The 130,758-nt window shown below is 48.4% G+C and overlaps 1 protein-coding gene, 2 long non-coding RNA genes and 1 other non-coding gene across 10 annotated transcripts; 1 reads left to right on the forward strand and 3 right to left on the reverse strand.

The window, feature by feature from the left end:
- Positions 1-13,161: 13,161 nt before the first annotated feature.
- On the forward strand, positions 13,162-18,414 carry LOC121022492 (uncharacterized). Its single transcript, XR_005786971.1, has 3 exons — positions 13,162-13,215; positions 17,658-17,830; positions 18,180-18,414. It is a non-coding gene; the product is annotated as an uncharacterized LOC121022492 (long non-coding RNA).
- Positions 18,415-26,413: 7,999 nt separating this feature from the next.
- Positions 26,414-99,805, reverse strand: XPO6 (exportin 6). 7 transcript variants are annotated; one of them, XM_040463610.1, is made up of 23 exons: positions 99,715-99,805; positions 96,357-96,469; positions 95,356-95,553; positions 89,348-89,507; positions 87,350-87,427; positions 76,936-77,389; positions 73,504-73,630; positions 67,663-67,772; positions 58,623-58,731; positions 56,783-56,872; positions 55,561-55,630; positions 49,360-49,519; positions 46,309-46,401; positions 43,381-43,525; positions 41,240-41,386; positions 40,128-40,317; positions 35,622-35,777; positions 34,431-34,545; positions 34,076-34,247; positions 32,573-32,734; positions 29,910-30,008; positions 29,547-29,777; positions 26,414-27,118 (listed from the first exon to the last, which is right to left on the reverse strand). In XM_040463610.1, exons 1-23 carry the CDS (start codon positions 99,764-99,766, stop codon positions 27,017-27,019), a joined length of 3,333 nt encoding a protein of 1,110 aa, XP_040319544.1. In that variant the 5' UTR covers positions 99,767-99,805; the 3' UTR covers positions 26,414-27,016. The 7 variants fall into 7 exon arrangements, with proteins under 7 accessions (XP_040319544.1, XP_040319543.1, XP_040319540.1 ...); XM_040463609.1 differs by having other exon boundaries at positions 56,783-56,875; XM_040463606.1 differs by having other exon boundaries at positions 56,720-56,875.
- LOC121022512 (U2 spliceosomal RNA) lies at positions 82,909-83,100 on the reverse strand. The gene has a single exon (XR_005786979.1). It is a non-coding gene; the product is annotated as a U2 spliceosomal RNA (small nuclear RNA).
- On the reverse strand, positions 92,826-94,620 carry LOC121022468 (uncharacterized). Its single transcript, XR_005786960.1, has 2 exons — positions 93,746-94,620; positions 92,826-93,515 (listed from the first exon to the last, which is right to left on the reverse strand). It is a non-coding gene; the product is annotated as an uncharacterized LOC121022468 (long non-coding RNA).
- Positions 99,806-130,758: the final 30,953 nt, after the last annotated feature.

Below are 130,758 nucleotides of genomic sequence, written 5' to 3' on the forward strand. Positions count from 1 at the left end.
GCGGGGGGCGCGGGGGGCGCGGGGGGCGGGCGGCAGCTGCCGAGCGGCTCCGGCGCGCCCGGAGCCCGGAGCGCGAGTGCACCTCGGCGAGGAGCCGCTGGAGCCTGGCAGCGGCCACGGCGCAGGGACGCGCGCCCCTCCGTGGGGAGACACCTGCAGGCGGCCGGCGACACTGTTCCGGCGCCCGCCCTAAGCAGGGAGAGGGGGCGCCCCAAGCCGGGCGCGGGCGGGGGACCCGGAGAGAAGGGACGCCCCCAAGGAGCCCGGCACCCGATTGGAGGGGCTGGGAAGCAAGGAGAACGCCAGGCAGCGTGCTCTCTGAGAAAGAGGCTCCTCGCGAGGGACGTGGGGCAGCAAAACCGGCCAGGAGGGGCCCTGCCCTGGGGAGGCACGGGTAGAGCGTGCCGGGTTCCGCAAGAGGGACAAGGACCGGCAGGAGGGAGCCCCAGGAAGGAGCCCCGAAGGGTCAGAGCTGCAAAGTTTTCTGCGCTTCCCAAAGCTTCAGGCTTCAGGGAGCTTCAGGCTCGGACCTCGATTCCCAGGACCCATCCGAAGGGGCGTCCCACCAGGAATGCTGGGTGGGAGAGCCTTTGGGGCTTGTGCTTTCCCTGGGGGCCGCCCAGGGGGCCTTAGACTGTGTAAGCCAACAGGAAGCGCTTCTCTGGCAGGATGAAGCTAGAGTCACCTGGGCTCTCTATTATGGCACGGAAGGACAAGCACGGTGGCAAAGAAGTGTCGTGAATGACAAGTGAGGCTTCCTCCTGCGGGCCATCCCCGCTTGAGATCCTGAGCAGCATGACCCAAGGTGGTCTAGACACGAGGTTGTTGGAGTTGCTAGGTAAGGATGCCCTGCAGAGGCCGCCAACCCAGAAACTTGACGGTTGGGGTCAGGGCAGAATGGTCAAGAATGCCGACTGTGGAGCCGGGCACTAGCCCCCCCCCCCCCCCGCTTGACCAGCTGGGGGCTTTGAACAAGTCGTCGCACCTCTCTGGGGCTCTTGTAATGAGATGATGCAAAAAAAAAAAAAAAAAAAAAAAAGCATTTGGCACGTAGTAGGTGCTCAGTAAATGCTAGCCACTGCGATTAACATCTGAACCAAGACCCGTGGGCCACATTGGCACAAACCTTTTCGGGATCTCCTGTGCAGTGGGGTTGCCCGACTGTGAGCACGCCCGTCCCCGCCTCTGCTCTAAGATGACCTGAACTTCCTTCACACCAGCAGTGCATGGGGCCCAGATGCCCAGGGTGTACATCAATTAATTGCATGTTGATTGCAAGAATTCTGCCCAAGCTGAGAACTGTTGTGGCAGGGCTTGCAGAATTCAAGGTTAACAGATTGTGAATTGCCTTTCTCTGGTAGGTGAACCTGTGCTCCTTGTCAGCCGCTGCTACTCTGCCCCCGGGGGCGGGTGACAGTAAGTGTGGGCAATGTCCCCGGCAGGAGGAACTCCTATGAACCATGGCCAGGGGTCTCCAGGGATCTTGTTCATGAGATCCCTTTTCGAGGCATTCCCAAGTGTTTTTGACAAAGAGGATCTCCGTGCAATACGGGTGGAGTTGAGGGTATTGGTTGACGGAGAAAATACATCATGGCCAAAAAGTTGCAAGGACTTCAGTGTCCCTTTTAAACAGGCATGCAATATTCATCGCAGGAGTATCTGTACGCATTTGAAAATCAGTGCCTCCGAGAGAGGCTTGTGACGGCGGTTGGCGTGCGTGTGGCCGGGACTCGGTGACCTACAGGCTGGAAACTCTGTCCCGGGCATTCAGAGCCGGCAGATGCCAACTGAAATATGTCTCAGGGACCACACTGTTTTCAGAAATACCCAGAGGAAGCCCAGAGGGATTTGAAATTTCCATCTAAGACACTTGTCCACTCCTTGAGCACCCACTGGATGTTCAGAACCAGGGAGAGAAGAGAACGTGAACATTAATACCTATGGATGTAGAGCACGCAAAGTGTTAAAAGCCAAGGGGACAAAGAAAGCAGGGAGGGGGCTAGAAGTGAGGGTAGCAGGTTGTGATTTTTTAAATCGGGGTTTCAAGGAGACCCCACAGGGAAGGTGACATTGGAGCAAAGACTTGAAGGAGGGTGGGAGCAAGCCATGGGGATATCCCAGGAAAGGAGGTTATAGGAAGAGGGAGCCACCAGTGCAAAGGCCCTGAGGTAGGGTGATAACTCAGAGAGCAGTGAGTTGGGGAGGGGGGGTGGTGAGGAGTGGGGAGTGGAGAACAGCAGAAAACAAGGTTGCAGAGGTGATGGGGAGAGGGTGAGCAATCATGGTCTGGACAGACCCTTACGAGGACGATGGCATTTACCCTGAGTAGGGCGGAAGCCTCAAGCGGCTCTGAGCAGAAGGGAGACGTGATCTGACTTAGGATATAACAGGACCTCTCTGGCTGTTAGGTTAAGAAGGGTGGAAACCTAGAGACCGCCTAGGGGCTCGTGAGTAAATCCAGGCCAAGGGAACGCCAGTGGCTCAGCCCAGGGTGGTGGCAAGGAGGTTCAGGGTCAATTTTCATCGCAGACCCAGCAAGATGTGTTCAAGGATCAACCACAGGGCGTGAAAGGCAAAGCTGCCATTTGCTGAGACAGCTTGGGAGAGGCAGATCTGGGGCCACACGGGGAAGATTAGAAATTCTGGATGATTCCACCCCGGGCCTTATGCTTGAGGTGCAGGTAACGACAATAGGTAGACGTAATGCCACCTCGTGTGCCTGCACAGCCTTCCAGAAACGAATGGAAAGTCATCAGGCCGCCCCTTGGAGAGGATGGGTGTTTTCAAAGAGCCATTGACAGTTGAAATCCCCTTGGCTGTGGCCAGGTGTTAAAGAAAATTCAGTCCTGACCCTTGTTAAAGAGGGTAAGGCACGCTCTCTTTATTCAAGGGGCCACAGCAATGGGGGGCTGGCCTGAGGGGAGACAGGGGCGGGGGGGTGCTCAGCTCTGAGCACAGTCAGGAAAAGAGGGGATACGTGGCCCGAGGAGCCGGTGGGGGTCAGGGGGAGGTGTCCAGGGTGGGGATGAGGAATTTGGGTTCCAAGGGGGAGGGATTCTTGCTCAGCTGACCCGGTGGGATCCTTGCTAAAAGGGGACTAACCAGGCCAAGGACAGAGCCCAAGGTCAGGGCCTGGTTAGGAATCGGGCTCAGAGGGGCCTGACTCTGCTTTGGTCAAGGAGAGTCTATGTCAGGGGCGAGTGCAGGTGGGATTTGTTTAGGAGGCCGCAAATGTGGGCTCAAGGCCCTGGTGGCCCTCTCTCGGGCCACCGCTGTAGGTCAAGGCCTCCTGTTTCCCTGCTGTCCCCCAGCCTGCCCCCGCCGCAGCCATCCAGCCCAGCCTCTCTGCTTACCCTCCTCTGAGTAACCCCCTCCCCCCACTGCCTGCCCCAGGACAAAGTCTAAAGGCTGTCCCAGGTCCTCCCAGGTCTCCCAGAGCCTTCCAGGCTCCAGCCCCTTTGCCCGCTCGCTCCTCCCGCTGCCCCAAACCACTTTGCAGTTCCCAGCAGGCCAGTCAGACCAGACTCTAGATGTCTGCCTGCCCTCCTCCCTCTGCTGGATGCCCTTGCTCTCCTCTTCTGGGGTGTCCTTCAAAGTGCGGTGGAAACATCACTCCCCGCAGAGCCTTCCCTGGCCCGGCCCAGCCTTCCTCCCAGCTGTGAGGCCTGTGTCTGCACCTGTCTCCCTGACAGGCCTGGGGGCCCCTCAAGGTGACCCCGCACTGACGGCCTGCGGGCCAGTCTGGCCCATAAGTCTGTTTCGTTCGGCCTGCGTGGACTTGCCTCCACAGTGTGTTCAATTTTCATGAGTTACCAACGTTTAATAATCATGAGATTTCGTATACAAATCGAGATAGACTTCTAGCTGCACTTGCGAGATCGAATGACACTGGGTCTGCATCTTTGCCTGGTAACCACTGGCAAAAGTCCCTGTACAGGGGGCCACGGGGTGGGGGGGCACAATCCCTCTGGGGCCCTTACATCCTCAGGGACGCCTGTCTTGCCTCGGGGGGATGGGGGTGGGAGGGAGGGGTGGCATTGGAATCCGAGAACCCGGAATCAAGGCCCGAATCATTTTTGATAAAACCGATCCATGGTGCTAAAAGTCAGGATGATGGTTATACTTCGGAGGTGGCACGGTGGCTGGGAGGAGCCACGCTGGGGACACCCTCCGGGGCTGCCCGCACGGGTTATGTTTGGCTTATGAAAGCTCATCGACTTGTCCAGCTGGCACTTTTTTATATTCGATACGCTGAACCGCAAAGAAAACGTTGCTATTCATAACGAACTTACTGCTTTTCAGGAAGTAGAAATATGCATGGAAGGGACAAGACCCACTTGCATTTTGCACCCCACTTTTCCTTGGGGTCGGCTGATACAAAGACATTTGTCAGCTTCTGGGCCTCCGAAGTCACTTCCTGGTTCCTAAACCTTCAAAATAGAGCTTGGGAGGGGCGCCTGGGTGGCGCAGTCGGTTTAAGCGTCCGACTTCAGCCAGGTCACGATCTCGCGGTCCGCGAGTTCGAGCCCCGCGTCGGGCTCTGGGCTGATGGCTCGGAGCCTGGAGCCTGTTTCCGATTCTGTGTCTCCCTCTCTCTCTGCCCCTCCCCCGTTCATGCTCGGTCTCTCTCTGTCCCCAAAAAATAAATAAACGTTGAAAAAAAAATTAAAAAAAAAAAAATAGAGCTTGGGAAACAGGAGCATCCCTGGCCTCTGGGCCCTCCTAATTATAGCAAGGGATTAGTCAATTAACAATTATTGGTGGGGTTTTTTAAACATTCATTCTCGGGGCGCCTGGGTGGCGCAGTCGGTTAAGCGTCCGACTTCAGCCAGGTCACGATCTCGCGCTCCGTGAGTTCGAGCCCCGCGTCGGGCTCTGGGCTGATGGCTCAGAGCCTGGAGCCTGTTTCCAATTCTGTGTCTCCCTCTCTCTCTGCTCCTCCCCCGTTCATGCTCTGTCTCTCTCTGTCCCCAAAATAAATAAACGTTGAAAAAAAAAAATTTTAAACATTCATTCTCAAGGTATCTAAGCATAATACCCTCTTTCTTCCCCTGGGGAAGACACCACTCCAGAGTTTCCAGGAACGCCTGACCCTCGGTGCTGGGGTGCTTAGTGGCTGCTTGCTGCTCAGGGCGAGTGTTCCGAGGGGACGAAGGGACCCCGGAGCTCCGTGCAGAGAAGTCCCCGGGGGTGGGTTCTCCAGAGGGGAAAGGAACCCACTTCATTATCAGATCGACATGTTCTTGGAAGCCGTCTTAGCCCTCCCAGCGACTGTTCAGGAAGAATGTACTGGGTCCCTGCTCTGTGCCAGGCGTTCGGTGAACAGGACCGACCAGGTCCATGACTTCGTGGGGCTTCTGTTCTTGAGAAAGAGACGATGATAGGTGGTAAATGCAGAAAAAAGGAGACAGGACGGAAGGGAGAGGGAGCAAGCAGGGGCCTCGCTAAGGAGGGGAATTGGAGCCGAAGAGAGTCCGATGTTCCAGATTGAGGGTGCAAGGTCTGAATTTTAATTCTGTCTCTGCCAAATCTGGGCCACACCTGTCTCTCAGAGCCTCTGTTTTCTCCTCTGTAAACGGGGGTGGGGGAAGGGACCATCAGCACGTGCTGAGCACTGGGGATCCAGCGATGGCTGTGGAGCAGGCGCACGATGTGTCCAGGGCCGTGTGTCTGGAAGGTTCCTCAGAGGGCTGGCAAGGGATTGGGGGTGGAGGGAGGGGTCGTGGGAGGTGAGGCGTCTTGAGATGCCTCAGGTTCACGCCACACACTGAGGCCTGCTCCGAGCCATGAGAAGGAACCCTCAACTTGGTACCCAGCTGCGTTTGCAGAGAACGCGGCGGAAAGAAAGCACATCTGCTCAAAAGTGTTCTCAGAAACCACAGGGATGTGGCGACTAGCAAATCAGCCTCGGCTCAGCCAGGCCAGGGAAGGCCTCAGCGGACCGGAGCATTCACGAATCGTGATAAAGGAGTCACTCGAGTCAGAGCCTGTGAACGTTTATCGGGCACCAACTGCACGTCCGACACTTTGGCCAAAAAGGTATCAGTGAACCCTTCTGGAATCCTTAACTAGATTGGCTGGGAGAACCTGAAGCTCCGGAAGGAGCAGGGCAGGGGTGGGAATCCGCGCCTTGTCCCCCAGTCGTCCGCAGGTGAGTCAAGCAGCAGCCCCACCGCCCCAGATGAGCCCTTCCTCGTTGGCTCACAGACTCTCCTCCTGGTGCTCCTCACTCAGTGGGAGTTTTCCTCCAGCCCCAAAGTCTGCAGCTGGTTTGTTTTACGCCGGTCCTGAGGAGGGACAACAGGAAGACTGGGGAGAAAACAGGCGTTTTTAAGGTGTCTCCTGGACCAGTCCCTTCTTGCGTGTTTTGTGTGTGTGTGTTTTTTCTTTTCGTTTGAGTTGGACCTTTCGAAGCTGTTGTTTGCTTCCCTCTGCTGCCCCCTAGGGGCCGAGAGCAGGACAGCTGACCTTGCTTTCCCGCACCGGGGAGGGAGCCTCGCCACCCACGCACCCACCCACCCACCAAAGAAGCAAACACGGGAGGGGAGGGTCCTGGGGAGGAGGACCTGGGACACCACAAGCGACTAGGAGCAGGAGCCTGGAACTGAGTATCAACATTTGTAAACTCCATCGCGATGCACAAAGACATCGTGAACAGTAAACGCATATATGTATGAAAGCTAGAAAATTTTTAAGGGCATAAAGACGAAATGCTACTTTCAAATGTCTCTATTTTATTCATGAACAGCCTAGCACGCCTTTTGGCTTTCACTTAAACATTCTTAACGTTTTTATTTATTTATTTTTATTTTTTATTTATGTATTTATTTATTTATTTTTTTACTACTTGCAATGCAACTGCCTGTGTTCTGTTTGTTTTTGAGGGTTAACACTGCTGTCAGTCAAGGGTCAGATTTTTTTTTTTTAAGTTTATTTCTTTTAAGAGAGAGAGAGAGCACGAGCAGGGGAGACGCAGAGAGAGAGAGAGAAGGAGAGAGAGGATCCCAAAGAGGCTCGGAGCTATCGGCGCAGAGCACAACTCAGGGCTCGGAGATCATGACCTGAGCAGAAATCAAGAGTCAGACCCTTAACCCACTGAGCCCCCCAGGTGCCCCCAAGGGTCCGGTTTTATGTAGGATTCTTTCCATACTTGATTTGAGTGGCTGCTAAAGCTGAGAGCAATGCTGAAATTTTGATGTATACAAAGCTTTCCAGGCAGATTGGTATTTGTGTGTTTTTAGCAAATAGATTCAAGTCTCCCTAGAAGTTTTTTTTTTCTTTTTTCTTTCCTTTTTTTTTTTTTTCTTTATTTTAGAGAGACAGAGCACAAGCAGGGGAGAGGGGCAGAGGAAGAGAGAGAGAGGGAGAGAATCTTAAGGCTCCACGATCGGCACAGAGCCTGACACAGGGCTCGATCCCATGACCCTGAGATCATGACCTGATTCAATCAAGAGCTGGATGCTCAACCGACTGAGCCACCCAGGCGCCCCTAAAAGTTTTCTTTTGAAAGATTTTGGACTCGGTTGGAATTTCCTGTCCCTAAAGTGTGCAGACTCCAAGAGTCCTTAAAGAAAACCCACTTTCATCGCTTTGGGGCAACAAAAGCTCGGAACAATGGAACCATTTTCAAGCATCTGCTTTCAAAATGCTCTCTTCCCAACACCTGAGTTCTTCTCAGAAAAGCAATCAGTCTCAGGCATTGTTTAAAACTCACCTTCCTCTTGAAGGAGTAGATTAGGCACATTGTTTTCTTGGGGGGGGGGGGGAGACAAAGAGCTGACAGTCTCGTGTCACCCCAGAAGAGGTCAGCGAACTTGGGCGCTTGTCTTTTTCACAAAGGAAAAACAGGAGACTCACATTCAAGGCTCAGCAGCTGCTGAATGCCATCGTCAGGGTCACTCCCCCCCATCTCGTAACAAAGGATCACAGAGAAGTCTTCTGCGTCAAGGTGCTGTTGTGGCTGTGATGGATGATAACTGTCAAAAGGGAGACTGTTGGGGGGGGGGCAAGAGGGAGCCCCCAGTGTGAGAACATGGGGACCGCTGACCTTGGGGACCAGGGCTTCTTTCCCCCACCATGCAGGAGACCATATGAGCTTCTAAAAAACTGAAGTCCAGGCCTGTGGTTTCGGCACAGACTGTAAGGGATGCTCGAGCCCCACACTCTGATGGCAGGTGAGGGGCACAGAACTTGCTGGAAAAGGGTGTGCACAGCTCATTTGCCTACGCTGCTCTGTGCTGCCTTGTCTTCCTCAGGTTTATAAGCAAGGGACATCTTTTCGTCAGAGCTAAGGTTCAACCCCGAGTGTGTGACTCCAACTTCCAGCGGCCCAGGATGCCTTGCCCTGGAAAGGGAGTCCCCGGGAACCTGTGAGGGGTCAACTCCATTCTGTGGGTTGGAAGGTTTTGACCAGAAATGTATTGAATTAAAAGAGGGTTTCACTGGGGGCGCCTGGGTGACTCAGTCGGTTGGGCGTCCGACTTCGGCTCAGGTCATGATTTCGCGGTTCGTGGGTTCAAGCCCCGCGTCGGGCTCTGTGCTGACAGCTGAGAGCCTGGAACCTGTTTTGGATTCTGTGTCTCCCTCGCTCTCTGCCCCTCCCCCGCACACACTCTGTCTCCAAAACAAATAAACATTAAAAAAAAAAAAAAAGATTCTCTCTTTCTTCCTCTTCCTCTACCTCTCCCCACTGCTCATGAATGCTCTCTCTCTCTCAAAAATAATTTTTTTTTTAAAAGAGGGTTTCACTGAAAGGGGTGAAGGCAGTGACACATGGAGGAAACAAGGGAACCCCCCCACTAGGGTTAAGGATGTTAGTGAGAGAAAATCTAGCCCTGACCGGCCGTCCAGGGCACGCTGGGCTGGAAAGGGGCTCGGCTGGGGTTTGCACAGTGAACCAAGGACGGGCACACGAGAGGGTGGCCTGGGGCTGGAAATCAAGGGGACCGTGATAGGTCTTCACAGACAGGAATGTTGGAACCACTGGTCGAAAAGGGCCATAATGGGGGAGAGGGGCGACTAAGCGGTTGTGACTTCGTGTACCTGGTAGCCAGGCTGCGGGAAAGAGGGTCCTTGGCCCTGGGAGAAGGCGGAGCCTGCCTTCTTGGTCGCTTTGCAGAAGTACAGTGGAGCTGGGAAACTCTAGTGGCCTTTCTTCCCGGGCTGCTTGCTCTGACTCTGGTATTTGTCCATCGGCCATGCCTTTTGTCACTCTGGAGTGTCCCTCCACTGCGGGCCTACCTCCCTGCCCCTTGACTTGGGATTTGGCCACGTGACTTGCTCTGCGGATTGTAGAAGGCATAAATATTGACGGGCCGGTTCCCAGGAGAGCCATCAAGGTACCTTGCGTGTTCCCACTGGCCCTCTGTCATTGCCATGACAAAAACACACCTGAGCTAGGCCGCCAGCCCCAGGAGGAGAACCTTGACTGACGGCCCCCCAGCTGACTTCCAGATGAGTGCCTGAGCCCAGCCAAGACCAATAGAGCTCCCTCCCTGACTCCGGCCTAGATCAGTCAGCCAACCGGCCCACAGTACTCACAACTATTAAGGCATGGGCTTAGGGGGTCATTTGTTACGTAGCATTTTGGGAGCAAAAGCTAACCGATACGGTGGCAATTTGTGTTCTCGTGATTTCTCTCACATTTCCAGCCCCAAGCCCTCTCCCAATGACCTGTGCATGAGGAAAGACACAGATGGGAAATCCCGCTGGCCCCAGGCACCCGGCGCAGCAAGTCTGGGTCACCAGGGAGATGGGAAGAGGTCCACTGGACACATCTCCCTGTTAGAACTCACCAACCTTCTCCACAACCAAAGTATACAGAATCGACAGAAGGGAAAAAGAATGTGGAGAGTAGAAAGGGCCAACACACGTCCCAGAGATGCTCATATAATATGTCTTCATAAAAACGTTCCTTTGCAATGGGCGAGGGGCAAGAATGAATGGGAACTCACAAGGACAGCGGCTGCGCTCACTGCTGGGCCTCGGTGTCTCCTCACAACATGGTGTGATGGGCAGAAGTGTAGACCCCGGCGCCAGACCATGTGAGTTTGAATCCCGGTTCTGCCACCAATCCCTATGCCACCTTGGCCGTGTAGTGTTTCGGCGTCTCCGTTTCTTCATCTGTGAAGTGAGAATAATAATGGCTTCTGCGTCACAGAGTTATTGTGAGGACCACCTGAGTAACACGGGTAATGCGTCAAACCACACTGACTCGTCACAGACACTACATGAGAGTTTGTTGAGGGGCTCAGGATGAGAATGCTTGTGCATAAGAATAAGGATTCAGCATAAGACTATTTGTCCCAGGACAACGCAAGGGTCTAATAGACATGGGCTCCTGTCTCTTGGTGTACCAGTCACCAGTTGCTGTGTAACAAATTACCCCCAAACAGCAAGAAGCTTTGATTAGCTCACAGTATCTCTGAATCGGGAATTTGGGATTGGCTTAGTGGGGAGGTCCTTGGGGGTTGCTGTCAAGATGTCAGCCAGGGCTAGAGTCTCTGAGGGCTTGACTTCCAAGGTGGCTGCCCCACCAGTTCATGCTGGCTGTTGGCAGAAAGCCACAGACCCCCGCTATGCTGACCTGTCTATAGGGCAGCTTGAATGCCCCCAAGATGGCAGCTGGCTTCCTTAGAGTGAGTGACCTTCGAAAAAGTGAGGTGAAAGTTGCAATGTCTTTTGTGACATAGCCTTGGATGTCACACACTGTCAATTTCCATAATATTCAAGGCGCTTACAGAGGTTAATACCAACCAGCACGAGATAGAGAAGACTACTCAGAGATGTGAACAGAAGGAGGGGATCGTTAGGCGCCATCTTGGAGGCTGTGGGCCACCTGGTCAGGATCCAACACCAGTCTACAGACGATGTCCTTTCTCTTCTTGCAATGGTTTTTCCCATTTGGGAGCTATTTTCCTTTTCGTTATCCGTTCCTTCCTTTCTTCTTCCCTCCCTCCCTCCCTCCTTTCCTTCCTTTCTTCCTTTGTAGTAGCTTTTTCTTCTAGATTATAAAGACACTGTGTTGCAGAAACCTCAGAGGATACAAAAAAAGTGTAAAGAATGTCTACATTGCCTATAATTTTGCAATTATTTGATATTCACTTGAGTGGATAATTTGGTGTTTTCATCCAAAATTTTAGCACATTTTCTAAAATCTCAACACGGCGTGTTCAATTTTGTACCAAGCTTTTTACATTTGAAATCATATCACAACCACCGCTCAATGTCATTAGATGTTGTCGATAATAATAACAATTAATTACACATTTCGGAATATTCCAGGCACTAAACTGAGCGCTTCGCATAGCTCATTTAATTTGCACAAAAATGCTATCGGTAGGCATTACTACTGTACCAATTTTAACAAAAGAAGGGATTGAGGCTCAGAAGAGTTACAGAACTAGCCTAGGGTCACACGGGAGATAAATGGCACCGTCAAGACCTCAATTCAGAGCTGAGGCCCCGACTGTCCTCTGCTGCATGCAGAGTGTTTCACTGTGTGGATGTCCCGCCATTGACTCAAACAACATCCTGTTGTTCAACAATTAGGTTATTTCTAGTTTTTCAATAGAAACAATGCTCTAATGCACAGCCCTTAACATAATGCTTTGTCTCTACGTGCCCCAACGTCTTAAAAGAAAATAAAATCGGGGCGCCTGGGTGGCTCAGTTGGTTGAGTGTCCAAGTTTGGCTCAGGTCATGGTCTCATGGTCTGTGGGTTCGAGCCCCGCGTCGGGCTCTGTGCTGACAACTCTGAGCCTGGAGCCGGCTTCGGATTCTGTGTCTCCTCCTCTCTCTGCGCCACCACCCCCCCCCCACCCTCGCCCCATGCTCATGCTCTCTCTCTGTCTCTCAATAATAAATAAACGTTTAAAAAATTCAAAAAAAAAAAGAAAAGAAAAGAAATGAAAATCTGTAAGTACCCCCTGGGTGTTCTTGAACCACATATAGGAGGGAAGTGAGTCATTTAGGGCTGGCTTAAACGATTCAAAAGGCACCCATTGGCTCATACAATTGAAAAGCCCAGAGGGAGGTCTTGCTTCACGTGTGGCTTGAGGGAGCAGCTCAAAGATGCCAAGGACTTGGGTCCTCTTCTGCCTTCTGGTTTATCTCCCACGGCATTAGCTTCATCCTTCTGCCCTCGGGGCCACATGGAAGCCCCCAGAATGGCTGCCTTGATCCCTGACCTCACATTTTCCCACCACGTCAGCTCTTGCTCAGGGAGTGAGGAGATTTCTCTCTCTAGGAAGCCCCACCCAGCACATGGCTCCCCACCCCTCACCATAGACGGGGAGAATGGGATGCGCCGATCGGCTCAAGCCGGTCAAGATGCACCCCCCCCCCCCGATCTACGGGGTCCATTGATCCCGGTCAGTCCCCACCCAAACGTCACGGCTGAAGCTAAGAGGTGGCTACAGCTGTCATCCAATGCCATTTAACAAACTTGCAAAACTCCGTGGTGTAAAGCAGAAATTATTTCTCATGATTCTATGGGCTGGAGTCTGTCTCTCCCGGCATCATGCATGGGCTGCAGTTTTCAGTTGGCACTGTGCTGGCTGGGGCGGGGGGGGGGGGGTGGTATCAGCCCTCCCCCGCGGGAGCCCCCCGAGAGGGGGGACAGTGAAAGCTGCAAGACTTCTGGGGCTCTGGCCTAGGCACTCACGTGAGTCATTTCCCTGCATTCTATTGGTCAAAACACCCCGGCCAGAACTCAGGGGAGGGCAAATAGACCCCACCCCCGGATGGGCGGGGCACGTTGCAAAGAGCCAGTAGGTCTGCAGACTCTCGACCACCTGCCACCGGCCCCCAGTGATTAGGGCAGGTGCAAAAGTCGCGCCACAGATGCCGCGACGAGCTCGGCGAGCAATAGCCCTGGAGACAGTGTTGGTGTCCAACACGGGAATGTTCCAGAGACCAGCACCGGGGATAATCTCCGAGATCAGGGCAGGCGGGGCTGGGATTACGTGTCTCCCTCGCTAAATTGAGTCATGAAACTTTTATTAAAGGATGTAGTTTGTCACCGCCAAGAAAACAAGGCAATTCTGGGCAGCCTCGTTAAGAGCAAATCCTTCTCCACCAGAGCGGGTGCCGCGTCTGATGGGATTGTGAAATGAGACAGCGCAGGCGTGCTTTCCCGGGCCCCTAAGATACAGGCACAGAGGGGCATCCATTTTCCCAAGACTTCTTTGACAGAGCGCTGCCTCCTTGGCAAACGTGAGTGACAGCTGCTTCCATTGGGTGTTGGGGGGGGCGGGGGGGGGCGGTGCCCAGCCACTTGTCCATCAACCGAGGAGATTCACATGTGGCCTTGTCCCTTCAGAAAGCTGAACCTCACCTTCTGGCCCCCTTGGAGGTGACAGGGACCCAGCTGTCCCAGCTGGAGAGACACCCCCTGAGCCCCTCGCCCTCCACCCAGTGGGTGGGGCCCAGGGAACCCTCACTAGGAAAACTGCAAAGGCACCGACAAGCAGACTGGCCGTCTCACGGCCGTGTGCTGTTGGTCAGGCAACGAAGCACCCCCCCACCATCGTAAGATGGGTGTAACAATATCCATTCAACGTATGGAAAGTTCCTGGCGTGTGTTTTTTTAATTTGAGCCAAGATACTTTTTTTTAAGTTTATTTATTTAAGAGAGAGAGAGTGCAAGCAGGAGGGAGAGAGAGACTCCCAAGCAGGCTCTGCACTCAGTTCAGAGCCTGACTCGGGGCTCGATCCCACGAACCATGAGATCATGACCTGAGCCAACATCAAGAGTTGGACGCTCAACCGACTGAGCCACCCAAGTGCCCCAAGATTTTTGTTTCGAGCCAAGGTTTTTAAATCAGGAGATTTCGTGCAAACAATTGGGTTCTCCACCTTCTCAGGAACAGTCTAAAACTCGGCCAGTGCTGGGCCTGCACTCCCGGCTGGCAGAATTAGCTGGAGCTGAGGCATTGCCGGAAGACAGGAGATGGTCTCTCCACTTTGCCACACTCCCCGCCACCCCTAGTTGTCTCACGTCAGGCCTCCTTGGCTCATTTACATTCCTGGCCTAATCCCAACAGCCACTGACCGACCGGACCTTACCACCCCTGGGTTAGAGTTTCACCTCCACTGTCCTCAGAACTGGACCCAGATGGTCACCCCAGGATCTGCCCTCCTAAATCCACAGCTCCCCATCCGATCTGAGTGCCTGTGGCCACCTGCCTCTTCCGTTGCTTTGGCCCTCAGGGCACGGCACAGACCAGCACTGAGGGCCCCGGAACGACTTCCCCAGCCAGTCTGCAGGGAATCCAAATCCGTTTGAATTCTCAGGGAGTTCAGGGCGCCCGTGGCTGCATCACGGCGTCTGGGCTACAACTTGACTGTACCACCCAGCCTCCTCCTCTGATGTTTCTCTAGTCCTTCAGCAAACACTCATTGAGCATCTGCACAGGAAGCAGCAAACTGTGGCCCACACACCAAATCCCACCCACAACCTGTTTGTGTCCGGCCCACCGGCTCAGAACGGTTTTTACATTTTTAAATAGTTGGGGGGCGGCGGGGGGGGGGGAGAAATCAAAGTAAGACTATTTTGTGACACAGGAAAAGTATCTGAAATTCAGATTTCGGCGTCCAGAAGTACAGTTTCATTGGAAAACGGCCCTTCGGTTTCCGTATTGTCTGTGGCTGCCTTCCTGCTCCGTCGGCAGAGTTGGGCTGTCGTGACAGAGACATGTGGCCCGCAGAGCCTCAAAATGTTTGCTCTCTGGCCCTTTCCAGAGAGGTCTCGCTGTTCTCTGCTCTGCTGCATCCCGGGCCCTGTTCTGGATATTGGCCACGCAGCGGTGTTCCATGTCCTGGGACTGCCCTAACCACTACCACCAACTGGGCGCCGTGCAACAATAGGTGCTCTCTTACGGTTTCGGAGGCCGGGGGTCTGAGATCCGGGGGTTGGCGAGGCCGCGCTCCCTCCGGAGGCTCTCTGGGGGAGGATTCTTCCCTGCGTCTTTCAGCTTCCGGGGGCTGCAACGCTCCTGGTGGCTACGTGCCTCCGATCTCTGCCTCCCGCCTTCTCCTCTGTGGGTGTCTTATAAGGACACTTGTCACTGGAATTAGGGCCCGCTGGACAATCCAGGAGGGTGTCATCTCAAGATCCTTAAATTCTATCGGCAGAGACCTTTTCTTTCCAAATAAGGTCGCATTCACAGTTTCTGGGCTGTTGGACATATCTTTGGTGTGGAGTAGAGGGGCACCATTCAACCCACTACAAGCCGTTGCTTGCTTTCTAGAAGCTTCTATTCCTTTGAAAGGAGGCTAATGACAATGCTTCTCCCTCAAAAATAAGAATAAGTAGGAGAGGGGGCACCTGGGTGGTTCAGTCGGTTAGGTGTATGACTTGGCCTCAGGGCGTGACCTCCCGGTCCGTGGGTTCAAGCCCCGCGTCAGGCTCTATGCTGACAGCTCAGAGCCTGGACCTGCTTCAGATTCTGTGTCCCGCCCCCCACCCCACACACAGTCGCTCCCCCCCTAGTGCGCTCTTTCTCAAAAATATATAAACATAAAAAAATTTTTTTAAGTAGAATAGTAATAGGAGTAATAATAATAATAGGAAGAATAATAGGAAACTGTAAGGGCTGAGGAGAACAGACAGCAGGAAGGAGGTTGGTGTTAACACCCCCCTTGAACAGAGACCCGGGGGAGTGAGATGCACAGATGTGGGGGGAGGGGCCAGCAGGTGCAGAGACCCAAAGAGGAAGGAGGTTGGCACACGTGAGGAGTAGCCAGGGGTCCCCGTGTGGCTGGAGGGGACAGAGCAAGGCGGGGAGAGGATTATAATCTCGGGAACCGTCAGTGAAGCGGCTACCGTGTCCCAGGTCTTTCCCCACATGCCACGCGGGACTAATTTCTACTGTAATTCTTTCCACGTACCTGTGTCTCATGGGGACGATGTCAGTGGATTGCCACACAGTTCCCTAACTGGGAAACTTATGATTGACTTCCTTTCCCCCTAAGTGACTTGTAGGAGGTCACTTAGCCCATGGGCAGCAGGGCGGTGAGCCCAAGAGTTACTTCCAGACCGGGAGCCCCCCATGTCCTCACAGCCCTTCTGGGGGCGGGGGGGGGGGGTGCGTCTTAGAACAGAACTGGGCTTAACAGAAAGAAGCCTCGCCCAGATTACAGAACAACAGTGGGTGGCTTTGGAGGAGTTCAGGAGGGGGCCGGGCCCATCGCGTCTTGCCTTGACTTTCAAGGTCCCTTATCATAGAAAACAGTGTTCACACTGGGCCCTCCCATGGGCGGACCTCTTCTGTGTGATCCAGGCTGAGCCACCAGGCCAGCCAGCACTGGCACTCTCCGAACCATCTCCCTGTTCCCTACTCTCTGTCTGGGGCCCGAGGGTCTCGGCTGCTTTCAGGCTGCCCGGGTTTGGCGTGGGGGCCCGGAGATCTCAGCGAGGGCTGCTGAGAGGAAGGGCAGAGGCCCCTGGCAAGCAAGGAGCTGTGGCAAGACATCAGCTCCCGCCTGGGCAGCATTGGGGGGCTGGGGAGCCCCGTCTTGCTGACTTTCCGTTACTGTTGAGAATTCAAATCGAAATAATAAAATCAATAATTTTACTAATTATTTACTAATACTCCCCCTCGCCCTCTAAACTGTAGCCACACCGGCCTTCCTTCTGTTTCCTATCAGGCCTTGCGGATTCCTGCCTCAGGGCCTTTGCACAGCCGTTCCTCCTGCCTGAAGAACTCTCCTTTTGTCGCCTCCTCAGAGAGGCCCCCCCAAACCCCTGTGGGTGTATCTACCCCATCACCAACACCATCTCCCTCACTTGGGCACCGCCCGAAATGGCCAAACGTAGTTCCCCAGTTGTTCTCGGGTCTTCTGTCTCCTTCATTGGGATGTCAGCCACGGAAGGGCAGGACCAGGCCTGTCTTACTTACCGTGGAGGCCCCTGGGCCTAGAGCAGAGCCTGGGGCATGGCAGATTTTCACTGTTCGTCAAGCAACAGTGGGGCCCAGCTCAGGGCCGGAGGGATCCGGGGGGAGGCTGGCCTCTGCTTCATGATGTACGTAGGACCCCATCTATAGGACCTTCCGTGCCTCCAGCCCTGGAGGAGCCAGGAAGTGGGAGAGGGTCGAGGACGGTGCGGCAGAGCCTGCCTCACCCCTGCAGGCCGGTGTGCGCGTCTGAACGGGAATCCCGGGCAGGCAGAACTCGGAGTCTGTACCTCTGCCGTCTCGTCTTTTTAAAAAAATGAAACGATTGCCGTGTTTATACTCCAGGTAGTTAAATTCCCCCCAACAAACCAGTCACTTCATAGGTGCCCAAGAAATGTTAGCTCCCTGGCTTTTGCCTCCCACTGACCTGAACCACCACCACTGTCCCTGTTGCCATGGTGACCCCTCCCAGGGACACACAGTGGCTCCATGAGAAGAAGTGAGTCAAGCTGGGCTCTAACCCTGGCTCTGAGCCCGGCCGCCACATCTGGCCAGGCCCCCCTTCGGGCCTCAGGCTCCCGAGCCGTAAAACAAGGGCCCTGGACTTGGCTGGGATCAGGGCGGGTGTATCAGCACCTCTCGGGACACGGTGAATTCTCTGCCCCCTCCGTTCCCGCGCTCCCAGACGGGTGCGTGCCCACGCTTGCGTTCGTGTGTACGCGTGTGTATGTGTGACCAAGTCACCGGCTGTCTCCCTAGAACAGGGCAGAAGGTCTGGGGGCAGGAGAAGGCCACGGAGGAGCCCAGGAAAGCCCAGGGCCGGCCACTTCAGGGCAGAGGTGATCAGGAAGCCCCCCACCTACAACAGATGCAGCGGGAGAGAACTGAGCCCAAACTGCTCCGCAAGCCTGGGCTTGAATTCCTGCTCCGCCGTGAGTGACACTGGGCAAGCCTCGGGTCCTCCCTTCTCAGAGTTTCTGCCCCTGAAAGTGAAAATAACCAGCCGCCTCTCACGGGGGTCTGTTTCCGGGGAATGCATGAGGGACGTGGGGGGATGCCAAGAGATGAGCACTGGGGCCCAGCTTGGGACGGTCTCCTCTCCTGACCCCTGACTCATGTCTCCATCCTTTCCAGATGAGACATCAGCTGAGCGCGCCCCCCCCCCCCCCCCCATCCATCCTGGACTGCTGCTGACCAGCCGACACCAGGCTTCAGCGCTATGGGGAGCACATCCCAACAGCACCAAAGACCACTGTTTATTGAGCAACTACTACGTCCCAGGTTCGGAGCTGAATACTCTACAGCTATCATCTCCCGTGGTCCTTCAACATCCCTGGGAGGAACTCATACTCACTCTACTTTATAGACTCGGGCCGGGCACCAGACAGCCTAAGTGATTCGGCCAAGGTCACGCAGCCGGACTGACTGATGTGTGCTCAGAAGCCCAAGGGAGAGAAGTCAGCCTACCTGCGAGTGTAGCGTCGCTTTGAAATCGTAAATCTAATCCTATGACTTACTATTGTTCTTGTTGTTTGTTTTTCTCCCCACCCCCCCCCACCAAGTTTTACTGAGGGGTCTAATTGGACTTAGAACTTTTTTCATTTTGAATTTCTTAGGGGTGGGGTGCTGGCACTACCCTGTTTTCCAACCTTTAGGGTCTGACCCTGCAGTTGGTAAGGAGTAGCATCTGAACTTGCACCCGGCTCTGCCCGAGTCTGACTCTCGCCTCCTCGAGAAGGACAGATAGGTTCCTGGCACCCACCAAACTCTCAGACACCCACCTCTCTGGTTGCCTCCTGAGGGGTCGTGCCTGGAAGAGAGAGGACAGAGGGTGGGGTCCCCCAGGAGGCCCAGGCCTGCCGCCGCCTCGATGGCCGCCCTCACCGAGGGGCGGGTCTGCGGGGTGGGTCTAGCTGTGGGAGGCCTGAGGGCCGCAGAAGATCTAGAAATACTTGTGTGGCCATCTAGTGGGCGTGGGTCACCTTGCAGCTACCCACCATCTTTCAAGTAGGCTTTGTGTCCGGGGAAAATTCTCCTGTTAGGAGCCCAGTTCTCAAGCCCAACCCCTTTCATCAGATATGCCTACGTAGAATTCCAATTTGGGAGCAAGTCAAGCCACTTCCCAGAGCAGAGGGTGGGTGGTAAAGGACATCAAGACGTTAGGGGCAGGCGGTAGGACACCTCGTGCTAGAGCTCCAAGCCTGAAGGATTCCCTGAGCAGCCGGCTGTCCTGATCAAGTCCCATGGGTTAGCACCGAAAGGCGCGAGACCATTTGTCAATGGCCAAGGAGCACCTTTCCTTACGGAGGTGGATTCCCTCGGCTCTCCCCAGCGTGAGCGGACAGCCACAAAGCTGTCCAAGACTGGCCCCTGAACTTGGCCCCCTGGGAGGCTGAAATTCAGGCCTGGACAGGGGAGAGGGCAGACAGACGGAAGGAAGGGCTGGAGGGACAGACCACCTGGAGGGGCCGCGGGCATCTGTGAGCCGGTAGCCGCTCCCCCCCTCCCCCCCCCCGCCCCCGGCCGCCCACGGCCTTCACCCGTGGCACCAAACAGCACAGAGGCCTCAAGTGCCAGTGACAGCTTTCATTCGTATTTCGCCTACCACGTCCTTCTGGGCACTGGTGAAAGCCAGGCGTTACAGGCTGGGAATGTGGCCTACAGACGCACTGAGCCTCGGATATGGGACTGAGTCCCCTTTAGATCTTCAGGCCATGCCCGTCTACTAGTGGCCCTCTGGTTCGAGGGTCTAAAGTCCAAAACGAGGGCTGGAAGCCTTGCCCGCAACCCCCCAGGCACATAAGCTGCACCCCTCTGAAGTCACCCTGGCAAGAGGAGGGATGCAGTTTTGACGGGGAGTCTTGACAAATCTACCAGGGACAGCTGTGCAAGCTGTTCAGCGTCCGAGAAGGCCTGGCTGAGGGGACAGGGGCCCGCCCTCCATGCTCCCGGTGCAGAGCTGCACCTGCCTAGAGGAAGAAGTGCCTTTGAAATCCACACAAAGTCTGTTTGGAGTTTGAACTTTAACTGAACGTTTTATCCAGAAGAGCCTGTTTTCGATCTGGAGAGAATGAGTTCCGTTAAAATCAGCGTTTTTTGTTTTTGTTTTTTTTTAAATACCTTTTTCCTGCCACCAGTTTTCCAGAGCAAAAGGGCATCAGTTAGAGAAACAGGTACATTTCGTGCACATCTGACTCCGCTCAGGGTACATTTTGTCCACCACCCGACTCAACGTGTGGCACCTGGTGCACAGTAGGACCCCTCCTCCGTTTCTGGAAGGCCGGACTCGTGTTATGTCCACATTTCCCTGTCGCGGAGAAGACCCTCAGTGAACTAAAAGGCCGAACTGGTGAGTGATGTGTAAGTGGGAAGCGTGTCCTTGAGTCGAGGGTGAGTCAGACACGCGTCGTCATAGTGAGGAAAGCCTACACAGCCGGCCTTTCATTCCACAGCCCCCTCCACATAGAAACCCCAAGGGAACCTTGCACTCGGTGGGGCCGGAGTGCCCAGGGCCTCCCCCATCCGGACGGTCACCTCCAGACTCAGTTCTGCCAACGGCTCTGAAAGCCCCTGGGACCCAGCGGCAGGGACAGCAGGGCCGGCCGGATATGGAGCCCTCCCGTCCTGGGCGGGCCCCCTCCTCACGCCCACCGGCTGCCTCTGCACCACACCCGGAGAAGAGACGGCCCAGGAAGGGAAGGGGATGGGGCCCGCAGACACAGTGAATGCCGGACCCCCGGGGACCCAGACTGCAAGCCCTCAGCAACCCGCTCTTCCCACAGCTCGGGCTCTGGAACCCCTCCAACCGCTCCGCCCGCAAAGTGCCTCCACTCGGGTCTGTCACGAGGCAGACAACGGAGCGAAGCAGCCACGCAGTGCCTCTGGCGGGGAACAGAGCAGGGTGTGGAGCCCTCCAGACCCACAAGTGGACCCCAGCTTTGCCGGGGACTTGCTGCTGTGTGGCCTCGGGCAAGTCACTTCCCTTCTCTGAACCTCAGTGTCCTCATCTGTAAGCATTTGCCCTGAAGGCTGGGGGGGGGGGCGGTTTCCCTAGGGGGGGGGGGGGGCACCTGCAAAAGGCAAAGCTGGCTGCATCTGGGAGGCAGTGACGGCCTGTCTCCTGCTGTCTCTTCCAGCATGGAGGAGGCGGGAACCGTTTTTGGAAATGCTACAATACAGATCATGAAGGTAATAAAAGCCCCCAGAGCTTCCTCCGGGCTCCTGGTCCCTCCCCAGGCAGGCTTGAGAGGGAAGATCGAGATGCTCGGCACCTCCATCTCTGGAATCTGAATCCCTCCTACTCGAGTGAACCTCAGAGGCCGGGAGCAAGGTCGCCGCCACTCCTGGGGTGCCCAGGAGTCATCAGCTCCAGCGTGGAACACCAGTTGGAAGAGGCAGGATGAGGACTGGTTGTGACCTCTGGGCCTCAGGCTCCACCTCTGCAAGATGGGGATTATGCCTTCCTCAGCGGCTCCGAGAATAACAACGGTTATCTGTCTTGACTTTTCAGGGAGAAGATGCACGTCTGGATGAGCTTCTGGCCTCAGCCCCGAGCTGGCTCCAGATACCAATGTGAGTCTGAGAGACAAGGTCCCAGCTTAACTTCCTGCGATGTTCCAGGGGACACTTGCAAATTGGCCCGCCATGGCTTAGGTTGAAAGAGCTGGGGTCTCTAGGAACCACACAGCTCACCTAAAGGTGTGTGTGTGTGTGTGTGTGTGTGTGTGTGTGTGCGCGCACGCACGCGCACGCAGAGACTGAAGGAGGCAGGACCTTGCCACACACATCACATGATCTTATTCCCGCTGAAAGATAGAGGTATGCGGATGGGCATATGGATATAAATGCAAGGAAAGGTCTGGAAGGCCACCCACTGAGACATGATTAAATGGCTTTGGAGATTTTTATGTTTATCTCCAAGAAACATACATTATTTCTATAATGGGGGGGAACTAAGCTTATTTCTTTTTTCATGTTTATATTTGAGAAACACAGTTCGCACATGCAAGCAGGGGAGGGGAGAGGAGGGACACAGAAAATCTGAAGCAGGCTCTGTGAGGAGAGCAGAGAGCCCGATTTGGGGCTTGAATTCACGAACCATGAGACCATGACCTGAGCCAAAGGCGGACACTGACTGAGCCACCCAGGCGCCCCCAGAACTAAGCTTATTTTTATTAAAAAATTTTTTAATGTTTATTTATTTTTGAGAGAGAGGGAAACAGAGGGAGAGCGGGGAAGGGGCAGAGAGGGAGAGACACAGAATCCGAAGCTGGCTTCAGGCTCTGAGCTGCCAGCACAGAGCCCGACGCGGGGCTCGAACCTACGAACTGTGAGACCATGACCTGAGCTGAAGTCCAGTGCTTAACTGACCGAGCCATCCAGGCACCCCTAAGCTTATTTTTACTTTTTTTTTTTTTAACGTTTATTGATTTTTGAGACAGAAAGAGACAGAGCATGAACGGGGGAGGGGCAGAGAGAGAGGGAGACACAGAATCGGAAACAGGCTCCAGGCTCCGAGCCATCAGCCCAGAGCCCGACGCGGGGCTCGAACCCACGGACCGCGAGATCGTGACCTGAGCTGAAGTCGGACGCTTAACCAACTGAGCCACCCAGGCGCCCCCCTAAGTTTATTTTTAAAAAGAAAATATACCTGTTGCCCAAATGCTCACCTATGTCTGCCCTTTGTTTCATTTAAATAATTTTTCAACCAACCCCCCACCCCACCCCAGGAAGGCACCCAACGTGACCTCTGCACGAGCTTCTGGTGCCCTTCAGGGTCCTGGGGCTCAGAGCCAGCTTCCGGCCCGCCCCACACAAGGCTCCCGGCCTAACCCGGGAAGCCGCATGACCTGTGCGATCGCCCACCCCACCCACCCCAAGGCTGGAGCCAATTAATTAACAAGAATCTTTAAAGATGTTTCCAATGATGCGAGCAGGGAAGGGTGGAAAAGTGAGTCCCTGAACTAAAGAAATCCTTCACTGAAGAGCTGTTCACTCGAGTGCTTTTCCCTGAGGAGCCCTGAAAAGTTAGGCCAGGCGTTTTGAGCAGACACCAAGGACGTGGCTTCATAATGTTAAAAATTAGTAAGACACCTCAGTGTGACTGCAGGCCTCCTCCTGTGAGGAGAAACCCATTTGGATAAATCTGGAGAATCCTCGCGCACTCGACATTTTGGGGCACCTGCTGTGGGCCAAACCCCACACCGAGCACTGCGGAAACAGATCCCGCGTCCCCTGCCTTCATTGTGGCAGGGGACACCACAGGGGCCGTGAGGAAGGCCCTCACTGTCAGGACAGGCTCAGGGGGGCTTCTGACTCCTCCGATGAACCAGGTGGCTGCATTTCGCCAGTGGGACTTTGTCCCCCCCCCCTCCCCATCTCTGCTGACAGGCCAGGCCCCACAGAGCCGGATGCTTTCTCTTCCAGGAGTAGGGAGACCAGAGGTCCCAGTTGACCCCTGCTGGCCCAGTTTTACTGCAGAGACTGTCTGTTGTAACTCCATACATCTCCGTTTGGCAAAACAAAAAACGGACGGTCACCCCTCCCATTTCCCCATCAAATCTTCGTGGCAATTTCTGAAGTGTCCAGGCAGCCCTGGCCTCACCCTTTCCTCACCCACTTGCCCGGCGGTGAGCTCGTCCACACCCTGCAGAACCGGCTCAGTGGCCGACACCCTGGGTGAAGCCCTCCGACCCTGGGCCCCCCATCCGTTTCCTGGCCTCCCAATCCCCATCACCGCACTCAGCCACTCAGCATGCCACTCTGCAACAACCTGTCTGCCTGTCTGTCTGTCTCCTCGCGGGTCTGGGCTCCTTGCAGGCACAGGCTGCCTCACTGGCCTCCCAGTCCTTCACGTGCAGCCCAGCACCCGGCTAGGAAAGGTATTCGGGAAATAACGTCTGTGAAATTCACTGCCGTCAATCGGGAGTCCTGTCAAGGCCCCAGGAGTCAACCAGAGCCATCGGCACCTTTCCTCTCCCTGGTCCCAGCCACCCTGCAGCGATGTCACTCTAGGATCACGGTGGCACTCGGGAGTGGGCAGGAAGCCTGGTCGGGCCCCACCGCTAGGCTAACCAGGCAGGAGAGGCCCCAGGATCCACAGAAGTGGGTCAAATGATCTCATCAGAGCATTTTGAGCTCAGACACTGTGCAACTCTGGAGTACGCTTCTTCCGAAGAGAAACCAGGCCCAGCAAAACCTATCACAAGTCGAGAACATCTGTGCCGCCAGCTTCGCGTGTGGGAACCGAACCTATGGAAATAGACAAGCGCTGAAATTTACGTGTGAGAATGTCCACAGCGCATCATTGAGAATAAGGAACCCCATAAACGAAGCGTGTCCGTGAAATGCCATCTGCCATTAAAAATGTTTTACTAGAATAGTCAGTAAAAGGGTCACAACGTGTCAAGTGAACAAGAGAGGCTGCACTACAACACAAACTCGCTTTTACAAAACCAAAGATAAAGGAAAAGCAAAAACGTGTTTGTCCACATGTAGGAAAGAAAATTCACCAAAATATTAACAGTGGTTTTCTCTGATCAGATGCCTTTAAGTTTTCTACATTTTTTACTACAATATTTTACTCGAGAGAAAAAAAAAAGGCTATTGAAAAAAAGTCGACCCTCCATTGTCTGAGGCCAACGGCAGGCGAGTGGCAGAAAGTGCTGGAATTCGGGAAGCTGTTACCAGTCCCCAGCCAAGACTGACCTAAAGGCTCACTGCTGTCCATCTCTGGCCTTTCCCTGTCCCCTCCTTCAGAATGCAGACAGTCCCTGGGCTTGTCAAGGGCCTGAGAATGCACCCAATTCCAGCCACACTTCTTAAGGCCTGCTCTTGTGCCCACGGAGGGGGGCGGGAGAGCCACTGCAGACAAGAGGGATCAGATGCAAGTCAGAGGATGACGACGAAGGGAGCAGACCCTTTCTGCAGGTCACCCAGACTCTGCTTGCACACCTCCAGGGACGGGAGCGCACTACAATGCACACAGCTGGGGCCACGTCCAGCAGAATTGGAACAAAAACCCGCCATCTGGGCCCACCTTACTCCCCACGGCCTCTCCTCTCCCACCCCAAATCCTGCCTCGAGTTCTGTCCAAGGGTACAGCTCTCGGGCGGCAGACCCCATCCCTTCACCCCTTCCATCTGCAAGGCATTCAAAAAGCCCTTTCATTGGCTCAGGCACAGACCACACTCTGGCCTCCCCTCACGGGCAGGTGAGGTGGTATTTATAGCCCAGGAATAATTGGATGTTAATTCTTTTCTGCAAAAGAGCGACTGGAGTTTCAATTTCCTCCTCTCCGAACTCTGAAGTGGGGCTAGCTGTAACTGGGAGGCTGTGACCGACACGGAGCAAGGGGCCACATCATGCGCACACGGGCACACACACGTACCACCCAGGGCCCCCGGGCCCCTCACCCCTGCAAGTGGTCCTTGTAAAGGCCTCAGAAGTAGAAGCCCTTCCTCCCCAGTCCTACCAACAAACCAGTGGCCACTCTCACTTTGGGTACGCAAGCCTCTTCCTGCCAGGTGTGGGATTCCACGTTAGAATCTAGCCGAGTCCAGGGGCGCCTGTCTGGCTCGGTCAGTGGAACCTGAGGCTTTTCATCTTGGGAGTTGTAGGTTCGAGCCCCATGCTGGGTGTAGAGATTACTTAAAAATAAAATTAAAGGGGCGCCTGGGTGGCTCAGTCAGTTAAGCGACCAACTTCAGCTCAGGTCATGATCTCACACTCCTCCATGAGTTCGAGCCCCGTGTCGGGCTCTGTGCTGACAGCTCGGAGCCTGGAGCCTGCTTCCGATTCTGTGTCTCCCTCTCTCTCTGCCCCTCCCCTGCTCATGCTCTGTCTGTTTCAAAAATAAATAAAAACATTTAAAAAATTAAACATTAAAAAAAATTAGATTAAAAAAAAAATGTTGTCTAGTGCCATCAGACTGGTCGCTATGACCCTCAAGGCAGGAGGAGCTGCTGACACGCTATCCCAGAAACTTCCAGACAAGAACAACTTCCACACGCAAATAGCGGCCGGACAAGGCCCAGCTCTCAGACGCACCAACCGGCCCGAGGGCCACCCCGCTACAGCCTCCCTCCTCTCCCCTGCGATCACCGCCTCTCAGATGAGCCACCTGTTGAGACCTCCGCCTCTCTGCTGACCTCAGGCGAGACTTTGGGCCACAGAGGGGCAACTCCTGCCTGGGTGTCTAGAAAGGATCCATTCTCGAGGAGGAGAGGAATGGGATCCCGTGCCTGAGGAGCAGGGGTGGTGGACCCCAGTGGACTCCACCCCCACCCCCGCCACCGGGTGACCTGTAAGAGCCAGCTCCTGCCCTCCGCCCCAGAGAACCGGGGGTCCCGTGTCCTTCGGCCGCTTCACTGAGAGGCTGTCCAGGCGGCCCTCCTGTGTGTGCGCTCCCCCGGCACAGTCCCACGCCCCTCACCGCCCTGCTCCGCACCAGGATGTCCTCCACCCGCACGATGGCCCAGGGAGGCCCCGAGTGGAAAGACGCTCCCTGACTGGCGTTTCTATAACAACAACATAAGCATTTTATTTTTCATTAAGCTTCTTAGTTTCTTAGTATCACAATGGAATGATGAGAAAACGGGAACAAAAACCCACGAGTCTGCGAATCTCTGACAAAACGCAGAGACTTCAAGGCAATCGGAGGGGAGGGCGGGAGAGGCTGGGCAGAAGTGCCCAGATAGTCTCGCATCAGGCCTCTCCGCCGCCGGCCGGGCGGGGTGGGTGGGGGCGGAATGGTGAGAAGGTGGTACTGTCACGAGCGGTCCCCGGCGCTTCTGCCTCACGGCTGGTGTCCTCGGGAGGTGCGCGGACGGCCCACAGGATTCCCCGGGGCCTCCCTGGTGCCTGGGCGCACGAGCCCCCCGCCGGCCCCTGACGTCCGGGGGCACCCCAGCCAGCGCTGAGGGGCACCCCGAAGCCGGGTCAGCTGGGTGGGTGGCGGGAGGGGGGCGTGGAGGAGCGGGGGGCAGGCAGCCGGTCAGGGTGTGGGAATCCGAGGAGCGGCGAGGCCCGTGAGGGGGCGCCTGTGGCGGAGGGCAGAGGGCGGAGGCGGTGCAGGCGCTGCGGCAGCAGCAGGTGTGTCCCGTGGCGGGCGGCCGCGCCTAAAGCTTCACAGTGCCGGGGGGCAGGCTGTCGTTGCACAGTCTGTAGTAGCGCAGGTCGTTGACCAGCCTGTGCACGTTCTGGGTGAACGAGGGCAGGTCCTGGAAGGCAGGGGCACAGCTGCAGCCCAGCCCCACCCCGCACCCCGGCTCACCCCCAGCCCCCGCCACTTCCGTCCCAGCACGCTCGAACCTTCTACGCCTCCTAGCACCCTCCTCGCACCGTGTCAGCACAGGCGCTGCGGGAGAGCCAGAAGCGGAGCGAACGCCCCCCTGGCGCTCCCCATGTGCAGGCCTGTGCATCCGCTCAGGGACCCACCCCCTCGAACCCCACCCAAGCCCGCGACGCACGGTGCGTTCACACCACCGTCGTAAGGGTGAAGACAGCGAAGCGCAGAGTGATCGCGGAACTTGCCCCAGGTTACACAGAAAGCAGGGAGGGGGTCCAGACCGGACTCGCTCGTGCACTGGGGCACGCGTGCCAATGCACACCTCTCCTTCGCCACGGCCAAGCCACGTCCACAGAGTCCACCCCCGCCCGGGCCCCAGGCGGGCCCGACCAGTCAGCAGGGACGCATCGGCGGCACCCACGGGCTACAGACACCCATCGAGAGGGCCCCTCGCAGCCGGAACCCAGACCCCACCAGAGGCCACAAGAGCACCGGGGGTCAGCCCCCTCATCTTCAGGCCGGGATCACCGGTGGCCAGAGCGCAGGTCCAAATGCGGAGTGACCCCAACGGTGCCTGCCACAGAGCGAGTGTGCACGCCTTCTGAAAGCCCAGTGGCAGGGCGGGTTCCGGAAACGGCTGAAGCCACCGACAGCTCCCTCGCCCACCCACGCCTCACCCGGCTAATCTGTCCTCTTCGGCCTCCGCTCAAAGCCTGCCTCTTCTAAAAAGGCCCCAGCTGCCCAGGCCAGCACCCCTGCTCATTGCTGTCGAGCCGCCCTCGGTTCCCCCTGTGCGTGGGCAGTATACACCGGCTCCCGAGTGAGAAGGCCCAGCCGAGGGATCCTGCTTCCCGGCTCTAGCGTTCCCGGGCTCTGAACTGCTAACTAACGGCTGACCCTGCGGAGCCTGGGCTCATCTGTGAAATAGGATTAACAACAAGACCTGTATACCCTTCAGAAGGCTGCTGGAAGGCTCACGAGAGCCGGGACATGTGACGTGGCCGGCCCGGCGTCATCCACGGAGGGCGCCGCCGCCTGTCTTCCCAGGGAGGCTCCTCTGAAGCAGGGAGGGACTGAGCCCCAACACCCTCTCCGGGGCCGAGAGGCAGCCAACTTCAGGTACAGAGGGAACTGGTGAGTGGAGGCACTGATTCCTTCACTCATCCTCCAGAAAACAAACCAAGGGGTGTCTCTTAGATCAGTGGCTCCCAAATGCCAAATTCAAATTTCCTGGGGGACGATACAAGAATATGTTCCTGTGTGTTTCATAAGCATCCCAGGTGCACTGATGCATATATAGATTTGGAAGCCCGGCTTTCAATCGAGAAGTTGGCTGACAATGACATCACTAGAAACTGACAGTTAAATATCAGGATGTGGTCTCCAGGAAAAGGAAGGAAAAATACCCAAGTGGCTGAAGTGAACTTTAAGAAAAAGTTTAGGAGGGAACAAGACATCCCAGAAAGATTCCAAGACAAGGGAAAACAGGACCTGAGTCTAAGAAAGCACTATCCTGACACACGTGACAGACGAGACGGGCAAGCGGTGAGAGGAGTCTGCTCCAGCGAGAGCGATGTGTAAATCTGAACACTAAAGGGGAACCGTGGGCAGGCTGCTCCAGGGTGGGAGGCAAGGCAGGGACGCATGAGGACGTGGGAGAACGATTTCGTTTTGCCACGTGTCAGGTGGTGAAGGACGAAAAGGACTTGTTCCGTGGGAAGAGTTCCAGGAAAAGCCTATCGGGCAAGCGAAGAAACCTAACGGCTGAGAGAGGAAGCAGGGCGGGTGAGTGCCCAGGAGGGAGGCGCCGGGACAGAAGCCGGGTGCCACGGGACCCGGACACACGGGCAGCGCTGGCTCCGTGTGCACCCACAGCCACACAAGGTGCTGCACCGGGGGCCACAGAGCCCACCCTCCCACCACGTTCCCTGAGCGGGCAGCGAGGGGGACAAGGGGGTGTGCTGCAGGGGCTTCTCCGAGGACCCGGCAGCAGGTCAGCCCACACGGAACCGGGAGGCCTGGGGAGAGCCCAGGGGCCCATCTCGAACTCTGGGGACTCAGACTCCTGAGCACCAGTCTTCGCAGCCTGTCTGCGAGTTCACGACCCGTGAGGGAACAGCGTCCGGATCCCGGGGGAGAAGCACAAAGAAGCTGAGGCAGTCGGACTGCTGGGGCCGGGGCCCAGGGGCTGACGTGAAGAACACACACTGGGGGAGGCGTGTGCCCCTGCGTCCAGCCGCGGCAACAAGTCGTTCAGGAGCCACCGGCGGGTACAGACCACTGCCCCTTCCTCCCTGAGCAGGCCCCAGGCGTGAGAGCCCTGGCCCGTACTCCCTTTAGCCTGGCCTCTCTCTCCTCACCCGATCCATCTTGAAATTCCGCCCCAGCACATTTTTCTGGTTGGCATCCACACCATCACAGCTGGTCAGAAACTCTGGGAGGAAGGCTGCAAAGAAGCCGTCAAAGTCCACAGAGGCCATGTTGTAAATGGCAATGCCGATCTCCTCCTGCAGAAGGTCGTGGGACTTGTGAACCAGGACCTGTAGCAGCACGTTCACAAACTGAAACAGCATGGTGGTCCGGAAGATCTTCTGCAGACAGAGAGGCCTGGGTAAGCCAGGGCACGAGGGCCCGCTCTGCCCCTGGGGCCTTGAGGAGGGTGGGACTCCACCCGCCCCCGGGGCAGCTCTGACGAAGGGCCCTTCCCGAGAGGGGGCACTGACCTTGTGGTATAGCTTCTGCTTGGTGTTGAGAGTCTCCAAGTAGAAGAGATTTTGTTTAAATAGGTGGATATCAGGCTGGAGAAAGGACTGTCCGAAAGCCTAGAAATAAGACCACCGTGTTATAAGCACCATTTAAACCACCTCAGACCAGGCCCTCAAGGGCCCCCGCCCCACACCAAAAGAATGGGCGTGCCACAGGCAGTTCCTCATGCCCACCGCAGGGCTAGGGTATCCACTGCCTTGATTCTTCTGCTCAGATCTTGGAATATTCCTGTGTAGCCTTAGCTTTTTTTTTTTTTAATGTTTATTTGGGCGGGGGGCGGGGGAGGAGGGGGATGCACGAGTCGGGGAGGAACAGAGAGATGGAGACACAGAATCCAAAGCAGGCTCCAGGCTCTGAGTTCTGACACCAGGCTCGAACTCACAAGCGGTGAGATCATGACCTGAGCCGAAGTCGGACGCTTAACTAACTGAGCCACCCAGGCGCCCCTAGTCTTAGCTCTTAAGTCCTCCCCACTGGGCCTCACTTCACATCTTGGTTTCACCTTGGCCTTTTGGAATAAACCTCCAGATCCCTTCATGGATTCTGCCTGTGTAGCGAGAAGCTGCCCACCCTGTCCTCGGCGTCCCAGCTCTTATAAACCACAAATCCTGGGAGGCTCCTTCAACCAGCTGCCTCTGCTTGGGGTTAAGCAACAGCAAAGTTTTAAACTGCTTTGTAATTTCTGGGCTATGAGCTATTAGTTCAAGGACAAAAAGAAACGCGCCCCCAGACCTGACCAAAACCACCCCCAAGCTGATGACGTATAAGCCCCCACCCCTAACAAGCTGCTGATTGCTCCGTCATTCTGACCCCAGGCCCCTGAGCTACAAGAAGGGGGTCTTATAATGCCTGCTACAGCAGTGACATCTCCATGATGCCCAATGTTTTATTTACTTTTTTAAGTTGGGTTTACTGTAGTGTGACACAGAAAAACTCCCTCTTTTGGGGTGCACTGCTGTGTGACTGGTACAGGGTCATCTAACCACCATGACAATCAAAACACACATTTCCATCTCCCCCCACCCCCCAAAAGTGTCCCTGGTGTCTCCATTAGTAGTCAGCCTTCTCCCCTGCCCCTGGGCGACCACTGCTCATTCTCGGTCCCTCCAGTTTTGCCTTTTCCAGAATGTTATATGATGTAATGGAATCATATGGCATGTAGCCTTTTGGGTCTGGCTTCTCACCCAGCACAACGTGACCTATATTGGTGTTGGTGTAAGAATGTTCCTTTTTACTGTCAAGTAGCAGTCCATTATATGTGTGTGCCTCAGTTTACCCACTCACCAGATGATAGATATCTGGATTCTCTCCAGATTTGGGCAATTATGAGAAAAGCCACTATAAATACCTGTGGACACGTGGCATGAATATGTTTTCATTTATCTTAAGTAAAATGCTTAGACGTAGGATTGTTGGTCAGGAAACTGCCAGACTGTGAAGCAGTCTTCCAAACTGGCTTTTACCAGTCCCGAGCAGGGGGCCAGCCATCACCAAGAAGGCTTAAAAGCAAGGCTGAAGAGGGGTATAGGAGGGGAGCAAACACTTGAATACTCCACACCCAAGGCCCCACCAGGGCAGAAGGGCAGCAGGAGACCAGGCGTAGGGCTCGTGCTCATCCAGACTCTCCACACTGGGAGCGTGTGCCTGTGTGCCGACTGGGGCCTAAAGGGGGTAAGGGGAGAATCCCTCTGCCCATGCTGTGAAGAAAACCCTGCACTGAAACAAACAAAAGGAGAACCCTCTACTCCAACCTAGGCTTAGAACGAAAAGTTCTACGATCCAGTGCAGAATGAGGATAGTGCCGGAAAGCAGCCACGAGGCAGCCTGGCTGCCCTAGCCTCCCACGGCGGGAGACCACTTGCTTCACAGGGCGGTGTTCCACCAGAATAGTGCGGTACAGGCCAGAATGATCTTTTTTTTTTTTTTTTTTTTTTTTACTTTATTTATTTATTTATTTATTTATTTATTTATTTATTTATTTATTTATTTAAATGTTTTATTTATTTTTGAGACAGAGAGAGCATGAGCAGGTGAGGGGCAGACAGAGAGCGAGACACAGAATCCAAAGCAGGCTCCAGGCTCCGAGCTGTCAGCACAGAGCCCGACGCGGGGCTTGAACTCACGAGCCGCGAGATCATGACCTGAGCCGAAGTCGGACGCTCAACTGACTGAGCCACTCAGACGCCCCCTGAATGACCTTTTAAAAATGCAGATCACTGGGTCCCTCTCCAAGGGGGAGTCTCCCCAAGAGACTCCACTCAGCTCCCAGTCAAGGAGGCCTCAACAGCTGTGCTGACGGCAGGCAGTCCCCTCGCACTTGGGAAACACAAGTGCCAGCTGCTGAGCACACGCTAACTCATCCAACCTCACAATAAACCCATCAGATAAGCAGCATTCTCCCCACTTGATAGATGGGAGAGACTGGGGCTCCAAGAAGTTAATTAACTTCCTAGGTCGCAAGATGTAGTAACCAAGCTTCGACCCAAGACGACCTGGCTTCCCCATATGTCAGGGAAGCAAACCAAGGGACGGCCAGCCAGTGGCCCCAGCTGGTGTCCAGGATGAGGCCTGTTCGTCCCGAGATCACAAGGCAGCCTCACCGGCTTTTCCAGCACATTACCTGCATGATGGCACTGAACTGAGGCTCATTCTCCATCTGCTCCTCAGCGATCCCCCTCTGGACACTGGCCAGGACAGTGGACTTGAAGAAGTACCTCCAGTTGTGATGGAGCGTCCGGAACAGGAGCTCAAACAGCTCAGCCTTCACATCAGGGGAGGGGCGCTGTGGAGACACGCAGACCCTCAAACCTTCCCTTCCTGCGGCTCAGGGGGGCCACTCACAGCCTCGGCTCCGAGCAGCAAGGAGGCCTGGGCAACGCCTGATAACAGCAAGCAGAGTGTCAGTGTCCCCCGACACTGCCGTCTGGTCCAGTCCCCTTCAGGCCAGCAGTTCAAACCAGGTGTATTTCCGCAGAGACACGATGCCCGGGCCAGTGCCAGGGTCGGTGCCCTTTTTCTGAGGGAAACCCTCAGCCCTCTAAGCCGGGAAAAAACGGCTACCAAATGGCAAAGCAATGAGCGATATAGGTTTCCTGTTTAGAAAGCAGCTGATCCGATCTGTCACCTCTTCTTGGCTGCGTTGTTCCTTCCCCCAGGATAAAAACCGCTGTCCCAGCTAACCTGCTGACCCCATGCAAGACAAGTAAGAAGCTTTAAAAGCAGTTTTGCCGTCTACAGAAGAGGAGTCACAGAGCACCTGGAAGGCACAGAAAGCAGCGTCAGGGGACCTCGGAGGAGGCAGCGTGTGGCGCTGAGCGCTCTCTGGACCTGTGTCCCCGGTCACCGGCAGCAGGGTTCTGGGAGGAGGGGAGGCTCAGCAGTATTTTCTAACTGAACCAAAAATCTCCAAGTCATTGGAGGGCATGCCAGGTCACGGTATTCCAGATGTCTCTGTAGAATTCAAAACTGTAAGCCCCAGATATATTTAATTCAGCCTTGATTAAAATTAAATTGGGACCAGAGGGCACGAGCTCCCATGGCAGGAATCCTTACAGGGCCCAAGCGTGTTTAACGATGCAAAGCAACTCACTCACTTAAGCCTTAGTTGGGGGACTTAAAAAGGTTAGCTCTTACTTAACTATCACATAAAATTTAGTTAAATTCACACTTATTCTGGATCTTGTCATGCTGAATGTAGGTTTTCTAAGGATGTGGAGTGTTTCTTTAACAACAAAACTTTTACATGGTTCCAAGCACTGGCCTCGTATCCTTGAGACCGGTGCACGGGCTTACTAGTATGTCTTAACAAGTACGTCTTGTTACGGTGTTTGCCGGAGAAAACCACGTATTCACCTAAAGTTAGAAGCTATTTGCCACGGAGGCTGATCTTACTCGCCGACCAGCCTCGCACTTAACCTGCTGTGTTTTCCCTAGACTAGTTCCAATTAACTCGACCAATGAAAAAAGACTGGACCAAGCTAAAGGCATTCTTTCCTGGAAAAAATTATTTTACAGAAAAATAACTAACAAGTGAGCTTTAAAACACTGCATTTTCTTCACTATCTCGTTCCCTCCTCGGCTGCAGAAGCGAGGCAGCACAGGGGACCACCCCAGCCCCTCATACCTCGGCAATGATGGGGTACACCTGCTCCATGCACAGGGAGATGATGCTGGGGAGAAAAGGCTTGAACACCTGGCCAGGCTCCTGGACCACCACCTGCAGGATCTTCAGGAACTTCTCCACCACCCGGCAGCCAGTGCTGCCTTCGTGGAGGATGCTCTCGGCCAGCTGTTCTCTGCAGACAAGGGGAAGCACGCAGTAGCCAAAGAAATGCTCTCTGGGGGGGCCAGCATGAAAACCAATGCTCACGGCAAGTGAAGAGAAAGGAGCAGAAAGTCCTAGGTTTTGTGGCCGGCCCCACCCCTCCTTGTCCCCTGGGAGTCTGGAAGCCACGGACAGCGGGTCTGTGGTTGGTTACCTGGTAAACATGTTGAGGAAGGTCTGGATGATCTGCTCCGTGAAAGGCACGCCCATCTGTACTCTAAGGCCTCGGAACAGAGTGAGGAAGAAGCTCAGCATCTCGTCAGTCACATCTAAGCAGAGGCACAAAGCGAAAGGTCAGAGGCGCGAGCACACGAGGGTAAGTGGAAGCCCGGGGCCTGGCTGACCTCCTTTTTTCAATCTGCACTATCCCCTCTCCCGAAGGCTTCCTGCTGGAAGAAATTTCCCCAACACCATCGGAGCCGTGATGCAAAGCGGGAGATGACTGAGGACATGCTGGGACGACGGCTCTGGCCTCGCGAACCTCTGGCTCACAACGGCTCACTAGAGGAAGCGAAGGTCACCTCGAAGCCTCCCTCGCCAGCCGGCATCCAGCGACACCGAGTTTTCACTGCAGGTGGGCCATTTTGTGCTCACGCTGACGGAGCGATTCAACCGGGTCAACACCTGAGTGCTTCTGCCATTTGGCTCTCTGATCACTAATCCCCGCACTTGGGTCAGAGGTTAAGTGGCTGAAAATGGATAATGACTGTGTATTCAGGCTGCGTGGCCCTCTATTATTAATGGTCCATTATCATTAATGGACCAATAATGGGACTAATTGCCGAAAACGTTGGTTACGTTTCCTCCGGCTCCACTGGCAGATCTCAACAATCTCGTACAGTGTTCTGGCTCTAACCTCACACACTCCGCTTACAAGAGGCAATCAGTGAATGCTTGCTGACTGACAGGCCCCAATAGTCCTCTCCGAAGACTGACGAGGCTGCTGTAAACGCTCTCCCGAGAGCCAGAAAGAGCCTCTATCGGGTGAGGGAGGGAACCAGGTCGGCAAAACCCACCTTGCCATCTAAGGAAATATGCGGCACTCGTGGGAAAAAGTTCCTTCCCCTCCTTTACAGACCCCCTGCACCTCATCCACTCGTGGCCACGCTGGGAGAAGGCAAAGACTTAGAAGCGAGCCCCAGGTAGACGCTCCAAGTGACTCTGGGCCACACGACACAGGCGCAAGGCCCAGGTGAGGGCTCCACGGGGCCTCAGCCCCTCTCCCACCCCCATGAGCATCCCTGCCCTCTGCCTTCAGAACCCGGGCCCGCACCGCCAGCTCCTTGTGTTCTGCCGAGCCGAGCAGTCGCTGTGGGCCTTGCAGGCGCCTGCCAGCAGCTCCTACCTGACTGGTGGATAAAAGCTGGAAAGAGGGCCAGGGAGACTTGCACGGATTCCTGCAGCGACTGGTAGCAGATCTGCCGGGACTTGGTGGACTCCCCGGAGATGCTGTCCACGATGTCTTCTAAGACACTGAGCGTCTGGTGGATAATCACTTTGGCTGCAAATCGAGATTCAGTGCATGTTATGACTTGTCGGAAGATAAAGCAGGGGGCTGGGGAATACCCGGGAGGGGGCGAGATTCGCAGAAGTATTCGGAGGGCAATCGCAGAAACCCTGCTGAATGAACACAAGTCTCTCTTCATGGGCTTCTCCACCTCTCCCGTCTCTCTCTCCCTACACCCTCTTCTTTCTTTTTTTTTCCACCAGGACTCTGGCTGCCTGCTTGCTCAGATTTTTGCCTCTTCTGCCTCTGTCCACCAGAAACAAGGCCACCCAGAGGAAAAGATAAAACGCGGCCCCCAGTTAGGTGTCTAGATTCTAAGACGGTGAACAGACGGGTGAGACTGGGCGTCCCAAGGTAATCACCCCAGGCGAGAACGGACGGATGCAGATCCGACACCCCTTCCACCCGACGTGTACCTCCCCGCCTGGCGGGGCAGCAGCACCCCGCTGGCCCACCTACTGCTGCTACGTTCATGAATAAACTGCCTGTTCGCCCCTTATCCTACTGGGCCTGGGGCCTGACAATATATATGATTATTATGGTATCATATGATGTTATCAACAACATACTCTTCTAATGAGACCCTGATGTAAACACGATGCCTTCAGGGAACACAGAGAAAGCAGAGGTGGTGGCCAGCAAATGGGCAGGAGCTCAGAGGACACGGAAAGGGCCCTGATCAGAGGTGCCGGATAGGAATCACAGACGGGCACTTGACGGCCCTACACCCAGACAGGCTCCTTGTCAGTACACCGGGAATAGCCAACAGCCCCACCTTCACGGGGCTGCCGAGAGGATGAGAGACAAGGTTGAGAACGTGTCTAGCCCAGTGCCTGGCACATCGGAAGGTCCAGCACAGGGAAGCTGTCACCATTCCTCAGCACTGGTGGGGCTGGCTGGCTCCTCCCCTTAGACACGGAGCTTCCCACCGGCTGCCCTAAGAAGCACCCCCATGGCTCAGCCTGAGCTCAGCAGACTCAACGCTGGCAGAGCTCCAGAGGGCGGAATCAGAGCTGGGCTGAGGGCTGGCCTCTGCCTGCTGGGGCTCCCTGGGTTGCCCTGGCCCCTCAAGCTCACCAGCCTCTGCGGCGGCTGAAGCAGCTTCCAGAGAAACGTAAAGCAGAAGGAATAGATGCTCTAGAGGAGCAGGTTTGACTCCTGACTCCACTAGATTCTGTCTCCTCATCTGAAAACGTGGACAGAGAGAGACCACCACCTCACTCAAAGGACTGAGCATGAAAGAGAAGAATGGCTCACGACGGGCCTGCTTCTCTAACGGCCAGCCACGCGGACCTCGGCAAGTGCACACAGGGCACACGCATCCCATGGAAGGAGCCACTCCCTCACAGCTGCTACAAGGACCGGGGCCAGGAAACTGCACTCGGGTCAGACGTTTCTCCAAGACAACACAAGGCACAGGGAAAGCAGTTTAGGGGGAAAAGCCAGTAGAGTTAAGAGACCAAAACTTGACCTCTGATGTGTAAGGAAACTGAAATAAGAACCAAAGCGTATTCACAAAAATGTATAAGAGCAAATGGAAAGCACCGTTAAATATGTAGTAACAGGAGAGATACATAAAGTGTGATACCTTCCATGGAATAGGATGTTATCAAATCATTAAAAACAATGCTTTTCAGAACAAAGGGGTGATGTCGTGCAGGACAAGGATCTGGAAGCATTCAGAACCAGATCTGACTCCCGACCCCACCACCTTCTCTCTGATCCTGAGCAACCTACACCTGCTGAGCCTGGTGGGGGAGGGCGCTTCACAATGGAGAGACTGGCAGGCATTGCTCAAAGCAAGTGATCCCAGAGGGCATGCCAAAATGGGACACACAGAAGTGACACAACGGGAGGTACACGTCACTGCCCAGGTGGTATTCACACCCCAACTGCTGGAAACAATCAGACAGAAAAGATTATGGGACATTTTACAGGGAAATGGGTTTGGACTCTTCAAAACTGTCAATGTCAGAAGAAACAAAAAACCAGGAATACTTTTCTATATTAAAAGACTGAAGAGGGGCACCTGTGGCTCAGTAGGTTGAGCGTCCAACACCTGATTTCAGCTCAGGTCTTGATCTCACAGTTCGTGAGATGGAACCCCGTGTCGGACTCTGCACTCACGGTGCAGAGCCTGCTTGGGATTTTCTCTCACCCTCTCTCTCTGCCCCTCCCCCGCTTCTGCACTTGCTCTCTCAAATAAACAAACAAACAGAGATGTGACAACCAAACAGAACACAAGCTCCTTGACTGTATCTTGGACTTTTTAAGAAGCAAAAAAGGCCACTTTGGTAACACCTGGGGAAAACCTGAACATGGTCTATGTGTTAAATGACATTACCGTAATATCACAACTTGGCTGTATTCATGGTGCTTGGGTTACAGGAGAGAACACCTTGTTCTCAAAGACAAAGGTTAAGGTGTCAAGGATAAAGTGTCGGTAACTTCCTTTATTTAAAGGGCTCTGCTAAAAAGAGAAAGTGTGTGTGGAGGTGGGAGGAAACACGAGTGTGGCAAAATACTAACAAGTGGTAAATCCTAGTGAAAGATACACGGTTGTTCCTTTGCTTCATCCTTCAACTATTCTGTAGGTTTGAAAACTTTTCAAAGTACTAAACTGGGACGGGAAAAAACACTCCAGGCCTGGATTTGATCACTTGCGGCAGGAGGAGAAGACGAACCTCACAGGGCTGCAGGGAGGACCGCACGACGTAACGTACATGAAGTTCTGGGACCCCGCCTGGCACACAGCGAACACCCCACAGACATTACTCTAAGTCTGTGCACCGTGGGAACCATGGGTTCCATTCAGCAAATAGTTCCAGCAGGTGGTGGCACCCACTCTGCAGTGAAGCCACGGCCGCGGAAGCGTATGCTCTGGCCGACGAAAAGTGAGCGGAGATACAAATGATGGGTGTCACCTGCAGACCAGTGCTTTAAGAGCCACTGCACAAGCCCCCACGTCCCTGTCCCCGTGTAAGCACAGACTGCGGGGCGGCCTTCAGCGGCCTGGGTCGCTGAGTCGCCAGGAAAATAAGCAGGACGTTCTCCAACCCCTGTGGCCCCAGCCGAACACGCAGTGTGAGCGAGAAATACATCTTTCTCCTGGATTAAGCCACTACGCTTTGGGCACTGTTTGTTACCACAGGGCAAACCTACCCAACCCATGCTGGCTGACTGACATAAGCACGTGTAAAATAAAGAGACAAAAGACCACTAGATTTTCTGAAACACGACTCCACACTAGCTGTGTGTAACCCCTGCGCCAATGACTTCCTCTTACCCGAGTTTCCCCAGGGGTAAAATCAGGATAATCAACAGTACCTAACTCGTAGCCTGATGTGGAAATTCAATGAATTAGTGAATGTAAAACACTGAGAACCAGGACCAGGCAAACACCGGACCGTGAAGGCTGGTGCCGGCTCGGCCGGAGGTGTGATGGCGGGGAGAGGACCGCCCAGGCAAGGGCCCAGCGCTCAGTACACCCTCACGAGCTCCGCTGCTCCCATGCAGCTCCAGAACTAGAAGACATACTTAAACAGAGAATAAGGGTGACAATGAGAGAATTAAAAGGGTGACTTTCTAAAATACTAAAACCAATGAGATTTAAGAGTTTTCCCCTTCTTTATACTATTCTAATATTTTTGTACAATAAGCATTATGGTAATGTCCCTGATTATGAAAATGTTTTTTTAAAAAATGCGGGTATTTATTGCTATTTTTAACATTTGTTGACATTCTATGAATGATGTTATCCAATAATGTTCCAATACTTTCTCACTGTGAAAATACTGTATTTTTTTAACATGTACTATAAAATTTGTACATCAGAGAAATCTGATGCCTTCTACTTGAACTGAGTTCTCTTGATTCATTTTTCTCTCCCTTTTTAATATAAATAATTAAACTTGAAGTGCCATTTGTGAAGATACCAAGTTCTTTCAAAGCCTCTGAAATACATGCATTTGGAGAAAGGTTAAAAATAGTTTCAAAAGACAGTTCTTAGATCTGCTCTTCCCAGTGAATTGCTTTGATTGCTTATATAAGTATCTGAAACGGATCAGTCCCTGTACATTTTTTTATCCAAGGAAGGCACCGTTGACGGTTTACTTATTTTTGACATTTTAACTAAGAGAAGGGGTGTCCCACATTCAGGAAATAGGTCCAGCTGACGCGTTCACAGAATTCCACAGAGAAGCGGCTTCTACCGCCGAAGGCTGGCTCTCCCACTTTGCAGCTGAGGGACTACGGACAGATGAACGAATGCCTCATCGGCCACAAAGGAAGACAGCGCCTGGCCTACCTGTCTCCCCGGGCCGTCCCCGGCTCTGGGACACTTACTGTCATCCAGTGGCATCTTCCTCTGTGGTGCTGCAGCACTGGGTTTCAGATCGCGATAGTCCCGTGAGAGCGCGGAGATGAGGCTGGCGTGGTTGATGGAACGTACGGGCCACTGCTGCTCATTCTCAGGCAGGTTTGGCCACGGAAGCAGCAGGATGTTAGAGAGGGCTCGGCACACCAACACCTGAGCCTGGAAGAGACCACCCCCCCGCCCCAGGTATCCATCAGAGGGTTAAGAGCAACAGCCGTGGCACCGGACGCAGCCTGGGCACCCAGGGCACACGCGGAGCTCAGGCCTCCGGGCTCCTTTCTCACAGGCTGGGCCTAAGGCTTCGGTCCAAATCTAAGGTAAGGCAGGGAGGAAAGTGAAAGTGAAGCAAAAACACCACGCCTCGGTCCAGCGCGTTCCAGGCCCCATCCTGGAATGTCATTTCCCGGTGCTGTCACTGCCCCTCTACTCTGGTACCTGCAGCATTACAGGGTGGGGGAGTCACAGTCACTGCAGACGCTCGGTCTAACCAGTCCCTTAGCTGCTGGCTCCCAACACCCTTGGAGGAGCCGCTGAGAACAGGGCTGAGAGAGAGAGAGAGAGAGAGAGAGGCTGCCGGAGAACCTCTTACGATCAGTGTGCCTTTGGCGCCAGGTCAAAAGCAATACTCTGCCACCCCGGGTGCGCCCAAGTAACTGCTCCGACTCCCCTCGGACACCACCTGTGTCTTGTTGGTTTTTAAACTTCCAGCCTGAGCCTCCTGAAGGATTTTGTGAAAATCCTTGTCTGGAGCTTCTCAACCCTAAGAAAACAAACGTAACAACGGACTGTTTTAAACCAAAAGGAATGCAAAGAAGACGCTGACACCAGCCAAATCGCTGGCTCTCAAAGCAGCACCACCTCAGCACCTATCGGGAGGGTCTTTTACATCCTAATCTGCACACTGCCCGACTGCGTCGGGAAGGGCCTGACGACAGAGCACGGAGGCTGCCCTAAGTGCCACCTGGGAGGAAACCGTCTCTGGCGGCACAGCCCGTAAGCTCCGAGTGCGAAAGAAAGGCCAGACTCCTCTTGCTCAGCCTCACGGCTCCAGGGCCCATGCAGCGTGGCCCTGGGGTCTCACCTTATCGACGAGTCGCTGAGCAGAGGCATCGGTGATTCTGTTGAACACTTTCTGCACCGCGGGGATGCTGATCAGAAAGACAGGCCGCACGGTGGTGGCCAGTGAGACCAGTAAGTGGCACGCAGATAGCAGCAACTTGTCTTGGACCTGGAGACAGAAGAGAACGTGTCGGTTCACTAGCTCTCCCGCGAGGCTGCGATTCGAAGAACCCTGACGAGGCAGTCACAAGCCAGATCTGCTGCCGGGCTGTCGTTCCACATAACTCAGGATCTGTGTCCAAGAAGTTTCTGGGGATGGCGCCCAGCAACGAGGCACGCTCCTCTGTGCCACGTCACAGCTCCTGACCTCACGCCGGAAGCGCCACCTCCAGTTCCTCCTGTCCTTAGTCGCTGGCACCTCTGGGTGCAATCGCTTCTCAGCTCCAAAAATTCCATGGCAGCCTCCTTGGCATGTCATTCAAACTATTCGGGATTGTTCACCTCACTCCTCCCGCTCCAACCAAGCCAACGTTTCTCTCCACCCGCCTTCCAACACTCAACCGGTCACGCCAGGCTCTCCTGCTTCCTCCCCTCCTCGTGCCAATCAAAAACCTGGTTCAAGGACCATCTGCCCTTTTCAAATTAGCAAAAGAGAAAACTCTTTATAGATACGACGTAATGCTGGTAAGACTGGTAAAAAACAGCACACCAAAGAGTCACGGGCATGCAGTTACTTTCGAAAGAAATATTATTAGAATTTCCTAGAACCACACGCTATCCCTAACCTTTAACCTTTAATCCCGCTTTAAGAAAATCACCTAAAAGGATAAAGCTAAGTGCATACGTGCATTTCAGAATGACCTATGGTGATTTTTTTCAAATGCAGGCAACATTAAAGTCCAGCAATGGCTGGATACATCATAAATTATATAAATCCCCCCTCGTGGGATATTGTAACTCATTTACAAATTACAATTACAAACTGAACAAAACCTGGGGCACCTGGGTGGCTCAACTGATTAAGCATCTGACTTCCGCTCAGGTCATGAGCTCATAGTTCATGGGTTCGAGCCCCACGTCGGGCTCTGTGCCGACAGCTCAGAGCCTGGAGCCTGCTGCAGATTCTGTGTCTCCCTCTCTCTCTGCCCCTCCCTCGCTCACACACACTCTCTCTCTCTCTCAAAAACAAACATCAAAAAAAATTTTTTAACAAGCTAAACAAAACCTTACGGAAATCAACACACTGTTAAGAGGAGGACAGAATGCTACGTAGGTTAAGACTACAAAAAGACAGGGCCCAGTTGGTTGCTTGCCCAACTCTTGATCTCAGCTCACGTCATGATCTCGTGGTTCACGTGACAGAGCTCCAAGTCGGGCTCTGTGCTGACAGCTCGGCGACTGCTTGGGATTCTCCTCCTTCTGACCCTCCCACACTTGCACTCTCAAAGCAAATAAACTTTTAAAAAAAAAAAAAAAAAAAAAAAAAAAGACGAACACCTATATGCTCCATAATATAAACTGATGGTTTTCTCAAAGGACAGCTGAGTAGAAGCTGTCAAATTTACTTGGGTGCACCTTTGACCCGGTAAATCCACTTTCTGGAACCCATCCTACAAGGATGTACATACCAAGAACTAATTTCCATCAACAGGAGAATTATAAAACATTCCCACTACCAAACAGCAGTGTTTTACAATGGGGGATTAAAGAGTACCATAAATTTTCGGTCTATAATTTAAACAGTGTTGAACTTCTTCACAATGAGCATGCATTCATGTGGGACTGAGGTTAAAAACTTAAGCTACCTTTGAGTTTATATGGACCACAGCTCAAAAGGAACACGAGACGACACGTGGTTCTATGGTAGTGCTGAGAATTATGGGTCTAACACCATGCGATATTTTGATTTTATAATAGTGGGTATGTGGACAAAAGGACAAGGACTTAGATACAACGTGTAGCCCTTGGGGCGCCTGGGTGACTCAGCTGGTTAAGTGTCCAACTCGATTTCGGCTCAGGTCACGACCTGGAGGTTCGTGGGGCCAAGACCCGCGTCAGGCTCCGCGGTAACGGTGCGGAGCCTGCTCGGTTTTCCCCCGCCGCCCCCACCCCCCCCCCCGCAATAAACAAACTTAAAAAGCGTAGCCCTTGCTGCCTTAGGACCTTGGTGCTGATCAGAGGTGTGACGGCATCCATGGTGGTGGAGACAAGCGTAACAAACTGCTGTGTGTTCTGCCGATGAGCTTCGCTGCAGTACTGCGCTAGCCAGTGAGAGTACGCCTGGAGAGCAGCCAGGGATTGGGCGTGCCTGCAAAGGGGAGAGAAGATGCAATTTCAAAGGTTAAGGTCAAGACATAGGAGCATCAAACTTGTGTCCACAGCAAGTAAGGATTCCACTCATTGCCATTTCCGTTCTTAGACACGCGAGACGGCACAGAAATCACGTACTCGCTCAGGTAGGACCTAAAAATCCAAACTCATCATCTAAATGTTGCCACCACTGCCTGTGACACAGAAAGCAGTCAGTTCTCTATGAAGCTACGGCTCCTTTTAGTGGACAACGAATTTTAGGAAACAAGAGCCTGGGGACTTAGGGGTCTCACCGCTCCTAGGACCTTTTAGGGGATGGAGCTAGGATTCAGGCAGACACCACGTGGAAATCAAACTGGTCGCCACCAACCGGGCGGGCAAGTTGACCTCAAGCGCCTCAGACAGGACACAAGAAGGGCACACCGCCACCTATCTAGCGTTCTCGCTGAAAATGTTGACCATCGATCTCATACAGATCAACAACCAGACAAATTTCGATTTTTAAGATTTTCCTTAGGAAAAAAAATTAAGAGGATGCCTGGGTGGTGGCTCAGTCGGTTCAGTGTCTGACTCTCGATGTGGGCTCCAGTCATGACCTCACGGTTTGTGAGTTCAAGGCCCGCATCAGGCTCCGTGCTGACAGCGCAGAGAGCCTGCTTGGGATTCTCTCTCTCTCCCTCTCTCTCTGCTCCTCTCCCACTTGTACTCTCTCTCTCAAAATTAAGTGAACATTTAAAAACAAAAAAATTACGACCTAAATCTCCCCAAAACTCCATTTCTCTTTCCCTCATCTGACTCTCCTCCTTTCCCTCCCTCCCACCAACATGTACAATCTGGGCAGCTGATCTAGATTATGGGAGAGAAACGTAGTATGGGATTCATGATTAGTTAGACATTGGATCCAAAGAAAGAAGGACACTTCTTAGGCAACTGGAGAAATTAGAGTATGGAAAAATATATACATATACACTCTTAAAAACCCCAGATGTTACGGCATCCATGAAAGTCTCAGAGTATTGATAATGGTATTATGGTTATGTAGGAGGAGGACCTTGTTCCCAGAGATATGTGCTCAAGAGTTTATAGGTGAAGGGGCGCCTGGGTGGCGCAGTCAGTTAAGCGTCCGACTTCAGCCAGGTCACGATCTCGCGGTCCGGGAGTTCGAGCCCCGCGTCGGGCTCTGGGCTGATGGCTCAGAGCCTGGAGCCTGTTTCCGATTCTGTGTCTCCCTCTCTCTCTGCCCCTCCCCCGTTCATGCTCTGTCTCTCTCTGTCCCAAAAATAAATAAAACGTTGGGAAAAAAAAGAGTTTATAGGTGAAGTGACATGTTTGCAATTTATTTTCAGTTTACTTACAAAAAAATAGTGTGTGTGTGTGTTCACCTGTATAAACAAAAAGGAAGCGTGAGAAACAAAAGCAAATGTGGCAAAATATCTATAACTGATGAATCTAGCTTGAGAGTATAGGGTGTTCGTTCTGTTTTTCCCCTTTTCTACAGGTGTGAACTTTTTCAAGCCGTTATTTTGTATTTTACATTTAGAATGCACTGACTGTTTTAACTTTTAGCTCTGAAAGTCGGCCTTTGGAGTCTAGGACTTTTAGTCAATCTATCAAATTTACAGAGCTCCATAAGGCTTAAAGGGAGGGGCTCCAAAACTTCCTGAAATTGTGTGCAAGATGTTGTGTTTATGAGCAAATTAGCGTTTTTCTCGGCAGAAGCTTCACAGCTTTCTCTAATCTCGAAAAAGAAAAGTATATATATATATGTTTACATGTGTGTGTGTATACACACACACACACACACACACACACACACACACACACACACACACACTCTGAAAAAAAAACCTAAACCACTAAAGTAACACATAAGACTCTCTTTCTATCATTTACCCAATTTGCAGCTTAAGAACTGCTCCGGAACAGGGGTCAGCAGACTTTTTCTGCAAATACCTTAGGCTTTGCAGGCCACACACACTCTGTCACAGCCACTCTGCCGCTGCGGCACAAAAGTAGCATAGATGATACGTAAATGGACGGGCCCGGCCATGCTCCAATCCTAATTTACAAAAGCTGGCAGTGGGCTGGATTCGGTACAGGCCATAGTTTGCCAATGCCCGCTCCGGTCCAGAGCAAGCCTTCCAGGCAGTGTGATCCCTGGGATGTGGCCCCGCCTCCAGTCTCCATTCTGCTGTCCCTTCCACAGTCACTTTCCTAATAGCTCCCCTCCATCCTGAAAGCTTCTCAAAGTGTGGTCCCTGAATGTTCTTCAGAATCGCCTGAGGTCTTGCGTAATCCGCAAATACCCGAGCCTTACGCATCCTGCTGTAGTCAGAATCTCTGATGGAATGTGTTCCCCAAGTAATTCTCTGGGCCCTACAGTTGCAGTCACTGGCCCACAGGAGAAGATTCACGGCACTCGAGCTGTTTCCACCACAGTCCTACCGTGCCTCTCCGGCCTCATCTCCCACCACACAAACCACACACCACCCCCTAATCATGGGGCTCTGCAGCACATCTTTGTCTTGGCTCATGCTGTTCTTTCTTCCTGAAATGCCTACCCCACATACCCTCTGCTCCCAGCTCTCATCTGCCTGATGAATTCCACTTACTCCAACCACCCCTGCCCCCAATCAATCTTTCTCTCTGCCTAGGCTTGGAGGAGGGAGTTTTTCTCCTCTTCATGGCAGGCACAACTGTTCCTTTCTATCCAGAAAATTCCTGGGGGCCGGAGGACAAGGTCCCTCCTGAGAACGCACAAACAGCTAACTCTGTACTTACACATCAATGAGGTCAGGTTTCAGTACTGACGGCACAGCAGTTTCAATGTTGTACAATTTTATCTGAGATCCATACAGAGTGACTTTGACCAACCTGTTGGCAAAGAAGCAGGTAAGGGAAAACATTCAGCTTATGGGCTAACATAGACAAAATGGACAAGGTACCAACAAAGGTCCCAAAGACAGACTTTTTTCCATCCAAAGAAGAATCAAGACCAGACCTTCAATTTTATCCCAAAGATACCTGAGATGTGCATGAAGATTTATATAAAGACACTAACTAAAGCTGACTTACAGAATCAAAAAATTTTGTACACAAAATAAATATCTAACAGGGAAATATAAGATGATAGAATATATACAATAAAAGTGACTAAGAAGTAAATATCTCATGGTGTGTATTTTACCACAACAAAAAAACACTGGACAAGAAGTAAATGTTTCAGGTAGACAGATATATGACAAAGAAAATACAGCAAAATGTTCACTGTAGAATCTAGGTGACAGGTATATGGGTGGTCCCTGTATAATTTTTCAACTTTCCTGAAGATTCGAAGATGTTCATGATAAAATGTTTGGGGGAGAGGGCAGGGCACAAAGCAAAAAAGGTTTTAGAACAAATCGAAGGGTTTTTGACATGAAGCACAATCCTTCCAGAAGCAAGCTGCTGCGCCCACTGGTGGCGCAAGGGCTCACTGCACGCAGACAAGCCTTCAATCCAGTAACTGAGAGCCGGCTGCACAGAGAAACGGAAAATGCCTCTTTCGTTAGAGATGGATGCTCCTTTCTGAGCAAAGGGAAGAAGCCGGAGACGCGGCGAAGTTCTCCCCGTGCCTGCTCTTTAAGGAAGCCTGGGAGCAGGTCTGAGGCGGGCGCCAGGGAAGACAATGGGTGTTTCTCTCCCTCGGTGCCACGGCACAGAGCTTCTCAAACTTCACCGAGCGGAACACTCAACTGGGGAACCTGTCACAGTGCAGGCTCCCTGGTCCAACCCCACAGACCGACCCTGCAGCCGCGAGGAGGAGCCTGGAAATCTGCATCTCTGGAAACATCCTGGGGCTCCGTGCGCGTGGACCACACTCTGGAAAGTGCTGCTCTCTGAAGGGACCAGAAAGCGGGACTTCACTAGAAAACCACAAGCTTGAGTCCCAAAGTACTGAGGGTCAGGAAGCAGTCAGAAAGTGAGGGTGAAAGTGCCAAGGGTTCTCGACTGGAAGCTCTGGAAAGGGGCCGGGGTGATAACGTAAGCGACGTACCAACATGCACCCGGTGTCTAACTCTTTAAACTGTTCTCCATTCTTCACATTCCCATAGTAGGTATACATTTATTTAGTGGCACTGAATACACACTCCGAGCGTGCAGCCACCCGGTCCTGTCTCCTTTACCTTTTCATCCTATAAAACTCTAAGTCTGGACCCACGAAAGAACAACCCCATCCCCCGCCGCAGCCCTGGCCACCGCCATTCCCCTTTCCCTCTGGTCCGGACTATTCCATGGGCCTCACGTTAAGTGGAGTCACCCTGTGTTTGACTTTACATTCCGCTTTCGCGTTCTCCAGCATCCTTTAGTGCTACTCTACACAGAAAATGGGCTTCTAAACGTGTCTTTTACGATTTCTACGTGCAGCAGTTTAGCTAGGAAGTTTATTGTGTGGAGCCTGAGTGAAAAGCCGGCTAATCACACTGGCTATGAAGATCAAATAGTCGTAACAAGGAGCCTTCTCTCACACTTTATTCTGAATGAAGACAAGACTGCAAAGTACCTGTAAGTACTGAGCCTCAAACCTAAAAGCAGTGCAGAAAGATGTATATATAAGGACCTATGAGCTAATGACGCAGGAACTCTGAACTCTGAAAAGATACAGATTTCAAGGAGGAAGAACGCGTCCCATTCCGCTAACCATCAGTGGAGTGGGAACAGGCCTCACCCAGGACGGCGAGGAAGGAGGATGCTGGAGGTGACAGCTCTGTGGTGTGGCAAGAGCACAGCATCTGGACTCAGGAAGATGGTCAAAAACCCATGTGCTCCCTCTTGTGAAGTGTGGCCTGAAGAGAGGCACTCACCATCTCTGGGCCACGGTTGGCTCACAGGGAACGTGGCATCCCCATCCCCCAAAGTAAAGAATGAAATGATATGTGCAAAACCACTTTGAAAGTTTCCTACCACGTGCTACTTTTACTATTTATTGATATTAATCTGGCTTTTAAAGATTTATTCAAAACTCTTTGTTTTCTCTGCTTTTAAGCTAAGAGTAACAGTTAAAGACGACTCTGGTGCGCAAGTCACCAGGCTTGGGGCTTGGTTTCGCTTGGCGTGTTATCAATGATACGGCGAGTGGGCCGGTGAAAGAGTCCGGTGGCTCAACTGTGGGCTGGACCCACATCTGCCCAATTTTGATCTAATCGATCCACCGGTTACCCTGAAACAGTCTGAACCTCCAAACACATCTGAAGCATCTGACTCGTTAAGTGCCTGAGTTCATGGGAGGGGCGCAGGGAGAATGGGGCAGTCAGGAGCGGTCCTCAACACACGCAGCCATAAACCCGAGGAGGGACCCGAGGGGAGGGGTAATGACAGAAGCCTGGTGGTGGAGAGGTTGGGAGCCACCTCTCCAGTCAAGCTTCAACTCCTCAGGACCCTCCCAGGGCTGGAAAAAGTCCCACCTCTAGCACTGGCTGTCAGATGCCGACGGACTACCTGTTTGTCCTTCCACTCCCAGGGCTTTCCCGGTGTCTCTTTACCTGTGGGCAGAGACAGAAGACTGACCCCACGTGGCTTCTTCTGGGACTAACCCTGCCTTCTCATCCACAGACCCAATCTGCAATGAAGTGAACGGCCTACGTGTACAGGCCGCTAACCCCCGGCCGCTGAGCTAAGTGCCGTATCTCGTGAACTCTCACAAGAAGCTACAAGGCACCAGGTCCCCTCCATGTCACAGCGAGGGACCTGAAGTCCAGAGGGGTCCGGTGGCCGCTCCGCGTCTGCCTTACAGCCGGCAGCACGCCGCCCTCACGCAAGAAGGAGCGGCGCCGTGACGTCACTCTGGCCTACCTCTCCACGACGGTGAGGGCGTCGCTGAACCGCGCCGCAAACACGTCTCCGATGAAGTACTCGGCCAGCCGGCCCACGGCCTGCAGGAGGGAACTCAGGTCTCTCAGGGAACAGTGCAGTCGCCGGCAGTCATTCTCCGCTGTGATGTTCAACCTGTGGCCTGGAACGTAACACCGCAGGCGGTTTTCCACCGGAAGGACGCGTTTAGTTACCACTGTGGGCAACAGCTCCTACAGGCAAGCTACATTTAGCAAAACCAATTGTTGAAACACAGCAACTCACAGGCTGCTTCCCAGACACGAGCTGGGAAAATGGGCCCAGTCCTCCACGTCAACCTGTACCCACACGCACCCCGGGGCCAGAGAGAGGGACAGCGAGCGCAGACAAGAGGGACACACGGCCTGGTGTGCCAACGTGGACGGAGCACCTGACGTCATTCCTCTTGTGACGCTGAGGTAGTGACACCACCAATTTTACACCCAGGGAAACCCACACAGGGAGGCCCAGCCACCCACCCAATGTGGGTCCTACTTCTGGGGCAGAACCAGGCTAAGCCTCTACAGCTGCAAACCTGCCTGCCTTCTGCACGTGGCCTGTCACACAGAATGGAATCTCCCTGGGCTGACAGGATTCACCCCTGTTCAAAGAACCGGGGGTAGCTGGCACTCCACCCCAGAAGGTCTGCGGGTAGCACGGTCTAGAATAAAGGCACGGGGCCTGGATTCACAAGACGGGTGCCCCGCTACCCGCTGGCTCCGGGCCTCAGCAAACCCTTCTGAGTCTGGTTCCTTAAAGAGGAAAATAATGCTCCCATTAAATTCACTAGTGTAAAGGCAAAGTTAGAATGAACTATGAAGCATCCTTCAATGTTTTAAGAAACAGGTGTAACAAAAAACTTGTGATTTTCTACGGCCTGAGACTTTCTTACTTTCCCATACGATTTCTTCAAGCCGAGTGATTTAGGTGCGAAGATGAAGGACAAAAACATCTTCAATTCAGCCCATCTCTTTGCCTTGCGGACCCCTCTCCCCACAAAGGTCCACAAAAGACAGTGAGAAGAGCCAAGCCAGGAGAAGGCGCTCTGAGTTGGACAGAGTCCTCCTCCTCCATCCAGTCGGAAGGAGGGAGGGAAGGGCAGTAACAGCAAGAGCCCCCTCCCTGCCCACAGGGCACCTACAAATCCTACCACTCCCTAGATACCAGCCCCCTCCTGCAGCAATTTCAGGGGTTTACTCGTTAGAAGAGAGGAACTGGCTAAGGGCAACCCTGCTCCCGTGGTGTCCCACAAGCATCTTCCTAGAACCCAGACCTACAGATGCAGCTCCCCTTAAGCGAGTGTCAAACCCCCTGGGGCTCTTCCAGTTAAGGCAGGAGAACCCGGACCACTCCCCCCTCCCCCTGCCTCCATCAACACCAGGGCTCTCGTGACCTCACTGCCTCCCCCACCGCCCCCCCCCCCCAACCCGTTCCAATACCTCACCCGGACCCACTGTTAACCCCCAGTGCCTCAGGTCCCTGCCCGGACTGTCCACTGCATCCCTGACCACTCACGCCCTGTATGCTCTTCTCCAGATTCATATAACCACCACGTCTTCTGGGAGACCTTCTCTCCACATTGCCCAACAGAAGGAATGTGCGTCCCTCCTTTCCTGCATCCCCCTCCAGGGTACCTCAAGTACACATGAAGATAAACTAATGAGCTACAAGTCTCCTCACTGACCATGAACTCCTTCACGGGGAGGGGCTGTGGCCAACACTCTGCACAGCGCCTGGTACGGAAGAAGTGACCACGACGAACGAATGAATTAGATACGGCTGAATACAGAGCAAACTAGAGCAGTACAGGGAGGCTTGGGGAGCTTGAGGTCCTCGTACTGCCCTTGGGAATGTTCCCCTGAGTATTTAAATGTGATTATGGATAAACAACACCTGTGGCGAGACAAACAGCAAAGGCTGCACACCTAAGAAATTGCCGGATGAAGCGGCAAGTTTGATGCCTCAGATCCTACGCTGGCTTCCACGTGATGAGGCTAGAAACAGACCTGTGACAGCCCCCAAGAGTAGACATGGGTTTGGAAAAAGGTGTGGGTCACATCCTCAGGAGCAGGAGGACAAAAGGAAGGGGCAAATCAAGGAAGGTCTTTACAGGGACAGAGCCGGTGACAAAGGCCAGCTTTGGCCCACCCCTGCCTTCCTCACCTGGTCCTCCACCCCCAGCCCCGCACAGAGAGGAGTGCCTCAGTGAGGATAACACCAAGCGGTGGGATTCACGGCCTGCAGGCACCCTGCCAAGGTCACTGGGGTATGAGCCTAAGTGACCTAGAGTGAGCCAGCTCCTCTAGTCAGAGCAAGAGGACGACCACCCCACGCCAGCCAGATGAGCCCACAAAACAGAGAGAACCAAGAGGTATTTCTGATCATGCGAGAGACAACGCTGCCTCTCCTCCTCTCCCAGCTAACAAAAGCACCACAATCACGCACTTTCTGAATGTCAAGGATTTTCAGGCTTACAGCTATATAACTGACTCCCAGGGTAAACTAAAACCTGTTTTCCTTTGCACACCAAGCTTTAGGGCTGTGGGAAACAAAGCCTTAAGAAAAATCTGCCCTGGAACTGGGTGTGGTGCTGCTAGTGTCGGCCGAAAAGAGACCAGCCTTTCTCTCCCCGGGGCAGCGAGGACAGATTCTGACTCCGCCAGCACACCTTCATCGCCTCGCCCTCGCCCACGAGGCTCTCCACCCTGCCGACTGCTTCCCAACTTCTTGTGCCCTTAGGTTTACCCAAGAACGAGGTTCTTGAACAGTTTTAAACATGAAGGGAAACAAAAACCAAACCAAGATACCACCCTAAATCGGGTTTCCTTTGGCGTCTGGGTCCTAACAGTCCTGGAGTCATTGTGAGCAGGCCTCCCCGCCTGCTCCTGAGTCCACCCGGCTACAGCCGGTGCGGGGCCTCCTCCCAGCCTCTCCCCACAAGCCTCTTCGGGGAGTCCTCCGTGTTTAAACAGCTTGGCCAGAAACGACAGAGAAAAAGTGTCCCTCCCCCCACAATTCCTTATTGGCATCCCTGGTCCCACCCCAAGGGAAGAACACAAAACGAGCCTAGGCCTGCTTACGAACGGCAGCCTTGGGGAGAGGCAGAGACAGAGACTCTCCTCGCGGCTCAAATACACCCCTGCATCCCTTCGTTTCCCGTGTCACCCTCTGGCTGAGAATCCCTGCCATCCTGCTCGTTCCCTTCTAAACCTGCCCGAATTTGTCAAAGAGCAGTACTTGGAATGAAAACCAGCTTAGGACCACTGTGATTTTAAACTATCAGTTTGAACCATAAGAAACTGCTGATATGTGTCCACTTCTGACAGAACAAAACTGCAATTCTGTATAATTCAACTGAAGACACACGTACCATCTACAGCGCGTGTCAATGCAAACTGCGACTGCGGCTTGCCTACTGTCTGCAAGACAGATAAGCACACAGGCAGGGGGCACCCCAAATTAAAATCTCTGCGCCCACCCCCGAGCCTAGAACCTTCACACCGCCAGCAGCACCAGATGCTGCAAGCAATCACCTGAGTTCCCACTGAGAAAGCCGTTCAGAACCACCCCCTTCTCCTCCTATTTGGCTAAGGCTTGGATGTCCTCCTAATAGCAAAGAACAGCCGCAAAGGGGAACCCTCAGAAGGACATCACTGCCACATGGAGGTTTGCGGGACAGAAAACATCGCAGCTGCACTGAAGCGCGATCTTCCATCAAGCAAGTCGCCCTGAAGCCATCTAGGTGCATGCGCTTTTTACCACGTCCAAAGGACAGCTCCCTGGCAAATCAATGCCCGGGGGGAAAAACATCTTCATGTTAAATATAACTCAGGCTTCTTTTGTTGGGGGGGCTGCGGAGGTAGAGATGTGAAAATCCCCATTTGAGGAATCCTACTCTGAGAGAACAAGTAGGTCATAAATGAAGCCAACCAGAACAAAGAATAGAAGAGACACAACAACCAAACACGGGATCTTTCAAACCACAGACGGTTGAGAAAGATAGGCAATGTGGGCAAAGGATGACCTCCCAGGGGCAAGACCCGCACACAGCCACTGAGGTGCCACAGCGACCTCAGGCCTCGTCTCCGTCCTAATGAGGAAGTAGAGGCAGGAAGATCAGCAGCAGGTGTAAACAGTCAGTCTCCCATCCACACAGCCTCCAGGGGAGATTCGAGAATTGAAAGCTGGTGAGAGGTAAAGCACATGAATGGAGGGGTCACCCTCTCAGAGGAAGATGCCACAGTTTCTGTTAAGAGGCAGGAAGGCTGCTAATCCAGCATGGAGGTTATTTGAGAAGTTAGATGGCCATGGGAACCAGGGAACAAAATGTATTCAGAGTTTCCATTTTTTAATAGGCTTTGCATTGGAAACTTGGCTTTGGAGCCACCAAGGGATGGGGGAATGCTTCGTCACGGATAAGAGAGATCGTTTTAAAAAACTAAGCATTTCTCCGGCCTGAGAGGAGTATGCACCAAGGAGCAGTGCTAGGGATGAGATTTATAAACCATCTGGAAAGGCCAGGCACACTGGGAAACCTCCAGTAAACGGGCTTCAGTGAGAACAGGTATATGATATTTCATCCCGGGAAAAATAAATCAGATTATCCTTCTCGGATGAGAAACTCTAAGTTACCAGTATGTCTCAGAAAAAGGATTTAGGAGTCGCTCAGATTTTTCTCCTCAAGACAGACTCAACGTAAGCTCTATGTAGGAGTCCAGTTGGGGGGGGTGGAGGAGTACATGCTCAATTTCTTAAAAGATCGAGAATAAGATCAAGACCAGGTCTTTAGCATGCTGAGTACATTCTAATTTGATGAGTGGCCCTGAGGGAGAGACCACCAGGGTACAATTTTCCCCAAGAATGGATGCTGGAAACATCTGTAGCATTTATACAGTCAAATGATTTTTGTTAATGTTGACAGCATATTTTACAGGCATGTTTGCTTTGAAAAGTGATCTTTTTAAAGTTCTTTGTAAGCTGTTCTTAACCTATCTACAAACTTAGGGGCATGCCAAGTCCCATCAACCTCCTGGGGCCCAGCGGATTATTTAGAAGCTAATAATACAGTCATGGAAACAAACCGTCACAGGCCACCAAGAAGGGCAGCCCCAGACAGAGCCTCTCGTGGAGGCTCTGCCATGAATAACAAGCTCGCCCAGGAGATGGTCTCTACCCTGAGCGGCTCTGTGCCAGGCTGAGACAATTACACAGCAGAGGGGCTGGGGGCCGGGGCCAGGCAGGACTCCTGGAAGGAAAACACTGGGAAGAAGATGGGGGAGGCTGGAGGGATACGGGGAAGCACGGGTGCATTTGTAGGCACAAGAAGAAGTTTTTGGTGTTTTCAACTAGCTAGCAAAAAATGGACGGCAGATTTTAGTTCATTCAACTTTCTAATCCTTCCCTATTATACCATCTTGGGACAAAGTGACATCTCTGGACACCATTTCCTCTTCCATAAAATAGGAGACCAGGACAGGTTGAGAGTTAAAGACAGCGTAGGCAAAGAATACAGTGCCTGGCGTGTGACGTGTGTTCTACACACGGAAGCTGTTATCGTTATCAACCAAACAGCCAAAAACTGCTGACCCTAAACCCCAAGCAGGTGAGTGAAGCCACCTACCAAGGGCAGCCCAAAGTCTTCCCAGCCAGCTGCAGCCAGGCCTCCCGCGGGCCAGCTACGGGAGGAGAGCTAATGGCCACGAGCTGTCGGCGTGTTCCCACACAGGTCGGCCGACTCCAGAGCCGCTCCTGGGTCCTCTTACTGCTTAACACCAGGGAGGAACGAGCACACGGCAGCAAAGCCCAAAGCCATTCTTCCCTGGCGTGCTTGCTGGTTTCAAAGACATAAGGAAATAGCCTAATTGCTGGGCTTTTGTTTCTTTTTCCCCCTCTAAGTCCCCCCTCTTTGCTCCAAATCAGCTGCTTCTTTCTCACTGAAACACCTGTTCGGAATGCACTGTCACAGCCTCATCCTTTACCTCCCCCACGGTTCCTTTTTGTCATTGACTCTTTAAGAAAGTTTTCCGTTTAGAAGTGGGGAGAGACAGAGCGGCGGGGAGGTGGCAGTGGAGAAATCATGTTGCGACAGCAAAGAAGGCAATAATTAAATATTAGCCCGGTAGTTTTCTTAATGTCGGTTAAATTAGAAAATAAAAACCAGTTTACCTGACCCTGAAGTAACTATAAACTGCTGTAAACCCAGATAAACTTCTAAATTGTCCTGAAGAACTGGGAACTGAAAACAAAAAAACAAAGATTAAAAAAAAAAACAAACATAAGTCCAACTTTTAACAGCATTTTAACGTTAAAACATTACAAGATCTATGGGGGGGTGGGGAGGGGCATCAGATTAAAAATACCCTTTTCTCTGAGAACCTTTACTGCCAGCTAAGGAGTGGCTCCCTTCAGTGCCCTGCCTTCAACAATTTCTACAATTCACACCACCAATTAATGTTTGGAATCAGAAAAGAAAAAACAAAACAAAACAAAACAACTTATCAGGTAGATAACTCTTTTCTAAACAAAGCAATGGATGCTGGGTTTGACTATTACGGTTCCTAAAAGAGGACACCAAACCCCAAATGATCTACACCTTCTAGAGCTTAAAGACGGAACCTATCTCCCTTCAAATCCAAGGGAAATCCTATTCTGGAAAGAACTGTCAGATAATCTGCCTTATTTAAGTGCATGGCAGAGTGAAAAGACAGGCCCAATTTTTTAGAAGTCTGATTCCCTTACTCATTTGGCAGACAGGACCCTCATAACCAGAGCTATCAGTATCTTTTCTTTCTAAAGCTGCTAACTCACCGTTAGGACAAAGATCAGACTTCAATGTGACAGGTCCCTACGAAAGGCAGATGGCGAAACACAACAGAACTGTCTACAAGAGAACACAAGACCCCCCTCCCCCAAATCATCTTGTCCTTGAAGAAGAGATAGGCTTAATGAAATCTCCCCAAATAACAAGCACCACTGAGTGAAGGAAAGCGGTCCTTATGACTAAGATTCTAGCACATGAATGTACGCAGAGTGCTAGCGACGGGCTTTACAAAGGCTCACTTTGCAGCAATGCGATCTTTAGCAGGAAGTCCTCTGCGTGGCCTGGTCGTTTCTGAGCTACTGATGCAGGCCTGAAGGCATTAGTAAAATTCATATTACATGTGAGAGTTCAGGAAGAAAAACAGGGCTTCCAAAAGCGGATTTAAAATATTTGGGGACATGTTAGCATTTGTTAAACTTTGAGGGTCGGTGATGGTCATCATTATTCTTTGTTTAAAACGTATACCTATGTATTTTAAAATACCGGTGAGCAAAAAAGCCTTACTACTCGTGCTACATGTGCAGGGAGAGAATCAGGCTCTTCGTTCCCCTCCCGATGGTGAGTTACCAGTGTCGAGAAGGCGTGTGTGGGAAGGAGCTCCATCACTTTGGCCACTACCTCCAAGCTCTGGCGTAAGTACCGCTGCCACTCTGTCTGCTGCTGTGGGGGAAACACAGAAGGATCAGCTCTCCCGGAAAGGCAGTCCTGTCATCTTCCCTGCCCATCTAGCCTCAACCTCAAGTCCACTCTCGGACATAAAATCTTGAAGAAGTGGCAAACGACGGAACCAGGTCATTTGGTACTTTAAAAAGGCCAACCTGGAATCTTTTTTTTAATCCAATGAATTCGTTTCCTAAAAAGCTGTTTCCTCAGCACATAATCCAGAGAGAATGACCTACTTCTTCCCCCTACAGTCACAGGGACACAGAGATTTTAAAAAGCCACTGGTGAAATGCTCAAGGCCCCTCTATGAGAACGCAGCTATAGGAACCGGTCGCTTGTTCATTACCTTCTGAAACAGTGCATTACTAGGTCCCTAGCAGAACGGACTGCGTCAGTGCCACTCAAAGTACAGTCCACAGACACGGTAGCACCAGCATCTCCCACGGCCTTGTAGGAAACGTACATTCTGTGGCCCCCACCCCTAAATCAAAGTCTGTTTAACAAGCTGTCCCAACGATTTTTACCCATGCTCCAACGTGAGAAGCACTGAACTAAATCATACAGCTAACAAGAAGTGAAGCTAAAGTTTACCAAGCACCCACGACGTAGCAGGCATGCAGCCAGCCCTTCCACCCATTACCGTCATGTAACCGTCAGCACAGGCCAGTCAGCCACATCGCTCCCCTTTTGGGAGAAGAGAAAATTAAGCTCAGAGAAATCTAAGGCCCAGACTTCTATCTCCTTGTGGCCCAAGGTTTCAGAGATTCAAACCCAGGCCTCTGAGTTCCAAGTACAAGGCTCTTTCTAACCCAAACACGGCCACCCTCAAGGTCTCAGCCATGCCACGGGCACAGTTATTTTGAGAGCCCTACCAGTGACTTGAAAATTCTAAAGTGCACGGTGCTTAAGAAAAAGGAACATGGGAATTGTGTCCTTCAACACATTTGCCTTACCCATGTTGGGCACACGAGTGTCAATAAATTCAAGATTGATTTTAAGATACTGACTGACAAAATATACTCAAAAGAGACTTCTTTTCATCCTAGCCTTACCATTTCAGGAGCTCTTTATGCCCTGTCCCTCACCCTGCATCTAGCTAGCTTTTATTCGTTGCCCGGAGTGGGGAGCAGAGGTGTGGGTGCAAGGCAATACAGGGCCCTTGCTCAACCATTTCTCACTGTGCATATGGTGTCTCTACTTATCTCCCTAGTTCATACAGGTAAAAACGTCTGTCAACTTCTTTTTACAATGAACAAACCCCAAAAGACGAGTAGGATATATAGCTGGCCCTTGAATGACACAGGTTTAAACTGGGCATGTTCACTTACACAGGATTTTTTGTTTCAACAAACATAGTACAGCGCTGGAAATGTATTTGCTCTTACCATTTTCTTCATGACATTTTCTTTTCTCCAGCTAACTTTATGGTAAGAATATGGTATAGAACTCATGTAACATACAAAATATGTGTTAATCGACTGTCGATAAGGCTTCCGGTAAACAGTCAGGCTGTTAGCAGCTAAGTTTTAGGGGAGCCAAAAGTTATACTTGGGATTTTCAACTGCACAGGTCGTCAGCACCCCTAGGCCCCACACTGGTCAAGGTCAACTGTAAAGTTCAAACACACAATTCAAACTGTAAGACTACTCTGGCTCCAGAGCAGAGAGCTTACAGGTTCCAAGTCTCCGTTTGGACTCACACCGAAAATGACAATGACTACAGTTGATTAGGCCACGCCGCTTACATCATCATCCAGAGTCTCGTCATCCAGCTCCTCCAACTGGGCCTGGTTGTATCTGAACTGGATTCGATTCAACACCTCCGTGAGCAAGAGGACTAGAGCGTCTTCGTACCTATGCGGCAGGGAGAAATTCAACAACAGGTGACAGCAGGCTTTTAGCCTGGGTTTTGAAAAGGCCTCCTACACTCTGAAGAAGAACAGCGTCCCTGCTGGATTACCATATACAAGCAGTATCTGAACTAGATTTAGCTTACGGACTGGCAAGTGCATATGTGAGAGTGGAATGGTGGCAGGGGTATTTCTTTATTTTGCTATGTTCCAGACACCTTCTTGACGGATGGACCCTTTATGATTAGACAATGTCCTTTGTCCCCGGCAGCCGCTCTTGTCCTAAAGTCTATTCTGTCTGACACTAGCATAGCTGCCCTGAATCTCTTTTTGTTACTGTCTACATGGAATAGCTTTTTATATCCTTTTACTTTCAACCTGTTTGTGTCTTTGAAACCGAAGTGAGTCTCTTATAGACAACATGTAGTGGGATCATGTGTTTTCAATCCATTCTGCTAATCACTGCTTTTTAAACTAGAGAAGTTATATTCTTTACGTTTAATGTAATTACTGGTAAGGAAGGACTTCTGCCAGTATCTTTTGTTCAGCTCCTCCATTAATGCCTTCTTTTGTGTTAAACAGATACTTCTTTTCACTCCCCTGGCATTCTTTTCACCATATACTCTTGAGTTATTTTCTCAACGGGTGCCCGAGGGATTATAAGTAATAATATATAAATATCAATTTACACCGATTCAATAGAAGGTTCAACTCCATGATTCAATCCTTTTAACATCTGTGAGAGGTAGGTATATTATTGGTGTTTCTCCGACAAGGAAACCACAGTTAACAAAAGTCAGACAGACTGCCCATGGTCACCAAGCTAGGTGATTTGAACCTGGGGCTCCCTAACTCAACATCCTATGCCCTCCTCTCTATGCATAAACCACCAATGGTCTTCGAGCCTGCTCCACTCACTCCCCCAAAACCTTCAGTCAGAACACTTAAAACCTAAAGGAAGAAATGGAAAAGGTCTGGAGGAACCCTGCCCCTTCTCAAAGAAACACCTAAAGCTCCAGGCCTGGCTATTTCCCATGTGTGATGACAGCCTACCTCCGAAAACACCAAGTTACATGCAGCAGTCACACCCAAGGGCCACCAAACCCTAATTTTCAAGAACAAATCCCAAAGCCTAAATGTCTGTCCCGAAACGCTTCCAACACAGGCTCAGGGACTGCTCCCACTCACAAAGCCGGGCACTCGCGCCAGGCGTCCGGCGCCAATCCAGCCGCACGCTTTGTGACGTCGGGGCCCAGGCTGCACAGAGCACACCTCTCCTCTGCCTGGAGGCTCTGCAGCAGGGGCGCTGGAGGAAGACCAAGAGGCAGCAGGAGCACAGGGATGCCATTCTCCTCGTGGGCTCGCTGCCCTGGCAGTGTCACCCCAGTGACGGTCACCTGGAGGTAAGAACTGGTCCTACTTTCAGCTTTCACATTCCTACAGCCAGCCGCATGCACTCTCGGAGGTGCCAGCAGCAGCCAGGTCGCACCCCGTCCTCTCGGGAGTGAGCACCAGCTCCAAGCCTCCACCCCCCTGCGTGGCCGATCTCCTGGGTGCCCTCTCTTCAGAGACCTGAGCTGCACGGGGCCCCTCCCTGCGATCCAGATTTGAACAGCTCCACTCTTTTCCTTCAGCCCTGGGGATGGGCTGCCTCCTGTAGTTCTCATCTGCTGAATCTTGGGGTCTCCTTCTTGCTCTTCCAGCCCTCCAACGCCGGTTTCATCAATCTCTTACACCGAATTCTTAAAACAATTAAGTGTGGTGTCCGTTCTCCTGACAGGACTCTACCTGATGAACCATCTAATCCAACACAGGTGAGTACCAGACAAGCTAACCACAGCTAAAAGGAATCCAGTGCCAAGATCAAATACAGGCAGTCCATCTAGTCTGCTACAACCCTTGTAACGACTCTGTACACAGTCTCGAGACTACTTGGAAATCCTCCTATGCTGTCACACTGCAGAGTCTGGTGGGCGCAAGAGTTCTTTTTTTCACTAAGACAGAAACACTGACCACCCCTCCCCGCAGTGTTTGCAAATGACTTAACAACCCAGGCTGGACGGGCAACCAAGCAAGGCCGCCCAGAAACTAACGCTGGCAGGGAAGATCACTCACAAAATAGGCAACGTCTGTGGGAAGAATTGCCAGCAGCCTCAAAATCCTATTTCAGTCGACTTCAGAGAAAGGTAAGATCAAACACTTAAGCCTGGAGCTTATATTTGCCATTTGCTCAGACATAAATTCCTAAAGTTAGTTACACAAGGTTTATGCTATAAATCACTACGATGGACCAGTGCATTTTCACAATTTTGCTAGGAAAGAAAATCTTCTTCAGACCAGAGGACAGATGAAACCCGTCATCTACAAGTTGTCCTGCTGAGCTCAAAAGGGACTTTAAAGACTTTGTAAAATGCACAGAATAACCCTAAATTAGACCTAAACCCCTACCGGCAGTTAGCAGCTCTGGCTGCCAAAAAAGCTTATCCCATAGAAAACGGACCCCAACCAGGAACCAGGCTAAACACACTCAGGTAGTAACTGCTCTCCCCAAGTGGCTGGTGAAGGTGGGCAGAGTATTTGGGTGTGGCAGACTCTGGCTCCCTACCCGAGACCCGTTCTTCCTTTCCTCCTCAGCAAGACAACACTGGGCGCTGAGGCCAAGTGGAAGACCACATTTCCCAGCCTCCCTCGCAGACGGCAGTGGTCGAGGACATGCTAAGAGGAGTCACAGGGCAGAGCCTCCGGACAAGAGCCTTTTGTCCAACTCTCCCCTTCTCATTCCTGCTACCTGCGTTGCGGGTGCGAGGTCTCTACATGCAGCATCTCTGAGCATAAGGTGACCGTGGTGACGGAAGCCATGCCTGAGGCTGGTTCACATAAAGAGGTAAAAGCATTCGAGATACTAGTCAGCATACAAAGAATGAGGAGACACTGACCATTAATCAAGGGAAAGACGATCAACAGAAGCCAACCTCAAGACACCAGTACCCTGGAATTATCAAAGACTTTTTTTTTAAGGCAGCTGGTATAACCATCCTCCGTAATGTTCTTCGGGCAGGAGGTGCTAGGCACTGAATTGAACTGGGTCCACTGGAAATTCTTATGTTGAAGCCCTATCCCCCGTGTGACTGTACTCGGAGATAAGGCCTATAAAATGGGAACAGAGGTTACGTGAGGTCATAAGGGTGGGACCCTATCCAACGGGACAGTGGCCTTACATGAAGAGAAAGTGACAGGGGAGAGTGCATGCGTGCCACTCGCTCTCCCATGCAAGCACAGAAGGGCCACATGAGGACACGGAGAAGGCGAGAGTCTGCAAGCCAGGAAGAGTCCTCACCAGGAAGTGAACCTGCCAGCACCTTGAGCCGGGACTTCCAGTCTCCAGAACTGTGACAAAGTAAATTCCCGCTGTTTAAGCCACCCGGCCTGTGGTATTTTGTCAGGACAGCCCAAGTTCGTTAATACAGTAAGTAAATGATCATAGGAAAGAAACCTGGAACTTTAAGAACGAAGGACAAAAGCAAGAAATTGAAAATGTCTGGGAAAATACCATTTCTCTAGTGTTCTCCAGACTATTTCTCTCCTCTTCAGATCTTTAAAATATGAATGATGGATGAAGGCAAAAATGAAACACTGTCTGCTGGGGTTGTCCACGTATATAGACATAAAACATGTGGCAACTTCAGTATAAAGGGAGGGCAAAAGGATCTATGTGGTGACAAGGCTTCTTCTACATACACTCTCAGTGGTGAAGGGTTAAAAGGAAAAGTAGACATATTGTAATACCAGAGCAACCTCTTAAAAACCTCAGATAAAGACAGAGAGTCAAACAAACATACTGAAAAGGGAAACTAAATTTGTGTGAAACTCACAACAGAGTCTCAAAATAAATGAAGCAAAAACTGATAAGGGCTGAGAGGAGACATTGGTAAACCCACAATTACACACGGAGAGCTTACCTCTCTCCCGGTCACTGACTGAACATGACAGAGGACACACAGAAATGCCACCTGCCAACCCGACCTAACCAACATTTACACAACACCCCATCCGACAACAGCAGAATACACACTCTTTTCAAGTGCGCGATGAACAATCACCAAGAAAACTAAGTCATAAAACAAACCTTAACAAATTAAAAAGAACTGAAATTAAAAAGAACACAAACTACGTTTGCAGATCATGGTAACTAGAATATGGTAACAAGACAGATGGAGAATCTCCAATATCTGGAAGTTAAACAGCAAAGAGGAAACCCCAAGAGAAATTAGAAAATATCTTCAGTGAGGGGTGCCTGTATGGCTCACTTGGTTAAGCATCTAGCTTCAGCTCAGGTCATGATCTCACGGCCCATGGGTTTGGGCCCCACGTCGGGCTCTGTGCTGACAGCTCAGAGCCTGGAGCCTGCTTCAGATTCTGGGCCTCCCTCTCTCTCTCTCTGAGAATTCTCTCTCTCTCTCTCTCTCTCTCTCTCTATATATATATATATTCTCTCTCTCTCTCTCTCTCTCTCTCTCTCTCTCTCAAAAACAAACTTAAAAATTTTTTTGGATGAAGCTAAAGCAGTACTCAGAGAGAAATGTGTAGCATTAAATGTTTAAACATGCAACGGTCATAAACCTACAGACCTCTGTGACTGGAGCCACAAATGTGATTCCGAAGCACCCCAACTTTGAGTTAAATAAAACTGTACACGTTAGGACAACTACAGAGTAGGTGTTCAGTAAACAAAGGACGGGTGAAAGAACAAATGAACAAAAACATGAATAAATGCAGGCAATAAACAGACAAAAGTCCAAGTGAGAGAGGGCTACAAAGGACAGGGGTGGGATGCCAGCCCAATTTTGAAATTACTGAGACCCCATTCACTTGCTCTCTGGGGCCGTCAACAGCATGAATTTCTCTTCCTAGGAGCTAGGAAACGACCGGAGCCCTGATAGAAACCTAGTTGACACCTTTTATTAAGTGTATCAAAATGTCACGGGTCACAACAGCACTTCCTTTTTGTTAAGCAGAAAACCCACCCGGAAGGAAAGGGCAGCAATTGTTCTCACGCTCGCCCACATGTGTTTACAGTCCAACCCGGTGTCACTCGGGATCCCTGGCTGCTCTGTGGCTGGTCCTTGCCAGCACTCTCACGACAAAGCGGTCACAGGACGTGACTCGAGAACTTTAGAGGTTGCTTAACTCCCTTCAGGTTTCCTCCTCTTCCTGCAAGAAGTTCCTACACAGGTGGCTCCTCTCACAGTGACAAGCACAGAGAGAAGGGAGTGAGAGGGAGCGAGTAGAAGAGAATCAGTTCTTCACCAAACACCTACTGTCGGCCAAGCTACTCGACACGCACCGGTTCACTTCATTTACTCAACAACCTGTAAGTCAGCATAACCTTCCCCAGAGTACAACGGAGGAAAAGGAAACTGAAATTCAGGTCTTCCCAAACCACCACCTGAAGATGGCCAACCCGGACCACGAGCTCCAGCAGCGGCTTTGTTCTGCTAAGTTACAGAACACAGTCCTCGCACAGAGGGACCCAAGTCCCCAGCAGCTCTGATCAAGAAACTCTGGAGCATTCTCACGGAGTGAGGAACATGAGGAGCTCCGATTTCCAAGCTCCTAGGTCCAAAAATAAACTCATGTACATTTGTGCTTCTAAATTTGTAGCCTACAATGCCTACACCACTTTGTTGTGATGGATGATGCAAAACCTGTAAACCGCAAGGGACAGGAACTGAGTGACTTAACCACACCTACGTTTCCCATTTAAGACACCAAGAAAACATTCTTGACGAGTTCCTGCAACATCAATTGCTTCTGAAATTCTGGCTTAAGCCACAAATGTGATTCCAAAAGCACCTCAACTTCTTTCAGATGCATTTTACCAGCTGAAAAACATTTGATCACATTTACGTGCTTTAGTTAAAATGAGTGGGTCACGACCAGTAGCCAGTGGTCTTTATCAACTCTTTTGCGAAACAGCACATCTCTGACGCATCAGGGTCTCTTAGAACCTAGAACAGTGGTTGCCACACTTCAAAACTTTCATTTAAGGACTTGAGCGCACACCTACATAAATATACAGTGTTTAAGAGGTGACCGGAAAAATATAGACGTTAAAATTCAACTATTTTGTTTGTGCCCCTCAGCGGACTACCTTATACAGCCCTCTTTGTAATCTGTAACCCAGATACTAAGTGATATCTGCTCAATAAACAGTTCCCTGGTGATGGTTAACTAATAGCAAAAAACCCCAGACCAGCTTTGAAGATTTCAAGGCTTTTTTTGTTTTTCAAGGGCATAAAAGTGTTGTAAGTGTATGTTTGGGGGAAAAAAAGTCATAGGGGCACCTGGGTGGCTCAGTCCAACTTCAGCTCAGGTCATGATCTCGCGGTCTGGTCCATGGGCTCGAGCCCTGCATCGGGCTCTGTGCTGACAGCTCAGCGCCTGGAGCCTGCTTCGAATTCTGTGTCTCCCCCTCTCTGCCCCTCCCCTACTCACACTGTCTCTCTCTCTCTCTCTCAAAAATAAACATTAAAAAAAGTCATAAAGAATTAGAAAGCCTCATTTAGGATGATAATCAAATGATCAATAAAAAAATTCTTAGGGACATGTGGGTGGCTCAGTCAGTTAAGCGTCCTGTGCTTGATTTCAGCTCAGGTTTCACCTCATGGTTTTTGAGATTGAGCCCCAAATCGTTGGGCTCTGTGTTGACAGCACAGAGCCCACTTGGGATTCATATTCTCTCTCTCTCTCTCTCTCTCTCTCTCTCTCTCTCCCTCTCTCTCTCCCTCTCCCTCTCTTACTCATACACTCTCTCTCAAAATAAATAAATAAACATCAAAAAAAATTCCTAGTGTTGAAAGTGATCAGCCATCACCCCTGACAACCCAGTGACATCAGATGACAGATGCCTGGGCAGACAGGTCAACATTTGAAGGTGGACTAAAAGGCCTTTAGGCCACCTGGGGGCCCTGATCACTGAACTCCATGGTCACCACCACAGTCCGACGGCAGCAACGTCTTCTACTACTTATTATCATGGTTGCAGTCATCACTGCGACCATTTACTGAGTGCCTAATACAGGCTAAATACTGTGCCAGGCATTTTATATATGTGATTTCCTTGAATCCTAACCATCCTGAGAGAGAGGTTAACATGCACATTTTGCAAGAGGAAATGTGATCAGCATATAACTTGACCAGAAGTAACACTGCTCCCATGAAGCAGAAAAGGAATTTAAATTGTATACCACTGCTCCTTCTGTCAGTAGGTTGGTGTGCACAAGTGTATCTTTAACACTAATAATCTGCCAGATTAATACTAAAATCTATTTAATACTACACTCTGCAGATTTTCTCAATGGAACCATATTCTCCACACCTAAAACACTTTTGTACTGTGCTTTAAAAAGCATTTTCATATTAATCATTTCCTCAGTTTATTCTTCCAACAAGCGTGAGATGTCAAGTCTCCCACTAAACATAGCAAAATCAAGCACAGTCCCGGAACTACAGGACCCAACTGTTCAGCATACAAAATAGAGAATACGGCAAAAATACCTTTCCTTTGTAGAATCTCATTCAAAAACACAATAACTAACTTTTAGTTGGCAAAATCACCAAAAACAGGATCTACGGTTGTGTAAGAGTTTCGGATACACGAATATACACCCACAAAGCACATCTGACCTGACAACAAAGCAACTTGCAAGCTATTTTGCAATCACACAAATATGTTTGGGAACAAAAGTGCAGATTTTTAACTTGAAATGCAAATATTCAGTTTAAGATTATAAAAACTCATTAAAACTTCAGCAATACAAGGGTGGGTTTCCAGAGGGTCCGATCTCTTCCCAGGCCAGGATTCTCCTCGCCGCCCCCCACGGGGCACATTGCTAGGAAGGGGTGTTCACTCACCACCAACCACTGATGCCATCTACTGAGCGAGCATTCGTAATGTGCCAAGCGTTCTAGATTCATTAGCTCAATATTTCACTTCTTAACTAAATAACTATGGTGGACAGGAACTACACTTTCTGCCTGCAAGCAAGAAAAATGACCTTGAGGAACATAAGGGGAAAAACATTTCCCCATTTTCTGTTTTTTAAAAAATACAACAGAGTGGCGCCTGGGTGGATCAATCGGTTAAGCATCCGACTTCAGCTCAGGTCACGATCTCGCAGTTCATGGGTTCAAGCCCTGCATCTGGCTCTGTGCTGACAGCTCGGAGCCTGGAGCCAGCTTCGGATTCTGTGTCTCCCTCTCTCTGCCCCTCCCTTACTCGCGCTCTCTCTCTAAAATAAATAAACGTTTTTTTTAATTAAATAAATAAAATAGAAATAAATACAATAGGAAGTACAAAAGTAATTATCGCTGGACTGTGGGATTATGGATATCTTTTCTTTATATTTTTCTATCTTTTCCTAGTTTTTAAAATACTTATTTTTCACAGCAGGTATTTACTATACTTTATTTAGGAAATTTTCACACACATACAAAAGGAGCTAGCATATAATGAACCCCAAGTTACCATCAATAAAGGTCAACATCAATTATCAACACACGGCCAACCCTCCTTTCCCTCTATCCCAGTGGATTATTTTAAGGCAAATCCCAGACGTCCTATCATTTCATCCATCCAATAAATACTTCAGTTTTTAATCTCTAAAATAAGGGCCACTTAAAAACAAACCCTTGAGACAGTTATCACAGCTAAAGAACTATACAAATTACATTTTTAATCACAAAATAAAATGTTTTAAGAAAATGAAATATTTAAAGGGGGAAAAAATATATGAAAATACTCAATGACATTACTACCTACCCAGCTTGTGTGACCCAGTTTCACTGAAGAGGTCTGACAGCCTGGCTGTCCCTTTAAGCCACAAGAAAAACGCAAAAATGTCTATTTCTATTTATCAGTATTTCTGAGGTTTACCTGTTGAGAACTGCTTCCTTGTCTCCCAGACGGCTTTTAATTTTACTTGTCAGATAGTCCAGAAAGAGCGTCCAGATATCCAAACAAGAGAAGTAACCTTCATGAGTAGGCTATGATGCAAAAGAAATCCAGACAATGAAATTACTTAATGCAGCTCCTCCTGAGAAACATCCCCACCAGTGTTTATTTCCATCAGAATGGTACAACCCTAAGCCTAGATTCCCTCCACTTCCTGGTAACCACAACTGCAATCTTTCAAATGGTTTTCATGACTGGGCCCTGGTGAACCTAACAAGACAAAGGTGCCATGGAACATATCGTTATTAGGGAGATTCTATGCAGGACAAACTTAATTACAAAATAAGCCAAGCAGACACCAATCTTTAAATCTGAGATTGATGGGGAGGACTCTTACAGATCATCCCATTCAAATCTGTTTTAGAGAAAAAGAAACTGAGATCCAGGGACATGATTTATTCAAACCAGGTCCCTTTACCACCCCCTCCCACCCCAGTAAATGCTCCTTCTACATATCATTAGGAAACCAGAAGTAAGTTTCGATGGTTCTGAAGGTGACAAGTTTACATATTTGAAAGTTAGAAAAGTAACATCTGCAGTCTTCCTACATAACAGACTGAAAATTAGCTTAAGTCTGACTCTCAGGCATGATCTCATCTGCAGAAGGAGGGGTGTCCAATGGGCTAAGAGCAACCTTTAACCAGGTGTTGACAAAGACAAAGTGAGGAGAGAAGAACAAGTCTCTGTAGGGTCTAGTGCCTGACTCATTGCACTCTGATTCCTCAAGAGCCTTGAGATCTATTTCATGTAAACTCCAGGCACTCCTTTCTCCAACGTCTAGTCCTTCTCACGCATATTCAATTTCAACTTGTGCCCCCCCCCCCCCCAATCCCTTCTATATCCACTGAATTTCTTGCTACCTATAAGAGCTCTTTGGTTTTGTGATTGCTTCATTGAAGCAATGTTGGGCGGCAGGACCAGATAGGGAAAGAAGTAAGACCATCATCTTCTTGGATCAGTTTCCTTGCATCTCAGATCCACAAGGAAATCCAGAGGCTTATCAGGGCATGTGTGGGATTTGCCCATTGGGTGGTAGCAGGAGATGGGAGTTCTGTACGCAGTCTGAGACAGAAAGCTAACTTTTTCCGGGGCAGACTGGGGCAGAGTCCAACCTCACAACTCACAGGGTTGCCTTGGAACTGACAATCAAGACCTGACAGGGCCATCCTCTGAAAAGAAAATGACCATTTCCTGTCTCCACTTCATCCTTTGCAAAATCCAGGATGTCCATGACATGAAGTGAACCAGAAGAATAAGCACAGAAAACAATAAGCCACGTGGAAATAATATAAGTAGCCTGTAGACAGGCACTCAATTTGCACAGCCAGGAGATGGGAGTCTTCCCTGGCTTCAGCTTGCTGAGCTCCCTGTGAGTCAATCACTCAGTTGGCCTTCCTAGGTTTAAAAACACCCATGTTCTCCTCCACAGAACATAGCTGATCAAGAAGTACTTTTGGGGGGCGCCTGGGTGGCTCAGTCGGTTAAGCGTCAGACTTCAGCTCAGGTCATGATCTCAGTCTGTGAGTTTGAGCCCCGCATCGGGCTCTGTACTGACAGCTCAGAGCCTGGAGCCTGCTTCAGATTCTGTGTTTCCCTCTCTCTCTCTGCCCCTCCCCTGCTTGTGCTGTCTTTCTCTCAAAAATAAATAAAAACATATTAAAAAAAGAAAAGAAAAGAAAAGAAAAGAAACCAAGGCTCCAAAGCAAAGTCACCTGCACAAGATGGAAAGATAAGGAACAGAAAGAGAACCAGAATGTGGAACTTCAGACCCCTGGAGTAGAGCCCCGTTCCCCGGTGCCACACCCCCCCCAGGCACTGTTTCAGGAAAAGGGGGCGGGATGAAAATGCAAGGCCCAGAAGGAACTGCTAAGGATGCAGTAAGAGGACCAGGAAGACAGAAATCAGATGCTCAGAGGGGACACCACAGCGAGGGGAGCAACGCTGGAGGCAAACACCTGCTGAGCACTAGTGGCCAGAGGAGCTGTGGTGGGACACTTCGGTGAGAGAAAAAATGTAGGACAAGAAACGAGAGAGAGGAGATGCTTATAGAAAGATACTAACACCACCTTTGTCTTATTACTATTCCTTCAACACATGATGACCAGTACTAAAATTTCTTATGAAATTTTTTTTAAGTAATCTCTATACTCAACACGGGGCTCGAACTCACGACCCTGAGACCAAGAGTCAGATGCTCCGCCAACTGAGCCAGCCAGGCACCCCTCTGAATTTTAGAAACAAAAGGCAAAAATACTGAGTACACTCATAACCCTCTAGACAAGAGGAAAGAACGTTTTCCAGCTTTGCAGATAATTAAACCATGATAAAGTATGATCACACTGTTAATGACCAGATGAGAACTTAAAACCGTCTCTCAAGGGCACTTCATTTCTTATTCTTAAGTCTTACCCCAAAGAACTCCCTTACTACCGCCAGCTCCTGACCCTGGAGTACACCCTGCCCATTTACGATAGGCAGCCCAGCCTACAGTAAACCGCACAGAACACCTTCTAGCTTCCTGCCCCTCCGCCCAATGCTCAAATCTGCTTCTTCCTGGACCTCAAAGGACACTGACTCCCATAGTCCAAGAGCCCACACCCAGAAAGGAAGGGCCTCCAGATGAATGGATAAAGAAGATGTGGTGTGTACACACACACACACACACACACACACACACACACACACACACACACAATGGAGTATTACTCGGCAATCAAGAAGAATGAAATCTTGCCATTTGCAACTACACGGATGGAACTAGAAGGTATTATTACGCTAAGCAAAATTAGAGAAAGACAAACATCATGTGACTTCACTCATATGAGGAATTTAAGACACAAAACATATGAACATAAGGGAAGGGCAGCAAAAATAATATAAAAACAGGGAGGGGGACAAAACATAAGAGACTCTTAAATACAGAGAACATACAGGGTTGCTGGAGGGGTTGCGGGAGCGGGGATGGGCTAAATGGGAAGGGGCATAAGGAAGACACCTGTTGGAATGAGCACTGGGCGTTATACATAGGGGATGAATCACTGGAATCTACTCCTGAAATCATTGTTGCGCTGTATGCTAACTCGCTTGGATGTAAATTTAAAAATAAACAAATAAATAATTTAAAAAAATTTTTTTAATGTTTTGAAAGAGAAAAAAAAAGAACGGAAGGAAGGAAGGTCCTCATACAGGAGACCAAGAGAGTACAAGGAAGCTCAGCTGACAGTAACCTCAGGTAAAGGACAAAGAAAGAAGCTTGTTGTCTGCTTCATGACCATATTCATTTCTTTTCCCAGTATCTATACATGTAATATATAAACATACAAAACCACCACTTTGATTTCAATGGAAAACCAACACCTAAAATTCTAGACAAAGGACCACAGAAGATGAACAGGGGCAAGACTGTGAAGATGCCCACCACAGTCGATCTCCTTAAGTGAAGAAACTGAAATCGAAGGCAATTAAAAAGACTGCTCCAAGGACACAGACCTCATAGAAACAACCAGAGCTCCAACACAGAACTGTTTGTTGGGTTCAGGTCCAAAAAAGTAGGCCTAAGACATGCATACTTTAAAACTTGTACTTAGCTTTCTTCTATGTCATATATAAAGGGCAGATATAAAACTTCACAGGCAGAGCAAACTGCAAAGCATTTTCATTCCACTTTCCCCAAAACCCCTTCTTTGTGACCTCAGCACTGGCTCCCCATCTCTTTCATTTCTGCTACGCTTACTCTAACGTATCTATTGAATCCTTTCTTCCCGGTCCCCTCCGGGAGGTCTCTGGATCCATCTCAAAACGCTCCTACCCGGAATGCTTCTCTCCCACCCCCTCGCCCTTCCACATCTCATCACCTCTCCCATCCCTTCTTAGGTCTGGTGAACTGAGAGTGCTGTCCTTCACTCATTGGCCCCTGCACTCATTGGCCCCTCTACCAGACATCCTGATACTTCCTCAACCCTAGTCCTCCTCCACCCCCACCCTCCCTGCTGCACCCAGGAGGGGTTCACCCTCACCCACTGGGGGCGCTTACTTTTATGTGCCAAGTACCCCCCTGAGAAAGGCTAGCTCACACACCAAACCCTCGCTCCAAATCCCCAACCACACACACAACACCCCTCCCAGCCTAGGCCCTTGTCTCTCTTCTACCCTCGTGAAGCCACATCATCGGTGGTTTAAACTTCCACGACACGTAAAATCCACAACTTATAAAATCACATGCCTTCCCTGACCCGGGAACGTCATACCCAGGTTACACCAACAGAAAGAGCTACACGGGTGCACCCAAAAGCATGTATGAGAACGCCCACTGCAAGAGAATTCATGATCACCAAAAACCGAGCAGCTCATCTGCAGTGGGACAGATTTTCAGATAATGACTTACTATAAAGCAATGAAAACAAACTACTGCCACACACACAACACAGGTGAATCTCACAAACATGATGTGGAATGAAAAAGCCAGACAAAACAAATATATACTGGAGACATCCACTGAGAGAAGTTCCACAACAGGCAAAAGGAATCTGGGACGTTAAGGTCAAGATCGGGGTGACGCACGGGAAGTGAAGGGGAAGGCACCCAAGGCGGAGATGGCGGTAATGTTCTACTTCTTGACGAAGGTGGTGGTTACATGGCTGTGTTCATTTTGGGAAAATTCATCAAGCTGTCCACGCAGGATCTATGCGCTTCTCCGAATGGGTGTGATACTTCAATAGAAAACTTATTTTAAAGACACTCACAGAAGGGTGAGCGCTGAGTAATGTACAGAACTGTTGAATCACTATATTGTACACTTGAAACTCATATAACACCGCATTAATTATACTGGAATTAAAAAATAAATTACACACACACAAACGCACAAGGGAGAAGACACGACAGAAATGTCTAAAACCAGGCTGATGATGACTGCACGAGTCTATAAATCTAGTGAACATCATGGAGCTGTACAATCACGATGGGTGAATTTCATGAGATAGATAATTCTACCTCAATAAGCCGTTTAAAATATGTATATAAAGAAAAGACATTGGGCCACAAAATGTAAACAAGGCACAAGGACTTTGCTTGTGAGGGTTTATACGCCCAGCTCCTGATACACAAGGAGCTCAAAAAGTATTTGTTGAATGGGAGCAAAAAATCCGATCCGCCACAACTTAACTCCTCAGAACTTCAGTATTAATTTTTTTTTAAATATTGCTTTTTTTTAACGTTTATTTAAGAGAGACAGAGCGACAGAGAGTGAGTGGGGGAGGGGCAGAGAGAGACAGGCAGACAAGAGAATCCCAAAGGGCTCAAACCCACAAACCACGAGGATCATGACCTGAATTGAAAAACCAAGAGTCGGACGCTTAACCCACCGGACACCCAGGCGCCCCGAGCTTCATTATTTATCATCTCCCTGTAGGAAGTTTTAGTGCCAGTTACAGAAGGAAAGGCCCTAATTTCAGACTATTTCTATCTTTTGCTTCTCCAACAAAACAGTGGTTAAGAACACAGACTCTAGGAGTTCAAACGCCTGGCCCCACCACTTAATTAACCATATGACCCTGAGCCGGTTACTCTGCACCTCAGTTTCTTTATCTGGGAAGTGGAGATGACGATAATAACACCCACCTCAAAGGGTCATTAGGAAGGACAAACGTGTTAATCTTCACAAAGCCAACACTATATAAACGTTCGGGAAATAAACTCTTTACCCTGGAAACAACAAAGCGCGCTTTTTCAGGAGGAAAAGGGTGAGCGGTGCTGGTGCTTTACCTGATGAAATGTGTACTTGAACAAAAGCGTCAAAAACTCCACCACAGGGAACTGGGAGTAGGACTCGATTCTTCTCAGGTGGACACTCACGAAGAGCCGCAGGAAGTCAGTAAACTTCTCGACATAGCTAAGTAAGACAAGAAGACGAGAAGAGACGATCAGAAACCCAGCCACCTCCTTAGAAGAGAACTCAAATTCAATCCAAATTTCTTTCAGTACAGAACTACACAGATTTAAAACAGCTTTTCAGTTAAAAAGATAAAGGCCTGCAACAATTACCTACAGGTCAGGCAACCCTTCATTCCATTACCACCTGAAACATAGCAGAAAAGCAACTTTAATCCTCAGGCACTCTCTACTAAGACATCTTATAAACTAGGGCTCTCGCGGTTTCTAAGTCCTTCATGTTACAACCGATTCAAGGGAAAGAAAATGATACTAAAAAGTCAAGGGGCAGAGCATGTGCGTCATGTCAATGTGGCAAGTCTGGAAGGCCGGTTGCCTTTGCTAGGAGCCCAAAATATTAACGTGAATGTGCTAAGAACAAAACAAGGCTATACCAAAGGCATGGCATCTGGATAACGTATATGCAGACTTGGAACCTAATGCTCGTTCCCCTCCCCGCCCCCGCCCTCCGGCTCCCAGCACTCAAGAAACGTAAGCACATCCCGATCTACTCAGAAAGTGACTGCAAATATAAGGGAGGGGAAGAAGCTGCCCGAGCTGGACAGGCCTCGGGGACAATTCAGTCTGGCGCTTCACTGTACAGACGAGGCCCCGGGAGAGCCAGTGACCCGCCCAAGGTCACTGGGCCAGCTCGTGGCAAAATGGGACTACCGACTACCATCCACTCCCACGCCAGTGCTCTTTCCTTTCACAGCACAGTGGCTCCCCAACTCATGTGTATGTACAATATCATTTCCCAGAGGAGTGTGGGTCCCAGCTGCAAGGATAAGAGACTGTTGTTACTAGACACACAGCACATCATCACTCTCACATGTCACAAACTGTCATTTTAAGCCCCTAAATACCAAAAGGTGATTCGAAAATGAGATGGACGTACCTCCAGAGATCACATTGCGGACACCGATAAAGACTTACTTATGGGCCTTAGTCAAAAATTAAATAATGGCTAAAACCAATTCTGAAAGTCCTAACTGCAAAAAGTTTTGTTTTTTGTTTTTTAAAGCAAGGAGCTATGCAATAATAATGGGGGAGAAAAAGACAACTACGCAGAAGAGCAAAATTGCCCCATAAATAAAATGTCCCACATTGTGCCTGGGACCCAGCACCCTGAGGGCGGCCAACCTGCCTGCCTGACCTCCAAACGGCTAGCTAACACACATGTAAACTTTTTTGCAGTTTAAAACAAAAACAAAAACATTAATCTGCTTGATCAGGAGAATGGCCGTCTCTGTGGATCATGGGACCAAAAACTTGAAACACAGTTAAGGCGTTTGAATCAACTGTTTTTAGAGAGAGTCAGGCGTGAAGAGACTTCTCTCGATGCCTTTGACCACAGATACTCAACAGCAGGGGCTCCTTATTCCTCCTTCTGCTTCTAACGTGACAGTCAGAGCCGTCACCCAGTTTACTGCTCTCTAGGAAGACGCACTCAATTCCCTGCCACCCATGAAATAAAGAGAAGCTTGGGTAAATGTCACGCAATCTCGATTTTATTTCACTCTCCAACCCAAGTTTTTGGGCACACAAACAAGGGCCTTTCGGCAGCTAAAACTATAGATTTTATTTCACCTCATTTTCTTTCCCTTGCCCACCTTCTGGTACAGGTGCTAATGAGCAGTTGAAAGATAGAAACAGGCAGGAAAGGAGAAGAGAAGCAAAGGCCCTGGGGTAAGTAGCCCCTAAACAACCGAGAATGGACTTAGCTGTTTAGAATTAGTGGTCAGGGGCCCAAGAGCCAGGAAGCAAGCACACAGTATTGTTCATGTCACCTTTCTGCTTCCAGGCACCTCTCAGCTTTCACAGGGCAATAGGAAGCATAGGATTAAAACATAAAACCAAAAGCACAGAAGTTACACGTAACAAAATCAGTACATAGGTAACCCACGATGACATCTCTATGCCATCAGAACATCAGCCATCGCGAACGTTATGCCTCACGTAAAACTCAAAACAACTGATACCTGATGGTCGGTACGAGCGGCTAGACTTTTTTTTAACATATAAAGTGCAGCCTTTCTTAACCAAAGCTAGAAAGGATATGAAATTGTCTGTTTGCATGCCGATGCCTCTGAATTCATACAGAAAGCTATTATAAAATGAAAAATAAAACCAACATATCACCATAAGAGATTATGAGCTCTTTTGTGATTATACAAAGAAAATTTCGCACAAAGCTTGTTTACGATGGACCAAACCAAAACAATCTTAGGCATCTATGTTTTTAACTTTAGAAAACCTTAACAAAGTTGCTAAATTAAAAAGCACTAAAATGGTCTGTAAGCACTTGACTTTACATTCTGCTACTTACTCTAAGGAAAAAGAAAATGCCTTAACTCTAGGCAGCTTAATAGCAAAAAGCAAGCCAAGGAAAGTGGATTAACATATTAACAACATTTGCTGCCCAGCGCTCTAGAAGAATTTTCTAACTCAATACAATGTATCTGCCTGGAAGTTTCTGAACAGTCAACATGATGCTTTTATATGTAAGTTTCTAATTTGCTCTCTTGCTTTTACACAGCAGTAGCCAGCGTCACATCGATGAAAGCTCTAAGACAGATAAATGACATCATCTGGAGGGAGATACATGAGACCACGCCTCAGGGTACCGTGACAGCGTCATCTGTGTGAGTACTTCAGAAGGAAAAGCGAGGTAATTTTCAGCTCCATTCAAGGGGAGGGTCACAAAGAAACACGGTGTGTGCCACGCTAAGACGTGCCCATATTCCCATCTCTTGCTTTTGATGGAAATGTGCCGTGTGTGTAAAACTCACAGTAACAACGACATGCCTACACGCTGCACGATGTGCACTGGGGGAAAGTCACGGAGTCAAAACTGACAAGCAACGTCAAGTGAAAAGGGGGGATTAGAACTCCTGTACCTCCGCGGCCTCCTCCCACGTTCCTGGCTACGCACGAGCAGCAGACTCGGCTCCTGCGCCACTCAGACCTGCAGGCGAATCGTGAGGACGAAGGGAGGGGGTGGAAGGGAGGACAGGAGACAGACGGGGGAAAAGACAACAAACCTGCACAATTCACAGTCACTTTCCAAACGTGGCTCGCTCCCCTCTACCACCCTAGCCCTTCCAGCTAAGCTCAGACTTACTGGTACACACCTACCTGTCCGTTCCTCATCAGGAGCCCCAAATTCTGAAACCAAAGAGGATTACAGACACCATGCGGCACAACACGGTAAACGGTCAAGGCCCCTTCTTAGGGCGCGGCCGGTTCCACACCCGTGTTCATTACCTCTCATCGAGTTCTTCTAGCCTGCTCTTCACCGTGTGGGCATTGTTATCCTTGGTGATTTTCTGCAGGAGGTAGAAAGTCTGCTGGAACATACGCAGTAAATACTCTTCGAATTCCATAGGCACACAGTTCTTGGACATGAGTTCATTGATGCAGGACATGGCCAGGACCCCAAGACGGCCACGCTCCTGACCCAACACACAGTTCTGGCTGCTGCCGTTAACTGATGCCATCTTTCTGGCCCGGATGTCACAGCCAAAGCGCGCAAAGTGGAAGATGGTGGTTAGGAGGGACGGGGTGATGCTGGCAGACAGAGGAATCCAACTGAAGAGATGGGCCAGGCACTCCAAGGCCAGGGAACACATATACTCACTCTCCGCATCAAGGATGGGGATTGGCTGGTTCAACAGTTTGGCTGAACTAGGACTCTGCAGCAGGTTACTCAGTAAGTCACCTGGAAATACACAAAGGTTTTAACAACCACCCTACCAAGTCTCTTACAAACCAATTTAAGTACAACAAAGAGAAAACAAAAGCCACCTTTCACCAAGCTACACATTAAAGATACCTGTAGAAACGTAAAATAATGCCACTCAGGAAACTTTCGTTTGCTTCGGAGAATGCATCTTTCGTTAAAATACATTCTTTGTTCGTATGTAGAGTTCATCACAGTTCTTTTTAAATGAATTAATGTAAATTTCCTCAGTGTTATGTCAACAGATACAACCCACAAAGCTCTTTGAGGACCATGGCGACTTTTAGGAGTAAAGCCATCCTGGGTGACAGGGTGGGCAAAACGGGTGAAGGGGGTCAAGAAATACAAACTTCAAGTTAGAAGATACAGAAGTCCTGGGGATACAATGTACGGTGGTGACTACGGTTAGTTAACGAGACCGTACTGTACATCTGAAAGTTGCTAGGGGAGTGAATTTTAAAAGTTCCCATCATAAGAAAGACAATTTTTAATCGTGTGCGGTAATGGATATTAACTCCACTTTCCGTTGCCATCAGTTTGCAATACATACACCATGACGTTGTACCCCTGGAGCTACAGTGTTATAGGTCAATTATATTTCAATTAAATAAGGGGGTCCAGAGACTAAAACACTGAGAACTACTGCGCTGCTCGAGGTAAGTCTGTGGACCTGTATCATCAGCACATCTGGCAGCTTGTCAGAAATATAAATTCTCAGGCCCCGCCCACACGTGCTGCTGGGGATCCTGGAGGCGCGTGGTCGAGACACAGGTTTTTACATACTTTCCAAGAAGTGATTCTTGCGCGTGCTTAATTTTTTTAGTTTTTTTTTTAAGTTTTTATTTTAATCACCTGGCACTCATCACAAGTGTGCTCCTTAATCCCCGTCACCTATTTCACCCACCCCCCACCTCCCCTCTGGTTACCATCGGTTTGTTCTCTACAGTTAAGAGTCTCTTTCTTAGTTTGTCTCTTTTTCTCCTTTTCTCATTGGCTTTACTTCTTAAATTCCATGTATGACTGAAATCATATGGTATTTGTCCTCCTCGGACTTATTTCACACAGCATAATACCTCTAGCTCCATCCATACAGGTCATTGCAAATGGCAAGATGTCATTCTTCTTTGTGTGTGTGTGTGTGTGTGTGTGTGTGTGTGTGTGTGTGTGTGTTTAATGGCTGAACAATATTCTATAGAATAGACATACCACATCTTCTTTATCCATTCATCAACTGATGGGACACTTGGGCTGCTTCCATATCTTGGCTATTACAAATAATGCAGCTATAAACATAGGAGTGCATGTATCCCTCTGAATTGGTGTTTTTGTAATTCATCGGGTAAATACTCAGTAGTGCTGCTGGGTCCTGGAGTAGTTCTTTTTTTAACTTTCTGAGGAACCTCCAACAGGCTTCATTTTTGAGAAGCATGAGACTAACGGAAAGCACGAAGATGAAATGGGGATTGCAAAAAAAAGGTATTGTGATTTTAGAGAAGACGGACATTCAAAGCTATAACCAGAAAACGTTCCTGAAAAAAAGACGTGCACATACAAAGTAAAGGGGCTTATTCTGCCTCAAGAAGAAATGATAAAGACTAAGAATCTTAGGAATAAGGAAGGAACGTAGGCAGAAAAAGCACAAGCACCGAAGAGAAACCACCACACTCAGACTTCTCCACGGTCACGCAAGAAACCAGACAGCAGTGGTAGGGTGCCCCCAAGTTCTGAGACAGAAAAGGACTTAACCCAGAGCTCTCCTTTGAGTACGAAGGAAGGGGACATTTTCTCAAGCACAAAAACTCAGGTAACATACTGCCCACGGCCTCTTAAGGAGGATCCTGTTCGTGAAACCGTGCAAATAAAGCAATAAACAAAAACGCAGAATTAAGGAATGGAGCAGCTGTGACAAGGGGACTACAGCAAGCTTGAATTAAATATAGAATCAAGACTAAACATATGTAGGAATCACAGAGGGTGTGCTGCCTAACTCCCTCTTCTTTCACAAGCACGTTGTCTCAAAACACATGGGCTAGGATTAAAACATGTAGTAAGAAAATGGTTTTCATAATCTTTTTTTTTTCTTCTTAACCCTAGAGGTGTCTTTTACAAACTAATATTCCTGTGGCAAAACCACCCCAAGGTCAGGAATTCCCTTAGGGTTAATACTTCCCATTCAACTCAGGTAAAACTACAATTTGTTGCTATGAAAAATAAAAACTACGGCACCTGGATGGCTCAGTCAGGAGAGTATGTGACTCTTGACCTTGGGGTCATGAGTTCAAGCCCCGCGTTGGGTAGAGATATTACTTAAAATTAAATTTTTAAAAAAATTAAAATGTATGATATGATGCCACTTTGTCTTTTTATTTAGCTTAACCTCTCTGTATCTATATGGAGAGAGGCATCTGGAATGACGTTATTTCTGGATGGTGGAATAGTGGCTAAATCTTTACACTGTATTTTGTGCTTTACAGAAACAATTCTCAAACATTTTGATCCCAGAACTTTTTTACGCTCTTTAAGAATTATTGAGGGGCGCCTGGGTGGCGCAGTCGGTTAAGCGTCCAACTTCAGCCAGGTCACGATCTCACGGTCCGTGAGTTCGAGCCCCACATCGGGCTCTGGGCTGATGGCTCGGAGCCTGGAGCCTGTTTCCGATTCTGTGTCTCCCTCTCTCTCTGCCCCTCCCCCGTTCATGCTCTGTCTCTCTCTGTCCCAAAAATAAATAAACGTTGAAAAAAAAAATTAAAAAATAAATAAATAAATAAATAAATAAATAAATAAATAAATAAAAAGAATTATTGAGGGGGCGCCTGGGTGGTTCAGTCGGTTAAGCATCCGACTTCGGCCAGGTCATGATCTCACAGTCCGTGAGTTCGAGCCCTGCGTCGGGCTCTGTACTGTCAGTTCAGAGCCTGGAGCCTGCTACGGATTCTGTGTCTCCTTCTCTCTCTGCCCCTCCCCCCCCACTCACACTCTTTCTCTATCAAAAAATGAATAAACGTTAAAAAAAAAACATTAAAAAAATAAAAAAGAATTATTGAGGATGCAGGGGTGCCTGCGTGGCTCAGTCAGCTAGCTGAGCATCCAACTTTGGCTCAGGTCATGACCTTGTAGTTCGGGAGTTCAAGCCCCGCATCAGGGTCTCTGCTCTCCACACAGAGCCCGCTTTGGATCCTCTGTCCCCCCCCCTTCCCCCGGCCCCCACTCTCTCAAAAATAAATAGGGGCGCCTGGGTGGCTCAGTTGGTTAAGCGTCCAACTTTATAGCTCAGGTCACGATCTTGCAGTCTGTGAGTTCGAGCCCCTCATCAGGCTCTGCACTAACAGCTCAGAGCCTGGAGCCTGCTTCAGATTCTCTATCTCCCTCTCTCTCTGCCCCTCCCCTGCTCACTCTCTCTCTCTCTCAAAGAAGACAAACATTAAATTCTTTTTAAAATTTTTTTAAATAAATAAATAAATACACATTAAAAGAAAAAATTATTGAGGATGCCAAAGAACTTTTATGCGGGTTATTTCTATTGATATTCATCACATAGAATTTAAAGCTGACGTTTTCAAATACTGTATTTTAAATATTCATTTAATAATATTAAACCCATTACATGTTAGCATAAAATATTTTTAAGTGATAAAGTGTACTTTGCCATCAAAAAATAAGTGAGAAGAGTAGCACCGTTTGTACATTTTTGGAAATCTCTCTAATGTCTGTCTGGCTTAAAAAAAGATCGCTAGACTCTCTCATCTGCTTCAATCTGTTGCAATATGCTATTTTCACTGAAGTATATGAAAAAAACAGCTTCACAGAGATACACAATTGAAAAAGAAAGCAGCTCTTCGGCGGCCTTTCTGGGTAACTGCAGCTATTCTCCGGTATTAAACTTCCACTTTAAATTTCTTCAAGGTTAACTGCAATGTGGGATCTGATCTGATGGAGTTCTATCCAGTGTACTCATGAGAGCATATGCGTAAAAATGACAAACAACATGGGATGCCCGGGTGGCTCAGGCACTGGAGCGTGTGACTTCAGCTCAGGTCTGGATCTCACAGTTCGTGAGTTCGAGCCCTGCGTCGAGCTCTCTGTTGTCAGTGCAGGGCCTCTGATTCCCTCTCTTTCTGCACCTCCTCCACTTGCACTCTCTCTCTCAAAAATAAACACTTTAAAAAAATGTCACAGTATTTTTATGAACATATATTTGATCTCTGGGACGCCTGAAAGGGCTTGGGGGACTTCCAGGGACTCCCAGACCTACTGAAAACTGCTACCTTAATACTAATGTTGAATGAATACGAACGGATTAATCTTTCTCGGCCTCATCTCCTCTGCCAGTAACATGAGGATTTTGTGATTTATTAATAAGGGGTTTAATTTCTACTGTTAAAAGTAGATTAACAAGTGGGGCACCTCGCTGGCTCAGTCGGTGGAGCATGCAACTCTTTTGATCTCAGGGTCGTGAGCTCAATCAAGCCCCACCTTGGGCAGGGAGCCTATTCAAAAACAGGCAGATTAAAAATCTGTCCCCTGGCATTTTATCTGGTAGGGTGTTCAGTGGTCTCTGCTCTGAAAGAGCTGCATTTAGTACTAGGTAAGACTCATCATGATCTCAGCTGCTCACACTGATCATCAGAGGACCTGGTTTCAAAGAAGAACGCAAGAAGGATGTTCAAGTACAATCTGGGCATATTTCAGTTTGTTGCTGGATTAATAAGGTTGATGTCTGGAATTGTTGTGGTGGCTGTCCACCTGAGTCATATGTTCAACTTTCTCTCTTTCAAAGATAGTAACTGTTTCTGGTGTCGCTCTTCTCGTCATTCATGGACTGGGGCCATTTATGAAAGATGTTGGTGTTAGAGGAAACCACCACCACCCAACTAGAAGGATTAACGGGGCAAATAATTAACCAGGATCAAATGGACACTTAACCAACAGATACCATCTATGTTCTATTAGACCTGGACATCTTTGGGCCCTTGGACCTTTTAAATCTCTTGAGCATTTTTAATTAGAAATAAATCCTGGCTTTAAAAACGAAAGCAAAACAAAAAAGTTGTCTCTCTACGCTTTAGCTCAGAAGAATTTTTCCAGACGAGCATTGCCAAAGGGGGAAAAAGCAAAACAACAACGATAATTATGTAAGAACAGCCACCATTTAATGTGTTATTATTTGCTTAGTGCTGCATTAAGCACTTTACATACATATTCTCATTTCATGCCCACAGCTCTAAGGTAGATATTATTATCTGCATTTACAAAACTGTTAGAATAAGACCCAGATAGATTAAGTGTTTGCCCCGTGTTCCTCAGCTCCTAAGAAGTACAGCTGAAACGGAAACCCAGGTCTGGCCCCTAAGCCTATGCTCCTTCCCAGAAAGCAGACCCACTGGAAGGATCAGGCAGCCAGGCAAAGCGATAAGAAAGCTAATATTCAAATACAGGAAAATATGTATGCTCTAAAGTCCTAATTAAAAGAGCGTGCGCACCAGGGCCACAACTGTAGAAAGACATAAACCCAAAGGCAAATGCTGAATGGGATTATGCAAAATTCTTTAAGTGTGTAAGATGACCTATGATTTTTGCCCCTCAAAATAAGAATCTTTTAAGGTTGTTCTCAATGAAAATGATTTTATTCAACTTTAAACTGATACAAACAGACACTACACTTGATCTTAGCCAAAAGGCTGAGAAGTGATGATTTTATTCGACTTTAAATATTTCAAAGTATTTTAGTAGACTACAAAGAGCTTTTCAAAAACTGTATTTTTTTAAATTTTTTAAAAAAATTTTTTAAAAAAATTTTTAAATTTTTTAAATTTGTTGTTGTCGTTGATAGAGCAAGCAGGGGAGAGGCAGAGAGGGAGACAGAGGACATGTACTGTCAGCACAGAGCCCAATGAGGGGCTCAAACCCACAAACCACAAGATCGTGACCTGAGCCACCCAGCAGCCCCTCAAAAATTGTATTTTAAACAAAGGGGAAGGAATTACCACAGAACAGACACTGCTTCATGCTGCATTTCCAATGCAAACTTCAGAGAGCCTGACAAGCTACCTATGCAACAGGGTAACATCTTGGTTGTAGAGCCTGTGAACGACCGGCTTCTCTGAATCAGGCCAGGCTCTGGCAGCAATGTGCATCCCTGCCGAGAGGTGCCTGGACGACTCTGGTGCATTTACTCACTTGGAAGTAACCCAGACAGGTCAGGCATTCATGCAAAGATCCCCTGGGCTTTTTTATTTTTTTATTTCTTTAAATGTCGTGTTTTCTATTCAGTTCTACGTTTTCTAATCCAGGGTTTCTCGACCTCGGCACTACTGACATTCGGGGCTGTTCTGCGCATCGTAGGTATCTAGCAACACCCCTGGCTTCCATTCATCAGATGCCGGCAGTACCCTCTCCTCTCTTACGCTAGCCAAAATACTTCTCATGTTGCCAGCCAGATATCCCCTGCAGGGCAAAATCACTCCCCACTGAGAACCAGGGATCTCACTGCAGCCTCAGTCCAGCGAAATGGAGAGAAATTCCAGTCAAGGAGCCCTTAGGCTAAGAAAATGAGATCACAGGAGTTGAGTGACCCTCCCGAGAGACATCTTCCTGTAAGCAGCTTATAAGGGAATACGTGACAAGATTTCCAAGTGCACAAAGATCTGCAATCTGCAAAGCGTGGGAGAAAACAGGAAGGCATAAACTGGTCCCCACCATCTGAGCTCTCTAACGTACCTGCACCCTGGACTCTTGCCATCACTGGTATCCGCACAGACCCACACTGGACAGTACACATCACGCCGATGAAAGGTACGGTCTCAAGTTTTATTGCAGAACAGTGAAAGCTAACTCGGAGCTGCAGTATTTACACCATTTCATTTTGTTCCCCGCTTCCCCCACCCCATCTGTCCAGGCAAAGAGAGGGGAGGACGAGCAGAGGCTCTGAAAGCAGGAGGGCTGAGGCTGCCCGGGCGCAGCAGGAAGCCGCAGCCCCAGCGTGTGGAGGGCACGGTCACGTTCCGTCCTCAGAGCACTGCTCCTCCTCTCCTGCTCCTCTCACAGCCCAGGACGGCCGCAGTCCGGGAAGGCGCCCAGCAGATGCGCCCAGCAGATGCGCCCAGCAGATGCGGGGTAGCCAGGGCTCTGAACCAGGGGGAGGGGGAGGCAGAGAGACGTGGGGTGAGCGGCCGAGAAGGCAAACTTCGGCCGAAGACCATGCGCCGAGGCCGCCCCTGCTCCACCACTTACTGGTGACGTGATTTCCCCCATGAGCCCCAGTTTCCTCGTTCGTAAACGAGAGATGAAACCGTCATCTACTTCACAGGATTCTGGTGTAATGAGGCAAGTTTCAAAGATAAGGCAACAATTTGAGGAACTATTCTGAGAAGCAGACCACAAGCACCCTTCAAAGCTTTTTCTATCTCCAGACTGCCAGAGTAGCCACCGCAGGGACTCGTCCGCGGGCTTTGTTCTTTGAAAATGATCAGACAAAAAACGATGTTACCAGAAAGTATCCGGGGGGGGGGGGGGGACTCCCCACCGCGGAGGGATTCGGGGATTCCGGCAGGGATTGCCCACTAAATAAAGGTTGGGTGGGGTGGGTATAGGAATTATCGGCTTTATTCACTGGGCTCTAAGGTTGCTCAGAATAATTTCTGTCCCTAACAGCAAGTTTATTAGGTCAATAAAGCTCAACAACTTTTTAGAAATTTTACTGCTTAACTTGGTGTCTTAAGTGCACAAAGGCAGTTGAGCAAAACCATCAAAATAAATGTTAACTCCTCAGCATCAACCAAATAACGGAACAAGATCCAACAGCTTCACTTGCAACTGTCAGAGAAAAAGGCATGTCAAATGAACATGCAATCCTGTATTTTTTTTAATGTTTTATTTTTGAGAGAGAGAGAGAGAGAGAGAGAGAGAGAGAGAGAGAGAGGGAGGGAGGGAGGGCAAGAGAACATGAGCAGGAGAGGGACAGAGAATCCAGAGCAGGCTCTGTGCTGCCAGCAGCGAGCCCAACACGGGGCTCAAACTCACAAACTGTGAGATCGTGTCCTAAGCTGAAGTTGGACGTTCAACTGACTGGACCACCCAGGTGCCCCCTATTTTTTTTTTTTTTTTTAAGGGGAAGTATACCAGCTTGCTTAACTTCCCAGGCTCCAAACAGTCTCCATTTGTTTTGTTCTTTCTCAAATACTAAAATTCAAGACTTCAAAAATGTCTTAATACTGTCTAAGAGGCAATTCTCAAGAAATACACACATTTTTAGGTTTTGTTTATATGGAAATGTCAAGTTGGTTCATACTGTATTTTACCTAGCCTCATAAGCAAAACTTAGGCAACACAGAAAAGAGGCAAGAATGTATTTTTGATTTGTATTATCTGATATTCCCCAACCTGGCCTCCAGGAAAATAAGTCTATCAAAGCATAAACTGAGTTCGGTCAGAACATGTAGCTGAACAAAGCCAACTAAAACATACCACTTTTGGCATTGGAAAATGATCTCAGAAAAACAAGTTTCACTAGAGTAAACTGCTAACAAAACTGGATGCTAAGCCAGTATTCAACCACCTAAAACCAAATCCAATTCAACAGAACTGATCTTTGCAAGCTACTATTTAAACAAAATGACATATTCTAAGATCAGCTAACCTGCAAGAGATTCCCAAAGCGTACCCTCATGAAAGCAAGGCTCTGCCTCACTTGCAGTTTTTCCTTTAATCATCATGTATTGCAAAATTTAAATCTGCTAAGTCATCTCAAATATCCACGTTGAAAATGAAAGTCTGCCACCAAGTACAAATAAAGTTCAAATCCCTGTTGGCTTTTAAAACACTCTAAAGCTCTGTAATAGTGTTTCATCTAAGAAGTCTGACAAGTGGCTAACAGTTTTTAATCCAAGTATGACAAATGGAATTTGGAATAAATTGGTAGACTATGAGCAGTCCTCAAAACGTCATGCTGTATTTTCAGCTCTGCGAGAATTTCAGCTTCCACATACTAACAATAACAGGCTACATGAACCAGCTCGGGCTTAGAGGTGTCTGATTTCAACAGCCCATTTCCTGGGGTAAAGGAGAAAGATGGAGAAATATTTCCCCTCAGCCATACCAACCAACCTTTACAGCAGAGGAAGCAACAATATGCAATTCACAGGATATACTCTAAGCACCTGTGATCACTTAGTGTAAACACAAGCATTCAGAAACGAAAAGTTTCTGCTCAGACACAATTTCCTCTTTCTATCCTTGAAGTAGCCATTTTTAGGTGAACTGCACTCACTTCTGAAAGACTGATTAATGTAACTGTGGATAATCAGCCTCCAGTAAACCACTTAGTGACACTGTAAATATAGCCATGCTTTATCAAATTATTCTGAACTGATCTAAGTTGATGGTGATGTGATTACTGCACACTGGCCCCATCTTCCCTGAGCCCCGAAAGGAAGAAAGCATTCCACATCCTCTTCTCCCGTGTGTAGTGCCGCCCCCCCTACCCACCCCCCCCACCCCCCGGCTTCAGGAAGCCAACCAGCTCCTCGGACCTTGACCCCTGCATAACTGCAAAGCAGACCTTTCAGGCCCACGGGCTCATGCCAACGTGAGCATGAGCAATACAGCCATGAAATCTGAGAAAAAGCAAAAAACAAACCAGGAGGGACAACACAGTTATAAGATGAAGGGAACGGAAGTAGATGACAGAACATCAAAGGTGCCATTTTTCTGATGGGTAAGGAAGAAACAATGTATGTTGTTCAAAACGTTACATTAAGGAAGTACAAGTACTTACAAAGAACCAAGTAGAGCTACCTACTCAGAAAACGTGGGCAGAGAGGCCAAAAAGTGATGAAGGAAAAATCAGCATCTGTATCTGGCATAGATAAGCAATCGCTACCCCATCGAGCCCCCCAAGTGCATTTAAAAAGAGGAACAGCATACGTGGTGGGCAGACCGTACCACTTTCTCCTGAGGTCGGGGATGGTGGTGGGGTGGCAGCAGTGACACTGTGCTTGTCCCAGACAGTCTCCAAGATACCTAGCGAGGAAGGAGAAATGGAGTTTAAGAGAGAAATGAAGTCTAACCTATGAAAGTCAGATTTAAAAACAGATCTGATCCCTTCGATCAAACGTCAGTATTTAAACCTCCCTCTCCCCACCGTAGGTCCAACTAGACACTCCCGGACACCACCACCTGGATGTCCTAAACTCAATTCATCTTCCCCCACAAACCTGCCACTGCTTCTCTTCCGCCCGTCCTCCAGCCAACAGTGTCACCCACCCATGGAACATGGCTTCCCTGAGGCCTCCGCTCTCCCACCTGACCCCACCCCCACCTCCATACAAAGGCTGCGCACGCTCAACGGGGTGCTACTCCTTCCACACCAACTTCTGACCTGCTCTCCTCCTGCCAACCCAAGCTGGACCTTTCTACCAGGCTGCTGCCTGTCCATCCCTCAGAGCTCCACCCAGCCGCCATCGTCCCCAGGAAGTCTCGTCTGCTCGGTTCTGCCTGTGAGTAAAACACACCTCTACTAAACTCTTAACACACTGGCTTTAGCTGTCTTTCTCCCCAACTCAAGTACCCCTCATTAGAGACAGGGACTGTGTTTTATTCCTCTCTGGACCTCTTTATGGAACCTACTGCATAAGATGATCAGCTGTAAAAGCTTTTGAAAGTACGGTGTTTTCAAAACATTTAATATTATAACATGGATGGGCTTTGAAGTATCCCACTAAGAAGGCCACATAGTGTATGATTTTTTTTTTTTTTAAACAAAAAGGCCAAATAGGAAAATCCATAGAGATGAACAGATTAGTGGTTGCCAGGGGTTGGAGGGGGAAAGGACAGTAATGAAAGTGTTCTGGAATTAGATCGCGTGATCGTTGCACAACCTTGTGAATGTATTAAAAACCGAGTTGCGACACCGTCAGATGGTGGATTTGACGCTACGTGAATTAACCCCAACTGAAAAAATTTTAACGTCTTCACGGCAGGACACAGAGATATCAGACATGATCCTTAACTATAGAAATATAACATCTAGTTGGGGGCATCACTGAACGTGCTCTGAATGAACAAATGCTCTGAGGTGTGGGTCTCCCCTAGGGACGTGGGGAAGGACACGGGGCAAACGACAAGCATTCTCAACCGATTTTAAGTGACCACTGCATGCCCAGCACTTTTGTAACACAGACAAAAGAAGCAAGTTCCTAGAGATCCGAGAGGAAGTCTGGGCAGAGGAGCTGCAGATAAAAACTGTTTTTTTCTTTTTTTTTTTTTTTTTTTTGCTTTGCGGCATTCCTTCAAGCAGCAAGCGGGCCCCCGGCGCCTCAAGGGCCCCGAGACTAGGGCTGCACCTGCTCCTCGTACAAGCAAGCGGCAGGGCCCTGGCGAGCCAGCATGCTCCACCCTCGTCCCGCCTTCCTGTCTCGTTGTGCGGTTTGCTTTTGCTTTCTGTTTATTCTTACTCCTCACACACGGTTACGAGGCTGATAAAACAGACAAGATGATGAGCAAAATGCTACTTACAACCACGACCAGGCGCACGGGGTGCGGATGCCACATCTGGTCTCACCTCCCTGAGCGGATTTTGAAATTTCCCCATCCCTCCTCCTCCAACTTCTCCTGATCTTATATTCAAATTATTTTACATGAAGTGCTCGCCACCCACCTTACTGAGAATGCAGCGCTTGGCATTTCAATCACATTCCCATGACCTGATCTCTACCTCATTAATGACAGTGACAGTGAGGACCGATTCATAAAGACAGTAAAAACAAGTAGGTTATGAGCATCTGGGGAGGTCCTACCACGTGCTGGACACGGGGCTCAGTGCTGACGGCACACGCCACCACCACATTCTTTGTTTTTCAACTCGGCCACAGTCACAAGCAAAACTGCTCAAAAGTTCAGAGCACCACTGCCAGTGTCCCTTGCCTCCACCGAACGGCTCACCTGTCAGCAGCCCGAGCACAGTCTGCACCTGGTCCAGCAGCAGCTTCCGCAGCTCCTCCTTCCGAGCCACGCTGAGGTCCTCACGGGGACAAGCCAGCTCTTCTGAAGTCGTCTTCAACATGATCAGCCCGAGGGGGGTTGTCACGGGGGACTGGATCAACTGCAGGGAAGACGAAGTTCTGAGCAGACTGCCCAGCCGATGGACGGACGAGGAGGACCACGAAACATTAAACCCGTGAGTCCCTCCATGCGTTTAATTTCACAGGAACGGGCCGCGTAAATCAGTGCTTCAGAGTGCATTTCTGTACGTTTTTTACTGATTCAAAGTACGTTCTCGTTTTATTCTAAAGACAAAACTCGAACCATGAACACAATGCTCTTTTACACCCAACACGACAATTTTTCTACATGTCCAGATTCCCAACAAAGCCCTGGTCCCTTTGCCCAGATTCGTGTATTAGCAACAAGGAAATGTGTGTTATCTTTTCAACATTCAGGGGTTAAATCAATGTTACGTTTCTAAGCTTTGCATGCTCCATGCAAGTTCAAGATTAAACACGTGGCAGAAGAGAAACATGCATAATGAGGGCTACGGTTATAATTTTGCAAATACCTACACAGAGATTTGAGTTATTTTTCTACCACCTACAATATCCACTACACTGTACTAGTCGCCTTGTTATAATTTTGCAAATACCTACATAGAGATTTGAGTTATTTTTCTACCACCTACAATATCCACTACACTGTACTAGTCGCCTTAAGCAAGAGACAGAAAGAAAGGTACACCTTCAACAGCATTAACACTATTTATGTCTCTCTAGTCAATTTCTCAAAAATTCAGTGTTACTCACTAATTCAATTTACTTTTTAGTTTCCAGAAATGGTAAAAGCAAGCTGCCACGAAAATTCTGTGCAGTTCTATGCTACAATCTATACCAGAGTACGTACACAATTGAAGGAACACTTGACCATCTTCTTTGATCACAATGAACTTTAAAAATCACTCATTCTCTGATACAAATAAGTTGTTTATTTATTCAGTCCACAAAAATCAGAGAAGAGGAGGGCACCAGGAACTGCAGCCGGACAGGATAGAACCCACCTTCTCCGCTTCAAGTAATACAGGGCACCTGCCTTTCCCTTGCAAACAGCTCTCCCCTCTGAAGACTAAGGCAAAGCCCATCCCAAAGAGCAGGAAATTCAGGGAACTGAGGATAAATTCAACTGTCGTTGGGAGCAGCGTGATGTAAGACAAGTGGCAATAAAGGGCATGCTGAAAATGCTCTTATTAAATCAATTATCTTGGGGGCGCCTGGGTGGCGCAGTCGGTTAAGCGTCCGACTTCAGCCAGGTCACGATCTCACGGTCCGTGAGTTCGAGCCCCGCGTCGGGCTCTGGGCTGATGGCTCGGAGCCTGGAGCCTGTTTCCGATTCTGTGTCTCCCTCTCTCTCTGCCCCTCCCCCGTTCATGCTCTGTCTCTCTCTGTCCCAAAAATAAATAAACGTTGAAAAAAAAAAAATTAAAAAAAAAAATCAATTATCTTGGACACTGAAACTTCAGATACAGCCTCCACAAGTTTTCTCTTCTTTTTGTCCAAGTTTGGGCTACTTCTAACAACGTAAAAGAAAACGCAGCAGGAGGAACAGGAAATCCCTGAAGCAACTTTTCTTTACTGACCCTTCATAAGCATCTCTTCCCATCCGGAGGCCTGTGGGTTATCAATCTGTACTTTAAAGATTCCCATTACTTCCCCCTCTTTCACTCCCGTCTTTCTCCTCTACCTCTTTCTGTGTCTATTTTCCCCCACAGCCCTCATTCTTACTCTCTTGGCTGGGAATGCTTCGTATTACCGACTCTTCCAATTTGGCAGTAAATTTTTCCTGTAGGTGTGAGATGCTCTGTGCTCCCATAGGAAAAAAAAATCCTACGCTATGGAAAATGTATCCAAAGCCCTCCCTTCTCTCATCATTTGGAAAAAGGGGAGACAGGCAAAAAGCCAACTGAAAACGAAAGTTATTCTTTCCTGAAAGAACAGCCTGATCAGGGGTGCCCGGGTGGCTCAGTCGGTTAAGCGTCTGACTTCGGCTCAGGTCATGATCTCGCGGTCCGTGGGTTCGAGCCCCATGTCGGGCTCTGTGCTGACAGCTCAGAGCCTGGAGCCTGTTTCGGATTCTGTGTCTCCCTCTTTCTCTGACCCTCCCCTGTTCATGCTCTCTCTCTCTGTCTCAAAAATAAACATTAAAAAAAAAAAAAAAAAAGAACAGCCTGATCAAATATTTTTCTTCTCACCAGCTTTGTGTCCAAAAAGCTTGTTTGTAAACTAGCATTTCTCTCGACCATCTTCACATATATAATTTAATCCTGTAACATTGGTAATTCTCTGCAATTTACTTTAACAGAAAATAAGCACTTTTAGGTTGAAGATCAAGTTCAGATCCTTTTTTCCCCCCTCAAGTTCAGGCACTTAGTGTGAGCTTCTGAAAAGGCTCAATGATTTTTATTACACCACCCAACCAGAAAAGAAATGGTAATTTTTTTCCTATGCTGCTTACCCCTTAATTACCTGGTGCCAGGCACAATGTGACCACAGGTTGAGCTCAGGAGATTTCAGGAATCTGAAGAACAGACTCTACAAAGCTGTGATATTTGGCCTAGTGTATGGGTGGGAGGTGGAGGGCAGAGTGGGGGCAACAGAGGTCAGTTTCAACTTCAGCTATTTCCTTTTCCAGTGGCCTAGAAAGGGCAAAGCCAGCACAGAGAACTCCAAGTATCCCGCTGGGGCCCCAAATCAACTCCTCTCTGCCTGGTATGGTGGTCACCACAACGATGGCATGAACTGCATAGAGGTCCACCAAACTGTCAGTTAAAAAACAAAACAAGAACCACAAAACAACGATGCACCCCAGACAGCAAGCGGACCGTGAGGGAACTGAGCCCGAAAAAAACCTCTTAGAGATGGCTTATTCAAAGGATCAGAGGATGGTGAGGATGGTTCCAGAACTGGGCAGCTCTCTACCTGAAGAAAAGCTTACTTTATTATCACTACCAGACACGTCTGCAGCGGAGCACCATTATTCTTGACCTGGCTTTCATGCCACTGACTGCTTCGTACGGATAAGTGAGAAGAAGCAGAGCGTTACTACAAGTGGAAGGATTTGAGAGATCACTTACTCCAATCCTCTCGTTTTACAGAGAAGGAAAAGGAGGCTCCCGGAAGCGAAGGAGCGGCGAAACCCAGAGATGATTTGTGACAACAGACGCAGACCCACACCCGCTTGCCCCCTTCGCTGCTCTTTCCACTATGGGGCGTTCCCAAGTCACAAAGGCTGCATGAGGTAAACGGAGTCATTTTTGAAGGGGTGCAAAGAGGGAAGTGGTAGAGAACAGAGGGCAACAACTAGCCTTTCTAAACCTCCCTGAGCACTTCGCCTAAAAAACGCTCTTCCAGACGGTCATTTGTTACCATTAATCATATTTCAAGGACTGACAGAAAATCTGTTCTCCATCGAAAGGAGTGATCCCAGCCGGGTGGGAACATGGCTCCCCCGACTGCTACCGGCAGGACCGGGGGCCTCCGGCTCACAGTCCACTGCTGCTTCTCACGGGACCTGCCACTAACCGACCCAGGAACGCAGTCTCCCTCCAGGGAGGCCGTGGAGAGTGACCACAACTGTCCTCACCTTGGAGTGAAGGCAAATATACCACAGAGAGCCAGCAAAACCTCTCCCCTCGTGTCCTACCCCTTCGGGCCCGCCGGCCTCCTTGCCATTCTTCAGGGTCCTTGCACCTACTATTCCCTCTCCCTCCAACACTGTTCCCCTAGATACCCACATGGCTCACTCCATCACTTCCACTCAGGCTTCTACTCGAATGGCTGCTCCTCAAAAAAAGCCTTCTCATCACGCCGTCTAGACAACACCCTCGACGCTCTCTTTCTCCTTGCCTTGGATTTAATTTTCTTCATAACACTTAGAAGCACCTATAAGTCTATTTGTTTATTGTTTACGGATGTCTCCTCCTTGAGATTATAAGCTCCAGAAGGCAGAGCCATTGTTTTGTTTCATTACCATCTCCCCACACGTTTAGTTAGCGCACGGCTGGTATTCAACAAACAACTTACTGAGTAAATGCATGAATCTCCTTTGCAGTATCAACCCAATAAACCTTTATTTTTTTTTTTTTCAATTTTTATTTATTTTTGGGACAGAGAGACAGAGCATGAACGGGGGAGGGGCAGAGAGAGAGGGAGACACGGAATCGGAAACAGGCTCCAGGCTCTGAGCCATCAGCCCAGAGCCCGACGCGGGGCTCGAACTCACGGACCGCAAGATCGCGACCTGGCTGAAGTCGGACGCTTAACCGACTGCGCCACCCAGGCGCCCCTCCCAATAAACCTTTAGATAAATGGAGTCACTACACAAAACAATACTGAATGAAGAATTTCTGTATCACTTTGAGGCAGTCTGAGAGAAGCAATAAGGATGCTCTATTTTTTCTTAGTTGCTAAGAAAGAATTAGTTTAATTCTTTGTAACAAGAGTAGACAGAATGTTAGAAAATCCTGAGCCTACAGTCACCGAGACACTAACTTTCAAAGAATTTTATTCTATAAACGATACCTAATGCCCATTTCCTGTATACCCGTGACTACCTCAATAATATGAAAGTGTTTCCAACTTCCGCATAGGATTCAAATGCACAACGGCATCTCCTGCTTGGCTTTTGGGTCCCACCTTTTGCCCTGATGACTTCCAAATCCTGACCTGCGCCCCGACCACCTTCCCGAGCCCCAGATCCACAGCTCCCAATGTCTCAGGTAAAGAAGGAGGGCACAAATATTAAGTGCCTTTTCTGCCAAATTGAATTCCCCATCTTCCACCCCAACTCATTTCCTCTTCCTTCACCCCTGGCCTGGAGAATCTGCTATCTGAGCCAGAAACCGGGAAGGCATTCTAGATCCCGCCCTTGCCTCACCTCCACCACCCAGTCACTAACCACAGCCTCCTGACTGGGTCTCCTAAGTGCCCCGCCTCCACCCGCCAGAGAGGCTGGGGGGGGGGGGGGGGCGGCGGCAGGTCCTCACGGTAGCTCCTATCTTTCCAACAGCAGCGTCAGGGGTCCAGCCTCGCCCCTCTTCGATCCACACCCCATACTGTTCCAGAGTTGTGGCTCCAACATGAAAATGTGGCCCTGTCTTCCCCCCTTCTACACACTTTTCATTAGCTCCCACAGAAGGACTATAGGTTACAAATTGAAGCCCCCTGAAAGAGCAGGGCCCTTCCCGGCCTGGCCCCAGCCCATCAATCTGGTCTCTTACTCCAGCACCCCACCGCCTCACCCAACACTGAGGACACCTCAGCTTCTGGGGTCTGCAGGCTGTACGCCACCGTTGCACGCCACACACACTTCCACAGTGTCGGACGATTGTTTGCACAGCTATCTTCTTTTTTTTTTTTTTTTTTCCAACGTTTATTTATTTTTGGGACAGAGAGAGACAGAGCATGAACGGGCGAGGGGCAGAGAGAGAGGGAGACACAGAATCGGAAACAGGCTCCAGGCTCTGAGCCATCAGCCCAGAGCCCGACGCGGGGCTCGAACTCCCGGACCGCGAGATCGTGACCTGGCTGAAGTCGGACGCTTAACCGACTGCGCCACCCAGGCGCCCCTGCACAGCTATCTTCTTACTAAAGCGTAACCGTCAAAGGCCTCAGTCATGCACCCCAACACCTGGCACAGGACCTAACAGGCTTTCAGATCTTTGCTGAACAAAATTTCCCATGAGGTTAACAAAGCGACTGGGTTATCCACCCCCCCCCCCCCGCCCCCGTCCCCGTTCAACAAGCACAAAGGTACATGTCTCAAGAACACGAAGTGGATAATTTGTCCTACGATGACCTCACTACCGCAGTTCCAAAATGCTAATCTGAAAACTCCCCCTCAAGACAAGGAAATAATCACTTCTACAAACAGTTTATGAGATGAAGTTTCCTTAGGTATATCCTTACCTGTAAAATGTTCGTAAAAAAGTCATGATAGAACATGGGCCAATCTTGACGGCCAATATCAACAATAACTTTGCAGAGCTTGTTCCGGATAAAGTAAGGTAAGGTTTTGTGGTGAGCCAAAAGGAGTTTGGGCAGGCAGCTACGGATTTCCATCTTATCTTGAGATGGGACCCCAAGCCACATTTTATTGATCAGATTCTGAAAAACAAATACACGTCTTCTAAGTGAACCATCTGTACACAACAATAACCGGCTTTCATCCAACGGTTAGCTACATCATCTCAAACAAAAGACCCTGCTTTTAAACAAAGGCTTAGGGCAATTTAGCAATAAGAGTACTAGGAATATTCAAACCCTATAATACAACAATCCCATCCTCAAAAGATCCACTAAATAACTTCACAGAAACAAAAGGCTGCACGTGCAAAAACTTTCTATTACACCACTGTCTCTGATGGCCACCAAAAAATGAAGAAAACAACTGTAATGTTCAACAACAGGAGGACCACTTGGTGAATAATGGTATAACCACTTATATAGGAATATAATATAAAGGCTAACTGGGGGGGGGGGGGCAGAATACAAAGAGGCATGAGCAACATGATTATAATTAGGTTAAAAAGAAAAGATATACACAGGAAGACAAAATTTGGAAGAGTTAAAATAAATGAAAATGTTTCTGGCTGGGTAACAGCATTATGGGTATCACCTCTCCTCCCAAACTGTTTCTCTTTCATTACCTTTCTCTTTTAAATGATGACGTGGAAGGCAAAGTTACACGTTACCAAACCAGCCCTGCCTCACCTTTCTGGGTTGAAGATGGAAAGGTGCCCCAGAAGCCAGACATCTTGACGGGGGCGGCGTGTGGGAGGAAGTCCCTGAGCTGAGCTACTGCTGTTTCCCTGTCAGCTGCACCTCAAAGCTAAAGTCTAGTGCCAATGACCTGGCGTCGTGATTACAAAAGACTTTTCAGTACAGTATAAAGGCATCTGACAACTCACCTCAAACACCGTTAAACTGTACATCATGACATAGTCATTCCTGGTGCTGGAGAGGAAGTACAGGCAGAGTCTCCAGGCTCCTATTTGCTGGGCAAAGTTATCAAGAAGCTCCTCTGAAAAAGTTAAATAGCAACAAAGAAGGCTATGAAAAAGACATGAAATTAACACATGGCTGGGCTGTCTCATCAGGTTTTTAAACACACATCTCTCCATATAATTGAATGGCCCCCAAAACAATAGCAAAATCCAGCTGCGTCTTCGAGATAGAAAGGACAGACTGTACAACATTCTTCTGACTCTGAGGTGACAATGAACATGGACAATGTGTTCAGCCATCTACAATCCAATAGCCTAAGGGCACTAATTGAGGCAGAGAAACTTTCAATGATAAAGTTCTTACTTAGCCTAAAGTGATCAAAGTATCATTTTACCTTATAAACGAAGGCTAATTGTTAACCTGTCTCCTCTGGGTTACAGGCTATATGTATTTCCTCAGGACTCAACAGTGTTCACACAAACACACACAAAATGATGGCTAGAGAAGCGGGACAAGAAAACATTAAGGCTAACCTTATAAACACAGGACAGGAAAAAAATGCAAGAGAATTACAGATGGCTAATTCTCTGTATTTGGTATTCGTTTGGTTTCATTCTAAACTACCACATGAAAAACGGTAAGAGCAGCAATCGTGGGAGTTACCACGAGCAGCCCTGTCCACATCAAATCAGTTAGAAATGGTTTTCCCCCTCCTGAGGCTCCTGGTACCACCAGCCAGAAGCCCAGGACAGCAAGCACTGAAAGTCTGTCACCACGTTTCCGAACACACTGCCCCTTAGTCATCTTGACCTGCTACACAGGGCATGAAATACAAAACAAAGGGGGTAAAAAAATTTTAAATCAAAATAAACATAAATTTAAAAGGTTAAAAAGGAAGTTTAAAAATAGAAAAATTTTGAAGAGTAAAAGGATGAATAAAAGGCAAACAACCCCTAGAGATTCTAGGAAGCCCCTGGAAAAGCAGGAAGGACCCTAAGATCACTGCTCTGCTAGCAGAAGACCTCACTGTAGCAGCCTTATGGTTAAGTAAAAGCTTGTATGAATCCCAGAGCAGGAGTCAAACTGGAAAGAACGAGCTCTGGCTAGAAATGAGGAACGCTGGGCTGGAGACTGTGCTGCTCACTCATGGAGTCTGATTCCGAGGGATCACTGCTCCTCTTTGATGTTTCGGCTTCCTCCGCTGTGAAAATGACCAGACTGTCCCTTGAGGTTCCCTGCTAACAGCTGTACCTCTAGAGTACTAATAACGCGCCTCCTTTCCGCCACCTCGCCAGGAAAGTTAGTTTATCCTAAACTATGGAAAAGGAATCACGCGGTTCCAGCCCACACACTCAAACAAAGCTCCAAAGACTAGGTACAAAGAGAAGCCAACTGAGACACACCCACCATATAGAACCAAACCCCTGGAGACTCTCCTTAGCCTGTGTTTAAATTAGACATTTGTAGTATCTGGTTATTTAAAGCTATTTTAAAATCAGATTAGAATACAAGTTTAGTTAAGAAGTTCCACTTTAAATTCATGAACACTGAAGGTGAGCAATATTTGCTTGGCAAACCAAAAACTGAGAGAAAACCCAGGGTGCCTGGGTGGCTCAGTCAGTTAAGGGTCCAACCCTTGACTTCAGCTCGGGTCATGATCTCACAGTGTGTGAGTTCGAGCCCTGCATCAGGTTCCGTGCTGACAGCGTGGAGCCTGTTTGGGATTCTCTTTCTCCCTCTCTCTGCCCCTCCCCTCCTCAAAATAAATAAATACTTTTAAAGAAAAATTGTTTTAATTGAGAGAAAGACCAAAACCACTTCAATTATAAGCTAAAAATAGGACTTCAAAGATATTAGTGTTGGGATATAGCAGATTGATGTAAGAGAAAGATCCTTCACCTGCTTTGGTAAAAATCACCAGTTGTATTTTTACTGTTAAGTATAAGGTACTTTGGCAGCATAAAACTAACAATGATCCCTTGTTTATGAAAGCTCTGGTTCTCTATAGACACTCCGTCAGAAAAGACAGGCATATATGGGGCAGGCCCAAAAGAGAGCACCAAGTTTAAAAGTAGAAGAGTAAAGAGGCGCCTGGGAGGCTTAGTTGGTTATGTGTCCAACTGTGGCTCAGGTCATGATCTCACGGTTCGTGAGTTCGAGCCCCACGTCGGGCTCTGTGCTGACAGCTCAGAGCCTGGAGCCTGGATTCTGTGTCTCCCTCTCTTTCTCTCTCTGTCCCTCCCCCACTCACACTCTGTCTCTCAAGGATAAATAAGTAGTAGCACTCTCAAGGATAAATAAGAAAAAAAAAGTAAAAGTAAGAAGTTCAACTACCAGAAGCTGATATGATGCTCAAAGAAAGCGAGAGAAAAAGGTCTACTGGCTACCTGGAAATCCAGACCTTAGTCAAACCTTGGACCAAAGGCAGAAATCAGCCACAACACCCAACTGGCCAACATGACTTAGAGAAGCCAAGTGGGGCAGAGAAATGGGCCTCCAGAGTCCTAGAGACACGCAAAAAGGCCTCCCTGGAGGTGAAAACAATGAATGTAAAGTTATTACCCAGCAGTCAAACATCCGAGGGAAAAGCTTTTAGGTTGGGACAGAGAAGAACACATTTTCCATTTTCAAGTTCAGGGGTTAAGTGAGGACTCAGAGAGGGGGAAAGAGTGCTCTAGGACCACAGTGCAGCATGTCTCTGAGGCAGAGATCTGACAGTTCACAGTGCGCTTCAATGGATAATGCTCATGTAAATGAATATGAAATTCAAAAGGAAATTCTAGAAGGTGCTGAGGTTCCCAGGAGACCCAAGGTAATTATATCTTCATCTCTGTTGTTTGAAGCCTTTATTCATCACAACTTGCAGAATGGGGGAGACAATCATAGAGATAAAGATGTAGCAGCAGCCCCCAAGGGAATACCAGTTACATAAAGGACCTCTAGGCACCAGATAAGGTTTGGATTGGACTTCTACACACCAAAACCATGTCGTTCTGACACTTTTAGGAGCTGTTTTCTTAAGGTAACAGTCACGGGCTTCTGTGACAGAAGTTCAACTTTGCTGAAATTAAGAAGAGAGCGGCGGGAGGGGTTTTCCACACTTGGCCAGAGAGAACCCATCACCATGGATTATGGCGGGCTCCGTGAACCACAGCCCTTGATTGACAGACGCCACCGACCAGCAAAACAAGAGCCAAAAAAAGCCAAGAATTTAAGGGGAAACAAGCAGGCCTGACCAGCCCAGGCAACCGACTCCTTCCTCCTCACCACACACTTTGTGTGTTTGAAAGGACTCTTGGCGACACTCAGCACTTCACTTACCTATCTCACGTTTTCTTTCGTTGGTTGTACAATCGTGGAAGAATTCTGTCATCAGACTTTCCAATGCCCTGAGGGAGGCTTCTTCAGAGGCCTAACAAAGGTATTTAGGAAACAAAAAAAAAAAAAAAAAAAAAATCAGTAACTGTGTCTCCAGTTCTACTTTCCTCAGTTCCCTCCAGGTCACATTCAACAGCAATAGTAATTTACTTCCTCAAACATCTTGTTTCAACATTCTTCAAATACATGGGATTCAGAAAAACTGAAGGGAATTTCCCAGCTGGCTCAAAACCCAAATTCTGAGTGTATTCTACATATCCATGCTACCGTGCAATCGATTTTCAATTATTTATGCTAAGGCAAAGGGAACAAATGACTCAAAATTTAATTCTGGAAGTATATCGAAAGCAAATTACCAGCCCCTGGCCCTGACTGAATAGGCAGAAGAAACCCAGAGAGAAGGTCAGGGCTCTCTACAGACTTCCTGTCAACTATACATTTGCCCCAAGTCTAAACAATTAGCCATATTTTGATTCACAACAACTGCAATCAAACTGCTGCATGGATTCCTGGGGGTTGTTGTTGAAGACACTTCAGGAGCCACACGTTCTGACAACTGTCCGTCTCGAATGAGCAGCCACCAGAGGCTAAGGCGAAGGCAGCTAGGAAACACACTGAGCAGCAACCCCCCAATCAGCACATCCCAGCCACGGACCCACAGACAGGATCCCAGCCACGGACCCACAGACAGGCAACCGCTGGGCAGAACCGCTCAGGTAGAGAATGAGAGGGGAGGTGCTCTCAGCCCCAGAGCCCACTGTCTCCCTCTTCCGTCTGGGGCCCCAAGCCCACTCCCTCTTCTCCCACTCATGCAGGGGCATCGTTTGCAGCAATGAGTTTGGGTCCGCCCTCCTTCACTTGCCCATCTGCAGGAAGGCGAGCATTCCGAGACCATTTCTGAATCTGCACTGGCATTACGTACCCAGAGACCATCAAGAGCCAAGAGCAGTTCTGATTTCTTATCTCTTCATTCTAGTCTCCCCGCTCCTCCCTCCTCCATATCCTCTCCACTGTCCCCACAGTTAAGAGCCGATGACAAAAATTGCATTTTAAAGCAAGCCCACACTCAAATGTGTTATGTAATCAACCTGTAATGTTACCAGAGGCCTCCACCTGGCAACCGACTTTTGAAGACCCCGAGGAACTGGGGCCATCTCTGTGGCAACACCGGCATTTCTTGGGCCTGGTACCAATTACAGGGGCCGAGTCAGGCCTACACCAGCCCGTCCACATCAACTGGCATGCACAAGCACACCACAGAGCACACAGGGGTCATGTTCAAGCAGTGCCAGGCACGGCTGTCCCTCCCGTGCCGCAGTCACACGTGAACGGCTGCGTGATGTGTCATAATGGCACACTGAGTGAGAAATTACTGTACAATAGTTATAGCACTTGGGATTTGTCTGAAGTTTACAGCTATGATCAGGATTGGCCCCTCTTACTCTGTTTTCAAACCGATGCATCAGTTCAACTGAAAAATATCCTTGGATTGCAAATTAAGCTATTTTCTTTTTAACATTTATTTTTGAGAGCGCACGAGCGAGCACGACTGGGGGGGAGGGGCAGAGAGGAGATAAAGCATCCGAAGCAGGCTCCGAGCCGTGAGCACAGAGCCCGATGCGGGGCTCAAACTCACGAACTATGATATCGTGACCTGAGCCAAAACCAAGAGTCAACCACTTAACCAACTGAGCCACTCAGGTGCCCCTGCAAATTAAGCTATTAAAAACTACGTATTGGGGCGCCTGGGTGGCGCAGTCGGTTAAGTGTCCGACTTCAGCCAGGTCACGATCTCGCGGTCCGGGAGTTCGAGCCCCGCGTCGGGCTCTGGGCTGATGGCTCAGAGCCTGGAGCCTGTTTCTGATTCTGTGTCTCCCTCTCTCTCTGCCCCTCGCCCATTCATGCTCTGTCTCTCTCTGTCCCAAAAATAAATAAACGTTGAAAAAAAAAAATTAAAAAAAAAAAAAGCCTACGTATTTTAGGGGGCCTGGCTGGCTCAATCGGTAGAACACGTGACCTAATCTTGGGGTCATGAGTTTGAGCCCCACACTGGGCATGGAGCCTACTTAAATGTGTGTGTGTGTGTGTGTGTGTGTGTGTGTGTGTGTGTACATACATACATATACACACACATTTTTTTTTCAAATGGAGAAATAACCGGAAGGTCAGACTAAAATAGCCCACAATCTTTTTTAACCTGTTTTCAACTTTTTGTGTTGATCGAAACATCTCACTGTTCTCGCTTTCTAAGTAAATGCTAAATATTCAAATTCCTAAAATGAATTGATGTAAGTAAAAGAATGCTTTGATCTGTTTCATAAATCGACTTGGTATACCCATTTGATTCGGGGGAAAAAAGAAAAAGATTTGTTGGGGCACCTGGGTGGCTCAGTCGGCTGAGCATCAGGCTCTTGGTTTTCAGCTCAGGTCACAGATCTCACGGTTCCTGAGTTCAAGTCCTGCATCGGACTCTGTGCTCACAGTGCAGAGCTGGCTTGGGACTCTCTCCCCCTCTCTGCCTCTCCCCTGATTCCTCCCTCTCTCTCAAAATAAACATATAAATAAATAAATAAATAAATAAATAAATAAATAAATAAATAAGCAAGCAAGCTTAAAAATGTCTTGTGAAAGAAAAAAAATTTGTAGTTTTAAAAACAGTCTGTGGGAAAGATCTGAAAGAATCAAAGGAAAATCTCACCATTTAACTTACTGGCAAAAAAACAAAACTTAACATAAATTAAGAGATACCTGTTGAACTTAGGTCATCTATTGAGTTAAAAATAAATCAGTAGTTGGGGCGCCTGGGTGGCGCAGTCGGTTAAGCGTCCGACTTCAGCCAGGTCACGATCTCGCGGTCCGTGAGTTCGAGCCCCGCGTCGGGCTCTGGGCTGATGGCTCAGAGCCTGGAGCCTGTTTCCGATTCTGTGTCTCCCTCTCTCTCTGCCCCTCCCCCGTTCATGCTCTGTCTCTCTCTGTCGCAAAAATAAATAAACGTTGAAAAAAAAAAAAATTAAAAAAAAATAAATAAATAAATCAGTAGTTCCTCTGGAGTCAAAATGGGTCCTTGAAAATTAAGGACACATCTTCAAATCACACCTGCTCCACAACTTTTTCTTGTAGTGAATCATTTCAGGGTAGATCCTAGAAAACACCCGAGCTCAGCACATTGAGGCAAACCACCACCAAGGTCTAATTTGTACTGGTTCTTCAGGGACAAGTTTGTGTGTGAACTTGACAATCACCAGCCTTGTATTAAATGCTGCTGGGACAAGTTCAGGACAATCTCTCCAAAGAACGCACCTCTAACTCCACTCCCGGTCCCATCCACCCTCACTGCCCAAACCCAAGCTAACCTTCCAACAGAAAAGTGGACAGATGAAAGCATCCACATGGATCACAGGATGGACGCTCCCCACCGAGTGACGGTTACACGAAAAACGAAACTCCAAAACCTAACCCAGTAGTATCACCAGGAGCTTGCCAATAAAAACAAATAGCATGCTGTTTACATTTTCAATCACTTCTATGACAGCAATATTAACACCTACCTCACAGTGACCCACGTAAAGCTACTATGTAAACTCTAAAGAATTGCCTAATTCATAGTTATGGCTGCTATCATTTTTATTTGGTCTTAAATACCAAATGAAAACAAACCAAAACAAAAAATTGAAGTGGTAGGCCTCCTTTGAAACTGGAGATTCATGTCCTCAGGCTTTACGGGCTTTGTCCAAACATCTCTAATGAGGCTTTTCCAACTGGATTTCAAAATGAAACTATGTAAAAGTTTACAGGAGACAAAAAGGAGATCAAAGTCATATACACAGAACAGAGATGTAAAGACAGAAAAGATAGGTTCAAGACCGGCAGAGAGCTCGAAGGATACTGGCGAATTCCTCCCGACTGGCAAGAAGGCTACTGGAACCTTTGCCAGATGTTTCAAGGAGGGGATGAAGTCAAAATCCAGATTGCTGTGGGTTTAGGGATTAAAGGCAAGTAAGGAAGTGGTAAGATTCCGTGCAGACTTCACTTTCCAGTCATGAAGGAACAAAGGGCATAAAACAAAACCCACGTGCCATGATGTGGTAGGAAGAGCAGGCTCCAATTCCCAAAGACTACTCAAGCCCTGTAGTGACTAACTTATGAAGCACACTCAGGACTCAATACACCCAACTGCTTCCCAGCTTGTGCTTGGGATGTAAGATCCGGATCTTGAAGAACTAAGGAAAGACAAGATTAAATTAAAACCAAGTAAGACACATTCACACAAAACAATTACAGTTGGACAACAGATATAAAATGTGAGAGAGAAAACAATAAAGCTTCTAAAAGATAACGTAGAGCATCTTCATGACTTTGGGGTAGGGAAAAATTCCTTGAAAAGGACACATAAAAGCACTAAACAAAGGGAAAGACTGATAAATCAGAATATTCATCAAATGGCATAAGGAAGAGCACGCAAAAGAAAGCCACAAAATGGGAAAAGATATTTCCAACAGAGGACTTAGAGTACAAATCAGTAAGGAAAAACAAAGGATTCAACTTTTTGACAAATAGTTAATTCTAAGAAGGTATTCAAAACGCCTATTCAGGGACACCTGGGTGGCTCAGTCAGTTGAGCATCTTACTCTTGATTTCACCCAGGTCATAATCCCAGGGTCACGGGATCGAGCCACACATCAGGCTCCACACCGAGCATGGAGCCTGCTTAAGAGTCTCTCTTTCTCTCCCTCTGCCTCTCTCTCCCCCATTTGCACTCTCTCTAAAATAAAAAATAAAAAATGTTAAGCGTATACAGAAAAGAAGTGCTCAACCTCATCCGTTGTCAGGAAAATGCAAATTCAAACCATGACGGCACTATGCCTCTACCAAAACGGCTAAAATTAAAAGGACAAGAACAAGAGTTGGTAAGGCTGTTGAGCAGTTAGAACATGCACATACTACTGCCGGTGAAGCATACACTGGCACAACCACTTCAGAGAGTGGTTGAACGGCGGAACAGAAGAAGACAATCTGCAGGTGACATGTCCAATAAAGGGTTAGCATCCAAAATATATAGAGAACTGATACAACTCAACACCCAAAAAACAAACAATCCAATCAAATAATGGTCAGAAGACATGAACAGACATTTCTCCCAAGAAGCCAGAGATGGCTAGCAAACACATGAAAAGCTGCTCACCATCACTCGTCATCAGGGAAACACAAATCAAAACCACGATGAGATACCACCTCACACCTGTCAGAATGGCTCACATTAACAACTCAGGCAACAAGGGATGTTGGCGAGGATACGGAGAAAGAGGAGCTCTCATGAACTGTTGGTGGGAATGCAAACTGGTGTAACCACTGTGGAAAACGGTATGGAGGAGTATGGAATATTACTCAGCCATAAAAAAGAAAGAAATCTTGCCATTTGCAATGACATGGATGGAGCCAGAGAGTATGATGCCAAGTGAAATACGTCAGTCAGAGAAAAATACATGATTTCACTCCTATGTGGAAGTTAAGAAACAAACAAAAATGAGCAAAGGAAAAAAAGAGAGAACCAAGAAACAAGATTCTTAATTATACAGAACAAACTCCTGATTACCAGAAGGGAGGTGCATGAGGAGTTGGGTGACACAGGCGACGGAGATGAAGGGGGGCACCTGTCACGATGAGCACCGGGTGACACACGGAAGTGCCGAATCACTCTATTGTACACCTGAAACGAATGTAACACCGTATACTAACAATACTGGAATTTAAAATACTTTTTTAAGAGAGAAAACCCTTGGCAGCTGAACACATGCTTCCTTTATGATCCTGCAATTCTACTCCTTGAGAACTCGAACAGAAATTGGTACACGTGTATCAAAAAAACTGTACACAAATGTTCACAGCACCATTATTCATAATATCCAAAAAAGCCAAAAGAACCCAAATAAGTATCACCAGTGGAATGGATAAATTGTGGTTCATTCAGCAGGAAAATATTATAAGACAATAAGAATGAATAAATATCGCCACATGCAACAACATGGATGAATCTCACAAACACAACGTTGAGTAAAAAGAAGCCAAAACACACTCTTCATTATTCATTGTATGTTAATTTTTAAAACAAGCAAAATAATCAGAACAGTGGTTACCTCTGGGGAAGAGGGATTCTGAGATGCTGGTAACATTCAGTTTTCTTGATCTGAGCGTTAGCACACAGGATGCACATTAGGATTTGTGCACTTTTCTGCAAGTATACATACACCATTTAAAAAACTTAATGGCATACTTATTTTTAGCATTCAGGTTGTTATTTTCAGCCAGTGAGTTTAAAAGTTGTGTTTTTTCCTCTATCAGCACAACTACTGAGAGCAACTGGGGGCCTGAAGGTCAGGTCTGAGTGGGAGACTCCTGGATTGCTGGGAACTATCACCTATGTTTTCAGAGCTGTTAGGGGGACAGCATGAAGGATTACAATCCCAAAAGCCTGTGTATACTTCCCCCAGACTTCCTCGGCTTACGTCAGTAGCAAACTAAAACCCTGAGGCAGGATGAGAAAATAAACCTGGCTCAGAAAACTCTCTCGGAGTGTATGTATCTATCTAAAATAAAGTTTTCTGTTCCACAAAGAGTTAAAAATCTGCAGCGCGGAGGAGCTTTCAGCTGTGCCTGCTCTGACTTTATCTGTTCCTTTTATTGCACTGCTCACGGTTCAGTGGTTCAGAGACCTACCTACTACTGACTCATTTACTAAGGAACAACAAAGTCAACCAACACCCATAATCACCTAACTACAAGGAAAACTTGAAAAGGGAAGGATCACATCATCTGAAATCTTTGACTCTTCCTTCTATCTTCTAAGATCACCAGGCCACCTGGTTCTTGCTTTACACTGTCTTTCAGATTTGCACCTTTTCCCTCATCACTTTTATAGGCCCTGATCCCCGCCTGCCTAGACTACTATAATTTCTCTTCCCTGGTTGCCTTGATGTCGGCTCTCCCAATTCCAGTCCAATCTGTGCTTCACCACCAGATGAATTCTTCTAAACATGGATTCTCTGTCCCAATTACTCTAAATCTAGCTTTAAAGGGCCTTTGAATCTGGACTGAGAAACTCAGCCATTCATTCAACAAACAAATAAGCCCAGTGCTCACCAAGTAACTGACTCTGCATTAAGCCCCGGAGATGAATATCGATAAGACGAAGATGAACAAGACTGACTGACCCCCTGACTTCAAGGGACTGGAGGTAGCCTGGGGGAGAGAAGGGGAGAGCCTATGAAAAAAAAAAAAAAAAGTAGAATAGGATGGTTTACGAGATCCAGGAGTGACAGATGTATAAATGGCTTCCGGATCCCAAGGGAACGAACTCTGTCTGAGGGAGAGAAGGAAGGCTTCACAGAGAACATGCGTTTTGGGTTCTGAAGAACGCAGAGTTCACTAGGATGAAAGGAGGAAAGCACACCTGACTCACCATCACTCACCACAGGAAGCCATCCCTCCATTTTGAGCACGCATGGTCTCCCCAGCAAGTGTCTCCTCCCATCCTGCACCTGCTCCTGGGTCTGCAATTCATAGCTCTACCTTCATGACGTTTCTTACAAAATGAAAGTTCACAGCATGGCTCCCTTCGCTGTGTGTACCTCGTGTTTTTATCTCTTGCAATCAGTACCAACAGTTTTGCCCATGGCCCTGTTCTCTGGTCAGTTCAGCACGGCACAATTCAAGCACACGGGTTCCGAGACTGCATTCCTCAGGTTTGAGCCCAAATGCACCTCAACCTCGGCCTAGTTATTTAATCTGTCACTTTTTTTCCTCTTGTGCACAACTGGGGATAAGAGAACCTAACACATGGGATCGTTCTAAGGATTAAATAATCTGTGTAAAGCACACGGTGAACATAATGCCAGGAATAAAGGGCTGAGAGCCCCATCTGTCACTGCTAATACTTCATAGGTAGTGGGCCTCTCCATAAGCAGAACATAAAATGCCTGGGAAGACACTCTGCCTAACACATTTGTATTTTCTACCACATCCAGCATGGACTGGTGCTCAAATGTCTTACAGTCCGAATTCAGGAGAAAAAAAGGAACAAGGAGACAGTATCACTTTTAGTTTCTCAGGAATACTGGTAATCCTTCCGAATTTAAAATACACGTGACTATTTAAAATTCCCCCTTTAAGGCCTCGGACTCACATGCGTTCAATAAACATTTCTGGAAAAAATGGGAGAATGCTAACCATTCGTCTTAAAAAGACACTGAGACCCAAAGCGGATAATATGGTGCTTGGTCCTTAACTTAAGACACGTACATGGGCAGGTTTCTCAAACCCCACCTAAAATTTGTAATGTTTTATCTACTTGCCTCTAAAATGCCCCCCACCGAAGCATAATCTTTTTACAAAATCAATACCAGGGGGGAAAAAATGACTCTTTTCTCAAGAAGCTTTTATCAAGCTTCCTGGCACCTTTCCCAGTATGTTCCTCCAAGGAGGTGACTCAGATGAGCCTCCTGCACTTGGGCTCATGGCCTCCTTGCCGCCAAACCCAAAAACATGAGGACCAGCATCCCAGAGTCCCACTCAAATATCCTGTGGCATATCTAGAACAATGCTATCACTCTATTTGCCTGTATAGAAAGGTTTCTGAGAACAAGGATTCCGCACTAGCCTCGGACCAAGGCTCAAAAGTATGCGAGGCATACCTGATGCGTTACAACAGATGCCATTAGTGAAGACATTTCAATCTCTTACAAACTTTCTCAGAAGCTAACAGGATTACCGTGGGTGTTCCGACTCTGAAGAGAACACTCCTTCTCCCTTACACTCTTCTTCACGGAAGAGGAAACAGATGAGGAAAGAAGGCCCTCTGGCCTTCAGGCCTGTCAGAGCATGAGACGCAATAAGCAGCTTAAAAGAATGTGCGACGGGAATCAACAACGTGACATCTACGTGGCCCCTCTGAAGTCACTCGGCTCAAAAAGCCAGAAAGCAGGAAAGCCTGGAGAGGAAGCCCTGGTCAGGAGGGATTCACAGGTCTTCTCCCTCCTTTCCTGTCTCTGCTCTGTGTGTCTCAAATGGCAGATACTACCCTAAAAAAAAAAACAAAACAAAACAAAACAAAACCCTAAACACATCCTAATGAGTAGAAATCTCGCTTTACTTCTCTAAAAGCAAACTGTTGAAACCGGCTGGACCTCTGAAGTCCAGCCGTCAGAAGCGCAGGCGCTGAGGCCGGGGGTGCCGAGTGCCTGGCTCACACGTACGCAGCTGGCACGCGCCGCAAGCCACGTCTCCCAACTCAGCCGCATCCGTGCCCGAGTCCGGGTGTCCCTTAGCCCATCTGTGACGGGTAAGTAGAGGCAACGCTAAGAAGAGGGGTTGTCTGGGACTACAGATGTGCAGTGCAGTGATTAACTTCAAAAATTATGTACAGGGGCGCCTGGGTGGCTCAGTCGGTTGAGCGTCCGACTTCGGCTCGGGTCATGATCTCGCGGTCCGTGAGTTCGAGCCCTGCATCGGGCTCTGTGCTGACAGCTCAGAGCCTGGAGCCTGTTTCGGATTCTGTGCCTCCCTCTCTCTGACCCTCCCCTGTTCATGCTCTGTCTCTCCCTGTCTCAAAAATAAACGTAAAAAAAAAAAAAAAATTATGTACAGAAGTTGCAGGAAAAACGGTTTTCTACTGCAGGAAAGAAACGGAGACGCACCATGTTCCAGGAGAGCAAGGCCAGAGCAGATGCACTTACCATGACTCCACGAACACATGTCTGGAACTAACTATTGGTGCTCTGCATGGGGTGCCCGGGTGGCTCAGTCGGTTAAGCATCCGACTTCAGCTCAGGTCATGATCTCACAGTCCGTGAGTTCGAGCCCCGCGTCGGGCTCTGTGCTGACAGCTCGGAGCCTAGAGCCTACTTCGGATTCTGTGTCTCCCTCTCTCTGCTCCTCTCTCTCTCTCCCTCTCTTTCTCTGTCTCTCTCAGAAATGAATAAACGTTAGGGGGCGCCTGGGTGGCGCAGTCGGTTAAGCATCCGACTTCAGCCAGGTCACGATCTCGCGGTCTGTGAGTTCGAGCCCCGCGTCGGGCTCTGGGCTGATGGCTCAGAGCCTGGAGCCTGTTTCCGATTCTGTGTCTCCCTCTCTCTCTGCCCCTCCCCCGTTCATGCTCTGTCTCTCTCTGTCCCCAAAATAAATAAACGTTGAAAAAAAAATTTATAAAAAGAAATGAATAAACGTTTAAAAAAAATTTTTTTTAATGAAGTTTGCCTCAGAAGGGCTCCTCGTTGCCTACAGCTTAACTTTGAAAATATTCGCCCTTTGGGAGTAACGACAGATATAACTTTGTATAATATCGTCATATAGATAATTATTTGATTAAAACATATGGTTTAGCCGCATCTAAACATAATTCTAATCACTAAAAGGTACTTTTCTGCTTTAGTCTAAAGCTACCATCAAGCTGATCAATGGCAAAAAATACCTCCCAGTATTTTTTGGGTTTGCACAGTATTTCTCGGGTTTGGGTCAGATTCTGTCTCTCCCATGAACAAAAGGGGTCTGTTTACTGCTGAAGACTGGGAGGTAGAAGCAGGAAAACGGCCAGGCATCTGGGCCAGAAAGCCCAACTGGTCCCACTGTGGCAGTGAGAAGGTCGAGGCAGCATTATCTGTCCCCCTGGGGACCAGTTAGAGGAAACATCTTGTACAGAGAGGACAGTATGTTTTAATGCTGGGAAAACCTATCCATGTACTACACTGGACAATACAGTAAAACAAGAACCACCAATTAGCTACTAATGGACAGGGGCACTGGTTTCCAAAATTTATTTTTTTTTTAATTTTTTTTTCAACGTTTATTTATTTTTGGGACAGAGAGAGACAGAGCATGAACGGGCGAGGGGCAGAGAGAGAGGGAGACACAGCATCGGAAACAGGCTCCAGGCTCTGAGCCATCAGCCCAGAGCCCGACGCGGGGCTCGAACTCACAGACCGCGAGATCGTGACCTGGCTGAAGTCGGACGCTTAACCGACTGCGCCACCCAGGCGCCCCTACTGGTTTCCAAAATTTAAAACAAATCTAAAGGAGATTTAACGAGTCATGACTATTAATGTGATACTCGATTCTAAGGCTAGATCCTGCACCAAAGTGGGGAAAAATACTACAAGGACATAATTGGGTCAAAGGACAAAACTGGAATACCAAAGGCAGATCTGATGAAAGTACTGAATCAATGTTACATTAACTGAAGTTGCTAACTGCATTGTGGCTCCGTAAGAAAATACCCGTTAGAGGGGCGCCTGGGTGGCGCAGTCGGTTAAGCGTCCGACTTCAGCCAGGTCACGATCTCGCGGTCCGGGAGTTCGAGCCCCGCGTCGGGCTCTGGGCTGATGGCTCAGAGCCTGGAGCCTGTTTCCGATTCTGTGTCTCCCTCTCTCTCTGCCCCTCGCCCGTTCATGCTCTGTCTCTCTCTGTCCAAAAAAGAAAAAAAAAACTTAAAAAAAAAAATAAAAAAAAAAAAAAAAAAAAAGAAAATACCCATTAGAAAATACACTACATAGGGTCAAGGGGCCATGACGTAGGCAACTTAATCTCAAACAGTTCAGCCAAAGAACCTGTGTACATACATACGTGGAGAAACTGTAAATAATAAAGCAAACAGGGCAAAATGTTAACACTGGCAGAGTTTGGATAAAGGGTAAGAGTTTTCTTTGTACTACTCATTCTTTGCAATCTTTGTGTCAGTTGGAAATTATTTCCAAATAGAAAGTTTTTGAAAATTTCATCTGTTGAGGGTGCCAGGGTGGCTCAGTCGGTTTAGTGTCCAACTCTTTTTGTGTGTGTGTGTGTGTGTGTGTGTGTTTTTTTTTTTTTTTAACGTTTATTCATTATTGAAAGAGAGAGCCAGAGCATGAGCAGGGGAGGGACAGACACAGAATCCAAAGCAGGCTCCCGGCTCCAAGCTGTCAGCACAGAGCCTGACGCGGGGCTCGAACTCAAACCATGAGATCATGACCTGAGCCAAAGTCGGACACCCAACAGACTGAGCCACCCAGGTGCCCCTATGTCCAACTCTTGATTTTGGCCCGTGATCTCATGGTTCGTGGGATCGAGCCCCATGTCCTGGCTCTGTGCTACCAGTATGAGGCCTACTTGGGATTCTCTCTCTGCCCCCCCTAAAATAAACAAATAAACATTAAAAAAAAACTTCATTTGCTGGATTGGTACCCCTCCAACTTTGCTCTTCAGTGCTCCCAGCACGCTGGGCAAATAGGAAAGAGAAAGCAAGAAAAGGATATGACAGGCAAAAGGGACTCATCAACCTCTCAGATGCCAGGGTTATACTAGCACACATCATTTGTGAACAAGGATAGGATATAGCATAGGCATTAAAAATTTTGCATCTGCTGGTTGGGCAACAAACATATCCCACTAGGAGCTAAAATTCATGTAAGTTCTATGCTTATTTATTTATATTACAGTAGAAGGTTTCAATTACACAGCCAAAAAAGCAAGTGATAAGAATAGTTATTCGGCAAGAAACTGTCTAAAATAAATGAGTAATACAACCCAAAATAGGCTCTCTTGTCACAATTCCATCTGCTTCTTTTTCCCAGGTACATATCCCAGGAGGATGGGTATTTTTATCTGCATGCCTAGTCAATTAAATCCAAAAGATGCCGAGACCATCAACACAAGGCATACTATCAACAACTCCTAAAACAGGACCACAGAATCTTTTTTTTTTTTTTAATTTTTTTTTCAACGTTTTTTATTTATTTTTGGGACAGAGAGAAACAGAGCATGAACGGGGGAGGGGCAGAGAGAGAGGGAGACACAGCATCGGAAACAGGCTCCAGGCTCTGAGCCATCAGCCCAGAGCCCGACGCGGGGCTCGAACTCCCGGACCGCGAGATCGTGACCTGGCTGAAGTCGGACGCTTAACCGACTGCGCCACCCAGGCGCCCCAGGACCACAGAATCTTAAGAGAGAAATACAAACCCCAGAGAACAGCAAGTCCAACCTCAACATACAGAGGAGGAAAATGAAGAGTATCTTGCCCAAAGTCGACCAGCTACTGGTCAAGTGAAGGCCCTGGAGCAGGGCCACCAGAGCCCTCTCCCAGTGACAGCTCCTCTATCCTTTAAAGGAGGATACCAAGGGGCGCCTGGGTGGCTCCATCGGTTAAGTGTCCAACTTTGGCTCAGGTCATGATCTCACGGTCTGTGGGTTCGAGCCCTGCGTCGGGCTCTGTGCTGACAGCTCAGAGCCTGGAGCCTGCTTCGGATTCTGTGTCTCCCTCTCTCTCTGACCCTCCCCTGCTCATGCTATGTCTCTGTCTCAAAAACAAACGTTAAAAAAAAAAAATTTAAAGGAGGACAGCGAGTTCTAGGGCTGTAAGTACGATGAGTGAGCTGGCATTACCTCGCATGAAATGAAATCAGGCAATGAATGAGTGTGAAGTTAACAGGCCCACTATATGCGTGCCGCAAATCTAAAATCCCAAGTAAAGGGGCGCCTGGGTGGCGCAGTCGGTTAAGCGTCCGACTTCAGCCAGGTCACGATCTCGCGGTCCGGGAGTTCGAGCCCTGCGTCAGGCTCTGGGCTGATGGCTCAGAGCCTGGAGCCTGTTTCCGATTCTGTGTCTCCCTCTCTCTCTGCCCCTCCCCCGTTCATGCTCTGTCTCTCTCTGTCCCAAAAATAAATAAACGTTGGAAAAAAATAAATAAATAAATAAATAAATAAAATAAAATCCCAAGTAACACTACAACTCATACATAAAGAATCCATGGCAGCTGCTCGTACTACCTGTGACTGTTTAAGAGCAAGTCTTGAAAAACCTGTACCACCTTCATCCTGAATTATTCCCAGACACAACTGGCATTTTATTTTTAATGTTTATTTATTCTTGAAAGAGAGAGAGAGACACCATGTGAGTGGGAGAGGGGCAGAGAGAGAGAGGGAGACACAGAATCCGAAGCAGGCTCCAGGCTCTAAGCTGTCAGCACAGAGCCTGACGCGGGGCTTGAACCCACAAACTGCGAGACCATGACCTGAGCTGAAGTCGAACGCTTAACCGACTGAGCTGCCCAGGTGTCCCAGAACTGGCATGTTACATAACAGTTTAAATAACATTTATTTCATTTTGGCAAAAATCTCCAGATTGTATTCCAGCCTGCTGGGATTTGAAGGGGCATAATCACTTCCTTTCTCCCGCCCAGGTCTATCGCTTGCTACAGTCTCAAGCAACCGAGTGCGATCAAAGTCCAATATCCTCTTCATGACTTGCAAAGCTGCAATGCCTCCTCCTTTCCATCCTGAATTGACCTGATCCAGCCAGGCCGAGCAACAATAGGAAGGCAGGACGAGGTGGCAGGAGACAAGCTTCTCTTGAGGATAAGCAGGTGAGAAGTCCAAGGACAAAGCTAGGAGGGTTCTGATGCCGTGACCTCACACCTGGGAAATGTGGGCCAATGGTGTTGGGCTCTCCCCAGTGCACCCATCATAAACAAATCAGGAACTACATCCCTCCTGGGGGAAGGAAAAAATGAGAGGGGGAAGCCAGAGCTCAGAAGAATGTGCTCCAATACCGTTGCCACCTAGGTTACACAGGACAACTGCTCGAACGCGCACCAAACTAGGAATGAGGACACTGGCGGCACGCAGTGAACATACCTACCTTAATGTCACGGAGTCGTACATTTTTCAATGGTAAATTTCATGTTTATTTTACCACACACACACACACACACACACAAACTCTTAAGGCTGTGGGGAAAAAGTATGTTAAGGCACCGTTTCTAATACATTAAAATAACTACAAAGGATGCTTAAGTAAATAATAAGTAAACATTAAATAAACCTATAAATGTGACCTATAAGACCTATAAAGAGACAAAAATAAGGAAGAATGTAGGTAGCGAAAAAAAAAAAAAAGACAAAAATCGAAGTTGGTGATAACTTTTCTTACCCTTCCACCCCAAACAATATATTACAATGAAGCCGTTTTTTAACCTATTAAATTTGCAACAATTTTCTTAAGCCTACCCAATGCCAAGGAGTGTATTTATCTACAGCTGGTAGGAAGAATAAACTGGTATAAACTTTCCAGAAAATATCTGATGACGTACCTTAAACGTGTACATACTAAATCTAAAACTATGTTAAAAATAAAAGGTTTACTAAAAAATCTTCATACCCTTGGGTCCTTCTGGGAATCTAGCCTAAGGCAATTTTCTGAAATACAGAAAAAGCTCTTTGCAAAAACATGAATCACATATTATTTACAATGGCAAAAAAAATGGAACAATCTAACTGCCCAAAAATCCATGCAATGCAATATTACACAGCCTCTGTAAATACTTATGAAGTATTTGATGATTTGGAAAACCACTTCTACTATAACATTACATGCAAAAAGAAGAAAAAAAGTGCATTTATCGTGATCTCAGCCATGTTTAAAAAATACATAGGAGGGGTGCCTGGGTAGCTCAGTTGGTTAAGTGTCCGACTTCGGCTCAGGTCATGATCTCGCACTTCATGGGTTCAAGCCCTGCATCAGGCTCTGTGCTGACAAGCTCAGGGGCTGGAGCCTGCTTCAGATTCTGTGTCTGTGTCTCTCTATGCCCCTTCCCCGCTTGCAGTCTGTCTCTCTGTGTGTGTGTCTCTCTCTCTCTCTGTCTCTCTCTCTCTCAAAAATAAGTAAACATTAAAAAAAATTTTTTTAATTCTAAAAAATAAATAAAAAGTACATAGGAAAGAAGACTAGAAGGAAACAAAATCCGAGAGGTTGAATCTGAGGATGGTGAGCTCTTATTTATTTTGTACTTATCACAATAGTCTACAACAGAGTTCAAAGTCCTTTTTACCATCAGGGAAAAACAACTGACTAAGCAAAATCAAAAGGTGGCAGAGAAGCCTTTGTGACAGCACCAGCACCTACTTCAATTACCAAATGGTACAAGAAAGAAGACGCTACAGAAACCGACCCAACTCACTGGCCACAGATCTTGGAAGGCTGGATGACTACAGCTCTGTGTAAAAGTAAATCCCCACGGGAGAAAAGCACACAGGAGCCCCACACACTATTTGTGCAACCCTTCTGGTCTAAAATTACTTCCAAATACAATGTTTCAATTAAATACATAAATCCTTGATAGATCCCTTACGTTGTCTTTCTCTAAAATCAGAATGCAGAATGTACGTGAATAACTTCCTGGGCTGTACAAAAGCACAGAGCTCCTTTCGTCACGAACTAAATAAAAGCCTCCGGAGTCGCAGTCGTCACAGAAATCACCAGTGCTGCCAGGCGGGCGTCCTGTTCTTCAACATTTCAAAGCTTTCGTTGCTGTAACTGACCCCTCTTCCACATGTAGCTGTGGCTCCATCTGCCCGAAATGGCCCTTCTGCTTCTGCGCCTCAAGCCCCAAATTCTTTGCCTAGTGACTTCCTCCTTCTGCTCTGAAACCTAGCCCCAGTGTCACCTCCTTCCAGAAGCCTTCCCGGTTACAACTCTCCAATTTGGCCAGGGTTTTTATTTTATTTTTAAAGTACAGGTGTACCTCTTACAAGGCTCCCCCAGGACAGTAATCATTTGTTGGCATGCACATCTCCTCATCCAGAGTTACAAACTTCCAGAAGTTATAAACTTCTAGAACTTTTCTTCACCCTTTGCCCCCCTCACATTCAAGAACTGTAGACCAGATGAGTTCCCAATTATTTTGCAACTCTATCACAAGCAACTCCCCAAACTCACCTCCCGACTTTCCATTTGGGTAAAGTATTACAAAGCACACACACATCCGTGCACAGACTTCACACCTGAAATTAAATGTCTTTTCAACTTTCCTTACATCATCAGCAGGATCTTCAGAGGCCTAGCACGCCACCAGTATTATGAACTGCTTTCCTTTCTTTCTACACCTAGGGCATGGTGAATCCAAGACACCAAACTTAACATTCAACTCTTGAATTTATCCATAACTTCTATTTCCTCACTAAGAACTTTAACTTCTTATCTTTTCATTTGCATTACCAATTCCGTGAGTTGAATTTCTTTGGGGGGTTATCTTCCATAAAGTAGTGAAGACTTTTATAACGCCCTAGTCACAACCCTGAATGGTAAAGAACCCACAGGCTGCACTGAGCTAGGAGGTCAGCTGGGCCACTCACTAGCCAGCTAGGTAACTTGTTCTAGACACTGCAAGACACATCTTTAAAAAAAAAAAAAAAATGACTTATCAAAGGCTTTGAAGGTCACCGACAATCATCAAAACCACAAGTGTTAAATATCAAGGGTCCTATGGAGTGTGCCGATAAAAGCGGTCCACGCAAAGTCCTTTCACTTTCAATCTGTTCACTATCAAGGTATAAAAGGGGATTCTTTTTCTCAAAATGTCTTCTGATATTTCTTCGAGGTCTTTAAAAGCCTTAAGTTTCTTCTCTTCGTAAGAAGTCTCCTTTACAGTTATACGAGGATGGGATTTGTTAGCACTTCTCAGCAAAGCATGTCTGTCCACAAAGGTCTAGAAACAGACCAGTCGTCCCCACGGCAAAATGAGCTGAAGGCCACCTGGTGTTATCCTCAAAGATAATGTGTGTGCCTGGGTCTTTAATTTGCTTGTGAAGACTGGGGAGGCCAGAAAGGTGGGGAGAGAGGAGAGGAAGGAAGAAAGAATACATACATTGATTTTTAAACAGTATATGTTTAGAGTCAACCCAAGAGATTCAAGACATTTCAGATTCACAGAGAGCGGCTATGACCTATAGCCCCAGGACAGGTACCTTCCTTTAACCAGGTATAGGTGTTCTCTGCCATTAGGGGAATCTCAGTAGAAAATAGAGAAACCCTAAGCATGACTGGTAAACTCCCTTATGAAATTACTTCATATATCCTTTAGCATTCTAAATTCACACTCTGGTTCACAAACCCAGTTAACAAATGACGACCAGAAAAATCTCTTCACCAAGGTGAGCTCCGCAGCTTTCTGGCAATGGAATTGCTTTCCTACAATTAAACTTGTTCTTACGTTACGTTATGACAAACATGAAGCCAAGCGGGGAGGAATATTGTCTTAACCACATGGATCATCAGACAAAAGTTTAGAAAATGATGAGATTACACAGTCCCATCACTAAGACAATCATGTTAGTCAGGTCTACAATATTAGTATATGTGAAATGTTAGTGCTCTTATTCTGACGAAAATCAGCAGCATGAGAGCCATCGACCAAATGTGCAAGCCATTCCAAACATAATTTTATCGATTCTAAAATTCAGCCAAATTACATTCTTTTTAATTGTTGGCTGACCCAACAGAAAAATGTACAAAGATCTGGAGACCAAAAATGGTCAGCAGACATGGGAAAAAATGCACATGGCAATAAAATATCAAAAGATGTCCCACTTCACTTACAAAGAAAGGATCCCACATGTAATTCCTGATATGCCATTTTCACCTCTCACATTAAAAAGTTTTAACGGTTGGCTGGAAGATAGAAAACAGGAAGTATCCCATTAATGAGAGTAGAAACTCATAATTTTGTAGGAATAGCACCATCTACCAGAATTTTTAAATACACGGTTTGCCCCACAATTCTTCTAGAAATTTATCCTACTATCTCACAAAGTGGACAAAGATGTATTCAATGTGTTTACTACAGTATTAGTACCAAGCACTAGAAATCTAAAATAGCCAACATTAGGGAACTTATGCCTTAAGGCAGGCATACCACGTTCTAGGGCAAAATGATAACAACAAAAAAAAAATAATCCACACTAAAAGATATCCTAATTGAGTTACTGAACTTCAGCAACATAGATTTCTTCTAACAACCATGCAAAAAAAAGGCAAGCTATCTCTAACTGGGGTAAAGGGACAGCATTATATGAATTAGGCTAAACACACTTGTCCACACAACACCATTCAATGGCAAAAAAACGGTGAGTATCAACAAAATTCTTCAGAAAAGAACGTATGACCCATGGGTATTTATGGATAAGAACAACAGGCAGGCATTTTCAAACATGAAATAATTTAGGGAATACAGCAACCAAAAACTCTATGAAAAGAAATTATCAGCTAATCAATGCTGAACAGATTAAAAGGATCAACAAAACACTCAATCCCAGAATATCTAAGAATCTGAAGGAAAGAGTGCAAACCAAGAATTTTATACCTAGCCAAGATATCCTTCAAGTATAAAAGCAAGCGTTATTTCACCAAATAAGTCACCCTTTTTAAAAACTGACAATCAAATCTAGCCAACAGGAAGATGAATTAAAGATAGGAGATATGGAGGGGCACCTGGGTGACCCAGTTGGTTAAGTGTCTGACTTTGGCTCAGGTCATGATCTTAACGGTTCATGAGTTCGAGCCCCACATCGGGCTCACTGCTTTCAGCACAAAGCCTGCTGCATTCAGATCCTCTGTCCCCTCTCTCTCTGCCCCTCCCCCCACCGGCTCTTTCTCTCTCTCTCTCTCTCTCTCTCTCTGTCTCTCTCTCTCTCTCTCTCTCTCTGTGTCTTTCTCTATTATTTGTTAAATAAATAAACTTAAAAAGAAAAAAGACTTCAGGTATGAAAAGACCACAGTTCAAAGAACCAGTGGAGAACAATTAATCCTTAAAATCTAAAACTAAAACTAAATACTGAGGAAATTATGGTTACGGAACAAATTATAAATGCTCTAAAGTAACGTAAAACAACAATCAACAATGAGAAGGGGAAAATAGAAGAAGTGCAAATATTCTTATTTTTCCAATTATTAAGGTCATTGATACTGCCTAGAACTGAAACATGGAATATATTTATTAAAAATGATGCCATCTTGGGGTGCCTAGGTGGCTCAGTCGGTTAAGCGTCCAACTTTGATATTGGCTCAGGTCATGATCTTTCAGTCGTGGGATCAAGCCCCATGTCTGGCTCTGTGCCAAGCATGAAGCCTACTTGGGATGAATTCTCTCTCACCTTCTATCTGCCCCTCCCCTGCTCATGCGTGAGTGTGCACACTCTCTCAAAATAAACAAAAAAATGGGGGCACGTGGGTGGCTCAATTAAGCATCTGACTCTTGATTTCCACTCAGGTCATGATCTCACGATTTGTGAGATTGAACCCCTCACTGGGCTCTGCACTGACAGCACAGAGAGCCTACTTGAGATTCTCTCCCTCTCTCTGCCCCTTCCCCTGCTCACACTCTTTCTCGCTCTTTCTAAACAAATAAAATAAACGTTAAAAAAAATTGATGCCATCTTCTTGGGGTGCCTGGCTGGCTCAGTCAATGAAGCATGGGACTCTTAATCTTGGGGTTGTTGAGTTCAAGCCCCACGTTGGGCTGTAGCTTATTTAAAAATAAAATAAAATTAGTAGATAAAATAAAAATGACTCCATCTTGTTGAAGTCTTTCATAATCTTTTCTCTTAACCTCCACAGATTTATCAAAAGCTAATAATTACTGAAGCAAAGATTTACTTGAAATCTGACAAGTCCTTGTTCAGTTTCATTGCTTTCTTTATGTGCTATGAAATGCAAGTGACCTCTCAAGGGCGCCATGCTTATGAAAACAGTCAATCTCTTAAGGTCACACACGGATTCCACTCCTACACTGTCCTCAAACTGACAAAGCTAGAGGGAGAGAGAGATGAGTGGATGCTGGGGGGTGGGGGCAGGACGCAGAGAGTACTAGGCTTCAGGAGTTCTGTGGTGCTGGGGCAGCTCTGGACCTTGACTGTGGTGCAGTTACATCCATCAGTACATGGACCAAGCTGCACGGAACCATACACACAAGTGAGTGCAGGTTAAAAACAGGTGAAAACTAAGTAAGGTCTCCAGGCCAGTCAGTAACTGACAGGCACCAACGTCAACTTCCTGGTTTTGCTATTGCACACAGCTATGGAAGATGTCACCACTGGGAACTTGTGGTCCTCCTTTTGCAACTTTCTGTATGTAATTACTCCAGAAAGTAAAGCTTTAAAAAAAAAAAAAATGCAACAGTTAATTGATTTTTCTTTTATTTTAAAACTTACATGATTCCTCGGGGGTGCCTGTGTGGCTCAGTCAGTTAAGCATCTGACTTCAGCTCAGGTCGTGATCTCACAGTTCATGAGTTCGAGCCCCACATCGGGCTCTGTGCTGACAGCTCAGAGCCTGGAGCCTGCTTCGGATTCTGTGTCTCCCCCTCTCTCTCTGCCCCTCCCCTGCTCACGTTCTGTCTCTTCTCTCTCTCAAAAATAAACGTTAAAAAATTTAAAAAAAAAAAAAAAAAGATCCCCCAAATCAGCATGATCACTTTTGAAATGAAAGAACTTTAGGATTCCATCTCGCCTATCCAGATAACACACATCTACAAAGACATACAGATATTTATATGATGCTAATTGTACTTTAGGGCAGTAGGATTAGGGGTGATTTCTTTTGCCATATTCTTTGCACCTGTAACGCCTGATTTTTAAAAAGCACATGTCATTCTTATAAAAAACTATCCAGTTGTTACTTTTTTTTTTAAATTTTTTTTTTTAACGTTTATTTATTTTTGAGACAGAGAGAGACAGAGCATGAACGGGGGGAGGGCCAGAGAGAGAGGGAGACACAGAATCTGAAGCAGGCTCCAGGCTCTGAGCGGTCAGCACAGAGCCCGACGCGGGGCTCGAACTCACAGACCGTGAGATCATGACCTGAGCCAAAGTCGGACGCTTAACCGACCAAGCCACCCAGGCGCCCCTGGTCACTCTTTTTTAAATAGAGAGATGGAACGATCTTCCCAGGTCTACTTAATTACTAACCAATTTAGAAACCAGTGATTTTTTGTTTCCCCAGCTGCATTTAGCTAATAAAATACCTTTACCTTTTCAGGGAGTCTGAGACCAGAGATCTTTTTCATGATAACCCTTATGTAAAACAGCAGCAGGCTACTCTAATGTAAATGAGCTCCCACATATGCTAAACCTAACGGACTTAGGTCAACTGACCTGCATAAAGAAATCAAGCCACTGTCCTTTCTGCTGATGTGCTGTGATGGGATCCAGCTACCACTGTGCCCTCAAGAGTCATGCTTTCTCTAGTCTATCACAGTAGAGGACATGCAGATACCTGGTTTCCCCTCAGTTATAAGCAAAGTTTTGACCATCTTGCCCTATTACTTTACAAGTTTTAAGGTTAGATGACTAGATGCACTGTTTTTCCTGGGACAATACACCCAGCTGGACTACATTTCAAGTAAATACGTCTCTGTAGATGTGCACTGGCTTAAGAAGAAACCTGGAGGAGGAGGAGGAGGAGGAGGAAGGGAGGGGGAGGAGAGGAGAGGAGGAGGGGGGAGGAGAGGAGGAGGGGGGAGGAGAGGAGGAGGGGGGAGGAGGGGTAAGGAGGGAGGAGGAGGAGGAAGGGGAAGAAACAACCTAGTGATGTCAAAAAAAACAAAAAACAAAACACGGGCTGTGGAGTTAGAACCTTGGGTCTGAATCGCATTTCTATCAACCTGCTGTGTAATTTTGGACGAGGTACTTACATTATCCTCCCTGACCCTCAGTGTCCTCATCTTCCCAACTGTGCGATGAGAACAGAGAAGACCCACCTTGCAACGCTGTCATTAAATTAAAGGAGGTACCGCATGCAGTGTACGTGAGGGCCCATCGACAATGGCTGCTGCTGAGTGTAATTATGAAACACACACAGACCTTCTGCTCCCTCTGACCCCCAGCTTCCTTCCTTTCCCATCAGCCTCCTGCCACCTCCCTCACTTCCCTCTGCACCGTGAGTTTCCTCAGTATCCACGACCCCTCCCTCACCACACCCCATCCCCACTGCGCCCCAACAGTTCTTCCAGCAGCGATTGGTGGCTGGAGCCTCCCCCTAAGCACACCATCTACACAGCATTTCTAACAACTTCCCCGGCTTGCTGTTCCCCACCTCTACGCGTCTAGGGGGAAAATGCTGTCATGCAAGCGTGCTGGCTTTGGAAAAACAGGGCGCCTGATTGTGAGCGGGTAGGTTTTGGAAAAACAGGGTGCCTACTACATTCATACTCTATTACAATCTTACCACACTCTCCAAAAACTGCCACTGTCATTTACTACAGTCTAGGGCCTCCTTGACCTTCTTGAATTTTTCTTTTAACACCTGACTCTTTTGACTGCCTCAGTATCTACAGAATGCTTACAGATGCTGGAAATGCAAAGAGGCTGGAAAAGCAAAGAGGCCTAAGACTCACCCTGACACAGACTCTTAAAGACAAAGATCTAATCCTCCCCACCCGCAGACTTGGAGTGGGACTAAAAGAAAACGAGTTGAAGATCTCACACTGTGCTCCTCACGCTTCTGAAGTGACACTAGAAACATGTAGTCCCGTAATTCCTATATAATAAAAAACAATATATCAAAATAATAAAAGTCAAAAGAAAAAAACATAACTGTATTCAAAGATGATAAATGCTAAGCTACTAGCTGAAAAGCCTTAGAAAGGTGTTTATGGTGACCTTGAAATGGTGGGGAAGGTGTCACCTGCAAAAATGAAGAAAAGGACATTAGAGCAGAGGGAACAGCACTGAGCAAAGACAGAAGTATGAAGAGTACTCACTGTTCTGGGAATGACGGGTGGTTTGCTGTGGCTAGGGAACATGTATAATTTGGCAAGTCTTTAAAAGATATTCCAAATACATCACTGTAAGCATTTAATACATCATCTTCATCTGTACTGAGAGGACTAAAAGTGAAATTGTGAAAATCCAGGGCCCAAGTGCTTCCCGCCGCTCTGTGGAAAGCTTGGGTCTCTGCTCTGAATGATTTGGGGTCGAATGGCATGCTTCCATCTGAGCTCCAAGAGGTGGCTCTGGCAGGAATACAAAAGACGGACTGGCAGAGGGAGAACCTGGAAGCTGTCAAGACACCAAGACTGAAAGCAAGAGACAACCCTGACCGAAGTGGAAGGAACGGAGGGAAGGGTGGGGGTCAGAACACAGGTCAGCAGAGCATCCCCAAGTCTAGAGGCATAAAGTAAAGAGGAAGTTAAAGATGACTCAGGTTTCCCACTTAAGTGTACAGCAAATAAGGTCATGAACAGAACCAGGGCAGGTGGGAGGAGGCACTAACCTGAGATAAAGACGGTGGACTTGGCTTAGACAGGCTTAGAGTGCCTACAGGACACTCAGGTGGAGACCAACGGCTAGAGAGTGAGGCTGAGTCCTCACTGGCACACAGGTCCTAGCTGAAGCCATGAGAAGACCAAGGAAGACTAAACCAGGACAGTAGTATCATGGGGGGCAAGGGAAAAAAAGTGTTTCAGAAACGAAAAAGAAGTCCAGGGGTTGCCAAAGGCAAGTCAGAAAGGCACAAGGACTGAAAAGAGGTCGCTTATACTGGTGTCAGCACCCGCAAGTTACAGGTGATCTCGAAAAGTGGTGAAGACACACAGTCAGTCTGCGATGGGTCGCAAAAGGTGCGGGAGGACAGCAGCCACAAGCTCAGGAGCCCCCTCCCTTTTCACCCAAGCCCATGCTGTCACACCTTCCTTGACTTGGACACGTATGTCAACGATTCCGCTTCGTCAATCGTCAAGACTTTTGTCCTGCCCGATGCCAATCACCTGCATCTCAACGCAGCAAATGCCCACCTCCTTCCAGAGCAAACCCCTTATTTTATCTGCATGGGGCCTCTCTCCTGTCATCTTCCTGTCCGTTTCTTTACCTGTCACCTCCTCCATTCCACCAAATCCAAATCACCAATTAATTAAAACCTCCACGATTCCCAAACACCAGTTTCCCAAAGTCACCTTGAGTTTTTTCCCCTTTTCTTTATCCCTTAACTCTGGAATCCACTTTTTAAAAAATGACAACTCTCTCGCTCAAGTCTTCCTCACTCTAATTCCACACCTAAAAACCGACCTTTGGCACAGCCATACAGGCAAGGTGTCATGTCTGGTTTCCCACACCAATCTAACCTGTACACGGCAGATGGTTTTCCTTTAAGGAAAAACCAGCCAACAAAGCCAAACTCCCTACGGAAGGCCCTCCATAACCTGGTCATAAACCACCTTTATGGCTTTCTCTCCAACTATTACATAACACAAACCGCCATGGCCAAACCGGTCTATTCAATGGTTTGAACATTAGTTACACCCTCCTCTTCTGAAATATCCTCTCTCGGCAAGTTCTATTGGGCACAGGGAACCTAGCTTACTCCAGCTCTCTAAAGGCCCTTTGAACACGCAACACATCCACAGCATTCCTACAATGTAACTGTCTACTCTGCCAGAAATTGTTCCAGATTCTTGCCATTCATCAGTGAACAAAGTGAAGATCCCCAGCTCTATAGAGTTAACATTTTAGCAGAAGGAGATAACAAGAAATAGACCTCATAAATAACATCAAGTATATAAAATGTTTTAAAATGGTCAATGTTACACAGGGCCTTGCTGGTTCAGTCCCTAGAGCACTCGACTCTTGATCTCAGTGTCATGAGTTCAAGCCCCACGTTGAGCATAAAGCTCACTTCAAAGGGGAGGGAGGGTTGCCTGGGTGGCTCAGTCAGTTGGGCGTCTGACTTGATTTTGGCTCAAATCTCAGTTCATGAGATGGAGCAAAGCCTGCTTGGGATATATATTCTCTCTCTCTCTCTCTCCCTCCCTCCCTCCCTTTCTCTCTCTTTCTCTCTCTCTTTCTGGGCCTCCCCTGCGTGCATACTCTCTCTCAAAAAAAAAAAAAATTAAAAAAAATGTTTAGGTAAATGCCACAAAAAGCAAGCGAGCAGGATGTGAAGGCGTGGGAGCCCTGGAGAGGGCTTGGGAACTAATCATCTCAGCTGTAGCACCAGTGGACAGAGGAACCTTGATGCACCTTGATGTGCGAGGCAGACAGAATGGAAGGTGAGGCATTAGAGAGCACTCTTCCCCAGAGTTCTATTGCAAAGGGGAGCAAAGAAACGGGGCAGAAGCTGGCCTGGGCAGCAGAGGTAAAGGTATTTACAATGAGAAGAAATAACACATTTGTGTCCTACAAGTACCTAAAGCCCTACAAAGTCGTAGGCACTCAACAAATGTTACCTTAATTCCTTCCTTCACTTTCCCTTGACACCTGTTTTTGGTTATCTTTAGGGATACCTATCTGATCTTTGTAACTATCTGCAGACAACTTTTCCTAACCCTTCAAGATTCCAATACGCTTCCTGGGAAACCCTCCCTGGCCCCTCTCCTCAGTGAGTCTCCCTCAGATATGCTGCCTTTTTGCACCAATGCATTCTTCTACTATCACCCTTATCACAGTCTCTTGTAATCACCAGGAGACAGTCCCATCTGCCTCATTGAACTGGCTCCTAGAGGACAGGGCAATACTAACCCTCTTGGGGTCAAAGTGCAACAGTTATGAGCTCTGACTCCGCTCTGACTCTGGAGCCAGACTGCCTGGCTTCAAATCCCGGTTCCACCACTCAGTCACAATGTGACCCTGAGAAGGTGCCTAACCTCTCAGGGCTTTGAATGTTCTAATCCATAAAATGAGAAATAAAAATAGCCTCTACCTCCTGGCATTGCTTAGAGAAGTAAATGAGTGAACATATGTAAAATATGTGGTGTATGCTAAGCCCTATAAGTATTAACTATTATATTCTTATATCCACAGTACCTAGGATTGTATGCTTGACATAGGAAATCAATAAATTATTTTATGAATGAACTGAGGCACTAAAAAGCTCTCGCTCACCGTAGAGAATTACTTCTCTATGTATTACAGAGTTTGTGTTTTTCCCAGTAATTCCATCATTTGAGCAATGTCACTTCTTGGCTAGTTAACCTGCTTCCCAGCCCAGCTCTAGCTGCGTTGCGGACGACAGAGCCTGAGTACTTCTGAACCTTTCCCTGGCATCTCTCCGCACCGTCATGGCTCTTCATACCTCCCAGGGCTCGGTGCGCCACGTGACACCATTAACGAACAAGGGGATGACACACCATTTGAGTGGCCAAACGGAAGGTGTGATTTTGCCTCCATTTTCGGGACCACTCACAGAAGGCAACATTCAAAAACATAAGAAGTCTTTGTAACCAAAGCACTTTTCTAAGCAACTAGAAAAACACTAACTTAAGCAAGAACTTGATTTTGCACAAAACTTCCACAATAACCAACAGCTCATTCAATATGAAGTAACCACTTTTCAGAGGAGTGGGAACCTCAAGATATTACATCACTGCAGAACTCGCTGAAATTCAACAACACGCCAATGAATTAATCAAATGTAGTTACAGTATAGCTGTTCTAGTGATTCTGTACTGCAACTACAAATCTTGTTTTTTAACTGGCTCTAAATTTGCAGGTCAAGATACCTCCTAGAGGGAGGGTTTAAAGGAAATATCCATACTTCCCGGCCCCCATCACTATCTACCTCAGAACCCAACAAAATGTAGTCGGATGACATCCCCCATCCTGTTCCATGATCTTCCACGTGGAGCAGCACAAGGCGCAGACAGTCCCCGACTTACAACGGTCCGACTTCAGGAGGACGCAAAAGCGATGCGCAGTCAGTCGAAACCATACTTCAAATTCTGACTTTGGATCTTTTCCCAGGCTAGTGACACGCAGTACGAAATTCTCTCCTAATGCTGGGTGGTGGCAGTCAGCCGCTGCTCCCAGTCAGCCACACGATCAGCGGGGTCAACAACTGCTACACCCACAACCATTCTATTCTTTTCAGTACGATATTCAGTAAATGACATGAGATATTCAACACTCTGTTGTAAGACAGGCTTTGTGTTAGGTGATTTTGTGCAACTGTAGGCTAACTTACATATTCTGAACATGTTTAAGGTAGGCTAGGCTAAGCTATGATGTTCGATAGTAAATGCATTTTGACTTACAATATATTCGACTTACGTTGAGTTTATCAGGACACAACCCCACTGGAAATCCAGAAAGATCTGAACTACCAAAAGCACAGGCTCTGGAGTAGAGCACCTTGGTCCCAATGCCAGCTCCACCCAGGTACCTCCATCAGGTGTCATTTCCCCCCCTCGTAACAATGTGACCTCGCAGGGCTGGTCCAGGAAACCAGACCAGATACAGATACTGAATGACTGACCACAAGAAAAATGAACAAATGAGAAACAGCTAGCTTACAGCAGACACACAACAAATGGTGGTTTTCTCCTATGACACCATTTTCATCTCATCAGAATTGACGTTTTACAAAGAAGACATTAAAAAGGCTCAAACGTGTCAACTAATGCCCGTAATTAAAAGTAAAAATGTTAAGAGTGAGGAAAAAGTTCCCGGAATAAAGAAAGAGCTGTGATCCCAGGGAAAAGCTCCTCCTCCTGTAAAATACACACCTGGCAACAACTTCCTTGCATTCTGAGGACAAGGCCTGCCCCGTCCACACCCGACCCTGGGATACCTACAGGATAGGAACCCCTGGTGTCAGAACTGAAAAAATGTTGTGATTAGAAGGTCCTAGTCTCGGGGCACCTGGGTGGCTCAATTGGTTAAGCCTCTGACTCTTGATTTTGGCTCAGGTCATGATCTCGTGGTTCATGAGTTCAAGCCCCAAGTTGGGCTCTGTGAAGGCACAGAGCCTGCTTGGGATTTTCTCTCTCTTTCTCTCTCTCTCTCTCTCTCTCTCTCTCACTCCCCCTCCGTCCCCTCCCTCCCTCTGCCCCTCCCCACTTGCACACTCTCTCTCAAAATAAAGTCGTTAAAAAAAATTTTTTTTTAATTTAAAAAAAAAGATCCTTTTCTCATCACATCCACTGTGGCCACCCCCTGGGTGCTTAAGTATGTGAGCTCTAGGTTACAAAAACCTTCACTTGAAACTTACCCCCCCCAGAAAAAGACATACAAGGTAAACATGAAGTCAACTACTTTACAATAATTGCTCCCAGGTGGCCATTTTCAGGATGCTCTGCCTGCCTATTAATGAAATCTGAATGCAAGGGTGCTGGGCTAGCTTAGTCAATAACCAATAAAATTGTGCCCGGGGTCCTAAAGCAACATTCTTTGCAAACTCCCCGAGGGGAGGAGCTTATCTGCTTTTTCATCTGACATTCCCTAGAGCCTGCCGTATAGTGGGGACTTAAAATCCACTGAAAGATTTGGACACCCCTATGCACGGCAGCATTACTCACAAGTCAAAAGGTGCAAGTTAACCCAGGTGTCCATCAACAGATGACTGGACGCACAAAATATGAGCTTATAGGAGTTTTATGTGAGTTTACACCCACAATAGAATATTACTCAGTGTTAAAATGAAGGAATTTCTGACACATGCCACAACATGGCTGAACCTCCAGGACATTATACTCAGTGAAATAAGCAGTCACGAAAAGACCCAATACTGTATGGTTCCACTTATATGAGATACAGAGTCAAATTCACAGAGAGAGAAAATAGAATAGTGGTCACCAGGGGATGGGGGAGAAAGGAATGAAGTTATTGCCTAATGGATGCAGTTTCAGTTATGCTAGATGAAGAAAGTTCTGGGGATGAAAGCACAACCATGTGAATGTACAGTGACCCTTGAACAACGTGGTTTTGAATGTATTTCCTCTTCTTTATGATTTTCTTATTGACTTTTTCTCTAGCTTACTTTCTTGTTAAGAATACAGTATATAGGGGCACCTGGGTAGCTCAGTCGGTTAAGCGTCTGACTTCGGCTCAGGTCATGGTCTCCCGGTTTGTGAGTTCGAGCCCCGTGTCGGGCTCTGTGCTGACAGCTCAGAGCCTGGAGCCTCCTTCGGATTCTGTGTCTCCTCCTCTCTCTGCCCCTCCCCTGCTCATGCTCTCTCTCTCTCTCTCTCAATAATAAATGTTAAAAAAAAAAATACAGTATATAATACACATAACATACAAAATAAACGTTCATCAACTGTTATCAGTAAGGCTTCCGGGGAAACTAATAGTAAAGTTTCGGGGGAGTCCAAAGTTATACACGATTCTCCACTGCATGGAGGTCAGTGCCCATGACCCCCATGTTGCTCAAGGGTCAAGTGCGCTTAATGCTGCTGACCCGTACGCTTAAAAATCATTAAAATGGGGAGCACCTGGGTGACTCAGTCAGTTGAGCGTCCAACTTTGGCTCAGGTCACGATCTCACAGTTTGTGGGTTCAAGCCCCGCATCAGGCTCTGTGCTGTCAGCTCGGAGCCTGGAACCTGCTTCCGATTCTGTGTCTCCCTCTCTCTCTCTGCTCCTCCCCTGCTCTGCCGGGCTGTCTCTCTCTCCAAAATAAATAAATGTTAAAAAAAAAATTTTTTTTTAAATCATTAAAATGGTACATTTTATGTTCTGTGTATTTTACAATCTAAAAAAGAAAAACAAGAAAATTAATTTGAAAGAACAAATGAAGGAAGAAATACTGAGTATTATTTTCATCACTCACTAAATGTCTTATCTCATACCTTTGGATTATTCATTAGGGCGTTCCTAGCTCCACATTTTACAGATGAAATTGGGACTCAGAGAGCTTAACTGATCTGCCACTCCATTACACATAGGACCTACTACACAGTGCTGCTCACCATTAATGGCCTAAGCCCCACGAAGACAAGGCCTATGCCTGAGGTTGTCCCTCTATGCCCAGAACCTAACACAACACCCACAGGTTCCTTGAGTGTTTTAAAAATCCCATTGGCCTGAACATCTAGATCACAGATGTCACTGTGTCCCTTTCTCCACGAAATCCCCAACAGGGGTAAACTGGGCAGCCCGAAGAACACTTCCTTCTCTGGAAGCACACAGACACAGGCTGAGCAGTCAACCGCTCCCCCAAGGGCTTACTATGTACCAGGAGTTGGGGCAGATAAAGGTTCAATTTCATCTTTGAGGCACCTGGGTGGCTCAGTCGGTTGAGCGTCCGACTTCACTCAGGTCACGATCTCACGGTCCGTGAGTTCGAGCCCCGCATCGGGCTCTGTGCTGACAGCTCAGAGCCTGGAGCCTGCTTCAGATTCTGTGTCTCCCTCTCTCTCTGGCCCTCCCCCCGTTCATGCTCTGTCTCTCTCTGTCTCAAAAATAAATAAATGTTAAAAAAAAAAAA

This window comes from Herpailurus yagouaroundi, unplaced genomic scaffold (genome assembly GCF_014898765.1).
Source record: "Herpailurus yagouaroundi ecotype Mexico unplaced genomic scaffold, PumYag 410, whole genome shotgun sequence".
Classification (NCBI taxonomy): Eukaryota; Metazoa; Chordata; class Mammalia; order Carnivora; family Felidae; genus Herpailurus; species Herpailurus yagouaroundi.

Excerpts from the sequence above, each read along its gene's own strand:
- XPO6 (XM_040463604.1), bottom strand. The coding sequence starts at position 99,766 with ATGACAGAATTCTTCCACGATTGTACAACCAACGAAAGAAAACGTGAG. Across the intron at positions 95,554-96,356 it reads ACAGTTTAACGGTGTTTGAG|AATCTGATCAATAAAATGTG; the intron begins GTGAGTTGTCAG and ends TTTGTTTTTCAG. Across the intron at positions 67,773-73,503 it reads TCAAGTACACATTTCATCAG|CCTACTCATGAAGGTTACTT; the intron begins GTAAAGCACCAG and ends TTTGCATCATAG.